Raw genomic sequence first — 102077 nt, 5'->3', positions numbered from 1 at the left:
ATCGAGGAGGTGGCGACAGTCACTCATTGTCGGCCGTCGCTGTTGCAGAAGCTGGATGTTGGCGCGCCTTCTTCTCGACACGGTCTCCAGCCAAAACGGGCTCTTGATGTGTGCCAGCTAACGCTTCCCGTCCGCGACACCATGTCAGAAACTAACATAGCAAGTCGAGCGCATTTACATGCTGCCAAACCCCGAAAGTGCGGCAACTCGCGGGAGCGTCACACAACACACCTGCTCCACTGCCCTCCTCTAGCCAGACTCTCCTCTGCTCTGCCCGCGCTCCACGCGGCAGAGTTAACACTACCAAAGATCCTAAACACTTTGGTTCTCCACACGACCTATCGATGTAATCGTTCAATAGCATAGGTTTCCCTAGGCCAGACCCACCGTAAAAATACAAATAATATTTATAAAACAAACCAATTATACATTGACATAAATGCATAAATATATATATATATATACAAATAGTAAAACAATTACAAGATATAAAGACAGAGAAACGTCATATCTTCTGGTAACAAAATAAGGAAAAAATTATAGTACAATAGATGGAAATAGGAGGATATGCATTTCCGGCGTTGCACACTTCACGTGTTTCTTGTTGACAGTGATAGCAGGCAGTCATTCGGGCACACGTCAGCGACAGGTCTTTTTTTTTTAATCTGTCTTTGGGCCTTGTACCACTTCTACGCGGGGTTGGCCTTATTGTTATGGATTTGGGAGTGTTAGTGACAGGGGGTGGCTGGATGCCCTTCCTGCCGCCAACACAAACCCTCTGGGACGTCATTAGTGTACCCCAGATGTCTGCGTCTACTGTAAGCGATGAAATAGTGCGAACGTCTTCAAATATTTCCGTGTTGTGTAACTGAAGCGGAACGTGGGGACCAGCCCGGTATTCACCTAGCGGGATGTGGAAAACCGCCTAAAAACCACATCCAGGCTGGACAGCACACTGGCTCTCGTCGTTAATCCGCCGGGCGGATTCGACCCAGGGCCGAGGCGCCTACCCGAGTCCAGGAAGCAGCGCGTCAGCGCTCTCTTCTACCCTCGCAGGTACACGTCGTGTATGAAAGCAGTACTCCAGGTTTATTTAAGCAATCAGTCGAAGAGGGGGACTCAGCTGCCCCTACCTATAGGTTTTACACAACCCACAAAGTGTTCAAAAGCCAATAGTGTGATTTTTATTCTCTCTCTCGCTATGCACAAGTTATTCCTACAGAAAAAATTTAATGGAACGTTTTTTAGTGACTTAACGGTTTCGCTGAAGGCCGCAATTTTCGAGATATTCAAGAAAAACGCGTTTGAAAGTCGCTTTGTACGTTTCTGTTGAATAATTCGAAAACTACGGCTTGAGGTGAAAACGTATCCTAGTACAACATTAGCTGCATTAAATTTCGTACAAAGGTTCTGCCCATTTTTTTTCTGTAGGACTAATGGTTTGCACGTAGCAAGGGAGAGAATTTGAAAAAATTGCGCATTTGATTGAAGGCGTTTTGGGCTGTGAGAGGATCGTCAGGCAGAAACTTAAGTGCCCCATGCAACTAGCACTCGAGAGAACATATATGTTATTTGTTTCGCCTTTTCTCGATATAACAGCATATAGAGATGTGCTGGCAGTGTTGATCCCAATGACAGCAATGAAGAAATGTGTGTCTGTGTACAGACTCATGACGGATGTATTCATATGTGAAGGTTCAGAGGAAAGCGAACGTTGAAAGACTGCATCTGTCATCATCACAACGCCCCAGAACTTCCAATGATATTATTAATTGCCTGTGCGCACGTTCACCTCTTCATAGCAGCAATGTGAACAGCAGTCGCTACACACCTTAGGGTGAAAAAGATGTTGCAACAAGAAGTAATTATCCGAAAGGGATAGAAGTCAGTAGATGTGATCCATGTGTACAGGCAAATCAATGGTTTCAGTTTCAGAAGACTTGGATGATTCATTCAGTAGAAAGATCTCCACAAATTGAGGAAGTGAATTAACGCGTCAGTTTCCTCTGGCCCTTATGCAAGCAGATATTCGGTTTGTCATTGATTGATAGAGTTGTTGGATGTTCTCCTAATGGATAACGTGCCACATTCTGTCCCACTGGCGTGTTAGTTAAAATTCGGAGCAGGTTGGAGGGCCCTGCCCATAATGCTCCAGACGTTGTCAATTTGGGAGATATCCAGAGACCTGTCTATCCAAGGTGTGGTTTGGCAAGCATGGAGACAAACCGTAAAAACTCTCGTCGTGTGTGGTCTGGCATTATCTTGCTGAAACGAAATATAAGGGTGCCGCAAATGACGACCCAAAGGGTGCTGTTATCAAATGAATGCCACTCCAGACCATCATTCATGGTTCCTGGCCGTATGGTGGGTGACAGGTTGGTATCCCATAATTGTCTGGAACGTATCCAGGTACGTACTTCGCTGGTCATCGAGGCTCAGTTTACAGTGAGACTCCATCACTGAAGACAGTTCTACTGCAGTCAATGTGATTACAGGCCGAATACGTGCCTGGAGATTCCCCAGACAGTGGTGATATACCACCCTGACTGTCGTCCGCCATACAGCTCTGCAACCAGGTTTGATGGTCTGATGTGCCACTTAATTTGATAGCAGGGCCCCTTTTATTGTCATAAGCGACTCCTTTACAGCACAGCGGTATGTCGACGATAGTCTATGCCGAGCTTTGTGGTCCTTCATGGCAAGCCATTCTAAGATTATGTTTCAGCAAGATAATGTGCGCCTGCACACAGCGCGCGTTCCTACAACTTGTCTTCGTGGTTGCTAAACCCTATTGTGACCAGTATGGTCTCCGGATCTCTTTCCAACTGAGAAAGTTTGGAGCATTACGGGCAGAGCACTCCAACCAGCACGGGATTCTGACTGTCTAACGCACCAGGTGGACAGAATTTGTCATGGTATTCCTCAGGTTGACATCCATCAACTCTGTTTGACAATGCCAAGCCGAATAACTGTTTGCATAAGGGCGGAAAGGGCATCAACGCATTATTGACTTGCTCGATTTGTGACGCTTTTTCTCATGACTTAATAATTCAATTCTTCTGAAGTTGTAACCATTTATTTATCTGTACATGCACATCATATATACCGAATTCCGTCTCATTTGGATAATTCTATGTCAATTTTTTTATTTGTTTATTTCCTTTCCTTCGAAGTCTCCACAACATCTGTTTCAAGAAGATACAGCAGCACGTTACCCGTATTGTTATGACCCACTTCGATACAGATGGTGTGCGACTTTGTCCTTGGCCAGTATGATCCGCACATCGCTTTCCCACTGAAAAATGTTTGGCCAGTGATTAATGAGAGACTGGCACGCTACCACTCGCCAGCCACTATTACTCATGAACTCCGACACAGAGTTACAGCAGCATGGAATTATGTACTAGTATCTGTCTATCAAGCTCATATCAACTCAAAGCTCAGCCTGGTTAAAACCATTGTTGCTGTTATAGGTGACAGCTCTGTGTATTAAATTTTGCACCCAGTATACCACAGACATTCTACAAATTCAGTCGTGTATTCGTGTCTCTGTACTGTTCACACACGACCAACGAACTCGCCATACTTTCCATCTTTCCTTATTTTGATATTTCAACGGCCAGAAATGTACCTCGGATATAGTACAATGTACATCATGTATTTATTCACTGTAGAAGGCCCAGTCAGTTGACGTTATACAATATTTATATACCTTATAAACGTGTTCTTGATTTTCAAGGCTATCATCAGACAATAAGGAACTGTTTTCTGATATGTCAGCTGGATAATGGGTAGGAGAGATGTGTCTGCGAAAGTCAGAGATTCAAAGTTATCTTTGACAATGCAATCATGACATAGCAGAAAATAATAAAAGTAAACAAAAAACTGAAGGTAGAGGTGTTGTAGAGCGTTAGCCTTACGAAATTAATGCATTCAAACCAGGTTAAAAATAAATCGCTACTTCTTGCATATTATGATAATTTGCATATGTGTGTATTAATATAGAATTACTCATGACTACAAGGAAGATAATAAAAGATGTCGTGTGACTAGGGCCTCCCGTCGGGTGGACCGTTCGCCGGGTGCAAGTCTTTCGAGTTGACGCCACTTCGGCGACTTGTGCGTCGATGGGGATGAAATGATGATGATTAGGACAACACAACACCCAGTCCCTGAGCAGAGAAAATCTCCGACCCAGCCGGGAATAGAACCAGAGCCCGTAGGATTGACATTCTGTTGCTCTGACCACTCAGCTACCGGGGGCGGACGACAGGGGAGATGAACATAATGTAAAAGTTTAGAAACTTAGAAGTCGTTGAAATTCATAATAAGATAAGTACGAAACAAAAGAAATGTCCAGCTGTCCACTCAGTGTTACATCCTCTCACATCTTTTCAAGTGCTAAACATGAATTTCCAAACAATGTTCATCACCATAAAAATCATTATCTCTGTCAACAGCAATACTCCTATTCTAATTCGCAGTATAGTCAACTGAAGAAAAAGAACGAAAGCTAACGGTTATTCTGCTCTTATATGCGTCATAGGCGAATCCTTTAGTTGCTTACAGAAAATGGAGGCATACTGCCCATACGTAATTTTAATGTGTTTAATTCATCTAAATACAACCATGGTTTCGAAATTTACATGTTCAGTTTATACACATTTCACATACTTTCCTACCCATTCTACTCATTCACTTTGCTAAGCGTTAATTATACTGTAATTTTCAAAGCATTACACACATTCTCCTGTTTTACCATTTGTGCATCTTCTCAGCAGTTTTGCGTAAATTTTTGTATTTACAAGTATCTACTGTGTATTTAACCAGAATTGAGCTTGTAATCTAGATTGAGTCACCATAAAACCCTTGTTTTTTGTATTTACCTTTTCTTAGTTTTAATGTTTTCTATTACGCCTTCGTTATACTTCGTTAATGAGTTTTAGTCTGTGAGTTTTACAATAACTCTTTTACATACAGAATCTAATTGTAGAAGTACAGTCACGCTTTATCAGAAAGGATTTCAGATCTGTCTCGAAATCATGCACAGACTGCAGTAGCCACTTGCAGGACTGACGTGGGATAATAGTATCTGAATTGGCCTGTCGATGCTCTATCGTTACTTCATTCGGTTTCATTTTGGTTTTCCACAGCGCAGTGAGCAAATGCTAGTGGCATGTGCCAAGGCTACTCCTTCACATCTGCGTCTATTGCCGGTTGACAGACTGCTCCAACAATGGGCCGGAGTGTCATGCGGCGATAGCTCCGCTCAACGCCGCAGGCAGCACGTGCGTCTTATGTGGAACATGTTATGTAAAATAGGTCAAAGTACCAGCTGTAGCTGCGTGTATCTTGCTGACATATTAAAAAGACCCAACTGGAGCAGGCAACAACTACAAAGTATTTATTTTCATAACGACGAAGAATGCACTGATTCTTTATTCTCCGTGGTGATGTTGAAACTTGCCCAATGATTCCTATAATCGCTTTCAGGTACTCGATATGACAACGTCGTTCGGGGCATCACCAAACTGAAGCCGCTCACTGCAGGTACAGTCTCTTATTGTGCACGTCATCCCAGAAGTCCATCCTGTCCTTGAGCATGTTTTCCTTGATGGCGAGGCCACTGTTGCTGATCTCCAGGTACTTCCCGTCGTCAACACTGAAAGTTGGCCAGGACACACCCAGCACTGGGTCATTGAGGTCTGGAGTGGGATTGCTGCGAACAAATTTGAAATCACAAGTGAACGGCAAGAAAATTATGTTGATTCAGGTATTATACGTTTTGCGAAAGAAAATGTGCATCATAAGTAAGCATATACCTAACGGAAACCATTATAAGTGAAGGGAAAGAAAAATTCTTGTTTCTATAATGCGATCGTTCTTAACACATTATTAGGACCTCGATTGTGATTCGATCCCGTAGACCAGCCCTTTGTGACAATATTCTTCCCGTTTAGCTACCAGGACAAGGAAGAAAGAATAGAAAAACACAATATAACATTAAATATTCCACTTATGTTACGAATAATCACAAGACATCTGATACCATCCAATAAAGACCGATGGTAGTGACAACAAATTCTTTGTAACACTGCATTCACTCTACTTCACAGTAAATGTCGCGTTTCTAAGACCAGTGATAACGAATAACTTGATGGAGATTCCAGTTAATGTAGTTCTGTAGAGTACTGCACCCACCTACTGAGATCACGCTGTGCGGTTCCACATTAGACTCACTTTCGTCAGGAACGGGGTTCAAATCACCGTGTGGCTTTCCAGCTTTGTTTTCTGCAGTTTCCTGAACGATCTTGACGTAAATGCCAATATGGTACTAAGAAGACCAATGATGTCCTGCTCGACACCGGTTCAGTGTTGCCAAATTAGCCGTTTCCCCCCCCCCCAAATTTAGGGGGAAGATAGATGGAAAGGGGTTTTTGGAGGGACTTCATTTTTACGGTTTTTTTTTGCGAGGGGGGGGGGGGGGGGGACTCTGAGAGAAAGAGAGCCAGCGCACATGAACGACAGCGGTTGAGATCATGGAGACTAGAGCAAAGCGTGCACAGCGTGCTCCAGCAGTGGACACGAAAGCCGTACCTCTTGTGGCGGCGCTGCGGTCGGCAACATGTAAGACGTATATGTATGTAGACGGGGCTATGATGGGAATTGTTTACTCTAGTCTCCAAGGTAACGGGATAGAACTTCGTACTGCGCAAGCGCTGAACGGAATTGTACTGCTATTGGTGGATGTTAACAAACAGCATTACTAAGTTTTTCAAATAATGAATCAAATATCCTTACATAAAAATGTCTATTTTTATATCAATTAACATCAGCACAACGCTTAAAAATTAGTCGAAAAAATTCGCCAGTGTCTGTTTATCATAATAGGTTATTTAGAGTATAAAATCATCAATTCTTCCTACCCGAATGTTTCTATCAAATACAAATGCGTATTCAGAGTTTTAGGGGGTTAGAAGGAAAATTTAGAGGGATTTAGAATTGATCCTAGGGGGAACGTTTATTAAGAGTTGGCAACACGGCCCCGATTTGTGTGCCACGTACGATGACTTAACGTTGATCTAATGTTAAGCTCATACATTTCTTGAATTAAATTTTCATGCTGCAGTGGAGTGTGCGCCGATGTGAAACCTCCTCGTAGGTTAAAACTGTGTGGCAAATTGAGACTCGAACTCGAGTCCGTTGCTTTTCGTGGGCAAGTGCTCTACCAACTAAGCTACCCAAGCACGACTCACGACCCGTTCTCATACCTTTACTTCCACCAGTACCTTTCCAACTTTACAGAAGCTCTCCTGCGAAACTTGCAGAACTGCAGCTCTGCAACTTCCGCAGGAGAACTTCGGTGAAGTTGGGAATGTAGGAGACGAGGTACTGGCGGTAGTACAGCTGTGAGGACGGGTCGTGAGTCGTGCTTGGAGAGCTCAGTTTGGCACCGACACGGTAGCTCAGCGTTTTCGGTCAAAGGGTTAGGCTACTCTCTGTAATAAAAAACCGTATGAAAAGATCATCGATGAACTTGAACCAGTGCTATGGGATGTCTGCAGCGAACAAATGCAACGAGCATTAAGAAACAAAATGAGTTCAAGAGAAAAAGAAAAAGGTGGCAGAGCAGTTATCCGCAAAAGGCAAAGGTCTCGAGTTCGAGTCTCGATCTGGCACACTGTTTAAATTTGTCAGGAAATTTGTATTCTTCTTACTTACGAGAAACTTAGAAAATTATAGAACCGTATTAGACAGAAACTGTTTTAGATTCGTCCGAAATGGCAATAATACACTGTGAGTGTACCCTGTTTTAGCGAAATTCGTCCACAGCTTGGTCATAGTGGAGATGGTACGGCTTTCTACGGAGGTCGGTTCGGGGATTCTCAGGAACCTTGGCTTCCAAACGTAGGCGATGTCGTCAGCGTGAGCAGCTCCTACGATAGAAAAAAAAATCTGCATCACAATTGTACTGCGGTTACATCATAAAGCAGAAATACATTTGTGAGCAAAAATGAAGGACGACAGTAAATTTAGCATCACGTGTGACTTTCAAGTAACTTAGCTCGAGGCAACTTGTACCACACACAGAAAGACCTGCTGCTGCAAAGTATAGTAGATAACTGAAAGAATCATGCAGTGAGACGAACATAAATGACTCATTCATATACAATAATTACACTGAGGGCATCCCTGGGCATTACAAAAAGTTCCTAGTAGGGGATGTGATCACCACTTACAGCAATGCTTTCTTTGCAGCGTGCTCCCGAGCTGGTCACAAGGTTAGTACGGAGTTGTTGCGATAGAGCTTTCCATTGCTCCAGAATTGCGGTTAGTAACTGTCGGATGGTCGTTGGTGCTTGTGGACGTTCCGCAATACGTCTCCCCAACGCATCACACACATGTTCGATGGTATTAAGACGGGGAGACAGGCAGGCCAATCTATTCGCCAAATATCCTATGCTTCCAAGAGCTGCCCCGTCTGCACCACTGTTAGATGGAGTCACCAATCGACACTCACAAAAATGAAATCAGGATCGAATTCACCCCTGAAGAGACGCACATGGGAGGAACTCAGTAACCAATAACGTTGACCGGTGACTGATGTCGAACTTGAATGATTTAGCGTTTCAGATGTTATTTCTTTGAATACAGTACACTCAATAGTCAACGCTATTGCGACACTGTTAAGTGAACACTGTCGAATGTGATCGTTTTGTGGGTCCAGATGTTACGGTGATGGCGTAATGATCTCTTAACCATTCAATACGGTACAATCAAGATTTTAAACATGGCTGCAGCAGCAACTGTTAAAATTCTTCAGAATAAAGGATGACAGCCAGAAACAGTTGCAGGATAGAATTTTTTTATTAAAACTCTTGACCACGGTTTCGGTACATATAAACATACCTTCATCAGAAGTAAAACTTCTAAAATTACATCATGCCATGGAGAATAATAAAATAATTATGCCAAAGGCGTCGTCAGTAATTTAAAACATCTCCATTTATACGACATGTGTAATGGGCACAAGATCATAGCGAACAGTTTAACATCGTTGCTTCGCCTATGAACTATTGACAATAGTTCATAGTTCAATAGTTCATAGGCGAAGCAACGATGTTAAACTGTTCGCTATGATCTTGTGCCCATTACATATGTCGTATAAATGGAGATGTTTTAAATTACTGACGACGCCTTTGGCATAATTATTTTATTATTCTCCATGGAATGATGTAATTTTAGAAGTTTTACTTCTGATGAAGGTATGTTTATATGTACCGAAACCGTGGTCAAGAGTTTTAATAAAAAAATTCTATCCTGCAACTGTTTCTGGCTGTCATCCTTTATTCTGACGGTACAATCACTTGTCAACGTTATTCTAACACTCAAGTCTTTCCCTTCTTTTTAGAAGTGTGTACAACCTTTACTTAATTTTTTGTATGTACACTACTAAAAATTGCAACGCACAGAGTGTAGCATTCGATCCAGTAAAATTATTTGTATACTGAGGAGTCATTTCCATTTTCTCGTTTGAGAGTATAGAGTTTTAAGTAAGTTTTAGGGAGACTATTTTATGTTTGCGTTATCATCCAACTAAATTTATGATACATGTTCTCCAAAACTGTTTGTATTCAGTATCTTCGGAAACCGAGTCGAACGTAGTTACCATCATTTAACGTGATCTAGGCATACAATGCCGGTAGTTGCGTAGTACGTCCGATCTGTCCAGTGAACTACTTTTGTCAGGGTGTTTCCTATGACAGTTGCTCACACGTTTCGGATCGTTTTCAGGCGTTTGATGGTTCTATATAACGTTTATTCCTCAACATCCCCGAGAAATAGAGACTAAAAGGTGTTAGATGCGGCGCCGTGTGTAGGTCACACCAGCACCTCTTCGACTGACTGATGGTCCACGTAGAGAATATCGAAAATACGCCAAACATGAGGATGACAGCAAGCGTGTCATATTTCTACCTTTCACAGAACAGCTCCGGAATGATAGAATATTGAGGTGTATGTGATTAGTGTGACTAATGCACCATCGAAGTGGAAGGGATCAATCACATGGCGCCATAAGAGACCACACGTTATATTACTACATTCACTTCCGTGTCTAGTTGTACAGATAGAGAGTTTCAGAGTCAAATACTCGTCATCAGAACAGCTAGCCCACTCCGAGAACCCGCCACTGTCTCACAAACCATTCACAGCACTGATGCGTGCTATCTTAGGTAACCCCATTAACAGCTGGTATTAGTCTTGTAATGAATAGTGCAACATAACGAGATGAAATGTCCTTATGTAAGAACAATTTGACAGCAGAGTGACAGCTAGCAGCCACCCACTGGTTTACTGGGGCAGGCCGACTTGTAGGCGAGACCCATTTGGACAGGGTGCGCCTCACATCACATCATGAGATGGGCTGTCATTTGTTGGTGGATGGAAAACCGCGACCGTTGTAAACTGTGCAGCTGTAAAACTGTGGACTACTGCCGGCGTTTGCACAGACGGTAAAAATGGCGTAGCGGCATTGCTCCTATTATGATATTTCACAAAGGAGTAAAGGTATTCAATATGTAAAAACGGATGTTTGATGATAAAAATTGAGAGGAAATTGATTGTTTGTGATATCTTTCAGACACAACTAGCAGTTCCAGAGGTACACATAGTAAAAAACATATTTCACTACCACTCTCAGAAATTAATTAACTCTGTTAACAAAATTGATACGATATTCAACGAGGTGTCATAGCTAGATCTTGGGGAGAATTATTTACTAACATACTCGCATTGTTAGCATGCTGGTTAGCTGGCTTGAGACCGTCGCTAATTATCGTACTTTCAGAGTAACTATATTTGTTCACAAAATTGATATGAGAGCAATGTGTCAACAGATCTCTGAGAAAGCTATCTTCAAATAAATGCATCTAGAACGATCGCCTGCCGTAGCGGCCGTGCGTTTCTAGGCGCTACAGTCTGGAGCCGAGCGACCGCTACGGTCGCAGGTTCCAATCTTGCCTCGGGCATGGATGTGTGTGATGTCCTTAGGTTAGTTAGGTTTAATTAGTTCTAAGTTCTAGGCGACTAATGACCTCAGAAGTTAAGTCACATAGTGCTCAGAGCCATTTAAACCATTTGAACCTAGAACGATCATACGTTGGTGTAGGTAGCAGGAGGTTGTCACTGATTACTGAACTCGATTAATGACTTTTGAGAAGCTGCAAAAATAGCAGAATGTTAGACACAGCGGCATGCACTAGTATGAAGGCCTAGTTATCAGAATAAAAATAAATTTCTATGCTTGTCATATAAATTAAGTCAAAATTAGGTGACAGTAAATGCGTATCATTAATAACGTCAATTATATGATACCTAGATGTACTACGCTAATTCTGAGTGCACTCTTCGAAATGGGGGCTTTTCCCCATAGGAAAGAACCTCTACTAGTTGTGTCAGCATAAAATTAAGATACATTTCAGCTGTTTAAGGGTTAGTACTCCACAAAAATGTTACATATGTTGGTATCGAGAGATTAAAACACATACAGTGAAAGATGGTGCATAGATACAAGTTTCCAAATTACAAAAAAAGTACTAAAATTAAAAGCAATAAGAAAATCAAAATTACATGGGGTAATAGGTATTCTGCTTAAATTTCAACTTATAATTGCATTTGGGACCTAGCTCTTGCTTTTATAACAAAAATAAATAAATAAAGCAAATAAATTAGATAAAAAGTTTGTGTTTCTCTTCACCCCCCTGAGATGAGTGTAACTCTTATTACGTTGTCTATTTATTGGCCTTTGTGCTGAATAGGGACATGCCAGAATCTGTTTTAGGTTCAAGAGAGTAAGAAACGAAATTTATCTGGCTCAAGAAATGTTTCATTAGCACAAAAACTAAAATTTTGGTCTGAATTGTGGTTTTTTGTTATGTTTTCCAAATGAAAGTTGTATGTGTATAATAACTTATTGAGACATTAAAATGCTTAAGTTGCTTTGTCTCTCAGTACATTAAGTCGACAAACTGTTTCAAATTGTTGTCACTGAATCTACAATTCGCACCACAAGATTTAGTGACAAGCTGTCAAACAACATCTTCCTGACCAAACATGACTCCTAATTTCCTAAAGTAAATGTTTTTATTCTCCCTAGATTTTCAAAAAGAATCGTCATAACCTTTGCTTTCCAGATAATAAACTTATAGTGTGTACAATCTAAATGACTGCTTATTTCCTCTATGTACTTTAATCCAGCATAATCTCTTGTGCTGAGATCCCGTAAATTCTTGGTCATCTTGAAGAAGCTCTGTCGATTGCTGTTTCTGTTCACCCCGCAGACATCGGAAATACCACTCTACATTTTAAGTTAGCCGAAATACAAGTCACATTAAATTATACTTTAAATCTGAACTTCTGGTTAATGAAACATATCTCCAAATTCGCAGTCCCATTTCATTAACTAGAAGTTATTTTAAAGTGTAATTTAATGTGACTTGTATTTCGACTAATAGGAAATGTAGACTTTTGTTTTCGGAATTTGTAGGGTGAATAGAAACGGTAAAAGTCGGTGCCTCTTCAGAAGAACAACAAGAATTTGACGGATACGAAGAACGACCTGACAGTGTTCTCAACACAGGAACGTTTAGATTGTATTGATGTAAAATGTATTATTTAGAAGGCAAAGATCATTTTTTTGGGGTGGAGTGGGGGGGGGGGTGGGGGGGTGGGGAGACAAAGGCAGTTTAACACATGAGGAGTCATTTTCTAGTCAAGGATTTGCCATTCTAGATTTACGACTTATACATTTTGAAACATGTTGTCAGTGTCTTCTTCAATTTAATTTTACAATAATGATTTATACTGGAAACACAATAAAAACAGCAGTTCATGTAATAACTTTTTGTATAGAAAAGAACATTTTGTGAACATGACAATTTTTTTTCTTGTCCTCTAAAATCCAAAACAAATTCTAGCGTGCCCCCACTCACCGCAAAAACCAATAAATAGAAAACATTATAAGATTAACACTGATGGTATCTAATGACCACTCTCTGTGCAGCGAAGATAGAAACCAAGTTTTTATTTTATTTTATTCTATGTTATATGAGACTCGTTTGTGCGAGGCACCTGTGTCGGTTTGGCCGGCGATTTAGCTACATTGGCAAAATATTTGTAGCGAGAAGTATTACCGTCCAGAACCTAACTGTCCCAGGGACTTGGTGTTTGGCCCGTAATAAGCAACTCGTGATTGACTTTCGAAGATTCTCAGTGCACTGAGCTGGATAATTAGTCCAAGATTTAGATACTCCGATAGGACATTGATATAGTCACCATGTCCTGTACATGTGTCTGAAGGTAATAAACAGTTAACTGGACTTTAATTCTTACATTTGCGACTAGCGCTATTTGAAATTATCTGTAATCATTATTATTTAGGAACATTTGCTGGTCTTTTCCATGAGTAATATTTTCGGGAACAGAATGCGACGCTGTATGGCAACCCTTTTTGAAACTACTGAGCCACAAACATTAATTATTCATTCATCGCATTGCACTAACGGGGTAATATTGTGGAAATTAATAAACATTAGTTTTATTTCAAAACTCCAGATGGGAGCAGAAGCGTCGCAACGCTCTTCACATCATAATTCGTTGTATTCTTCACATAACTTGTCGACTCTCATGTTCGCACATATTCACAGCCGTTTACTGTTAATGTGCACAGTTTGCGTACCTCACCGTTCAAGTCTTTACTGTCGATGATTTCCTATATCTTTGCTTGTGGACACGCACTGTTGACCCAAAACATTAGGACTCAATGATTAATAGCTTGTTTGTCCGTCTTTAGAAAGAAATACTTGACTGATTCTGGATATCAGTTCCTTGGTATGTTTGTTGAGGTATGTGGCGTCAGATGTCTTCACACTGGTCGTATACTTCGCGTAAATAACGGGCCGCTAATTTAAGTACGTGGTGATTGTGCCCGACAGCGACCCAGATGGGTTCCATAACATTTACAACAGGCGAACTCGGTCGCCGAAACTTTTAACGCGAGTTCACTGTAATGCTCCTCAAACGACTGTAGCACGACTTTGGCTGCGAGACATGGCCAATTATACTGCTGAAATATGACATCGCCGTCGAGGAAGACATCAAGCATGAAAGGATTCAGGTGGTTTGCGGCTGTCAGCGTGTCTTCGATTACTACCACAGGTCCCATGCAAGCGCAGGACAATGCCTCCCTCAGCATAATACTGCTCCCTCCAGCCTGTCTCCGTGGCGCGCTGCACGTTTTGAGCCGCCGTTCACCTCGATGACGGCGTTTGTAGAGACGACCATCGACCTAGTGTAGCAACATTGCGATTCATCCGAAGAACCCATACGTTTCCATTGATCGACGTTCAAATCCCGTTGGCTCTATGCCCATTGCAGTCGTAATTAACGATGTCGTCGTGAACAAATTGGTGTGATCTGAAGCGGAACTCCATGTTCAACAATGTACGATGAACGGTGCGTTCCAAAACACTTGTTCGTGCAGATCACCAAGATTATATATTCTACTTTACAGGCCAAACAATAGAGAAGCCTGCAAACCACTTGGCGCCTGGTGGTAGTTTCACTGTCCTTCTACCTCTTTGCGTAGATGCTTACGAGAGTAGCACATGAACAGCTTCGCCTTTTTCGAGATACTCACTCACAGGCTTTGCGTAGCAATAACCTGTCCTTTGAAAATCTTCATGGATTTTGGCATTTGCAGCTCATATCTTAGCTAGGGTGATCCCCATCCGTCTCTCCTTACCTTACATATTTTTCATGGCGCATCACATTCCAGCATCATCACCAGGTGGCATCGAACCTCGCTGTGGGCAGTGGCTATAAATTTTTGGCTTATGAGTGTATGTACCGTGGCGACTGGCTTCAAATTCATCTCGAAGGTGGGAAATTTTTTGACGTTTTGGTGGTACAGTTCGAATTTATTTTTGTTTGTAGCTATCATTTTTCAAGTACCGCTTCGTTGTGCTCAAGGAGAAACTTAATTTTATCCAGATTTTCACATTAAAATATATCGTCAGTTGGCTCCATGTCGCTGAGTGCAATGCATCTTCTCAGTAAGAATATTCCTAGCAATGCAGGGAACTGAATGCAGGTCATCTACATGGCAGTGAGACAAGCTGACCGTTCAGCTAACGAAAATAAAGGAATTAAACTGTGGAGGAAATTTCTGAAAGTATAACAGATGTTACAACGTAATGCCTTTTCACCGCTTTCCATAGTACTGGAGGAAATTGACAGTAGCTGAAGGTTCAAAAAAAAATGGTTCTGAGCACTATGGGACTTAACATCTTAGGTCATCAGTCCCCTAGAACTTAGAACTACTTAAACCTAAGCACATCACACACATCCATGCCCGAGGCAGGATTCGAACCTGCGACCGTAGCAGTCACGCGGTTCCGGACTGAAGCGCCTAGAACCGCACGGCCACCGCGGCCGGCCAGTAGTTGAAGGGACTCACCTGGATATTTGTGGAGTTTTAACATCTGTTTGTATAGGTTGAACTTGGCGTCTACGTCGAAATAGCTAAAGTAGACAGGCGTAGATGGGGCAAGAGCCAGCTGCACCTTGGCCACCTGTTGAGCACCGTACGGAAACACAGGGTCACCCCTCGCCTAAAACAGACACAATTAACTGGACTGTGGCTAGTATTCCACTAACAGTTCTGCTGTCATGTCTACTGATGACGGTATAATACCATGTGAACTACTCAGTACGGGCTCTGCAGATTTAAATACAAGGAAGTGCGTCTCATCACTGACATCAAATTACAGGGATTAGTGTTGCTTATTTTTACATCCAGAAAAGCAAAAAATGGTTCAAATGGCTCTGAGCACTATGGGACTTAACATCTGGGGTAATCAGTCCCCTAGAACTTAGAACTACTTAAACCTAACTAACCTAAGGACAGCACACAACACCCAGCCATCACGAGGCAGAGAAAATCCCTGACCCCGCCGGGAATCGAACCCGGGAACCCGGGCGTGGGAAGCGAGAACGCTACCGCACGACCAAAAGTGTAGATTCTTAAGCTGTTGGTGGTCTAGTTGTTCATCTACATATGATCGTTCTATTAGCAGTAGTATATCGCCTGTATATCTGTAATAATACACTGATCAGCCTGAACATTATGACCAACTACCTAATAGCCAAAATATCCACTTTCGACACGTATAGCAGCGGCGACGCATCCTGACAGTGAGGCCTTGGGAGAGGGGCGATGAGCTATGACGCCACGTTCAATCACATACAAGAGGTATTTGATCGAGTTCAGATTTGGCGAGTTGAGGGGCATACACATGAACTGGATCTCGCCACTGTGTTCCTCGAACCCCTCCACCACACTCCTGCCCTTGTGACCTGGCGCATTATCTTGCTGAAAATTGCCACTGCTGTCGGGAAACATGACAGACATGAAGGTATGTACGTGGTGTGCAACGAGTGTACTATACCCATTGGCCGTCGTGGTATCTTGAACGAGCCCCACTGGACCCATGGATGCTCAGGTGAATGTTTCCTAGTGGATAATGGAGTCCCCACCAGCTTGTCTCCGCCTGCAGAACAGGTGTCAAGCAGGTGTTGGCCTGGAAGGCAAGAGATTCGTGCCCTCCCATCGAGATGACGAAGATGGGATTCATCAGACCATATAACGCTCCGCCACTGCGCCAACGTCCAGTGCCGATGGCCACGTGTCCAGTCGTAGTTGCCCATTTGTCGTGGTGTTATAACATTGGCAGAAGCATGGTCGTCGGTTGCGGAGGCCCATCGTTAGGATTGTTCGGTGCACTGTGTGTTCAGACACGGTTGTACTATGCCCAGCATTAAAGTATGATGTTAGTTCCGCCACAGTTCGCCGCCTGTCCTGTTTAACCAGTCTTCCCAGTCGACGACGTGCTAATTCTGTAATGAGGGGTGGCCGCTCAACCCCACGATGTCTGGAAGTGGATTAACTTTGGTTTTGCCATGTGTTGAAGACACGCACCACACCATTCCTCGAACACCGAAACTCGTGAAGCTTCCGAAATGCTCGTGCAGAGACTCCGGTCCCTCGTAATCAACACTCTCGCAAACTCAGATAATTAACTTGTAAGCCGGCCGCTGTAGCCGAGCGGTTCTAAGAGCTTCAGTGCGGTTCCCCGCTGCTGCTGCGGTCGCAGGTTCGAATCCTGTCTCGGGCACGGATGTGTGTGATGTCCTTAGATTAGTTAGGTTTAAGTAGTTCTAAGTCTAAGGGACTGATGACCTCAGATGTTAAGTCTCATAGCGCTTAGAGCCATTTGAACCACTTTTGAATTAACTAGTAGTTCACATAACCATAGAAATATAAGTTCGTACGTCATAGTTGTATCTCCAATACAAATGTATCTCAAAACCAACGAGCACGTTCTTCAGTTAGTGTGTTTCACAGAAAGCAATAAGAAAGTTTTCTGTTGTTTTGGATACATTTACTGTCCTTAAAATAAAAATATTTTTATGTTGTGAGCATCTTATAAGGGGATGATTATAAAGTGTGCCAAGGGTTCGTGATCGGTTAAAACAGTTTCCTGAATGTAACTTAAACAACTCTGTTCTTCGGAGGGTGTAAACTAAACTGTTTACACGCGATGGACCAAATCAAACATTCACTCAATTCGCCTCTCTGCTATTTTAAATCCAACATAGTCTCCCCTACTGCTCTCAATCCGACTACCCGTGAAGGTAAGGAGTATGTTGGAGAACACAGTTTCAACCTATCTCGCACTGGTAGAAAACTGCCTAATTCTAAATTTTTCTGTTTACCTGATGATACAGGGAGGAATCAAATTAGTGAGGGTAAATCTAACAGGGGAACGAATGATACAAATATTTGCAGATAGATGGTAGCAAATGGCTTTGAGCACTATGAGACTTAACATCTGAGGTCATCAGTCCCCTAGAACTTAGAACTACTTAAACATAACTAACCTAAGGACATCACACACATCCATACACGAGACAGGATTCGAACCTACGACCGTAGCTGTCGCGCAGTTCCAGACTGAAGCGCCTAGAACCGCTCGGCCACACCGGCCGGCGATGATAGCAAATATCTTTATATCCTGTCAGCGAGACCAAATACGTTTGGGTGGCACTGCATTAAGAAGCAGAGTACTTGTGGACTCGGAGAGCTCTGCGATTTTCTATACAGAAAGCAAGAGGCAATCAAACGTCCTTCAAAGGAAGGAAATTCTTCCGCATGTCAATGAATATGGTTGAGTTTCGACAGCCAATAGCTTACCTTGTGTTACGTAATTAAGCAAAAGGACAGTTGGTAATGTGTTACCGAAGAGATAGCTGTTAACTGATTAGCGACCCAGCCGATGGATCAGGTAATAGGTGGACCCTACGGTTTGAGATTATGAGTGAGGAAACCATCTGCTTTTCGTAAGACAAGAATAAAGGGAGAAATATCAATCAGTGAGAAACTATTCATCCAACTATGAGTCTTCCATTTAGGTTTCCAACAGAAATTCCTGGAATCTTTCTGATGCTGACGAAACAGCCCATTTGAGAATAAGCTTCCCGCTTCAAAGGAAGACACTCTCACGAAAAAATAATAACAGGACGAAATCACCAAATTTAAGGTTAATTTCAGGAGTACCACAAGGGAATATTGTCGCGTCGTTACTATTTATAGTATATATGTCTGCTCAAAAGTACCCAGACACCTATTATTAGACATTAATTTGGGTGGTCGGACCTTCGCCTTTATCGTGGCTTGAGCTCTGTTGGGGACACTTCCAATGAGGTGTTTGAATGAGTGTGATGGAATGGTAGCCCATTCCTGCTCACAAGCAGAAACCAGAAAAGGCATTGATTTTGGATGCTGGCATTTGGAGCGACGTCGACTGTGAAACTCACCCCAGAGGTGTTCCATTAAGTTCTGGTCGGGTCTCCGAGTAGGAAAATCATTTCATGAATCTTTTTGGCTTAACCCATTGTCTCACAAGTGCTGCTTATTGACCCGGTGCACTGAGATGTTGATACAATCATCGTCCCTGAACTGTTCCTCTACCGTTCTACACAATGCTTTAAAATGTGTCCATATCGCTCCACATTTTGCGTATTCTTAAGCGCTATAAAGGAATCACATCCTAACCACGACAGACATCACCGTAACACCACAATCCATCACTCACAATCACTCGCTTCGAGTCATCCACTGCCCAATGTTGTAGCCCCTTATGCCACCTCAAGTGCCTCTTAGCACTGACTAGAGAAATGTGTGGTTTAAGAGAAACTTCTCAACCATTGTGAACTAGCAATTGCAAAAATCTTTACGGGGGATCTACGATCACTTCAGGGACGGGTAGTTGATCCTGTATGGGAATAACTGTACCGCACATAAATAGACGAAAATATGCATAACTGTCAGATTAAAGTACTGCTGATAAACCACTGGAAAACGAAAAAGCCGGAAGATACCTGAAGTAACCTGCCCGAGTGACCTAACATTGACCGATCACGTAAAACTAATTGTAGAAAAGGAAATGCCAGACTGAGCTTCACTAGAACAATTTTAAAGAAATTTAATTTAATCGCTGGTTGGATTAATAGAAGATGTGGAGTACATCCAACGAAGAGTGGGAAGTTTCGACACGGGATCGCTTAATAAGTGCATAGCGTTGCGCAGATACTCAACAAACTCCAGTGGCAAACGTTGCAAGAGATATATTGCGCTTTACGGAGAGGTATATTGTTAAGACTTCGACAGCGTACTGTACATTCTACGAAGAGTTCAACATTATTTCCTCCCGTATAGTTTTTGTGAAATGAGGTAAATCTGGAGCGCATACGGAGGTTCATCGACAGCCATTCTTCCAAGCACAATTCGCGAACGGGACAGGGAAGAGAGATAATGGTAGTGGTACCAGAAGTTCCCTCCAACGCAACCGTAAATTGGCTCGTACAGTATAGATGTAGATCTGAAGAGATTTCAGTGAGGTGAGAGCGATCCACGGGAGATACTCAACTGAGCACCATGTGATGGACCATCCAGTTTTATCGTTTTCCTTAAGACTTCCCGATAGACAGTGCTTCTGGACCGTAGTAAAGGCTGGTTATGATTAAAGTGCAGCTGCTCGAAGAGGTCCAGTGTGGTCTGTAATTATCATATGGAAGCGAAACTCTATAGATTTGCCGATGCGTTAATGTGGAACCGATTTACGCTGGAAAAAAAATTAGTTCTAATTTTGGCCACCTGCAGGCGCCGCTGTACAGCACATTGTCCAGTGCTCACATTGAAAAAATTGTGTAAGCGGCGGTTAATAATAAAATCAATATTACGTCCTTGTCATGTTATCTTCCATAAGGAATGTGGGTGCACTCAACAAATGTGATGTGACTTTCAAATGATAGAGAACAGCAATAAGTCGTCCTATTCTTTCAGGTTTTATTAGGCCAATCTAGATTTCGGCTAGTGCCTAGCGATTATCAATGCACTATCGCATGGTATCAATGCATGTTCTAGTACGTCAGTCCCCTATTGTTCGGGCTTTGTCACAGTTCGTTGAATATACTTGTCTGACCTATTCTGCTCATGTCTCCTTCCTGTTCCATTATACTTGGTGATGAAAAAGTCAGTATAAATTTGAAAACTGAGTAAATCACGGAATAATGTAGATAGAGAGGTATAAATTGACACACATGCTTGGAATGACATGAGGTTTTATTAGAACCCAAAAAAATAGAAAAGTTCAAACATTTCCGACAGATGGCGCTTCATCTGGTCAGAATAGCAATAATTAGCATAATAAAGTAAGACAAAGCAAAGATGATGTTCTTTACAGGAGATGCTCAATATCTCCACCATCATGCCTCAACAATAGCTGTAGTCGAGGAATAATGTTGTGAACAGCACTGTAAAGCATGTCGGGAGTTATGGTGAGGCATTGGCGTCGGATGTTGTCTTTCAGCATCCTTAGAGATGTCTGTCGATCATGATACACTTGCGACTCAGGTAACCCCAAAGCCAATAATCGCACGGACTGGGGTCTGGAGACCCGGGAGGCCAAACATGACGAAAGTGGCGGCTGAGCACACGATCATCACCAAACGACGTGCGCAAGAGATCTTTCACGCGTCTAGCAATATAGGGTGGAGCGCCATCCTGTATAAACATCGTTCCAGCAGGTGTTTATCAGCCAGGCTGGGGATGATGCTATTCTGTAACATATCAGCGTACCTCTCACCCGTCACGGTAGCAGTCACTGACGTTTAGCTGTCCAGCGCCACCTGTTGGACATTTTGTGAACTTTGTTTTTTTTTTTTTTTTGGTTCTAATAAAACGCCATGTCATTCGAAGCATGTGTGTCAATTTTTACCTCTCTGTCTACATTATTCCGTGGTTTATTAAGTTAGCAAATTTATACCGACTTTTTGATCACCCAGTATATGGAAATATTCTATATGTTTTTCGTGCATTCACAGCGCCAGATTTGCGCCTGGTAGACAAAATTGGAACTAATTTTTTTACAGCATAGACTGGTTTCGCTGTCGTACGATAATTACAGCTCTCACTGGACCTCTGTGTGCGGCTGCACTTTGGTTATAACCACACAGTATGATAGGTCCTTTGTTTTATTGCTGAGACAGCACTGCGTTACAGATTCCACATGCCACGACTGGCCACTGTTGAAGTGGAGGCGGCCGCTGGTACCTGCGAGTACTGCTGGAAGGTGTCGTCGCCGAGCGGCCTGTCCCCCAGGTAGAACTTGCGGATGGCCCTCGCGAGGGCCGGCCGCTCGTGCTTCTCGGCGCGCACGCTCGCCGGCACCAGGACGTCGAAATTAGCGTCGATGTCGCGCCACGCCGCCGCGTTGCCCATCATCCCTGGACACAATAACAAGACCGTCGTTTAAACGCAATCGATAGCAGCGTCCCGCATCTGCGTTATTGCCAGGGCGCCTATCGTTTTTCCATTACTGAAACATTACCCTGAAATACAGATTTCTGACTGCCGCTGTTAGCATTTCAATGGAAAATTGTTCCACCAGCACGTGTCATCCCAGTTATCAGATGGAAAACGCTAACGATTATACGTAACGAGCACGTCCTTTCTTTTAGGTGTCGGCCAGTTATGTGCCCAGTTACCATATTTCATTCTGAAATCCCAACAGAACCTGTAGGCGATAAGTACTATTAACAACAAAGCACGAAATCACGCAAACGATCACAAATGCTGAAACGACAGTTCATGATCAACGTTCGGATTCATCATCGCACCTTAAAGTGGTCCAATCAGAACACTGCACTATACAGCCACTAAATGACGGAAAAACTGATACCGTCAGACGACAGTCACTATGTGATCCCCCATACTTACATCTGTATACTGCAGATCTGCGCGGACTGGATACAGTAGGACATATTTATTGTCCTACATACTGTAATTCCAGAAAGCTACAAAGATATCCACGTCATGTAATAAAGAATTAATATATTAATTACTTTGATGACTTTTCTGTTTTGCTTCCGCTAACAGTCTTCCTGGTATACAGAAATAAATACGTTATGTTCAGCGTCCGTTTCTGTCAATCCAAATACCTTACTGGCCATCAAAATTGCTACACCACGAAGATGACGTCCTACAGACGCGCAATTTAACCGACAGGAAGAAGGTGCTCTGATATGCAAATGATTATCTTTTCAGAGCATTCACACAAGGTTGGCGCCGGTGCCGACACCTACAATGTGCTGACATGAGGAAAGTTTCCAACCGATTTCTCATACATGCACAGCAATTGACCTGCTTTGCCTGGTGAAACGTTGTTGTGATGCCTCGTGTAAGGAGGAGAAATGCGTACCATCACGTTTCCGACTTTGATAAAGGTCGGATTGTAGCCTATCCCAATTCCGGTTTATCGCATCGCGACATTGCTGCTCGCGTTGGTCGAGATCCAATGACTGTTAGCAGAATCTGGAATCGGTGGGTTCAGGAGGGTAATACGGAACGCCGTGCTGGATCCCAACGGCCTCGTATTTCTAGCAGTCGAGATGACAGGCATTCATCCGCACGGCTGTAACAGATCGTGCAGCCACGTCTCGATCCCTGAGTCAACTGATGGGGACGTTTGCAAGACAACAACCACCTGCACGAACAGTTCGACGACGTTTGCAGCAGCATGGACTATTAACTCAGAAACCATGGCTGCGGTTACCTTTGACGCTACACCATAGACAGGAGTGCCTGCGATGGTGTACTCCACGACGAACCCGGGTGCACGAATGGCAATACGTAATTTTTTCGGAAGAATACAGGGTCTGTTTACAGCATCATGATGGTCGCATCCGTGTTTGGCGACATCGCGGTGAACGTACATTAGAAGCGCGTATTCCTCATCGCCATACTGGCGTATCATCCGGCGTGATGCTGTGGGGTGCCATTGGTTACACGTCTCAGTCACCTCTTGTTCGCATTGACGGACTTTGAACAGTGGACGTTACATTTCAGATGTCTTACGACCCGTGGCTCTACCCTTCATTCGATCCCTGCGAAACCCTACATTTCATCAGGATAATGCACGACCGCAAGTTGCACGTCCTGTACGGGTCTTTCTGGATGCAGAAAATGTTCGACTGCTGCCCTGGCCAGCACATTCTCCAGATCTCTTACCAATTGAAATGTCTGGTCAATGTTGGCCGAGCAATTGGCTCGCCACAATACGCCAGTCACTACTCTTGATGAACTGTGCTATCGTGTTGAAGCTGCATGGGCAGCTGTACCTGTTCACGCCATCCAAGCTCTGTTTGACTCAATGCCCAGGCGTATCAAGGTCGTTATTATAGCCGGAGGTGGTTGTTCTGGGTACTGATTTCTCAGGATCTATGCACCCAAATTGCGTCAAAATGTATGCCAATTCTAGTATAATATGTTTGTCCAATGAATACCCGTTTCATCTGCATTTCTTCTTGGTGTAGCAATTTCAATGGCCAGTAGTGTATATTGAGAAGTGTTGTATACTGCCTACTTGTCAAATATGGGTATCTAGGAAAACTGCTTACTCGGGTTGCTAGAAAACAATTCAAGTAAACTGTATTCGTAAATTTTATTACAAAAGGACACGGTTACAATACTTAACTTTATGAGATTCAGACGTGTCGCGAGCAAAGGGCGACAGACAAACAAGAAATCTCTTCAATATACACAATTCGTAATACAAGAGAAATAAGACAGTTCCTGAGTCGCTACTATACAAGTGCCTACTCTTGATGCCGCTGTGAAAGTTGTAGAGCTGCTAGTTTTCAACTGGGCCGCGGCCAGGCGGTGGGGCGCTTATGTCGTCTTCGTGTCGAGGGCGCTGCCGTCAGGTTGTCGTCCTAGAGAGGGGTCGGTCCGCGTGCAATTGGCTGACGTCTTCTTCACTGCTACAATGTTCCCAACCAGCGTGCCGTCGTTAGATTTTACGCAGGAACAAAATGTGGCTGTTACTTGGCTCTCTCAAAACATATATATTTTTCGTGATTTGTAATATTTGTTTTAGTACTATCGTCGAGCGCTTGCAATCACTAGTTTCTGTATATCTACTCAGTTAATTTCGCAGACTCTTTGCTAAACCACTACATAGTAATAGGTCTTTGGAGAGCAGGCTGGCCATCAGCCAACAGAATTATTTGCCGGCTAGCAAGCCATGTGGGTGCCTTTTTCAGCTGTTATTACTATTCTGTTTTCTGTTACGTAGCTGCACAGTACTCTGGCGTGAGTTCTGATGAAGTCACTTTCGTTTGATGGAAATCCACATTACTGAACAGTCTGGACGACGTCTGGTAAGATGAATCCGATTTATGTTCTGTGCTGAAATGCAATTACTGCGTGATTGCCAGGGATATATTAATATCGCTTCGCGCACTGCTATCCGTCCGCGTGCATCCGCGGAGTGGGGTGGGTTTGGAGAGGCTGAGAATTATTGATTCCTTCGAAGCCGGTTACTATATCATTTATTACTTCATTTCACTACGCTCAATGTTATGAACCGCAATATTAACCTGTATAATGAGGTTACTGTCGTACTGATAATTTTGATTACATACCAAACACGATTTTCTGGGTTTTGTAACGAGAACCGTGGGTTATGTTACTGTTAAAAGTTTGTAGAGAGTGTGCTTCCTTTCTCAAGTTCAATGCATCATCGTAAGATGCGACTTTATCTACTAGCAACGTATCTTCCTGGATACAAATGTTAATTAAATGTGCCACGTTGCCAAGGTGCCATGTTGTCTTGTGTATCTCAAGCACGTTCCCTCCAGTTGTTTCATGAACAGGCAATGACTCACGGAGTGAAGACATTATTATAATTAGTAAAAAATCCTACAGTCTCTTAAGATGATGTGTAAGGATATGAGACATGTAGCAGCACTGCCTCAGTGAACTACTATCGTTATAGCACCGAAAGAATCTTAGGTTTTTGTTGAATGATTTTTCAGCTAGTTAACTAATTTCTACATTCTCAATTTGTGTGTACATAACATGTGAAACAGTCCAATTCACTGCTGGACACTATAAGCGGAAGGCTAATACGTTCTCACGTAACCTGTTGCTTTCAGGAAACCGTTCATTCATGTATTGCGCACCATTTTAAGTTGTGCAGGGTCCCAAGTGATTGCTGTGTCATTACCATATAGATGTTTCTCGTGTCAGATTGCAATACGAACTTATTCTTCAGACATTCCTTATTTCATAGTGGATATCAAAAAAATATCAGGATATGTTTATCACTACCGAAAAGATTAGTCAATGTTCTTTACACTAACACAGGCACAGCTTACAGTACGAGTATTCAGCGGCCAGCTCATTCATTTACACCAGTCTTCTTTTCTGTGGTGCGTACTGATTTCATGAACGATGTTTAGTGTTAAATAAAAGGCATCATGTGTTTGATGTACATACAGTAATGAGGCAGTTCATTTTGGTCCACTTTTAGCGTTGGAAACATTTACAGTTGTCGCAAAGTGCTATCTTTAAGTTAATTCTTCGAGGACCGGGGCAGAGGCACTACATATCCATCCACACCCCAAAGGACACCTGTAGGTTACGAGGTGAGGGTTTAGGAATACTGAAGTTGCACCCGATGTCGCCTGAAATTGGTTCAATAGGCTTGACATGTGCTGTGGTTCAGTGAAATTGTAATTCGAAACTACAATCATCAAACTCTTAAGAATAGTGGATAGTGAACATCAACAACTGGAGATCACCATACCCGATGAGGACGACATTGACGGTGCAAAGACGTGACTTTCGCAGCTTTCAGAACGCCTGCTGTAAAAAATTGACACATCATGAACTCCCAGGTGAGCCTTCTACACGTCACAATACTGCCAGTACTTGCCCGTGTAAGTCTTTCGCTGCTTTTGTTGCGTAAGTCTTCTAAAGGACAGCGTACCTTGACGCCGCCATCGAAGTGATGTAGGACACGTGAAACTTCCGACCAAGCAGCTATTTTATTGTGCCTGGATTCAGTCACGAAATTCCCAGGACAACTAAAAAAGTGAAGCTTACAAAATCATTGAGTCAACTAGAATAGATTTCATATTGCCATTTTCCGAATCGTGTTTGCATTTCGCTGTCAATTGCGCCACGAATTGAAGCTTTACAGAGCTGAAATGCCCACATTTTATGAAATATAGATGGACGAGATTATTCAGTAAACCACGGCACTTGGGGAATTCACGTTCCCTACTCTGTGCGATGGCAGCGTGTTATAGGAAACGGCTGAAACTACCAACAGATGCAATTAAGATCGCTTGAACCAGCAGATTCATTCTGCTTCTACAAATGAAATGGCTCTGAGCACTATGGGACTTAACATCTGAGGTCATCAGTCCCCTAGAACTTAGAACTACTTAAACCTAACTAACCTAAGGACATCACACACATCCATGCCCGAGGCAGGATTCGAACCTGCGACCGTAGTAGTCTCGCGGTTCCGGACGGAAGCGCCTAGAACCGCACGGACACCGCGGCCGGCTTCTACAAATGGAGTCCGTTATATTTTCATTGTATCACATACTGTGTTGCTTGTTTATATTGCGTGGTGTGGTTTTGCTTTACCCACTTTTCATGCCCACGTGGAAGAAATAGTCCTGATACATCGAACCATTTGCACTTAAGGTCTCTTGTGTGGATGAAAATCGATGAGAATGAGTGATTATATACCTGTGAGTGAACTGTTGTTAGTATGGTATTATTATTATCATCGTAACGCTAAAAACAGACTACTTACAGATACATACATTAAAAATTGCTTTGCAATATTGTTCTCTAGTTGTTGCGTGGTGTTATTTGTCATTAATTTAAATGGTTCAAATGGCTCTGAGCACTATGGGACTCAACTGCTGTGGTTATCAGTCCCCTAGAACTTAGAACTACTTAAACCTAACTAACCTAAGGACATCACACACATCCATGCCCGAAGCAGGATTCGAACCTGTGACCGTAGCAGTCCCACGGTTCCGGACTGCGCGCCTAGAACCGCGAGACCACCGCGGCCGGCTTGTCATTAATTTATCTGATTTATAAGTACATACAGACAAAACGTGAAGTATACAGAATTATTTTGAAGTTTTTGTGCTAGCGTAAAGATACTTTAATTGGCGATTTAAAGTAGACAAGGCGAAATTCAAATGTCCCTCCTGCACCATTTCATACCATTATCACTTTTACTCAAAGCGGAATATTTTTGAAAAGAATATGTAGTAATATAGCACTGAAACAAGCAGTTTTCAATTTTTTTACTTGCTGCGTGCGAAGTAGCATCAACACACAACGCCAGTTTCAAGATTCCAGCAGATAGAACGTATCAGTCATTTATTGTTTTATTTCTCGATATTACAAACCTGACTTCACAATACGCACATAAAACGTTACTAAAAGTGATACATATTTGTAGTCTGCTGGTCTTTCTTTCCAGAAAACGCTAATTCATAAAAGTCACGCTACCAATACGGTTCAGATAAAAGATATACACACATCAAAAAAAGTTTTCCTTCACCCCGGTTCCACGAACTCCTGAAGATAGACGTTCCAAAAGATGTAAACAACCATGCATGAGTAGCGCCTATTAGACGGAGGAGATCCGACAGCCCATCAGTTCCAGTCATTCCGCCAGGATGGAGATACCTGGCTCTTGTTGTCTGTAGTTCAACCACGCCTAGACGGTCAATACCTCGGCTCGATCGCTTCCGCATTCGTACTTTGTGCCAGGAAGGGCTCCCAACACCGGTAGTGTCCAAGCGTCTTGGAGTATACCAAAGCGATGTTGCTTGGACATGGAGGAGAGACAGAGAGACAGGAACTGTCGACGGCAAGCCTCGCTCAGGCCACCCAAAGACTACTACTGCAGTGGATGACCGCTACCTACGGATTATGGCTCAGAGGAACCTTGACAGCAACGCCACAATGTTGAATAATGCTTTTCGTGCAGCCACAGGACGTCGTGTTACGACTCAAACTGTGCGCAGTAGGCTGCATGATGCGCAACTTCACTGCTAAGGTCTATGGTAAGGTCCATCTTCTGTGCTGAAATGCAATTACTGCGTGATTGCCAGGGTTATATCAATATCGCTCCGCGCACTGCATGACACCATGCAGCGCAGTACAGATGAGCCCAACAACATGCCGAAGGGACCGCTAAAGATTGGCATCACGCTCTCTTCACCGATTAGTGTCGCATATGCCTTCAACCAGACAATCGTCGGAGACGTGTTTTGATTCAACCTGGTCAGGTTGAACGCCTTAGACACACTGTCCAGGAAGTGCAGCAAGGTGGAGGTTCCCTGATGTTTTGGGGTGGCATTATGTGTGGCCGACGTAGGCCGCTGGTGGTCATAGAAGGCGCTGTACCGACTGTACGATACTTGAATGCCATCCCCCGACCGTTAGTGCATCCATATCGGCAGCATATTGGAGAAGCATTCGTCTTCATGGACGATAATTCGCGCCCCTATCGTGCACATCTTGTGAAAGACTTTCTTCAGAGTAACGACATCGCTCGACTAGAGTGGCCAGCGTGTTATCCAGACATGAACCCTATCAAACCTGCCTGGGATACATTGAAAAGGGCTGCTTACAGACGATATGACCCACCAACCACTCTACGGGATATACGCCGAATCACCGTTGAGGAGTGGGATAATCTGGACCAACAGTGCCTGGATGAACTTGTGGATAGTATGCCAAGACGAATACAGGCATGCGTCAATGCAAGAGAACGTGCTACTGAGTATTAGAGGTACCGGTGTGTACAGCAAGCTTGAGCACAACCTCTGAATGTCTCCTGTATGGTGGCACAACACGCACTGTGTGGTCTTATTGAGCAGTAAAAAGGGCGAAAATGATGTTTATCTCTATTCCAGTTTTCTGTACAGGTTCCGAACCCTCGGAACCGAGGTGACGCAAAACTTTTTTTGATGTATGTGTAAAATGCGTGTGCTGGACTGGTATACAGTTTCAATCTCTCAGGAAGTTTCATATCAGCGTACACCCCGCTGCGCAGTGAAATTTAATTCTGAAAATGCGTATGAGTCTTTTTATTTCTAATAGCATAGAGACGATAATGTACCATAATCTGAGGCAAAACATATTCCAAATCCATATGTAGAGAAGCATGTTTTCAAGGGAATATATTTCTGAGCAATAGAATAACTTGCTGTGTTTCTACACAAGAGACTACGACAGTAATGAAAGGCACAGTTTAAAGTAGTGCGGAACAAATAAGGGACATCTTCAAAGTGCTTTATAACAAAATATTTGGAATGGAAACTAACACCATCTTGTCAGGAGTTTTCATCAACCAGTATGATCCCTGGGAAACAGCACGTGGTTTGTCCTGTATCTGCAGCTACTCTTAGGTAAGATTCTGAGATGGGATGGAGCCGTTAGTTCCACCCTTTTCCGATATCGCAGCATTCAGTCCCCGGCAACATAATTTTACGAACACTGCTACATACCACTGGCCTTATTGTGGCAGTACTGGTAGCTGTTTCGGGAGATTCTTGAGATGGGCCAAGAACTGCCTCTTCACTCATTGTAAAAAAGTGGCGCACAATAGAAAACACTCAGAACATTTAAGTACGGTACAATAACACAGTACAAAATAATCGCAACCTAACGCAGTACCGTGTGGTTATAATTAAACTTTCCCTACTTAACACGTTATAAGACGGAATCTAATCACCGTACAATGACCAAACCTGGCAGCATTAATGTTCGGAGTATGGCGTGCATGATTTCCATGCGTCACAGCGCCACCGTTCAGTTCCAACTAAGGCCACCAGATGCCGCGATCAGTGATTGTGATTCAGAGTCTCACACATCTGACCAGTCGCAGTGCACTTGTTTACGTGTCAACATGAGCATGGACAAAAGGAGCAGGGTACTACCGGTCAACCTCTATTAAATAACAGTAATACTGTAGCTTCACTTCGAGAATATCGCTGGCTGATAGGATTACGGAACGGTCCTCTTTCTCCACCTGCTGTGCGGAGCACGTTGAGAGAGTTCAAATCAACTGGAGAACTGGGCGTCGTTCCGAGAAGAGGCTCACGACCGGTTGCCGCAGGTGCTTGATGAAATCGTTGTTGCTATAGCAGACAATGCTGCGCGCAATTCACTATCATCAGGCAGTCCGCGTGCTATGTCACGACAGTTGAACATCCCGTGGTCCATTGTATGCATGGTGTTTCGAACCATTCTGAAATGGTATCCGTTCAAGATCAATATCGTGCACCACAGGACACACAATGACGTGTTGACTTTGCTCTCCACTTTCTCGCAAGGATGTAAGATGATGAGGGCTGGCCTTGGATCATCCTATGGACAGACGAAGCTCATTTTTCTCTGACAGGTGAGGGGATTGCTGGATCTACACATGCAATCGCTGTGCACGAAGTTTCTCTGTATGGTGAACGTGTCACTGTATGGTATGGCTTCACCGCTACGTTCATCATTAGCCCATTGTTTTTTGAACAGTTTGGCCCTCAAAGACCAATGACGTGCAGTGTCACTGGCCAGCGTTACTGCGATATGCTTCGCCAGCATGTCCTACCTGCGCTACAGGAGAGAGAGGCATTGAATTCAACAGGTTACATGCAAAATAGGGACCCACCGCACATCGCTAGTGAAGTTCATCTGCTTCACCGAAACACATTTTGAGACGACAGAATTATTAGCCGATCGTTCCCAAATGCTTGGCCGGCACGATCTCCCTGTGATTTCTGGTGCTGATCTGAAGTGCGGCGTATCAAGAGAGATAGCCAGCATACCTGTGGAAATGCTTCGTTTCGCCGTACAGAATGCAATTCTGCTCTTTTAGACTCTTCTGGGCACTAATGGACGCCATATTGAGCCCCTTTTGTATCAGTAATAGTACCGGTATGTAATGGTATGATATACCGTATCAGCACTATAAATGTGTTTCAATTGAATTGATTTTACATTACTTCTCTTCCCCCTGTCCTTGGCGTTAATGCTACCAAGTATGGTACTCGTACGGTAATTAATTCCCGTGTTATAAAGTCTTAAATAGGAAGAGTTTAATTACAACCACCAGGTACTTTTTCCTATGTAATTTTGACTGCAACCGAAAACAAATGCCTACAGAGCGAAGCCTTCAGACATACTGAATTAAAGACTGGGGAAAGCATCAATCAACTTCTTTAACGCATTGTAGTTGGTACATGTCATACTTAGCTACAAATTGCCTGTGTGCAACTGAAAAACGCTTCATCAACAGAAATTGTGGATATGAAAATTTAATTTCATTCAGTCAGTTCAGGACAGAAAGTCACCTTTAGCGTACAGAAAGCCCTCCTGCGAGTTAACGCCGAATATTGTGGGCACTGGGAGGGCTCGTCCGCTTGTCAGAACATCGTAAGGGTCTTCGCTCATGAAGACGTCTTCCTCACTGTCGGCAGGTTCCATCGTTGGCCGGAAAGGAAACATCTTACGCGACGCCTTGTCCTGTGAACAAACAATAACATATAATTTGTTAGGTTACTTTCGTGTTGGTGAGGCACAGTTAAAGTCATCAAACATAAAAGATTTCGCTCCAGGCTCTCTAGAAATCCATTGTCCAGCGTCTCTGTCGGTTCCTTTATCAGAAGTCTACTCTCACTGCCTTACTGGCAAGAGCAGATCTAGTAGAATGGTTGGCGTCACAGCAAACTCTTTCATAGTTTTTGTTACGGACTGGTAGAGAGCGGTAGGACTAAGTTTATTACTTGCACTATTTATCACCATATTGATTAAAACAATATTTCTTAAGTATAAAAGTATTTTAAATCCGGCTTTGCGCCTATAAGAAATTGCGTACTTGCGTCACCAAACACGTTTCGTTTTATTGAGATAAATCATAATAAGTACTACGTGATGAAATATATTTAAAATTTGGCGTATGCGTAGAAAAAGGGACAGTTCGTTACAAAAGACGTTGGCTTTACTCACATTAATTTATGTTCGACTTTCGTTGACAGGAGGAAACGCCGTTTTCTTGTACGTTTTTTAGGTATTGCTGCATTTTGCATTGTTGTTTTGCGCGTAAACCCACACTGCATTGCGGAACTACACGTTTCTTGATGCGAATCGTAACACAGAGTAACACTGTTTGTCTTTTTCTAACTATACAAGTCTCTGTATGTTTTGTATGTGTAGTGTACCAAATTAACTACTAGATTCCCCTTTAAAAATTTCCTGTTCCTCTGTGACTTGTCATATGCGTGTTACGTCATTGAGTTATGTTACTGTGTATTTACTTAATGTGTTGGAAAACGAAGGAGTTGTGGTGGAGTTGAAGATCTAAATGGTGAGTGGGTATGTGTATGTGAAGGAGGGGGGGGGGGAGGGGGCAGAGGTGAAGTAGGGGCAGGAAGAGTGAACTGGTTATTATGAGCTGGAGGGAAGAGGGGTGAGGAGGAAGAAGTGTAATGAAGGGGGGAGGATGGAGGTTTGTGTGTGTATTTGTGAGAGAGAAATGGGAGGTAAAGGATTTTTTCTCCATTACGTGCTTTTTCAGTTACACTCTGAGACAGAAAAAAAGACGCACCACGAAGGAATAATCCGAATAGGACGGTAACAGGAAGCTGTGCACCCAGGTTTGTATCCGAGTCCGTCATAAATTTTCAACTTTCCACATTGAATGACTGCCCACTTGCAGGAATGCTTGTAATGCGTTTGTATTTTAATTTACAGTAGCTTCTAGATCTAGATCAAAGCGAAAGGATAGACACCACATGTACCCGTATATAGAAAGAAGACTGGCCGCAGTCGCGGAGTCTGGGGCCCGAGTTGTACGGAAATGCGCCTGCCAGTCCGTCTTGAGGATGAACGCCTCCTGCCTTTTCAAGAACAGACACCACAAATATCTATAGTTAAGGTTACTACATCGAATACTCTTTTGAATGCTGATGCATACCAGGCTCGAACTCTTACGGGAATCGGCGAAATGCAGTGAGTAATGAGGATATCGGGCAAGGGGCACTACATTAGTAGTATGTGGATAATTTGAGAATTTGGGTCTGATGGAAGACGTGCTAGGGTAGATCGTACAGTTGAGATGACCACAGTGTCCGTATGGCAAAGTGGTCAGCGCATCTTCCTAGTAAGCCGCAAACCCTGGTTCGAATCCCGGTCTAGCACGAATTTTCAAATTTCCCCATTGATTTAGATCAGTGCTCACTCGCAGCCAGTGTCTATAATACCTCTGTATCTTACATCTTCTTCCGCCCCGGGCGGAGCGGGGAGAGCCGCGACCCTCCGTATGGCCCAACGATGTCACTCGGCTCTGGCGCTGGGTAATTCAGATCCCATGCCGGCAGCATCGGAGGGGTGCATTGCTCATCACGACATACTTTATGAGTGTGAAGCAGGAACCCTCGTCTTGCAGATTCTAAAGTTCCATCTTCGACGCGTTAACTACCAGGTCTGTCGCTCGCTTTAACTTTTATGACCACATCACATGAGTGCTAAAAGAAATCCGCTAAATTTCGATTACGTGATAAGTCACACAAATCTGAAGGCTGTAAATTCAACTAAATACTTAGGGATTAGAGTTACAAATAACCTAAATTGGAACGACCACATATGTAATGTTGTGGTTAGAGCAAACCATAGACTGCGATTCATTGACAGAACACTTAGAAGATGCTACAGATCTTCTAAAGAGACTGCTTACGCCATGCTTATCCGCCCTGTTCTGGAGTATTGCTGTGCGGTGTGGGATCCGCATCACGTGGGACTGACGGTATGACATCGAAAAAGTTCGAAGAAGAGGGTCTCGTATTGTATTATCGTGAAATAGGGGAGATAGTGCCACAGACATGATACGTGAATTGGAGTGGCAATCATTAAAACAAAGGCGTTTTTCGTTGCCACTGGATCTTCTCGTGAAATTTCAATCACCAGTTTTCTCCTCCGATTGCGAAATAGTTCTATTGACACCCAGCTACGTATGAAGAAATGATAATCTCGATAAAATAAGAGAAAAAAGGGCTCGCTCAGAAAAATTTAAGTGCTCGTTTTTTCCGCGCGCCGTTCGAAGATCTACTACAATCATTCCCTTATCTTCCACAAACTTGAGCGATGAGCTTTACAAAGTACGCAGGCTCTATTACAGACCACCACACACAAACGCAGTTTGTAACTGCGCAGGTGCGCAATTCGCCTATGATATGCCAAGTCATTCTTATATTTCGGCACAAACACGTGATAAGAAATTAAACACTGGGAGAAGTTCTCTTCCAACTTTTTCTACATTTTTTTTTTTCATACTGTGAGGTAGATCCAAACACAAACATGTTACATTTTCTATAGTTGTAAACTGAGTGATGCTCAAATGCATAGTCTCACAGCAGTCATTTTTTTCGCCTGTACTTGCAGTATTAGGCCAATTATGGCCTGTTACGATTCCCGCCTTTTTCTCCGCTGCCAGAATCTCTTTTCCTTTAGCGTATAACGTTATTTATCTGACGTGATAATCTCCCTGGACCTAATCTTTGTTGATGTTTGAAGCCATTTCTTTTTGTTTTCATCCAATTTTTCATACATATTCCAAATATTGAACTTCTTTCGAATATCTTCATTTTGTATTTTATCTGTTCATTTTCATCCCTTCGCTGTTCTAATAATTCTCATTTATACTTCTTGTATTTATTTTTCTCGTCTTTTATTCAATAATCACGATTCACAGCCATATAACACGTACAGCAAAGTGGCTATTATGAGTTAATAATTTCTTGTCAGACATCTGCAATCGACGAGAGAGACTGGGAACTATTAGGTTCAAACATCGTGGAATTTAGATTTCTGTATCCGATGGACTGCTCAATTAAATTTAATTTTTTGTACAACATTGCAACACATTCGATTCTGTTGAGCTACCCTTAACTGTATCATCGTTTTGATCTGCTCTTTGTGTACGCCTTTGGTGCTCAACTCTCGATGGCTTTTACTTTACCCAACTGCAAGGAATATAACAAAATGTCAAATATTTAATTAAAACAATTTTGCCAAATATAAAATAGCAGAGCACTCCAGCCGTGAGACATTTATCGTACTGTTAAGTTGTCTTTAAAACTCTGCCATCTCATCTTCCCAATAAAAATAAATTCAGTACTCCTTATATCAATAGCTCATAAGGTGGACGTTATACCCCATTCTCTGACTGATTTCATGAATTACGTTACGAATTCCTCTTCTGCAGTAGGCCCGTCATCTCAGAGTAGCACCTGCAACCTACGTCCTCAGTTATTTGTTAGATGTATTCCATTGTCTATCTACCTCAACAGTTGTTACTCACTACAAATGGCTCTGAGCACTATGGGACTCAACTGCTGAGGTCATTAGTCCCCTAGAACTTAGAACTAGTTAAACCTAACTAACCTAAGGACGTCACAAACATCCATGCCCGAGGCAGGATTCGAACCTGCGACCGTAGCGGTCTTGCGGTTCCAGACTGCAGCGCCTTTAACCGCACGGCCACTTCGGCCGGCTACTCACTACAGCTCCCCCTAGTACCGTGGAGGTTATTCAGTAATGTCTTAATACATGTCTTACCATCCTGTTCCTTGTCTTGTCAGTGTTTATGTTACGAGTCTTCTGAGAACTTCCTCAGAACTTCCTCTTTCCTTATCTTATCAGTCCACCTAATTTTCAACACTCTTCTGTGGCATCACATCTCCAGACGCTTCTACTCTCTTCTGTTCCGGTTTTCTCAATGTCCACAATTGACTACCATACCGTGCAGTCCTGTACATTCTTAGAAATTTCTTCCTTAATTTAAAGCCTGTGTTTGATACTGGTAGATGTCTCTTGGCCAAGAATGCTCTCTTTGTCCGTGACAGCCCGCTTCTTATGTCCTCATTGCTTCATCCATCATGAGTTATTTTCTGCCGAGGTACCAAAGTCCCTTAACTTTGTCTATTTTGTGATCATCAATTTCTTTCGCTATTCTCATCACATTTGTCTTTCGCTGGTTTACTCTCAATCCATAATCTTTTCTCATTACATTGTCCATTTCATTCGAAAAATACCGTAATTATTCTTCAATTTCACAGAGGATATCAATGTCATCAGCGAATCTTTCTTATTTTTGATATCCTTTCACTCTGAATTTTAATCTCGGTCTGTAACCATTCTTTTGTTTTCGTCATTGCTTCTTCGATTAATAGATTAAACAGTAGCTACGAATGAACGCGTCACTGTCTTATGCCGTTTTTAACGCCAGCACTTCGTCCTTGGCCTTCCAGTCTCATTGCTCTCTCTGGGATCTTTCAGATATAACATATTACTCCAATTTTTCTCAGAATTTCGAACGCCTTTCAGCCTTTCAAACGATCTAACGCTTTTCTAGGTGATACCTTAGAGCGTGCCTTGATTTTGGATCAGTCTTGCTTCCATTGTCACTCGAAATGTCAGAATTGCCTCTCTGGTACCTTTACTTTTTCTAAAGCGTAACTGAACACCATCTAACGGAACCTCAAATTTCTTTTCCGTTCTACTGTATGTATATTGTTATTGTCAATGGCTTGGATGCATGGCCTGCTAAGATGTTTGTGCCACATTTCTCGCACTTATCTACCCATTTTATCTTCGGAATTGTGTGGATAATGGTACATCGCCAGTCTCTTAGATTCCAAGAAAACTTGAATAGCCATTTGGTTGCCCCATCCTCCAATTATTTTAGAATTTCCTATGGAATGTTATCTATCCCTTTTACCTTATTATTTGATTTCAAGTCTTCCAGAGCTCTTTTAAATTCCAATACTGGATCCCCTGCGTCTTCCATATCAACTGCAGTTTCTTCTTCTATTACACCCATAGATTAGTCTTCACAATCATACAGACATTAAGTCCACTCTTTCCATCCATTCGCACTCTACTCTGCGTCCATCAGACGATTTCACACCAAACCCTTATTGTTGCCACCCTTCCTTTAAATTTCACCTTCTTCTCTGTGTTTCTGTGTGCTGAGGCAGTCCTCCAGACGGTTATTTCCTTTCTTTTTCTTCACAGCTTTCCTGTTGTCACTTCACCTTGTCTCCCTTATATTTCCTAGTTGCATCATTCCTAAGAGAATTATATTATCATCATCCTGTCTTTCTCTGAACATTTATGTGTTTCCTTCAACCTTAGATGAATTGAAGTATATCTTTTGTAATCAAAAGTTTCTTCGCAGTACCTTCCTTGTAACTATGTTTGTCCGGCCAACATCTGTAATTGCCCTTTTTATAAATGTACATTCCTCTTCACTCGAAATTCCTGCTGTGTTATTGCTAATCATTGTATCCACATCTTCATCGAACTTCGCACGCGTCTCACCATTCCTCAATATTTCAGTAACCTACTTCCATCCATACCAATTCTTCCGTATGACACTCTTAAGCTTCATTATACTCGCCTTCAATACTAATCCGCGATCTGAATCTATACTTATCAGCCAGAAATTATGACCAGCCAATTACTATCGATATATACCCGTCCAGCCGATAGTAGCGTCACCTGGCGAGAAATGAGTGCTAGTGAGACACACGCATGGTGCGTGTTGTATCAGAGAGCTTGCTGTCCATCTGTAGAATGGGGAAGGTGAACGATCGATCTGAGTTTGACAGATTGTGAACATCCGGAGCCTCGGCACATGCATTTCAAAGCTGCACGACTTGTTCGGCGTTCGAGGAATGCTGTGGTGCATGTCTTCAACAAGTGGCGAAGCCAAGGTCATATTCAAGGTGATATCACGTCCAGAGGTCACGGGGCTGGGCGGCCACCCCTCATTACACATGTCGGACACCGTAGGCTGGGTAGACTGGTAAATCGGGACAGGCGGCGAACTGTGGCGGAACTGACATCAGACTTTAATTCTGCGCAGAGTACAACTGTGTCTGAACGCACAGTGTACCGAACACAACTACCGACGGCCCTCAGCAGCCGACCACCCATGTGTCTGCCAACGTTATATCGCCACGACATAACGGTAACTACGACTTAAAATGACACGTGACCATCGACACTGGACGTTGGCACAGTGGCAGAGTATTGCATGGTCTGATGAATACCGGTACCTTCTTCGTCATGATGACAGGAGGGCGCGAATCCGTCTTCTTCCAGGGAAACAGCTCCTTCACACCTCTTCTGCGGGTCGGAGACAAGGTCACAGTGGCTCCATTATGGTCTCGGGAACATTCATGTGGGCATCCATGGCTCCAGTGGAGCTCGTGCAAGGAACCATGACGGCCAAGGAGTATCGTACACTGGTTGCAGTCCACATACAACCCATCATGACGATCATGTTTCTGACGGCAGTGGTATTTTTCAACAAGGCGAGGAATGTGAAAGAGTGGTTCGAGGAACACAGTGGCCCCCCACTCCCCAGATCTGAACCAGATCGAACGAGCCTGCAATGCGATTGAACATGGTGTCAGATTTCATTGCCCCCTCCCCGGAATTTTCGGGATTAGATGATTTGTGTTTGTAGAGGTGGAACGAAATCCCTCCAGTAACCCACCAAGGCGTCATTGCTTCCCTGCCTCGACGGTTCGTCGCTGTTATCCGTGCAAAAGGTAGACATACCAGCTATTAAGTTAGTGGTCTGGTTGATTGTTGTATACCTACACCTGGATACGCTTTACAATCTAACATCTAATTGCGCAATCTGTTAATAGACCTGGAATCTTCCCGTGTCTTCGGCTCTTTTCCAAGTACATCTTCTCCTCTTGTGAGTCTTGAACAGAATATTTGCTAACACCATCTGATATGTGCAGAAATTAATTAATCTTTCTCCTCGCTCATTCCTAATATCAAGCTCATATTATCCCGTAACTCTTTCTTGTGTTCTTTCCTCTACAACCTCGTTCCAATCCCCTACGATAATAAGAGCGGCCAGTTCTATTTCTTTTAATTACGAGCTGTGGTAATTTTTGAAATAAGAATTAACGTGCTACCTCAGGAAAAGCTCAAATCCTATCTTTTTGCTATAGTGGAGGATGTATTCTGCTATCTAAAACTTTTCATTGAGATCAGCGTTCGTATCGTAGCTATCGAGAGCAATACAAAACACGGAAAATGGGTCAATAGGATCACGCCACCTACAAGGACTTTCCTTGCTGTCACAGCGAACTCAGGTAGATACCCATAAGTAACTATCCGCGATGTAAAACTTATTTTAAATAGGTTTCGTAAGTGGTGCAATGCTGCAGAAGACCTTCAGTCTGGAAATAAGGTAAACATTACGTTCTGATGACGTGAAGTTTCCAGTGTGGCAGTTTGCTGACGTGGCACGGCGTCATCCACAAGGAAGCAACGTACTCGATAACTATTTTCTAAAAGCATTAAAAACGTAATAAAAATCTAGACCTCTGTTTGGCCGAACAGTTTGAAACCTAAAAGACATTAAAACCGCTAGGAGAATCTCGCGACGTCATAGCGAACAGCCACGCGTCGATCATTGGCCTCACAAACTGTTCTCTGATGGCTTAACTATCGTTAATTAAAGTTAAAATCTTAGTCAAAATTCAACAGAAACCGGCTGCCAGAGTGTTGACAATCGTAATTATTAGATCGGGCATCTTTATGATGATGTAGAACCACTGCATATTAGGCACCATTGGATTAAATTGCTGTGTGACATCAGTGATTATAAAATTATTTTGGCATTGTGCTGTGGCACGAAATGCAGACATCATTAAAGCTGGCATCCCTATAATTTACAAAAGGTATAGACATGCTATAAAGCGTCATTGCAGATGGTGGAAAGAAAAATATCGGTACAAAGAAGGTAACTGCGAAGAAACGATGGGTAACAGAAGAAGTACTTCAGTTGATCCACGAAATAAGGAAGTACAAAATTGTTCAGGGAAATTCAGGAATACAGAAATACAAGTCACTTGGGAATGTAAGAAATAGAACGTGGAGGTAAACTAGACAAAGAGGCTGCGTGGAAAATGTGTTGAAATCGAAAAATAAATGCTTGTCGGAAGGACTGACTCAGAGTGTAGAAGGCCAAAATAACCTTCAGTGAAATTAAAAGGAAGAGTGATAATACTAAGAGTGCAATGGGAATTCAGGTGTTAAAAATAGATGAGATATCGGATGGATGGAAATAGTACTTTGAGGGTCTCTATGAGGAGGGGGACTTACCTGTTGATGTGAAAGAATAAGAAACAGGAATCGATGTAGAAGAGAAAAAGGAGCTTTGGAAGACTTAAGACCAAATAAGACATCGGAGATAGTTAACATTCCACCAGAATTTTTAAAATCTTGGGGGAAGTAGTAACAAAGCCACCACGTAGGTGTGCAGAATCAATGAGACTGGAGATAGAGGCCTACCATCAGACTTTCTAAAAAAACATCATCTACACAATTCCGCAAACTGTGGGAGACGACAAGTGCGAGACAATCAGTTGTTGACAAGAATAATATAAAGAAGAATGGGGAAGAAAACTGAGAGTCTGTTAGAAGACGACCAGTTTGGCTTTAGGAAAGGTAAAGGCATCAGCAAGGCAATTCTGTTTTGGATGATAATGGAAGGTATGCAAATGAAAAATCAAAATACATTCATAGGATCTGTCGATCTGGAAAAAAAGGTTGACGATGGACAATGGTGCAAAATGTTCGTATTTCAGAGAAAAATAGAGATAAGCAATGTGGAATGACTTATTCAATATGTACAAGTACCGAGAGCGAACAATAAGTTTGGAAGACTTAGAAAGAAGCGCTCGCTTTACAAAGCACGTAAGACATGAATGTACCGTATAGCCTCTGCTGGTTAGTGTATACTTGGTAGAATACTTGGAAGAAGCAATGAAGGAAATAAAAGAAAAGTTGCAGAGTGGAATTAAAGTTCAAGGTGAAGGGATATCGTGATAAGATTCGCTGACGACGTCGCTATCCTCAGTGAAAGTAAATGTAATGAACAGTCTAATGAGCACAGAATATGAATTCAGATTTAATCGAAGTAATACGACAGTAATGAGAGGTAGCAGAGTGGAAGTCATAAAGCAGATGAAGTTAAGCACTGTAATAATAGAATGGAAGCTGTGATTCTAGGCGCTACAGTCTGGAACCGAGCGACCGCTACGGTCGCAGGTTCGAATCCTGCCTCGGGTATGGATGTGTGCTAGATTAGTTATGTTAGTTAGGTTTAACTAGTTCTAAGTTCTAGGGGACAGATGACCTCAGAAGTTAAGTCGCACCGTGCTCAGAGCCATTTGAACATTTTTTTTTTAAAGCTGGGAAATCTCATCGTTACTTTGATGAAAGTCTCAAAATAATAGTTGGGTGTGCCCTTGTTTTTTAATATGAAAATCAAGGAATAACATTCTTTAGAGCGTGTGCAACGGTAGTGATTTAATGTAAATTCTTGAATTATAGTCATGGCGTGTTGAACATTATTTTAAGTTCGTATAATTGTCTCTACAAGAATTTAATGGCAGTTCGAAATCACACACTCGCGTATTGCATGTAAACAGTCTCCGAGGTACTTTCTATTAATATATCACTTTTGAATGTTTTACAACTCGTTCGTGGTGTACGAGTTGAAAAGAATAAAACTTTTTAACTGGGGGAATACATCGCACGCTGCCCGGGCCGTATCAGTTGTTAACGGCGAGTTTTCTAACGTCCGAAGAATTAAACCAATCGGAGCCTACACATTCCAGAAACTCAACAGCACAAGTAATGTGCCAACAGGGCAGACTGAGGGAGAGAGATACCCCTACACAAGCAACAGTCTATACGTGGCACAATATTAGCATCTCTGGCTTCTCAATTGGCAATGGCCTTGCCGCAGTGGATACACCGGTTCCCGTTAGATCACCGAAGTTAAGCGCTGTCAGGCGTGGCCGGCACTTGGATGGGTGACCAACCGGGCCGCCATGCACTATTGCCATTTTTCTGGGTGCACTCAGCCTCGTGATGCCAATTGAGGAGCTACTCGACCGAATAGTAGCGGCACCGGTCAAAGAAAACCATCATAACGACCGGGAGAGCGGTGTGCTGACCACATGCCCCTCCTATCCACATCCTCAGCTGAGGATGACACGGCGGTCGGATGGTCCCGATAGGCCACTTGTGGCCTGAAGACGGAGTTCTATGCTATGCTATGGCTTCTAAATTAGCGAACACATAAGCGAACAGAGTCTGCAGACATCTTCCCTTCTCGTCTCAGTCACCAGAGGCTCTTTCACACACACGGTGAGGGCGTGCCCAGCTGGCGGTTACCGTGACAAGTTCGCTGGCTGTCAGCATCGTTGGTTCCGAGTCCTGCGTTGCCATGGAAATATCGGCAGACGCGGATACTAAATCCCTCCCCCTTAACGGGCACGTAACGACGATAATGGCCATGTCTAAGTCTTAAACATTTGGGAAGGGAAGAGAGAGTGATACAGAAAGCCCATCTATCAGTTGCAGAGGGACGTCAGTACCCTCTGGTGTGGCTGCTGGAACCTAGGGCTGCACAAAATTAGACAACTTTTCTTTGATATGTTCAGTGGGCTGCTCGTCTGGTTTCGGAGGTAGCGGCTCAACCTCTATTGGATGATCTCCCCACATAGTGAAAAATTAGCACTGCCGTAATCAACGCGTGTCGCGTTGCCTTATACACTGTGCGGAAATAGTCACGTCGTTCTTATAGACTGTAGTCCCGGAGTTGGCTCTTAGCTGCCAGTTGGTTGTGCTCAAATCGCATTCATAACTGGTTCCTGTGTCTTGTGCGCCTACTGTGTCCTATCGAAACATAAAAAAGTGGTCGACTCTAGTTTGGTCTGTCACACCTTCTGTCCAGCCCAGTCGATATTCACACCTTCTGTCCAGCCCAGTCGATATCTAACCATACAGACCCACGCCATTATATCTTTCTGGAAACTGGGCGTAAAATGTGACTGCTGAGGCCGGCCGCGGTGGTCTCACGGTTCTAGGCGCGCAGTCCGGAACCGCGCGACTGCTACGGTCGCAGGTTCGAATCCTGCCTCGGGCATGGATGTGTTTGATGTCCTTAGGTTAGTTAGGTTTAACTAGTTCTAAGTTCTAGGTGACTGATGGCCTAAGATGTTGAGTCCCATAGTGCTCACAGCCATTTTATTTTATTTTATTTTATTTTATTTTTTTTTACTGCTGAGGGTGGGGTGTCAGGCACAAGATATCCAATAACATATGGGGTCATCTCCCGTGTAGAAGCTCTCCCAGACTACACCCATTTGCAGGAGTAGTGTTGTACATGGCTAAGAAGTCTGAAAGAGCGTCATCCACTGGCATGGTTTGCGCCGCCTTCCTCGCTTGGGTCTTAAATGTCCTGATCATTCTCTCTGTCTCTGAACTGGATTGTGGATGGAAAGGACCAGTGGTCAGGTGCTGGATACCATTGCATCGACAGAACTGGGAGTCATTATCAGAGCCCAAAGATTTGGTGGACGTCCTTAATGTATAGAGGATGTTGGACACGGCGCCCACCAGTATAAACCGCATTGCCGCAAGAAATGGACACGCGAAATCCACCGCTGAGTTGGCTCAGACAATAATGAAAATTTGTTGGGAGGGGTTGCTTGCTTCTGTGGACTGCCTCCCTGCACCACCGAGGTGGGTGCTTGTCGCAGGCCAATATATGTGCGTCGATCTAACGCTTTCATGCGAGACATCCCCAGTGAGAAGAATGCAGAAACCGTAGGATGCGTGGATGGAGCGAAGCAGAACTATAATGCGTCACCCGTCACTCTTAGTTTTAAGCAACAGCACGCCCTGGCTTCCTTTCATGCTCAAATAAGGTGGAAAATCGGTATTGGCGTCCGCAGGGAGGTGCACAGGCCATTCTGTTTGAACCGGTACAATAATGTTGCACAACATTGGGTTGTGACTTGTGGCTACTGCGACTTCTTTGATAATGATGGTAAATTCCTGCAGCATTGTTTTAAAGGCATCGTCAATCGCAAAACGAACTGTTTCTTCCCTGTCAAACTTCATAATGGGACTGTTGGGCAATTTGCACAGCGCATCAGTGTTAGCATGCTGTCCTGTAGGCCGAGAACTTGTAACAGCAACTGTACGTATAATAATTTTTTTCTTCTGATTTTCGATAAATTAGTGTAAGCAATGTTTTGATTTCATTTCTTTTTCTTTTCGTGTCATTATCTTAAAGAAACTGTAAGCAACTTTCGAAGTGAATATTAAGATTTATGTCAAATTTCAAGCAATGCTATAACAGAATTGAAGTGTAACTCATGTTGAATCTATTGTACCATGTTTAAAATTGTAATTGTGCGCCTGGTCCATACGTAGGCAATGTATTGGGATATGTGGAATGTAAAACCTTTGGTGAATACCCTGTCTGTAGGGGAGCGGTAAAAGGTGGATGGCAGGCAAGCGCGGGAAAATGCACACGGACGCGGCACGGCATAACGGGCTCAGCAATATAGTCGGAGTTGGGCATCGGTCTGAGAAACACGCTCTGGATCGAGGAGGCTCTCCTGGAAAACGTGATTTCATTGAGCCTCGGATGTGCCGTTTCCGACGACTATACAGCATGGCTATATTCAATAGGCACTAAACGGGAAAGGATGGCGACGCTAAGAAGAAGCAAAGTGCCGATACACCAAGAGCCATAGCTGTGATTGTATGTGTGCTGTGCACCTCGCCATCTTGCCGCCCGCCAACCGCCGCATCGACACAAACAGGTTGAATCTTTAGAATTGTATTCGTGTGGACCAGTGTTAATTTTGTTCCTGACTGTTCAATAACAACTTAACTTTTACCAGAATTGTCCTATCAATTAATTATCCTCATCACTAACCTAGACAGGGTCCTTTCCACATGTTGTGCAATCGGAGTGTCCCGAAATGAAGATTTAAAGTTTATGTTAATAAGAATTACCTGCAGACCTATCTAGGCTAGAAAGATGTTTAAGGAGCTTTATTGTTAATGAAAATATAAGCAAAGAACAAAGGTCTGACAAAGTTTGGAATTGGTTTAGTAATGAAGCTTAATTAATTTGAGACAAAAATAATAGTAGTTAAATGAGGAAGTAATAAGACAAAAAGAGTAGTAACTCATATATTGTAAATCTTGAGTGCTTAATGCTTCCAATAGTTAATAGTTTCAACACAGTGATCATAACAGTTTCAGGGTCCCTCCCTCCACTCTTTTCTTTTCTATTCATTTAAATTCTGAAGTGTACTGAACTGATTTAACCAGCAAAGTCAAAGTCAATATAAAACCTAAATTTATCAGTGTTTTACCCTTATTAAAATTGACATTGTATGTGTGTTTCAAAAGTGCTATTTCTAGGGTAACCTATGCCCGATTTCAGTCGGATCAATAGACAAAACACAGTTTGTAGTAATCATTATAGTGTAATGCTGTATATTTATAGCTTGTTCAAATTAGTACAGAAAAGGAAAATCTTAGTTCAGTAGATTTTTCTGGGTCTAAAATTTACCATATAATGCAGTATTACTACGTGTTGTTATGCTTGTACGTACATCCACTTGTACAAGAAAAAAACTCACTTAATGCCTAATTAGGCTGGCGACCGTATTATTAACAATTGGTAGTATCTGCTGTGTATGTTTCTTGCCCGTCCTAACGTGTAGTTGCACTTTAGACTTGCTTGACGTATCATTGTTGTTACTGAGTGGGTGTAAGTCTGATTGTGCCTCCATTCAAGTACACGCGGTCAACATATTTACTAAAATCCTTTCTTATAAGGTGAAGCCCGTCAACTTACCATAGTACAGGTTTTAAAGAGTTAACGTACGCCCGAGCGTAGACGTTACAAGTGGCTTCCCGGTGACAGGACATCCAGTTGTTGTCGGTCACAAATTAACGTGAATACCGAACAGTGGATGTTCAGTGGCACGAATTGTAATAATATTCAGTAAAATAAATTGCAGTGAACGTCAAGTATAGTAGTGTGGTGTAATTTGCATTCAGTATGGACAGGAACGTAGACACGGTAGATGGCAGGAGTTCACGCGGCCAGATAACAGATGGCGTTAGCGGAAGACAATTGGCGTACATACAATATCACGAACATGTTAACGAACAGATTGAAATGTCGAGATCGCCTCGAACACAGCAAGGAATGAAACTGGAAGTAGAGGGTGACTTTGTAGATGATAGTGGGTACGTGAACGAATCCACTGACATGTTTGATTCTACACAGATAAAGAAAGAATCGAAAGAAAAATTTGAGGTAGGATCGGAACACACCGATTCCGTAGAACAAAACAGTGTGAAGATTTTAAGCATGAACGATTTATTTGAACAATTAACCAAACAAATTGCAGGACAGAGCGAGCAGCTCAAAACCCCATTTAGATGGCTTAAACTGTTCAACAGTAGTACGTTCACTTCGCAGAGGTCGTAAGATTGGAAACACTATTCGTCTTTAAACTTTACGCAGTTACCGCCTGCAGAGTCAAAACATAAGTTACCCAGACAGGCCTCCTGAGCGTCTTCCGATCGTGTCGGATGGATCACTAACACAGCATCTCCTCAATATTCACATATACTGAGGTGAAAAAAGTCACTGGATACCTGCTAATGTCAATCTCCTGCAATCCAGCAATTCGACGTGGCATGAACTCAACAAGTTGTTGGAAGATCCGTGCAGATATACTGAACTATGCAGCCTCTACCGGCGTCCATCATTGCCGAAGTGTTGCCGGAGCTGGAGTTTGTGCACAAGGTGATCTCTCGATTGTGTGGCATGAGTGTTCGTTGGGTTTCATGTCGGGCGATCTGGGTGGCCAGATCATTTGCTCGAACGGTCCAGAATATTTTTCAGACCATTCGCGAACAATTGTGGCCTAGTGACATAGCGTATTGTCATCCATAGAAATTCCAGTATTATCTAGGAACATGCAAATGGTCTACACGTAGTCGAATATAACCATTTACAGTCAGTAATCGATTCAGCTGGACCGGAGATTCCAGGCCATTCCATGTAAACACAACCCACACCATTATGGAGCCACCATAAGCTTGCACAGTGCCTTAATGACAACCTGGATCCATGGTTTCGACAGGATTGCGTCACAATCGAGCCCTATCTTGTGCTCATACAAATTAAATCGGGATTCTTATGAGCAGGCCACTGTGTTCCAGTCGTCTAGGGTCCAACCGATACGGACACGAGCCCAGGAGAGGCGCTACAGGCGATATCATAATATTAGCAAAGGCATTCGCATCGGTTGTCTGCTGACACAGCCCATTAACGCCAAAATTCACCGCGCTATCCTAACGGATATGTTCCTCGTACGTCCGACATTGATTTCTGCGTTCATTTCAACCAGTGTTGGTTGTATGTTAGCACTGACAACTCTATACAAACGTCCCTGCTCTCGTTCGTTACGTGAAGTCCGTCGGCCACTGCTTTGTCCGTGGTGAGAAGTAATGTCTGAAATTTGGTATTCTCGACACGCTCTTGGCGCTGTGGCTCTCGGAATATAGAATCCCCTAACCATTTCCGAAATGGAATGTCCCATGCCCGTACTACGGACAACCACCCCGCGTTCGAAGTCTGTAAATTCCCGTCTTGCGGCAATAATCACTTGGGAAACCTTTTCACATGAATCCTGACTAAAAATGACAACTCCGCCGATGCACCGCCCTTTTATATCTTGGGAACGTGATACTGTTGCAATCTGTATACGTCGACATCGTTATCCCGTGACTCTTGTCACCCTACTGTATGCTACATTGGTGCCATTGAAAACTGTCATTGAGGGCCGGGGTGGCCGAGCGGTTCTAAGCGCTACAGTCTGGAACCGCGCGACCGCTACGGTCGCAGGTTCGAATCCTGCCTCGGGCATGGATGTGTGTAATGTCCTTAGGTTAGTTAGGTTTAAGTAGTTCTAAGTTCTAGCGCACCGATGATCTCAGCAGTTAAGTCCCATAGTGCTCAGAGCCATTTGAACCATTTTGGACATTGGTCAGAGTTGGGCGGGGGAAGGGAGTGGAAGAAAGAGATGGAAACAATGGCCCTCCTCTCCCTGTCCCCCAAAAAATAACGTATCTTAGAACCTAGCGTATCAGGGTAATCGCAGAATTGCTTCATACAGTGTAATGCTGATGGACATCATGTAACGTTAGCACGGTTGAGCGGTTGAGGACAGCATTAGTTACCTGTGCGGAGAGCGCCATGGGCGCCTGCTCTACGAGCACCTTGGCGGGTATTTCCCTGAGGAAGTCCGCTAGCTGCTGGGACGAGGCCCCCTGCTGCAGACCCAGGTGGCGGGCCAGCCGCTGCGTGCGCTCCGCCATGGGCACCAGACAGCCGCGGAACGCCACGGCGCTCTGACATATCATGCGCTGGAACAGCCCTGCAACCGGCGACAGGTGAACTTGCAGCACCGAGCAAACTGCAGCAAAAGTGTTATTATGCTCTACTGGCCAGCGTCTCTCGCTAAGAACACATATATGTCTCCGTTTGAACTGCTAGGACGGAGTGCCGTTGGTCTTCTGAAGATACATAACAAGTTGCGAGGCCAAAGAAGCAGCGACACTATCAAGCAAGTCTACTAAGTAGCGCCCGACTGGAACGCGTGCATCGGGCTGGGAATCAAATGCACATCTGTAGCTTGTTTTATTAATTAATGAGAAACAACGGGGAAACTACGTAAATTGAGTGACATTCACTCCATACTATAAACTAACACCTAGTCTTTGGGGTGTGCCATGAGAAAGAATTAACTAAATCAATACTAATGTGGAACTGGAGAAAGTACTGCCTCAGGTGAAAACGGATATTTGAAAATCTGAGAAGAATTTGGTAAAGTACGGGAGACTACAATTTAAGAGCAACTAGCCGTGAAGGTCCAGTGTGGGCTGTTATTATCGTACGGCAGCGAATCTTGGCAGATACGCTAATACGTAAATGCGTGGAGTACCGATATATGCTGGAAAAAATTTAGTTCCAATTTTGGTCACCAGGTGCAAATCTGGCGCTAAATATCATCTCGTCGACGTCTCCAGGGCTGATATTGAACAAATTGTGAAAGCGGCGGTTAGTAATAAAATTAACATTATGTGTTTCTCACTTGTTTGAGATTTTCTGCCCATGTCCTGCTCCTAATCCTTTACATATGTAAACATTTCTGCACGTTTCTCTTGCATTCATTGCACAGGTTTGCGTCTGGTGGCCAAAATCTGAACTAATTTTTTTCCAGCGTAAATCGGTTCCGCATTAGCTCATTAGAATATCCGCCGAGTTTCATTGCCATTCGATAATTACAGCGTACACTGGAACTCTGTGAGTTGCCGCACTTTAATTATATGAAACCGGTATAATAGTGTCACCATAATCGTGCACTTAACATGAAAGCACAGTCGTCAACGAAATCCAACACTTAACGTTAAAAGCAAGTTGATAGCTTAAACACAACACAAAGCATGGTCGGAACTGTACTCCATGTTGATCTGAGGCAACATCTATTTATATGCAACCTTCAATTTTCTCGATACATTTAAACGTTTTGTGACCAAGAAACTTGTAATATCTATCAGGACTTTTAAATATTGAATGAAGAAACGTTTGTGTCACCCATTCCTGACTCATGTTAGTAATATAGGAAGGTACCGAATCAATTTATATGCGTGCTGGAAGATGCGTTAATACTAGTTTCCCTGAGTAAAAAAGTGTTACCAAAACACTTTGTGAACTTTAACGGAAATCCATACAGTGAAGAAGACTTTCGTTCCGGCAAACATTATTGAGAGTGCAGAAACATTCCATACCTCGAGCATACATATCCTACGGACAGCAGGGGTAAGAGATACTAGAATTCCAACAGAGGCATACACTCAACCATTTTTCTTTAGGAAAAGGAATGACCACAGGGTAGAATATACAGTCCGGTATACACTGTACAATTGCTTGCATAGTAAGTATAGTAGATATATGTACAACTAGAAAAAATGTTGAGCGGAATAGAGTTCCGAGTTAGCAAGGAAAATTGAGGTGAAACAGTGAAAATACTGAAATTATGAATGGGAACACAAAATGGATTGGTGATTTACTGGAATTCGGCAATGAATTGAGACCATACCACAACGTTATGAATTCTGTTCTCTAAGAATACACATCGGCTGAGATATCCAATACAGACGAAATATCAGATGCAGACGGTTGCAAGCGAAAGAAGTTTCCTTCAGCAAAACAGCTCATACAATGCAGAGGTACCAGAAGCAACACGTAAGAAAATGAGGTTATACAAAACTCGAAGGAAGTGAGATTATAGATGTAGATCCTTTTCGGCGTCTCATTATAATCTTTCGGACTATAATAAGTCGTAACATGAATGAAGTAATTAGATTGGTATCTCTGTGACCAATGATTGCTTATTTTAGTGTGGCTGTAAGCAGATTTGAAGTCCGTTGCTTCCGTATAGAGTCCAGTGTGTTAAACACTGTGCCACCACCTTACCTGGTTGATTTTCATCACAGGCGAGTGGATAGTGAGACTTGTTTCAACACATCCCGGAAACGAGATCTGCAGACATTGTGATTTATATTTTATATTGTTTGGAACACAAACACATCAATGTCGTATCTGGTTTCGACCAGCCGTTGGTCATACCAGCCATTGGTCATCTTCAGACTGTAAATGTTCAAATGTGTATGAAATCTTATGGGACTTAACTGCTAAGGTCATCAGTCCCTAAGCTTACACGCTACTTAACCTAAATTATCCTAAGGACAAACAAACACACCCATGCCCGAGGGAGGACTCGAACCTCCGCCCGAACTAGCCGCACAGTCCATGACTGCAGCGCCTCGGACCGCTCGCCTAACCCCGCGCGGCTTCAGACTGAAGGTACGCATATTTTTCCTCAGAAAATTTTCGTTGAGGAAAAGCGGAATATATTGTGGGACATTGTGGAATATTCCCAATTCAGCCCGTATAGTTTCATTAAGTTCCTATAGGTTTCGGCGCTAAATATGTCCTTCAAATAGCGTCTGTAACAGATGTGTGTTCCAAGCAGAGACCTGTCAGTGAATTTCTTTTGGCAGAAAACCAGAGCATTGCAGACATTCATTGGTACTTGTAGAATGCCTACGGATACCTGGCAGAGAACAAAAGCTCGTTGAGATGTTGGGCGAGGCGTCTGCCATCATCGCAACAAAGTCGTGCAAACCTGTCTGATTTCCCGCGTGCCGGCAAGCAGCACACATATGTGACTCCTGAAGCGTTGGAATGTGCGAACACTCTCATTGGCGGTAATCGACGGATCACAACCAAAGATCTCCCTGCTCAATAGGATGTCTCTATTGGTAGTGCTGACACATTCGTCTGCCAATTGGGGTATTCAAAGGCGTATGCCTGCTGAGTTCCTCGCCGCCTAACGGAAGGCCATAAAGAGTAACGAAGGACCATCTATGAGGAACTGCTTGCACATTGTAAGGCAGATAGTGACAAATTTTCTAAAACATCGCCACAGGCTATGAAACATTGGTTTGTCTCCTCGAACCTGGAAAAAGGCAGTCCATGGAGTGGAGCACACCACCTATCCTCCAAATAAAATGTTTAGAGCCGTACTTTCAGCCGATTGAGTCACGGCGACTGTCTTCGGGACTCTGAAGGGGTTATTCTGCTTGATTTCCTCCCGCATGATGTAACTACAACTCTATAGTGTCCCGTGATTCATGAAATCGAATAAACTAATTCAGCGTGTTCGTCCCCACAAAAATGCAAACAAACTTCTGTTTCCTCATGACAGCGCAAGGCCACACCCAAGTCAGCGCACCCGAGACGAGCTCACTGAACTTTATGAGACTGTTCTCCCGCATCCATCCTATAGCCCGGATCTCCCACTTTCGACTTCCATCGGTCTGACCCAACGATGGAAGCACAACGGGGAGGTTACTGATGCGCAAGACGTTGGCTCCGACGTCGACCAGTAGAGCGGTACCATCACATAGGCCCTCCCACCAAAGTGGGGTAAAGCGGTCGCATTGAACGGAAAAGATTTGAAAATAGGGCTTTGTAGCCAAAAAAGTGGGGAATAATATGACACAAAAAAATGGTTCAAATGGCTCTGAGCACTATGGGACTTAACTTCTGAGGACATCAGTCCCCTAGAACTTAAAACTACTTAAACCTAACTAACCTAAGGACATCACACACATCCATGCCCGAGGCAGGATTCGAACCTGCGACCGTAGCGGTCGCACTGTTCCAGACTGTAGCGCCTAGAACCGCTCAGCCACTCCGGCCGGCAATATGATACATTGGAAGCCTCTATAAACCCAACCTTTTAGAAAAAAATGTGTTGCTTTACTTATTGAACGTCTCTCGTAAAATGTTCTTGTGACTTTGTCGTGAATAACACAAAAAATTAAAGAACGTAAGTCAATCACTTAATCTCAAATGGATTCCTTCACTTTTTTATTTTTTTTTAATTTTATTTTAGTTTTACAACTCACCTTCTGCAGCTGAAGATAGCATGATGAGGTGACAAGACCTGCTGCCAGCGCTCTCTCCGAAAAGTGTAATGTTCTCCGGGTCCCCTCCAAAGGCAGCGATGTTCTCCTTTACCCAGCGAAGAGCCATCAACTGGTCTTTGAAGCCCATGTTCCCAGGCACCACGGAGTCTCCAGTGCTCAGGAAACCTGCAGATGTTATCGTCGGCAAAACTGAGAATGAATAGGAATCATCCGAAAACTACAATGGTAAGAAAAGTGAAAATAAGAGAGAATAACCATCATACATTGATGAGCATTTGATTTAGGAGAGTTGATACGCTTGTGTCGCACGGCTAGGATCAGGACGCACGCTGCCAGTACATCTGATCGCAGCCAGATTGTGGACACAGCGCAAATTTTACGTGCGAGGTCGAGCAAGCAATGCGGACGTCACTTGTCACAGTGTACCTGCACTACCTGATCACAAGTGTCCGGTCATCGCTATGCAATGCGCAGTTGACCACTAGATGTCATGAGAGGTGGACACGCCAGCGTAAAAGGAGAGACTTGTGTTGTCAGAAGGGAAGCAGAAAATGTAGAATTGGTTGGGAGAGCTCAGCGACTTCGAACGTCGATTAGTTATTGGATATCACTTGAGAAACAAATCGATCTAGGGCATTTCTGCCTTTCTAAATCTGCTCAAGTCGACTGTTGGTCGATGTGATTGTGGAGTGGAAACGCAGCTGAATAACCCCAGTTAAACCGAGTGAAGGCAGACCGCATGTGGTAAAAAAAAATGTGTGGCTAGGGCCTCCCGGCGGGTAGACCGTTCTCCTGGTGCAAGTCTTTCGAGTTGACGCCACTTCAGCGACTTGCGTGTCGGTGGGGATGAAATGATGGTGATAGGGACAACACAACACCCAGTCCCTGAGCGAGAGAGAATCTCCGACCCAGCCGGGAATCGAACCCGGGCCGTTAGGTATGACATTCCGTCGCGCTGACTACTCAGCTACCAGGGGCGGACACCGCATGTGCTGACGCACAGGGACCGTTGAGCACTCTGGAGAGTGACTGTACAAAAACGCATGAAATCGGTGGAAGCAGAGCCGGGTTAGCCACGTAGCAAGAGCTAGCAAATGCTGCGAGCTTCGTCCACTAGTGGGCCTCCCACCAGGCTGTAAAACTATGAAATTAGATATGAACGGTATTCTACCTACCGTCCAATTGGAAAGACGTTGGTGACTAAATCCACAATGAGTAGTAACAATTTTAGATTTCTAAAAGGAAACGCTGGCCACATCATACATTATATATCGTAAGTTGACAACGCCGCAGAACTTACATGGGAGGTTCCTATTGTTGGCCGTGCTAGTTGTAATAACCCGATCAGTTAGAATAGGGCTCTATTGATTAGCAATAAGGAAGTAAGTAATGAACACCATATTTATTTTTGTATCTCTAGTGCCAGAGTCATTCCTTCTGTGTTTCGTATAATACTCCAGATACCAGCCGTCTAGAGCGGAGCTTGCTGTCCTGTTGGTGAACTACTGTTGTATAACGTGTGGCAGTTTCGCGGCTTCTGGATTTCTTTCCTGTCGTTGTTTCTCTTTCGATTGCTGTGGACTGATAGAATACAATACTATACTGCTGTTTAACATACGTTTTCCGCTTCTAACTAGCGCTGGGTCTTCTTTTGAAAGAATTGAAAGAAACTACTTCAAAGAATCAGATTTTGAAAATCTTCTCGAACACAGTGCCACTGACCCTAGCAGATGCTACGAAGCCACTTGTATGCAGTTTTACCACTATCAGGCAAGTTTTGGATGCAGTATCTAACAGTGTGGATTAAAAAGTTAAGTCTTGTAATAAGGCCTACGGACTACATTCGAAGATTAGTACGTTGTAAACGGGAACAATGACTATCGTTTGGAACGAAATCTTAGAACGCTCTCTGCTTCGTAACATGGGATACGTCCTTTTAAATAATTACTTGGTTACGTCCAAGCAAAGAAGTCCACATTTTAAGATTCTGAAGCAAAAGCCGAAGTACTGACCGGCTGTGAAGAATATCGGCAACAGACTTCAAGGCGATGCAGGTGAAACATAGAGTACGACAATTCCAGCGGCTCTAATACACTCAATAAAATAGGAGCAAATCAAACTCCTGGACAAAATTTTGAAATTTAGGAGTTCACTGTGATAATTGATTACGTGTTGTCTGCAATAGTTAAACACACAGAAGAACACCATCAAGTGACTAGTGTATTTGGAATACTTCAGCAGTTTGTCTTTAACAACAGAAGAGATCGTGAAAAGAGCTCCAGTTATCGTCAATGCTTACCCAGATGATACGGAAGAAAGCTCAATGTGAGCTGCTCATAACACATTTCGCTGCTGGTATTGATAGCAAAAAATCACGAGCCCCTGGAACTGCAGTTCTATAAACTACGAGGGTGAGTCAAATAAAAACCTTAAATATTTTTTAAAAATATTATTTATTGTGCAGAAGTGGTACAAAGCTGTATAGCCTTTCAACATAATCTCCCCCACGCTCAATGCAAGTCCTCCAGCGATTACAAAGTGCATAAATCCCCTTAGAAAAAATTCTTTTAGTAGTCCGCGCAACCACTAATGCAACGCGTGACGTACCTCTTAATCCGAACGGATCTTCTTTCCTCCCATTGCGTCTTTGAGTGGTCCAGACATATGTAAATCACTTGGGGCAAGGTCTGGGTTGCCGCTCTCTTCGTTTCCGGTTAGTGTAAGTGAACCCAGGTTCCGTACCTAGTAACGATTCTTGCAGGGAAGTCATTACCTTCTCGTTCAAAACGCCGAAGAAGTTCTTCACAAATATCAACACGTCGTTCTCTTGGTTCAAATGGCTCTGAGCACTATGGGACTTAACTGCTGAGGTCATCAGTCCCCTATAACTTAGAACTAGTTAAACCTAACTAACCTAAGGACAGCACACACATCCATGCCCGAGGCAGGATTCGAACCTGCGACCGTAGCGGTCACGCGGTTCCAGACTGAAGCGCCTAGAACCGCACGGCCACACCGGCCGGCCGTCGTTCTCTCATTTCAGGGATCAGCTGCCGTGGAACCCATCTTGCAGACACTTTTTGAAACTGGAGCACATCATGCACAATGTGGTGTGCAGACCCATGACTAATCTGTAACCATGCTGCAGTGTCATTCAGTGTCACTCAGCGGTTTTCCTTCACTATGGCTTCAATGCTGCAATGTTCTGTGGTGTCACAACAAGTTGTGCCTGACCTCTACGAGGAGCATCTTGCACTGAAGTCACACCATTTGCGAACTTCCTACTCCATTCGTAGACTTGCTGCTGTGACAAACATGCATCACCATACTGAATCTTCATCTGTCGATGAATTTCAACAGGTTTCACACCTTCACTACGCAAAAATAAAACAACAGAACGCTGTTCTTCCCTGGTGCAAGTCGCAAGTGGGGCGACCATCTTTATACTGATACTGCGACGGTATGTGTGCATCTGCACTATGCTGACACCTACAGGCCATTCTGCACGCTGTTTGTAGCACGCTTACCAACTTACAGGATAACGGCGCGATTTGTTATTACAAATTTAAGGTTTTCATTTGACTCACCGTCATATCGATAGAAAATTCGTTGGAATAGTCTTTCCAAAATGTAGAAATAGTCTTAAGTATTTACTCGTCTTTGATTATCTTCAGCTGAAGTGGGGAATGTTCGTTTTCAACATTAAAGCGCCACATCATGAGACAAGAACATCTAAACAAGTTCATAAACACGTAATATGATTTGCTTAGCGACAATGATTTGACTAGTGTCATCTTTAACTTTGCCAAAATTAAAGTAAGAGAAGTTTTTTTGTGAAGTGCTTTTATATATTATTTCCTAACTCTGAGGCTTGAGGCAAACCAAGAGGCTACGCGCACAGCGTTGGCTTCATCCAGCATTGAGGGGAAGGAATCAGTTTCCATCGGATTGCCACGGCAGACAATCGTTCATCACCCCATATCACTAGCTTCCAATTATCCACTCCCCTCTCTATACCACTTCAAGTGCCGCTTTCCATTGACCACAGATATGCGTTGCTTATCAGGAGCTGCTCGACCTTTGCACCGCGTTTTTAAGTCACTACCCACAATCACTGTGCTACTTTCACTGCTAGTAGCACTTTAAAAGTCACGAGTGACTTATTCCGCTGATTCCACGCGTTTTTTTTTTTTTTTTCTTTTTCTGTTTTTACAACACCAGTGCTCGACGGTCCTTAACTTTCAGTACATGATCTGTCTGGTCTGTTTTTAGCTGTATGTTCCTTCACGTTTCCACTTCACAGTCACATCACCAAGAGTCGGATTGCGCAGCCTTAGCAGGGACTTATTCCTCAGGAGACATGCAATGACTAGTCCACCTTCTAAGTCACTGAGCTCCCCTGACCAACCCATTTTGCTGTTACTGCTTCTCCACTGATAACACAGTACTTCCTGTCTCCTTTTATACTGGCGGGCCCGCATTTCGTGACATTCAGTGGTCAAATCTTACATAGGGGTGCCTCAGTACTTCTGATTAGGTAGTGTACGTCTATATGCCTTAAAAGTACTCATATAAAATTATAAGCTAATTTATGTAGGCTGATAGTACTCGCAAGAGTGGTATCCCCTGTTAAGTAATCAAATAGATTTGTAATGTTAGCGGCGGAAAGTTAGTTATTATCCCAGGGTGACTACTAAAGGTACCCTCGTTTTTATATTCATAAGGCAACATGATAACACACTAATTAAGAGGACAAGTTCATTGTCATTAAAGAGGGGTTAACAATAATCAGCTAAGCAGAGATTCAGAATCTGAATCAACCGACGTGTAGTCAAACGAAAAAGATAAGGGAATAATTGCGACCTTGTTCCTTAATTAGACTCCTGTTGCAAACAACGATCGAAAAGAATGTCTCAGCCAGAACTTAGCACAATATCACACGGAAATTACATGATACTTTCGCTGGAACTGTTCAACATGAAAGGAACGTGTGAATTTGGTGCCATGTTTTATGCTAATTACGTACAACTGCAAACAAGAATTTCATCTAACTATCGTACGAGTTTAGATGAAAAGTTTATAAGTATTTCGGACATACTGTCTGAGCTTTTGTCTGTAGAGCGTCACAAATGTAGCTATCAGATGCCTGATCTAAGGACAGCAGACGCTAGGTTGAGAATCTGAATGATCCAAGGGTAGCATTGAAATGTGTAGTATGGGTGCAAAGGTAATGTCACACCAGGTTTTCTATGCGTATATTATTCAATAAAATCCACTTTAGGTAATAGATAGTGTGTGTACACGATACGTAGATTCTTGACAAACGAATTCATCGTCAATATGTTCCATTCGCGTTTGGGGCACTGCAACAAGTTATAGTAATTGCTATTGTGCCTGTTCGAAGATACACAGACCGCAAATATGCAATGGCTTTTAGAGCGTGAATTACGATAATGGAAAGAATTTCATAAAAAACAATAATTAACACGAGAAAGGAAGTCCCCAGCATACGTTACTGCCTTTTTCTTCCTTTATTTAATTTCGATACCCCCCCAGGGGGCGGGCTGATATCAGCTTAGTACGCTGCTCTTCAGCCTACAGATTTTTTTAAACATATGAAGGTAAGAAACAACTCGAGCAGGCAATAAAACGATGACTTAAATTGTAAAACGGCGGAAAATTGTGGAAAGTTAAAACATAAAACGAAGGGTGGGCGATGTTAATAAAATACACCCAAAGCAGATAGGTAAAATAGTAGATAAACAATTAAAAAACACGGCGACAGTCTGGTTTCTGTCCGCAAGAGATATAAAAATCACACCCAGCAACAGTATAATGTCCGTTCGAAACACTTGACAATCACTGGAAACACTGCACTAAAAAGTTGGCATGAAGATGACAAACCACAACCTAGGGCTGATTGGGGAGGGGGGGAGGGACCGGGACAGACGAGGGGAAAAAATGGGGAGGAGAGGAAAATCGAAAGGAGGGGGAGCCGACAGAGGGAGAGGACTCATAAGAGAGGGGAGGGGGCGGGGCAGACGCGAGAGGGAATGGGGAAAGGCAGAGGATGGAAATGCAAAAGGACTCGGGGGAGAGAAGGGAGGCAGAGAGAAGGAGTAGTCTGGGAAAAAACAGGATTAAAGGGGGAGGAGAGCAAGCCCAGGAAAAGGACAGAGGAAGGGAGGGGGAGGTGAGCATCAGAGTTGATAGAAGGGATAAATGGAGGGAGAGAGGGCATCATCTGGGAGGGGGAGTTGACGGAAGCCACTGTGGGAAAGGAGATGAAGGGTGTAGAGATGGAGGGTACGGGGCACACAAAAGTGAAGGCGTGGCAGAGTACGGGGGTTGGAGAGGAGAGGAGCAACCAGGGGATGAGGGGGATCAAGGCGGCGGGAGGTGTAGAGTATGTGGATATGTTCGAGGAATAGGAGCAGATGGGGGAAAGGAATCAGGTCGTAGAGGATCCACGTGGGGGATGGGAGGCGTATACGGAAGGCGAGGTGGAGTGCATGGCGCTCGATGATCTGGAGGGACTTATAGAATTTTTAGGGGGGGGGGGAGGGATATACAGGTGGGACGGGCATAATAGATAACAGAGAATGGGACAGATTAAGTATTTGTAGGTGTGGAGGATGGTAGAGGGGTTCAACCCCCATGTCTGGCCAGAGAGGAGTTTGAGGTGTTGGAGGCGGTTGTGGGCTTCGGATATGATACAGCAGAGATGAAGGATCCAGGTGAGTTGACGGTCAATGGTAAGGCCAAGGTAGGTGAGGATGGGGAAGAGGCGGACAGGACTAGCGCAGACGGTAAGGGAGAAATCGAGGAGCTGGAAGGAATGAGTGGTGCGACCTACAATGATTGCCAGTACGTTACTGTATCGTCACGTCGCTTAATAAGCAAGAAGAGAGAAGAAAGCTATGGGACTGAGCTGTCTGTATCAGTAACGTCCGAAGTTACGAGGTTTGCCCAGAGAGTAATGCACATCATTTTCGTTTTCAGCTGAAATCAATGCGACGAAAGAGAAACGTCAAGTATGTATTATTTTAAATGTCCTGAGTTCGTGCGTCAAGTTTCCGTCGCTTCCAACAGATAGCGTAGCTGCAGGAAAGTTTCAAAATGGCGTCTGTAGGTGATGTACGTTTCAAGAAACGCGACGTCATTGAACTTCTCCCTGCAGAGAAAGAAACTGTGGGAAATATTCACAAACGCTTGTGCATAGTCTATGGAGCATGTGCTGTCGACAGAAGTATAGTTAGTCGCTGGGCACGGAGGGTGAGGTTATCAGAAGGCAGATATCCACGATTTGCAGCGGCGGTCGGGAAGACCATCCACGGCCGTTACACCTGACATATTGCAGTGAGCGATGATGTGATTCGCGAAGACAGACACATTACGACTCGGCATTTTGAGGACGATGAGAAGGTGAGTCACACAGTGAAGCACTGGCTCCGCTTCCCGCGTAAGGATTGGTACCGACAAGGCATACACACCCTTGTTTCGCGCTGGAGAAAAGCCATAGTACGGGACGGACATTACGTGGAAAACTAGGGTGTGTTGATAAAACACCATTCTTTCGTGTGTGTAATTCTCATTATGTTCAATAAAGAATTGTCGAAGAATAAAATGCTGTGCATTACTTCCTGAGCATAATCATTGTAGAACCCAAACAACCAGATACTGTAATTGTGCAGTGTCTTATGGATCGAGGTTCCCGTCAATGATGATCTATTCGTTCGACGGCTTGCAGAGAGAGATCACACAAGATTCTGTATGCCTCTAACAATCCACACGCAACGGAAATATTTTAGGCCTTGTAGCTGCAAACAGGCCCGACTTACTGAGATGTCAGTATAGAGACACCGATAAGTGATTGTGATATCATCATACCGACAATGATTACTAAAGTTAATAACCCGTCAAGAAGACCAGGAAAGTGTTTATAGCTAGGAGAAACAGAAGCAGTTGTTAGCATCCTTCTTAGGACATGAATGAACATAATTTAGTTCCAGTATGACGAACGTGAAGGGATTGTGGGCAAAGTTTAAATTGATTGTAACGTGTGTGCCAAGTAAGTGGATTAAGGATGGAAAAGATCCTCCGTGGTTTAATAATCAAATTTGGAAAATTGTGAGGAAACAGAGACTGTTAGTCTCTCGGTTCAAAACAAGGGCACGCAAAAGTTGACAGGCAAAAGTTAATAGAAATTTCTGCATCTTTCAGAAGTTCAATGCGCGAAGCATACAACAACTTTCACTGTCATACCTTAACAAAAGATCTTGCCGAGAACCTCAGAAAATTTTGGTTGTACGTAAAATAACAAAGCTGGTTAAAGGCTTTTATCCAGTCACTAGTCGACCAGGCTGGGATAGCAGTAGAAGACAGCAAAAGAATTTCACAAGAGGTCATTCACGCAAGAGGATCGTACAATCATACGGTCATTCGACTGTCGTGCTGTCTTCCGCTTGGAAGATACAGAAATTGGCATCCGTGGCGTAGAGAAGCATCTGAAACAGATGAAAACCAATAAGTCGCCAGGCGCAGATGGATCCCCAATTGGGTTTTGGCCCATTACTTAGTTTGCATTTAGTGTAAATCTCTCGCCAGCGTAAAACCCTAAACGGCAGTAAAAAAGCGCAGATCTTTGCTGTATGTAAGATATATAAAAGAACTGACTCGTATAAATACGGACAAATATCCTCACCATCGGTTTGCTGCAGAATTCTTGAACACTGTTTGAGCCGGCCGGGATGGCGGAGCGCTTCTAGGCCCTACAGTCTGGAACCACGCGACCGCTACGGTCGCAGGTTCGAATCCTGCCTCGGGCATGGATGTGTGTGATGTCCTTAGGTTAATTAAGTTTAAGTAGTTCTAAGTTCTAGGGGACTGATGACCACAGAAGTTAAGTCCCATAGTGCTCAGAGCCATTTGAACCATTTTTTTTTTTTGCTCCGTTAACTAAAATGGGAATCCCTGTACGGTAGGCGACGCTCTTTTCGCAAGGAGCTGTTCCGATAATTTAGAGAACCGGCGTTTGAAGCCAACTGTAGAATGATTCTACTGCCGCCAACGTATATATCGGATAAGGACCTCAAAGACATGTTAAATTAGGGCTCGTACAGAGGCTTTCAGATACCAGTTTTTCCTGATCCACTTTCACAAGAGGGACAGGAAAGGAAATTAGTATAGCTGCGTCACGAAAATAGGCACCTGAATGACATCTCATTGTCGTACAGCAATGGCAGTTTGTGAGAATTTCAAATCCTAGAACAAACCTCTCTAGTTGGCGTCTAGAATGTGATGGAGTACTTTTCAAAAAAAAAAAAAAAATTATTGCCAGCTGCTACGAAAAACAAAAAACTAACGTTACAAGAAAGTTTGAAGGAAAATATTTTCTTTACTTCGCCCTGTGAATACAACAAAACTACAGACATATTTGGACTGAAAATAATAAATGAACATTCTTGAAGTTCGTAGATGCATACGATACATATTTCATCGCGAAAACATTAAAGTATTCCAAGATAAAAAATAAAATATCGTAAGAGGTTTGAAGCTATTCCGCCTGTGTAGCGAAAAATTTCGTCGCTGATCAATCTGCGTTCTGTTGGACTTTATATGAACTTCCAGGGAGAATAATGTTAATAAAACTATGAAAATGGTTTTGGTAGGATCTGAGATATCATTATTGTATCGTGTCACGTATGAACGCATTTTATTTACGAGAGACTCCGTGCACGACAGCGCGCGAACCCTTGTGTGCCGTTGCCCCTGCATTTCGCTCACTACCAAACATACATCAATGTTCAATTCCGTAGAACACTGAAAGCGCCCATGAACACATAATTCCGCACAGAAACATTGAACATCTGTCTGGTGCTGACTTACTACACTGTTAACGGTGTATATGCGGCGGGAAAGCTATGAGGCAGGCGAGTCACAGCGCCTAGTGCCGGCTAACTGCAGGAAGCGCCCTTTACCTTGAGGTATTGATTTCGTGCGCAATCCTTGTAGTGGTACATGGTACCCTGTTTCACGCAGCGTGCCATGATTTCTGGAGTATGTATGTAGATGTAAATACAGATGTAATCTGCTGAGAGCGATGTAGTGTGAGGAGGAGGGCTATGCGAGAGGCGTTCAATGAATTCGACAGTAAAGTTCTATGTACTGACTTGGCAGGAAATCCTAAGAAATTTTGGTCTTATGTCAAAGCGGTAGGTGGATCAAAACAAAATGTCCAGACACTCTATGACCAAAATGGTACTGAAACAGGGGATGACAGACTAAAGGCCGAAATACTAAATGTCTTTTTCCAAAGCTGTTTCACAGAGGAAGACTGCACTGTAGTTCCTTCTCTAGATTGTGGCACAGATGAAAAAATGGTAGATATCGAAATACACGACAGAGGGATAGAGAAACAATTAAAATCGCTCAAAAGAGGAAAGGCCGCTGGACCTGATGGGATACCAGTTCAATTTTATACAGAGTACGCGAAAGAACTTGCCCCCCTTCTTGCAGCGGTGTACCGTAGGTCTCTAGAAGAGCGTAGCGTTCCAAAGGATTGGAAAAGGGCACAGGTCATCCCCGTTTTCAATAAGAGATGTCGAGCAGATGTGCAGAACTATAGACCTTTATCTCTAACGTCAATCAGTTGTAGAATTTTGGAACACGTATTACGTTCGAGTATAATGACTTTTCTGGAGACTAGAAATCTACTATGTAGGAATCAGCAGGGGTTTCGAAAAAGACGGTCGTGTGAAACCCAGCTCGCGCTATTCGTCCATGAGACTCAGAGGGCCATAGACACAGGTTCACAGGTAGATGTCGTGTTTCTTGACTTCCGCAAGGCGTTCGATACAGTTCCCCACAGTCGTTTAATGAACAAAGTAAGAGCATATGGACTATCAGACCAATTGTGTGATTGGATTGAAGAGTTCCTAGATAACAGAACCCAGCATGTCATTCTCAATGGAGAGAAGTCTTCCGAAGTAAGAGTGATTTCAGGTGTGCCATAGCGAAGTGTCGTAGGACCGATGCTATTCACAATATACATAAATGACCTTGTGGATAACATCGGAAGTTCACTGAGGCTTTTTGCGGATGATGCTGTGGTATATCGAGAGATTGTAACATTGGAAAATTGTAGTGAAATGCAGGAGGACCTGCAGCGAATTGACGCATGATGGTGCAGGGAACGGCAATTGAATCTAAATGTTTACAAGTGTAATGTGCTGCGAATACATAGAAAGATAGATCCCTTATCATTTAGCCACAGAATAGCAGGTCAGCAACTGGAAGCAGTTAATTCCATAAATTATCTGGGAGTACGCATTAGGAGTGATTCAAAATGGAATGATCGTATAAAGTTGAATGTTGGTAAAGCAGATGCCAGACTGAGATTCATTGGAAGAATCCTAAGGAAATGCAATCCGAAAACAAAGGAAGTAGGTTACAACACGCTTGTTCGCCCACTGCTTGAGTACTGCTTAGCAGTGCGGGATCCGTAGCAGATAGGGTTGATAGAAGAGATAGAGAAGATCCAACGGAGAGCAGCGCGCTTCGTTACAGGATCATTTAGTAATCGCGAAAGCGTTACGGAGATGATAGATAAACTCCAGTGGAAGACTCTGCAGGAGAGACACTCAGTAGTTCGGTACGGGCTTTTGTTGAAGTTTCGAGAACATACCTTCACCGAAGTGTCAAGCAGTATATTGCTACCTCCTACGTATATCTCGCGAAGAGGCCATGAGGACAAAATCAGAGAGAATAGAGCCCACACAGAAGCATACCGACAATCCTTCTTTCCACGAACAATGCGAGACTGAAATAGAAGGGAGAACCGATGTACTCAAGGTACCCTCCACCACAGGTGGCTTGCGGAGTATGGATGTAGATGTAGAGGTAGAAGTAGAAATCAAGAAAATCAAAACTACTGTCGACAATGACGGCTGTAATGCGTCTCTAATTTCGTAACTGCAAGTCAAGTTAATAAAGAAAGAAATACAGAACAAAATCCTTAATCCTCTGACCCTCTCCTACAAATTATAAAGTCACAAAACTAATAGATAAGCCATAATCGCATTTCTAACTAGGTAATTGATCTCATTGTTGAATCTCGTAGTCCACAAACAGTCGCTAAATTCTACTGATCCACTACGTACAAAATAATTTCGTTACACATCTACCATACACATATCCACAATACACATCTATAATTGTCGGAAGTCTAGTCCTTACCCAAAAGTCGGTATTTTGACATTGTCCATAGTTTGAATTATCTTTTACTGTTATTGCCCTTTCAGCTATAGCACTGGACCCAACGTCAGTGATTTGTACATCCATCCTTACCCAGAACACCCAGGCGGTAGTTGATGGTCACGACGACTACGCCGTGGGCCAGCAGGTAGTCAGGGCCATACAGGTCGCCATCGCCAGACCCCGTCGTGAATCCCCCGCCGTGGATCCACACCATCACCGGCTTCAGCGCATCACCCGCTCCCGATGGTAACTGTAATTTGACACATTGCCTATGAAATAACGAGGCAGGATCGTGAGCCTCTAAAAGGTTAACTAGAAGTAACTATCAGAAGCGCACTAACAAGGTGCCGTACCTCTGGTGTGTAAACGTTGAGAAACAGGCAGTCCTCGTTTCCGACGTACTTGTTCGTTATATCGTTGATCTGTGGGGCAACTGGGCACTTAGACGTCGCATCCCTAATGCCGGTCCATGCTTCTGCTGGCTGAGGCGGCTGCCGAAAATAAATAAATAAAGTTAAATAAACTATCAAATCAGTCTTGGTGACCAGCATTAACATAGGCATAAATTTAACCAAAAGGGGGCAAGATTTTGAAATTGCCATTTTTGTTATAACTGACAAAGTGTGTGCAACACCTGAATTCCACACGTAGTACACAAAGTGTCAAACGACTGGTATTCTCAATTCAATATTTTTTTCAGATTACTCTGACAGACAATAGGAAGTCATACCAGGGGGTTGTAATTAAAGTGCAGCTCCTCACGGAGATTTAGTGTGGACTCTAACTATCGAATCGCAGCGTAACTTGGTATATATGCTAATGCTTTAATGCGGAACCAATTTACAGTGCCAACAAATAGTTACATTGATTGGCTGTTCCGTCGGTTGTTGGAGGAATATTTTATATATTATGAATGAAAACACACACAACACTGATGCAATATTCTACAATGTATATTATGTATTTCACAAACCAATTTTCGGCTGTTAGACCAACATCAGGTACGAGGATAAGTATGTGGTGCAGTGAAATTTTGTTGGATAAAAGACATGAAACTACTGAATCTACGGAGTATCTCTATTTCTAGAGATGAAAAATGTTAAAACTAGATTAAGGAATAAAACATGAGGGATTATTTCAGAGTAAATGCGACTTAAGATTAATTAACTAAGACAAAATACGTAACATTTTAACTAATGAACTATGCAATATAATTACAACAGTTCTTCACACAGGAATATAAGCTGGACAATAAACTTTGATGAGATAGTCCAAATATGTGACTGAACTAAATGGTCTTTAATAGGTCTTAAATTACAAACAGATAAGATGTAATAGTGAAACTAAGCAGTTGAGTGAAGCAGCTGTGATTATACAAAGCAAAATTTATTAATCAACAAGAGAAATAGTAGCAACTGAAATAAAGGAAAGTGGGGCATGTGAGTAAGAATAATTTTCAACATAGCCTGGATGGGATTGAGAGTAGTATATGTAGTTATTAGTGGCGAGTGAGGAAACTGTGTCAAGTCATTCAATCTAGGCCTGGATTCCAATCTCGGGCACGAGGAGCAAGTCTCGCCTTGTACAGCACCTTCTCATCGTCTCTGGTGCTCATATTGAACAAACTGTGTAAGCGGCGGTTTCTCACTTTTCTGATCCTTTCTGAACACGTCCTGTTCCCAAACCATTACAGATTTGCACCTGGTGACTAAAATTAGAAGTAATTTTTTACAACGTAAATCGGTTCCTCATTAATGCTCTAGAACCTCTGCAAAATTTTGCTCCCATACACTAATTACAGCCCACACTGGACCTCCATGAATAGCTGCACTTAAATTATAATCACCCAGTACTTAAATAATCTATACAAATAATATACTGTTGTCTTAATATGAATATGGATAGCATCTCCTTCTTTAACGATCTGAAATTATTTCCCCTTATGATTAAATCTAGTGCATCTAACGATTTAGAAAATAAACCTACAAAGAATTTACAAATGCTATTGCAGTTCATAAATCCATAATATTATGCTGAACTTAATAATTAAAGCTACGAAGTAGCAGCAAATTAGAATGCTCGAGAAAAATTTTTGGTAATTAACAAAACTACCCATCAGAACTATTACTCATATGTACTCCTCGAAGTAACAAAACAGGAAATAAACATTAAAAAGGCTCATTTAATTTTGACGCAATGTACAACACTTTTCTTCCATCCAGAACTTCGCATCTGATCATGTTAATGAGTTTATTGCAGTACTTTCTACTTCTATGCCTTCTATTTTTGTAGTTCAGTGAATTAATTAAAGTGAAATGTTTTTAAAGCTATAGGTTTTTGATAACCCAGGCCAATATTCGACGAAATGACTGATGAAATTACGAAAATTCCCAAAATAACACCAAGTTGGCCGGTACTACAACCTCTTAAGGGGGGTAGGACGTGAAACGGGCCAACTTGGAGCAGGAGATGCACCACAGGACATTTTAATTTACACTGTCTATACTTTTACAAATAAATTCATAAAACTTTGTCAGCATGACCAGGAAGGATTCACACTCATAGCAGGAGGAAGTTCAAAAACACAACAAAACAATTTTTTTTACATGTGAAATTTCATTATTTTTTTCACTTGGTATTGGCTGCATCTGTTGCTGTAGGTACACTTTTCTTCATAAGTAAGAGAGATTCTTCGATGAATTTTGTACAGCATATAAACCATACTTACAGGTGTATGAAACTCTAGAATTTCCCAAATCTGTTAAAAATGTGGTAAAAATTGAGATTAACTATAAAATTCAAGTTTTCTCTAAACACGAAGTTTAAAACGTAACATCCCATTCATTTTTCCATAGATTAAATAAATTCTAGAGTTTCATACACCTGTAAGTATTTTTTGTAAGCTGTGCAAAATTCATCGAAGAATCTCTCTTACTTATGAAGAAAAGTGTACCTATAGCAACAAATACAGCCAACAGTAAGTGAAAAAATCATGTAATTTCACATTTAAAAAAAATTTTTTCGTGTTTTTTGAACTTCCACTGCTATGAGTGTAAATCCTGAATTCTTCCTGGTCACGCTGACAAAGTATTATGACTTCATTTGTAAAAGAATAGATAGTGCAAATTAAAATGTCCTGTGGTGCCTCTCCTTCTCGAAGTCGGCCCGTTTGACGTCCTACCACCCTTAACCGTCAAGAAGTGAACCAATTTGGTCCTTATTTCCCCACTTTGACACATTACTATGCACCCTCCTAAGAAGTGGTCCAACGGTACCATCCGGCCGCCGTGTCATCCTCAGCAGAGGATGCGGATAGGGGGGCGTGTGGTCAGCACACCGCTCTCCCGGCCGTTATGGTGGTTTTATTTGACCAGAGCCGCTACTATTCGGTCGAGTATCTCCCCAATTGACATCACGAGGCTGAGTGAACCTCGAAAAATGGCAACAGCGCGTGACGGCCCGAATAGTCACCCATCCAAGTGCCGTCGACGCCCGATAGCGCTTAACTTCGGTGATCTGACGGGAATCGGTTTATCCACTGCGGCAAGGCCGTTGCCATTTTTATGATTGCATGCTGCATTTTGTTACACCCCATGGAGTTTTGAGATGGTCTCAATTCAAGAAGTGTAGATCATTTCAATAGTGTTTCTCCAGCATCCCCAATAATTCACAATTGTAATTTTCATAATCAGGCCAACTTTTCTTTGTGATTGCTTTCACGTTGTACCATTCAGTGTCTGATGGTGTTAAATAGATCGGCACAGTGTTTCCTGAAACAATTTAACTGGCTTCCACTATGAGTCCTGCCACGTGGGGTATGCATGCCGATTGCTAGCCAAATTGATGCTTTTAGCATACCCTCCGTTCTCCTGTGCGCATTGGTTATCCATGTAGTATAATAAAATCGGACGTTTCTCCGCAAATAAGACGAATAGGCATGCAGCAGTCCTTTCATTATTTGGGACTTTCTGTCCCACTCGCGATTTATCAGGTTTAAACGAATAATATATTCTTGTGTTCAATAAGTATGCGGCTTCAAAATTATAATTTTATTAATACGATTAGTTTATGTTACTTGTATGAATAAATATTGACATCAATTCGTCTACACTATTTTATTGAACGCATAACGTAATGTTCCCTTTTCATGACTGATCCTAATTTGTAATGTGCGTAGGGGCCGATCCATCGTTCTTGTACGTCAGAGCCTACAATCAAAATAAATGTTACTTGCACTTACGTACAGGGACGATGGTGGAGCAAATATAATATATTTCTTGGCCTCTTGCACAAATGGATATCCGTTCGCACTTTCCAAACAGCCTCTTGCACTGACCCAGCTTGTAAAGTGACAAAAGAGAGTTTTAATTTGTAATGGGGCTAGATCGAATCGTACAGCAAATAACCTGTAGAAACCTGAAGACAAATTTAATGTGTTGAGTCCAGTGATTATGATATATTAAAGAGTAAAGTTTATTCATACTTAGACATTGTTGCAGGCTATGTCTCATATACAGGGTGCCTCTCTTCAGGATAGTCATTTGCAATTCCTCTAACGTTCTGCAATTTCATTTTTGTGCTGTGTTGTCGAAGTTAGCCGTAAGAAATAGTGCGCATCTTGTCTTTCATACGATGCTCAGTGTCGACGAAAAGCGTTGGTTGTTACTCGTTACAAAAGAAAATGACTTTTAAATCAGAATTTCAAGTTCCTTTCTATAGAGCTGTCTCAGATTAGTCTAGCGTGATGTTCGTTTTATTGATATGAATTAACAGGGACAGTAAAACACGATGAATAAATAGCAATCCAGCAGCGACTCAGCAGCGCTGCATGCTAGGCGGTAGCGCTCATCGCGAGCCAGGGCAGTGCTGCCCTGTTAATACATACCTATAAAACAGATACCACACTAAACTAATTTGGAATCGTCCGGCCCCGGTAGCTGAGTGATCGCCGGCACGGTAGCTCACCGTGTTTGATCAGAGGGATGCGTGCTCTCTTTAATAAAAAAACTGAGTCAAGGAATCAACGATCGACTTGAATAGATGTCTTGTGACGTCCGCCCAGACCAAACGAAACGAACTATATCGAACAAAATGAATAAAAAAATAAAAAAATGTGGTCAGCGCGACAGAATGTCAAACCTAATGGCCCGTGTTCGATTACCGGCTGGGTCGGAGATTTTCTCCGCACAGGGACTGAGTGTTGGTTTGTCCTAATCATCTTCATCCCCATCGGCGCCCAAGTCACCGAAGTGGCGTCAAATCGAAAGACTTGCACCCGGCGAACGGTCTACCCGACGGGACGCCCTAGTCATACGACAATCGCATTTTAATCTGGAATCACTCTATCGAATTGGTGAGAAAAATTGGTCTTCAAAAGTCATTTTGTCTGTACCGAGAAACAAACCGACGTTTTCCGCCGACAATTGGCGTCGCATGAAAGATGCGATGAATACTATTTGTTTGCGCTGACTCCAGCTACACTATGTGGAAACGGAATTGCAAATATCTGCTAAAACAACAGAGAAAATGCGCCTTAGGGCTCCTAGGTGAGAAACAACATATAAGGGACGTGAATAGCGTCAGACACTGAGTAATGGCTGTGAACGACACGGAGTGTGTCATCCAGCACCAAGATGCCAAATACCAGTTAAAACACCTGAGGGGCCAGCTACTTGCCTTACGACACCATTCCGAATGAAATCAGTGCACGCATCCAGATCAGAGGTAGTGCAGTGTCATCATGATAAGCTGATGCTGGCACGTTCTTGTTAAAATTTACTACATTTTGTAATCACTGAAATTTCATCACATAACCCGTGAAGGTTCATTTCCTCCCGTTCTCCCTTGTGAATGCTTCTTTGTTCTTTTTAAGCTGTGAACTCTATAGGCGTAGTGCTTAATGCAACGTTCGACAATGTAGAGATGAATATTTAGTAATATTTAAGACTACTGCGCTGAATAAAATGTCTACAGATCCTAACCTCTTGCTGCGCTAATGGTGGGACGCCTCGTACAGCTAGGGCTGGCTATGAAGTGTAGGAGATTTACGAAGTACAGTGTCTCTGAGCTGTAGACCTCTTAAAGAGAGTCGGAAGATTCATTCCACTTATAGAGATGCTATGATTGACGGAAAAATTCATTCGTCCTTGAAGTCTATTACACAGTTTGATTAAATAAAAAATTATTGGGCTGGTGCTAAGAAATGGAATCCTCATGTTACACACAATGACTGTAGTACATATCTCGGATTTCTGAAACACAGAGAGCTGCATTACACCTTTTACAGACGCTGAAGATAAGCCACAATAGATTCGAGTACGAGATCTGGAACATTCAACCCAGAAATGTTATCTGCGCTGTTCAATGTATTCATACAGATGAGCACTATTTTCCTTATAAATTTCTGCACACAGTAATTATATCCCTGACTAGTCAGCAGTCACAAAGACACCCTAACATTAACACACTGGAGAATTTCTGAATAGAAACATGGAATGAGAACGGAGTTTGGGAAGCTAAGACCGCTAAACGTATGAAAATTGATTATTTTTAATAATCATGGAAATCTGGATGAATAATAAATTATAATTACGTAATGTGTATCAGAAGGCTCAGCAGATATTTTCTGATGGAACAAAAACCAGGCAATACGAAATCAGAAGTTGTTTTCAACTTCTATAGAAGAAGATACAAGAGATGCTCACGGGAAAAATGTCAAGGTTATCTGCATTTTCATTCTAAAAGAAACCTCACTGCCAGCCTCCTGAAACGTTTTGTGAAAACCGATATCATTACGGCCCTTTCCTTAAGTTATTCAACTTCAGGAAAGGAAATGTAGAAGATTCGTAAAATTAAGTGTCTTGGTGCCTAAAACGCCAAAATTACAAACAGCTAGCGAGATATTCTGCCAGCTAACATCAAGTTACGAGATTATTTACGTACTTGGTAAATGCGAGTTAGATGCCACTAGTACCTCCTGAGGAAGAAAGCGACGAAGGCATTAATTCAGCAATGGAGACAATTATCGTCGAAGCTACAATCATTTATGAATAATTGCCCTAAAATATTTATCCTATAATTAAGAAGCTTTCAAATCACATCAGGAATATCAAATGGTGTCAGTGGTGAAAATAATATTTAATGCCACAATATTATTTAATGCCAAAACATTATTTAATGCCAAAATATTATTTAATGCCAAACACGTTTCTATGTTATAGTTTGTGTGGAATTTTGTGACCTCTAATGAAGAGCCCCCCTATGGATATGTGCTGTTATACATGGAGCTTAACAGGATAAACCATCGGTATGGAACGGGACAGATCCTTTCTTGCAACATTCAGTGACTCACAAACCCTGTGGACACTTTTGCACGCCGAGAGTGGAATTCGTAACGCTTAAATCGGCTGGCGCGTGAAGTCAAGCTACAGGTGTCTACTTAACAGAGGTCCGATATCGTAAACATAACTGTGGATTATTAAATACATTTCTAGTAGCCCAGCTGTTACGGAATCTTGCATATTCTTTTGTGAGTGGAATCATATTTAACGACAGTAAGGATTTCAGTTTAAAATCCAAAGTAACTTCTGAAATACGCAAAATTACTTAAAATACAAAATTTATCACGTTCCGACATAAAGATATGTTTTTTGCGGAATTCAGTGAAGAACTTCAACTGAATACTTCATCATTAAATAACTGAGTAAACAGCATTTTGATAAAAAATCTAAAATTTAAGTAATAGTTTCAGTTTCAGACAGTTGTTATTATTTTATGTGTTGTATGACATTTTCATTCGTTGTGCTGACTGAATGAATGACGGGGTGAATGAGGTGTGAATGTGACGTACAAATTGTTGTACTATTAATTAATTAATTGTAGTGAGCATGTGAATCGAATTGTGCTACAGTGAGTCACAGACATGAGGGAATACCACTACTGTAAAGTAGCTATTTTTCGAGTTGTTTTGAAATAAAATAGTTTCTTCTGCCCTTCAATCTGTAAATATCAGGTTAATTTGATTTCATTTGCTGTTTGGAATGTGTTAGTTCGAATTTTCGTGTAAACTGATTTAAGAACTGTGATTGGCCAAAAGAAGATGATACCAAGTTACGTAAATTTAAAGGGGGAGATTATTGGCTACTGTGTTATTCGACCTATCAGAGAAGAGATATTTTGTGCGCTTTGGTAGCGGGAGACGATTTGAGTCTTGGAGTCTTGAGGAGTTCCTGGTCTGCTCTCGTGCTGAGGCCATGTAGCATGGAGCTGCAATCAGTTTGGTGAAGATTGTACAATAATTGTTTTATAAAGGATTGGATCAATATGTAAAAGTACTGTGCAGTCGTAGCTGTGAATTACCGTGGTTCTAAACAGGGTGAACTACATGGTTTGAGATAGCGTTTAATACCATTAAATATGGAATGTTTTCTACAAATAGCTTATTAACATATAAAAAGTGTAGTCATTTCAATAACAGGTCGTGAGTGAAAATTTTGAGCTGGCTCTAGATACAAAGCGTGCTGTAAATGTGAAATAGTTTGTGCAAACTGAGCCTATTTTCATACTTCCATTTCTGGAACTATGTGTTAGGACGGACCAGTTGGCAAAATTTGTGTACGTACTTGTGTACCTATAGGGGCAATATGGAGCAGATACTTTCATAATGAATTTTTTCTTCATTTAATAGTTACTGTCAGACGTAATGAAATTAACTCGTTTTAAATGGTTAGGACAATAAAATAACTCTACGCATCCTATTTGCATGTGTAGCGCAGCTAGTTTCTTATGGCTTTCCTCAGATCAGAAGCACAATATCATGCGCTTCTGAAGAACTTACCATGATGAGTATTTTCAATGTTATCAGAAAGACGAAACAGGCCGCATCGCTACAGTGTCCAAAATACCTGTTGTTGTTACCAAAGCAAATATAGTTTCAACATAACAAGTGTATCATCACACACGCAAAATCGACTACTGGTGACGCCGTTAAATTGTGACTTCACCTTCGTGACAACAGCCGGTTTCACAAAAATGTCCGTGAGACAACGAAGAGGGAGGATACAACACCAAGGTAGTGTCCCGTATATTTGTTGGAGGTAAACCCCTCCTCATCCCTCTCCTTTAACTTTTTCTTTCTTTTTTAGTGTGATTTCCGTAACATTAACGCTATGGCTTGTCTGGGTCTCTAATATTTCATCAAAAATTTAAATGTGAATCATAACTGATACATCAGAACTGATGTATTTGGAACTTCTCAGTATCAGTCGCTGTCTTGACGTACAAGTAATTTTTAATTTCTACCCAAAGCTTAACTACTTGGTGGAACCACGATAAGCGAACAGTGACTATTATGCTGAAGGCAATTAAAATCGCTCATTCCAGTGCTTGCTAAAAGGTGGCTGTTGTAAAAATCTCTTAAAACAAGACCCAAACATTAACTTTTAAGAACAACAGCCCCATGCGTTTGTAACACATAATGTCTTTGCATTTTGTAAAGAAATTTCAACTGCTATGACATTTTGTTTATATAATTTTAGAAGAAATTTGTATAGTAACAAACAGTATAGTAACAAACAGTATAGTTACAAACAGTATAGTACAAACAGTTTTTGCAGATAACATACAAGTGTCTGTTTGAAACAGGACTCTAAGTACTGAAATGTGTATAAATAAAATAGCTGTAGACGAATGTGTAGAGGCTTTTCGTAGCAAAATAATCTCTTCAGAGAAACAAGACATGAATGGAACTCAGGTATTTCATTATTTCCGACTTGAAAAAATAGTACATATGTTTCCTTTTCATTATTATCACCGTTTCAAGAGAGTAATCAAGTGAGTCTGAATAACATCATTAAACGAGGCCAGCCATCCAAGCAGACGACACAAGTCTACAATATTACTCTATCAACGTACAAACACCATCCTTATCTAAGCCATATATAACTTGTTTCATGGTAGATAAAAGAACAGACCGCAATCTCGGCTGAGCTTTAATCATATCCGATTCGTCAAGGTCGACATCAAATCAGCCATACTCGGTGTTACACCACAGACGATGCGATACAGCACTTCTAAAGGCACAAATATTTCATGCAAATTTTGCCGGAAGACCACAGAAGGACGTCCTTCTTGGTAAGTGTCACAATGAAAATGCAAGGTTCAGTCACTGACAAGCACGTAGTTTTAAGCTGTCAAGAAGTTTCTAAGAAATGTTTTGTTCTTTCATGATGCGTATAGGTCAAAAGCTTTGTCACACACGGATGAGACATATTCTCAACACAACCCATATCGCTAAGATTTCACTACTATATACCGGATTTCACTAATTACCTGATACGAGCACAGCTTAATTCCTTTGATCTCAAACGCCAGCACTTCCAGGACTCGAAACTCATCGCATCTTTCTAGTAGTGTTGAAGCGTGCTTCCAATTAAAACATGAACAAGCATGATCGAAAAGAGAGTACTTATTAAAAAAAATTCCTTCTGTCGACTGTCGCATGGAAGCTAAAACATTAGAGAGAGAGAAATAAGTGAGTTCTGAACTGACTCCTGTCGAACACACACGACAGAGGAAATGCTACTGGAACGGATGACGTTGCTTGTTACATTGTAGTAGAAAATGTGGTAGTAGTAGTTATATTCATCTGTAAATCAGTTTTACAGGGATACTGGACCCCTCTTGGTTCTTCAATTTCACAGCAGAAATAACAGTGACATTTGCCTGAAGTAATTTAGGTAAACCACGTAAAATCTAAATAATGATGGCCACAGCCTCAACCCTCTCGATTTCAAGGCCGTTCTGTTTAAGACAATGTTACCTAATTCAGTTTATCCCCGTGTACACTACAGTTTTATAAATGAGTTATTTAATATTTTTAAAGGAAAGCAGTCCACTGTTTATTCATTTCTCACCCCCATTCACTACACACACACACACACACACTATACCCACATCGTTTCATAAAGTAACACTTCAATCGGTTGCCGTCAGGACCATTGCGACGATATTAGTGTACCACAACTTCCCATCTGCAAGCCAGAAAAACTAAATAAGTATTCCTCTACAACGAATCAGATGTTGAGTTTGGATAGAGAATAAGAAGATTATAAAATTCGCAGATTTGCGAGTAAAGCTTTCCACAAAAAGCAAAAAAAGAAAAGGAAAGAAAAAAAAAGGGAAGAACATAGAAGAAAGAAAGGGAAGAACACAGTATGGAAGTGTTATGTGATATAATAGCTGTCTTACGATCGTTTTATTATTTCTTCGTGTTACATTTTCTAACACACCTCTGTGTGATGTAATCCTTCACTGCAAAGGATGTATTGCTTAATAGGTGCTTTTTAAATACCTTTCCCAGTACTTTTGTTTCAGCAAATCTTTTCTATCTGCTTGGGCAGATTATTGTACTGTTTTATTCCCTGGTACAAAATGTTGTTTTGGGTTTTCATGTTCATTCTTTCTTGGTAAATGTAAGTTCCGACTAAACTTGTTCCTGGTCATTTACAGAGCTGTTTCAACAGACCAGTTATAACTTCCTTGTGTTCAAATGATTAGTAAGCGTTGGTGTTTTGAACAGATCTCTGCATTAAGCCCGACAGCTATTTTCTTGTTGTTATTCTTTTGGTACTTTACTGTAAACTGACATTCTATACCAAACAGTGAAAGAATTGGTTCTTGTTTTAGCAACTATTGCATGTCGCTGGGACAACAACTAAGCTTCTCGTGTGAGTGGTAATACGTGCAACTCGTCCCACATTTTAAGGAACGTCTCAGGAAGACGCGCAGAACTACAGAGCAATTTGTTGTAGAATTCTGAGATGTATCTGTACTAGAACCAATTGTATGGACCCGTAGATAGCATAACCTGCAATGATATCGTGTTTATTGATAACTAATAAGCCTACAATAGAGTTCCACACCTTTACCTGGTAAAGAATGGGTTAAAAGATCAGGTAAGTAACTTGACTGGAAACTTTGTAGCTAATAGAATTCAGTATGTAATTCTTCATAAAAGAGAATGTCACAAGTGAAAGTTGTCACTAGCATCCAATATCTACGGGATGCTGTCACGGGAGGTTGTAGCAGCTCTCTCCCATGGCTGTGCTTGGAACCGTAACAGCTTTTGCTGTACACACAGTATTTGGTTTAGTTTCTGTTTTCATGTACTCCTGCGACAAAGTGAACTGTATCTGTGCATTTTACTGTTTAGGACAGTGTTCACTGACTTACTCTTACGGCTTTTGTGTAAAGTTTGAGTGGATTTGGCTTGGATGAATTGATTTTGGAGTGTAGTATAAACTAGAAGCAGCAGCAGTATTTAGGTAGTTCCAAGAAACTTTTTGGCTTAGTGTTCCATTACTTATGATACAGACACAAATTGATTAAAGTAGGATAGGGACTCGGTCTGTTGTGTACAGATGCATGAGGAATTGGCCACCATCCCTAAATATCTGGATGCTGTGTTGGCCACAATCGACAGGCTTCGGACTGCTGCCCTAGGCTGCTGTAGCGTTGGGGCACCTGCTTTAGTTCCACTGGAGCCTCCAGCGCTGCCTGGGATTCCTGACGCCGCTGCGGATTTCGATTCGCTCGTCCCTGCCGGTCGACACTTATCTCACGGTGAGAGATCGCAAATATCTGGGTGGAAGACGAAAGCGGATAACTGCGGCACAGATGTCCCCTTACGCCTTAAAAACAGGTCTGAGGTATTGATCACTCCTGAAAGTATGTCCGAGTCAGCGCAAAATGCTTCGAATGTTCGGACTGTGCCCGATTTTCATGAGAGGTCCGAACAAGCACAGAGAGTGATATAGCTTGTAACTGGTAGCTCCAATCTTAGGCGGGTAATGAAGCCCTGCAGGGAAACAGTGGGCAAGTCTGTAAACAAGACCAGCGACTAGCCTGTTTGCTTGCCACGAGAGTATCGTCTGAGACGTGAAGCAGGCTGTGCTGGCAGCTACTGAATGCACTGGCTGTACCTGGCAGCAAATCGTGGCTCATGTCGGCACGAATGACTCCTGCTGCCTGGTTTCGGAGACCATCCCCGGTTCCTTCAGGAGTGTGGCTCATTCAGCGAAGACCACTAGCCTGGGGTGGGGGAAAGGGGTCTGGAAGCAACAATCGTTCCGAGAACCGATCGCGTTGCTGTGACGATCTGGAACGAATATTTGTCGACCTCCGCCATCAGGAGCAGAAGTGTAGGGCTCCCCTTAATAAGTCAGGCATGGACTACACACATGAAGCAGGTGCTGGGGTAATTGAGTACTTGTGACGTGCACATTTGGCTTTTTAGGGTAGAGAAATCCCTCTAGCAACCCGATAAGATGTATTGCGATTCCAGGCAGGGTATCATTTGTGACTGTAGATCAAAGAAAGGAGATGTTAGTATAGTTAGCGTCAGGATCGTCTATGGGATGGAATCAGGACTATACTCACTTATGAACAGTAACAACGCCCACATAGTACCCGGGACAGAGAGTGGCTGAAACCAGGTGTTAGCAGCAAATAAAATCTTAACACTGATTGAAATGTATATAGGAAAGGTAGGTCGATTGCTGGCAGTGGAAGCCTGTTGATAGTCATAAAAATATGGTAATATCAAATGATGTTAGAACAGATTCAGAATACGAAATAATTTGGGTGAAGATAAGTGTTAAAGGAAGATCAGACGTGGTCATCTGATGCTTTTATACGCCACCTGGCTCACGAGCAGTAGTGGCGAAACATTTAAGGGGATGCTTGGAGAACATTTCGCGTAAGATTTCCTGGCCATGTTACAGTTTTAGCTGGAGGTTTGAGCCAGCTTTAGACTGGGAGACTCAAGTGATTAGGAAAGACAGTAGGCAATTGTTCTAAGTGCCTCGTCTGAAAATGACCTACAATATTTAATTACAGAACCAGCTCATGAAAGTAACATCTTAGAAGTGCTGGTGACATACAGACCCGAACTTTTGAGTCAGCACGGAACAGGCAATCAGTGATCTTTAGGTCTTCACAGCAATACTAAATATCGCAGCCGGCCCAAGTGGCCGTGCGGTTAAAGGCGCTGCAGTCTGGAACCGCAAGACCGCTACGGTCGCAGGTTCGAATCCTGCCTCGGGCATGGATGTTTGTGATGTCCTTAGGTTAGTTAGGTTTAACTAGTTCTAAGTTCTAGGGGACTAATGACCTCAGCAGTTGAGTCCCATACTGCTCAGAGCCATTTTTGAACTAAATAATCGCTGTAAATAAGAACGCGTAGTACTGCGGTTAATGGTAATGGCCACCATGCTTGTGGTGCGCGTTTTGAACTTCTCTGTGTAGCTCCTTTTTTTCAGTTTCTTCGTACAGAATATCATGAAATAGTATGATATGCGAAAGCAGTCATTGTTCCTTTAGTAATTTCATTAATAAACCGAACATCACAACAAACTTTATTCAGATGTGCACTCCATCTGTAACAGAACAGATTACATAATCGTCTTACTCGCAACCACTTGCTGAGCTAGAACAAAATTCCGGTGGTATTTGTTGCAAAGGAAACACAAAGCATTTAATGAAAGCTACTTATTCGAAAGTGGTACCGGAAAACACAGTTTGTTTGGATGCAGAACAATTGTTCTTTGTTCGATAGTTTTCGATGCGAACGACGCGTATTTGATCATTCCTGTGAATGCAACATTTGAATTTTTTTCGTGGATATTTTAACCACGCTGTAAAAGTAAACATCAGATGGTTGGCTAATCCATAGCGTGGCAGCTGTAAACCCAGGCCTCTGCACTCCGCTCGCTTGATCGAAACATGACTAACGTTGCGGGCATAGGTGGTAACCATAAAATTTTAATATCGATTTTTTCGGAAACTAGGGGCCGTAGGATCAAAAGCCACGAGCAATGTACTTACGATAGATCCCTCTACAACGTAAATAAGTCTCATCAAACTCCGTGATTACCAGGTCTGATGGTCTCCTTGTCAGATTACCTGAGAGGGTAACATGATCCTCAGCTCAGAGGTTGGCCGTGTAGCGCCATCCAGCAGCCCCTCCAGGGATAAGCCCGTCTCTACAGACGCAGAAAGCGCCGCTATCAAGAGGCCCCCCCCCTGCCTCCCCCCCCCCCCCCCCCCCCACAAGCTGTTATCGGAGTTAAGTTGTGTGTACTACTTTTCCGGATATTCAGCCTCTGTAGTGATACTACCACGTCAATACAGCTTCGGCAACGGACTTGGATTATTCTGCATTGTATACTGGATTTGCGGGCACGTGTGCCACTGCGACCTATTGAAATTTGGTAAACAATTTTTACCTAATAGTTGCTTCGTCTTTCATTCTCTTTATTCTGCTACAGAATCCACGCATCTCTGCTTTAGACAGTAATGCGCCGAGCAAAGTTGTGAGGAGCGTAAAAGAGCCATCGTGGTTCGACAACTGTGTTCGAAAGCTGATATGAAAGCAAAAAGAGCTCCACTGCAAATTAAAATACAAATGGTTCAAATGGCTCTGAGCACTATGGGACTTAACATCTTAGGTCATCAGTCCCTTAGAACTTAGAGCTACTTAAACCTAACTAACCTAAGGACATCACACACATCCATGCCGGAGGCAGGTTTCGAACCTGCGACCGTAGCGGTTTCGCGGTTCCAGACTATAGTGCCTAGAACCGCTCAGCCGCACCGGCCGGCATTAAAATACAGCCAGTGCCTTACAGACAAACAAACGCTAATTGAAGCCAAAATTAGCAAAAGGATGTCCATGAGTGAAGCGTTCAACAAGTTCGAATGTAAAATACTGTCTATCTACTTGACGGAAAATCCTAGGAAGTATTGGACTTACGTTAAATCAGTAAACGCATCTGAGCCTTCTGTCCACACACTCTGTGACGGTAATGACACTGAAACGGAGGATTACAAACAAAAGGTAGATATTCTAAATATATTTTTCACAGAGGAAGATCGCATTCAAAAAAATGGCTCAAATGGCTCTGAGCACTATGGGACTCAACTGCTGAGGTCATTAGTCCCCTAGAACTTAGAACTAGTTAAACCTAACTAACCTAAGGACATCACAAGCATCCATGCCCGAGGCAGGATTCGAACCTGCGACCGTAGCGGTCTCGCGGTTCCAGACTGCAGCGCCTTTAACCGCACGGCCACTTCGGCCGGCAGATCGCATTCAGTTCCTCTTTTAAATCGTCGCACGAACGACGTAATCACAGATACCGAAATATGTTACCATGGGACAGAAAAGCAACTGTAGTCGCTCAACAGAGGAAAAGCTACTGCATCTGAGTGGGTACCAATTCGATTCTATATAGTGTACGCATAAAAGATATGCTTCTCTTCTAGCAGCAGTGAGCCGTAGGTCTCTGGATGAATAAACCATTCCTAATGATTCGAAAACAGCACAGATCATTCCCATGTTCAAGAATGTTCGTACCGAGCGAGGTGGCGCAGTGGCTAGCACACTGGACTCGTATTCGGGAGGACGACGGTTCAATTCCGCGTCCGGCTATCCTGATTTAGGTTTTCCGTGATTCCCCTGAACCGCTCCAGGCAAATTCCGGGATGGTTCATGTGAAAGGGCACGGCCGACTTCCTTCACCGTCCTTCCTTAATCCGATGAGACCGATGACCTCGCTGTCTGGTCTCCTTCCCCAAACAACCAAACCAAACCAAGAACGTTCGTCGAACAGACGCACGAAACTATAGGCCTTAATCTCTCCCGTCCGTCTGTTTTAGAGTTTAAGAACATTTTATACTCGTGTATTATGAAATTTATGGAAAGCAAAAATGTGCTCTTTAAGTGTTAGCATGCGTTCAGAAAACAACTATCGCAAGAAAACCAGCTCGCTCTGTTCGCCTACGAGACCTAGAGGGCAGCAGTTTTAGGCGTACCCGTAGATGCTGTGTTCCCTTATTTCCGGAATGCATTCGATACAATTCCGGATGATCACCCAAAGAAGAAAATATGAGCGTATGGAATACCAGACCAAGTGAGTGATTAAACTAGAGAATTTCTAGTAAAAAGAAGACAGAATCTCATCTGAACGGAGAGAAGTCTTCAGACGTAAACGTAACTTCGGACATACCCCTAAGGAATGTCACTGGACTACTAACTTTCACAGTATGTATAAATGGCCTAGTAGATAACGTCGTAAGTTCCGTAAGTTTTTTTGTGGCCGATGCTGCTACGTACAGAGAAGTCGTAATGCTGAGGGATCGTAATGAAATGCAGGAGGACAAGCAGAGGATCGACGTTTGCTGCTGGAGTGGGAATCGACGCTCAGCATAAACGGATGTACCGTACTGCCTATACATAGACAGCAAGACCCGTAATTTTATAATTAGACGACCGCAGAACAGTCATTGGAAGCAGTTAGTTCCACAAAATATCTAGGACTATGCGTACAGATCTGAAGTGGAACGACCACAAAAAATTTGTCGTGGATAAGGTACAAGGCCGACTGACACTGATTGAAAGAATCTCCAGAAAATGTAGTCCATCAACAAAGGATGTAGCTTAGAGAACCCTGGTTATACCAATACTTGAATACCACACTTCAGTCTGGGATCCGTGTCAGATAGGACTGATAGAGGAAGCAGAGATGATCCAAATAAGAGTAGCACGTTTCGTTACAGATTCATTTTGTAAACGCGTAAGTGTCAAGCGTCACAGAGATTATCAACCAACTCCAGTGTCAAACGCTGCGAGAGAGACACTCTGGATCACTTAATGGTCACTGTTAAAGTTCCGAGAGCCTATTTTTCCCAAATTGGGCAACAAATATACTGCTTCATCCCACGTGTATCTCGCGAAAAGACTATGGAGATAAAATGAGAGAGATTCGAGCCCACGTTGAGGCTAACCAGCTATCGTTCTTCCGCGAAACATTCGCGGTTGTAAAAGGAAAAGGGAGAAGTAAGACTAATACACAAAGTATCTTCCACCACAAATCGTGAGGTGGCTTACGATGTAGATTTCAGGGGCAATGAACACATACGGTCTGTTCCACAAGAAAGTGTACGCCGTTATCGGTATGAAATAAGAGAAGCTACTGCAAATGTATGTTTACATGCAAAACATGTTATTATTAATTGCTCAATCACCTAATAGTTTGTCCAATCGCCGCAGTTATCGATTATAGCTTGACACCTTTTTCGGCATGCTTTTCACGAGATTTTCTGCGTATTCTATCTATAACGCTCTCCATATCGTCCTGATTTTATATGACAGCTGCTTCAAAGTATATACTGGCTTCCCTTTAAGCTTCATCTCAATATACGATCAAGTGTTTCGATCGGATTTGGATCAGGAGACACTGCAGGCTAATCCATTGTGGACATTCCATTGTCTTGTTTCGTCGCTGTACAGAGACGGCCGCGACGTTTCGGATCGTTATCTTCTTGAAGCACCCAGTTTGCCTCGTTCGAAACAAATAGCTTCTTAACGCACCTCAGAAGGCATTTTGATAAACATTGCACAAATTTTCAGCGTTTAAAATGGCTGTAAGTGCAAATAGCCGAAACTGCAACCGACAAAACAAAACATTCAACTCTTACCCTGTTTATCTATACACTGTGCAAAAGCGCGTTGAGTGCAGGTTAGAGACCACTACCAGAGATATTGCTGCGCACGTTACATTTAACGTTATGGCGTACACTTTCTTGTGGAACTGATTGTAAATCTAGCAGCAGAGAACTTAGACCGCAGACTGAGATGTGTCGAAAGCGTGATAATTGACCTACTTACAATAACCCGTTTGACCAATTCTTGATTCGAAGGAAATCACGATTTATCGCCAAGAGCTGCTGAAAAAATTTCTTTCTTGTTGATACTATTGATTTTATGTAGCTTAGATTGACGTTAATGTTCTACGAAACTGATGCTTTCTGACGGAGGGAAAGTGGTTGTAAAATAAAGTAAGTTTATCAACAGCACTTGCCAGTAAATCATGACATACTTGAAATATTTGCGAGCTGCGGGACACAACCTTCTTAAGACTCTTGGTTAATGATTGCACTTCAAGTTCTTACACAGTTCGTTCAGAGGCAGGTATTGCGATATTTCCGCCAGTGGCCATGTTCAGAGATTCCCAGCGTCAGCGGTATAGGGCGAGAGGAAAGCTGGATCACATACGGCGAGCACCAGACGCGTGGACACACTGCAGCCGCAGAAGGGGTAGCCTGGCAGATGTTCCAGCTAGTCTGAGAGTGGGAACCTTGCGAAAAGCCTAGCGCACAATGAGAAATGTGCAGACAGTAGTGAACCCCTGGACGCACTAAGACAGAGCGTAGGCAGGAAAGAGTCAAGGATGCACACTGTAAGCGCGTGAAACTCCTGTCTGGCAGCAGCAGTTTTCGCCTGCCTTAAAAAAGCGAGGAACGAGCTGGGATGTCAGGCACGGAGACGAACCATAAGACACACAGCGCCAAGAATCCGCACAGGGAAGTATGTGAAGCAGTGGAACTACGGAAGAAGTCAGCATGTTTAAAAATAATGTTTTCTGAACAGTAAGAAGGCTGGTTATAAATCATGAACGCCAGTAGATTCTTAAACAAAACACAAAAATAAGACTGTCCAGGCCTCACACAGAGGCAGCGATAACAAAAAAGTGTAGTATGGCTGCTTGCACGGCAGCTAAGAACTGAAGACATTGGAACAATGTGCACATACGCCGGGAACAGCCTCTACGTGAACGTCTGAGAAAGACGCCAATGCTCGATTCACACACCAGCCCACGCAAGATGTAACATTACCACCATTCACTGGGACGCACGCTCATGAAACGGCAATCAGTCATTGGGTGGCGCTGTAAATTTCGTCTATCAATGACAAAACCGAGAGGAGGAAAAATTTGAGCAGTCTGTGAGCTAAGGAGGCTGATGGGAGGGCGGTGAGTGAGACGGCGTGCAAGCAACGTGACATGGAGACTGTCCCACCGACCGCCTACATGGTCTGCTCATTACGACTGATCCTTACTTCCATGCTAATGTTCATCGCCATTGCGATTCTTTTCCTGTTTCCAGTGCTTGGTTATGAAGCGCTCGATTGAGTGTTTCAGTTCCTTGCCTAACATCCACTCTCGACGTCGTGACATCGCTGTTTCGACTATTCCAACCCACGGTCACAGTCAACACGGGGAATGTTACAGAGGCCTCAACGATTAGAGCTGCCGACTCGTTACCGCCACTACGAGGCCGCACTGGCCCAGAATCCGTCACCACACACGAATGACCATGAATAATTGTGAGATGATTTATTCCCCACTCCTTCCACTTAATATCTGAGTCACGTTCACACCCAATCAAATCGTCCCTGGGATCTGTAATTTTATGTAGAGAAGGTACTGTAATAAAAGCTAACATTCCATGTTTTAGTCATCTAAACAACCTGATCCTTTCGCTTATTTGCTGTTTGATTTCACTTAATTATTGGCTCTCAAAGGGGGCGATCTCATCAGCAACTTGCACACTATGTCATATCGATGAGTTTTGAAGGATTCACCACAAGGTTTGATGAAAATTTACGTGTTCCACGGGGTTGTTAAGTACGGAAATGCTGAAAATCCATTGTGACAGGTCTTTAGGCACACCGGCCGGACATTGGACTGTTACCTTGGAACACCGACTCTGACTTGGATAGTGGCCTCAATTTCTTCACAACGACATATCCCGCTGTAGCCACTCATTGAAGGTTAGTCCTGCATTCCAGAAACGGCCAAACTGCTGGAATGTTGATTGTTGTTTGTACATGCTGTTCCAAGTAGTTTCAAATATTTTCCAAGGAATTATGGTCGAGTGATTTGGTGGACTAATAGTGGTGCGACAGGGTGCCCATGTGTTTGTCAAACCAGGAATGAGTACATGCAGTCTTCTGAACGCAACAGCAGCCATTTTGGAAGACGGGTACGTGCACAGCATACTCATCTGTTGAGGCGTGAAGTCAAACGCCGGGACACCAGTCGAGAACTACAGAACAGAGGAGACTGTGGAAAGGCATCAGCCAATCACACGCTGACCGACCCCTTTCCAGGACGACAACACGACAGCAGCGGCCCCTATGTGAAGAGGACACAAGCACCGCGACCACTGGCGACGCCCGTTTAACAGCTGCTTCAACATTAACGAGTTCTATAGCAGCATCCACATTAGTCATTTCGCTTTCACAATCTATGTGGCACCGACTTGGCATTGTTTATACTGAAAAAGCTTGATTATTTCGTATGTCGCTCTTTGCTTGCGACACATATGTGTAATTGCGTATTGTATCTCTTCATTTTGTAATAAAACTCATTAATACGATTTGTTTGAATTGTTTGTCTAGCGAACCGAATATGTAGGATCCCTTGACTACACACATTTGATGACGACCATGAAAATATCAAAAATCCTCACGAAGATACAGAATGTGGGGCAACATTTGTTGAGTCAAAAAGTTCAAATAAACATTCTTGTTCATGTTCATGGTAGCATGAATGAGTGAACCGAAGTCATGTATAGAAAAATTAAATATCACAGAATCACCTCCGGCCCGAACTATACTCTGCGAGTTGAACCCCTTATTGGCCCTCGTGGTCCCGACGTCTCGCATCGCTTGAAAATAGGCAATATCGCGGCTCGTCGGATCATACACACGCCTCTAGTCAGGTACTGTCCTGTTTTAGTGTTGTTTGACCCATTATGTGCCACTGTGAGCATCCGACCCCAAATGTCCACCACGTGCAACTCATTTCCCAATGTTTCACTGGAAAATTGGCTATCATGGGTTTCCAATCGCTGAGAACAGTAATTCCTGTCATAGTTGAAACCGACTGTCATTAGCGACTCGTGATGTTCGTCTCCAGCACATAGCGATTAGGGTCTTCTTATGATTACTGTTGTTACACCGCGTTACATGGCTGCGAGTGGCACTGACACCATTATTTGTATATCAGCTATAATCAACAGATCGGGCGCTTAAAACCACGGTATGGCGGTGCCTACGCTCAAACACAATAATTTCCTTCCGACATTCTGTCAAGTCTCTACGTCGACGTATTTTACCCTGATAATTGCATACAACCGAAATGTATATACACACGATTCACTGCCATGACTTATATGAACCAGTGTAGGTCACATGACCGCCATCTGTAGGGCTGCAAACCGTCCAGTGATCTCTGTTAATGAGCTGTCTAGCACACGGTCCAGTCACATAAATTTAACCACCACCTATGTTCGACATCAACGTGCAATAACCACCTAGAGACGGCAGATGGTAGCACCAGCAGTGGAGGGTATAGCTAAAGAGTGATTGGGGGGGGGGGGGGGGGCGGAACGCAGAAAACAGTGCAGTCGTTGTTGTACTGCGGAAAAAGAGCGACTTACCTCACATCCAATAGGGCATGATCATTGGTTTTCGTGCCAACGGCAAAAGCAATTCCGAAACGGCTAAGTTTGTATACCGCTCGCGTGCCGCCGTGGGTAAAGGATACTGTGCATGACAAAATAGAGCCTTCCAAAACCGGCGCAGAGGCAACTGTGGTGCCCCACAGGCCACAGATGGCAGGGGTGAACGACGCCCATAGGGGTGTGTGCTAGCGAATAGACTTGATACTGTGGGGCAACTGCCGCCCAAATCGCCTACCGCTCACCGAACATTTCTGCGTATGAGACTCCATAGCAGGCGCCTGGTTATGCACCCATGCCGACACCTATTCATCACCAACGTGCACTGGACTATGCATGTGAGTACCGCAACTGGACGTCTACTGGATTGCGACAGGCGGCCTTTTCAAATGGTTCAAATGGCTCTGAGCACTATGGGACTTAACATCTGAGGTCATCAGTCCCCTAGAACTTAGAACTACTTAAACGTAACCAACCTAAGGACATCACGCACATCCATGCCCGAGGCAGGATTCGAACCGGCGACTGTAGCAGCAGTGCGGTTCTGGACTGAAGCGCCTAGAACCGCTCGGTCACAAGGGCGGTGTGGCCTTTTCAAATAAACTTTTTTTATGCGGGTGTATAGCCTGAATACGAACACCTTGAAACAATCGTCGGAAGGGTCCAGGCCGGAGGACAGAGAGTTACCCATTGTAGAATGTTGTCGTGGCGTTACCAGAGTGATCTCGTCATTCTAGAAGATACAATGTTTCAACACAAGAATGCACCTATTCTTTGGGTACTGAGCCGTGTGAGTCGCCGGCAGTACATCGATTCGCAGGTTTGTGTAATCTTCCCCTGCGCGTTGGGTCTGGGCGGCAGTGCCGGCTGCTGGCTGTTTTCCAACAGCTGGGAGGTGTGGCTCCGAACGGCGGGCAGTTAGCAACGGACACCGGTGAACAGCGGACGTCTCCTGCCTGTTACGACGTGTAGGTTGTCTTCAGTACAAGTCGGCACTGTGTACAAAGAGAGCCGGAGCGGTGTTCTAGCGGGACCGTATCGCCGCGACTAAGCTGTAGAAGGGCAGCAGGGCCTGGCCCCGCCTTTTCTGCGGAGCGGCTAGTGCGTTTCACCGGACGATATTTTCTTACCTCTTGGTCCTTTTCTCAAGTGACCGTGGTGAGAGTGAAATTTTGCATGTGCAACGTATCTCTAACACAGTCTCACCTTGTAAGCCAATTGTGCTTGGAATCTCTAATGACACCACGTGCTTCAGCTGGCTCCCTTGTCCCTGATTGAAACTGAACTCGATGTGTTAAACTACAGTGGTGTCTGACTGTCGTAATTTTGTTAATGTGTTGAATTAATGGCCGCTCCTGGCTGGCCTCGTTATTGTGTGGCTATCATATGAATGTATGAAGCTTCTTGCAGCTATAGACGGGTCAGGAAGGCAACACGAGTGATGGTATGTTTTGCAATTAAATATTTTGTTTGATAAACTGAAGAGTGGTTACTGTTCATGCAGGTTTAATTTGTGCCAAGCATGATGAATTCTTACCAGATGTCTGCTCGTTTACCTTATCGTGTTGTTTTTCAAATGGCAGGAGTGAATATCAGTCTTCTAATCTAATGTTTGCCATAAATTTTCGAATTCGTGCATTGGGTTGTATACATGCATTGACTTGCAGGTGATTCTCAGTTCTTTCCTGTGTCTGCTAAACCGGCGTGCCCGGTTTATTTATTCGCGCTGTTAATCCATTGCGCTACGTTCGTGTACTCGTATCATCATTGCCTACTAGCTGTTTGCGGACTGGTTGCCGGTTAGCAGCGCTCGCTAAAATGCTGGTGTCCGCTTCTTTCTTAAGTACTCAACAAAGCCTGCTATATCTGTTGTCTTGTTATATATTATGTCTGTTATCGAATTTGATCCACTCTGTTGCCGCTTGCTTATGGCCAGTCTTAGTTTGTTCCAGGTATCACTTCTTGGATTTATGCCGCCACTAGGCGCTTACGTGTGGCTTTGTCACAATATGTTGCCTGGAAACGAGAGTAATCTGGTGGCCTGCAGCCTAAATTTGTGCATCTTGCGAAGTTTTGCTGTAAATTTTCTTTTAAATTCAATAGTAGTAATTTAAGCCTAAAGAGGGAAATAAATATGTCTTAATCCCACTGTGTGTGGCTAATTCACTCTGATACTGGATGTTCTGATAATGTGGTTACACATTGCCATACCCTGGAAGAGAATAAGAATAGAAGCCTTAACTTTTAGGTAAGCTAGTGTTTACAGTTATTTGACCACGATAGTAGTTTTTCTTTGAGATTGGCTGCTTCTAGTGCTAACATTTGTTAATCGTTGTATTATTTCTCTATTTCTACGTTACATAAATTTTGGAGAAGTTGCATTCAGTTGCCTTGCAGGAAAAAACTACTTTCGAATTAATCCTGTGTAATTTTACCATAGGCTTGGGGGGAATTAGCAGCTACTTCACCCCGCTGATTAGATATATATAGTTATTTTATTGTTCTGTCATATATTTGTTCTTAAATTTTTAAAGGTCTTTTATGAACTTCAGTTATTTGTACAGCGAGAGCATTCGTTATGTGAGTCCCTGTGTTTAAGTGCACTCTCATCATGACTTTGGCCGTAAATTTTCCTTGCAGTTTGAATTTAATATTGTCTATGAGATCCAATGTTACAGTAATCTTGGAATAAAGGGACAGACTGAATACCTGTGTTTACTTTCCCTGAGGATTAATATAAATTCTTGAAACTCTCACTAATTGCTATATAGAATTTATTTATTGTAATAATTGTGACCAGTTAAATTGAGTGACTGTTAATCGCGGCCGGCCGGACTTGCCGAGCGGTTCTAGGCGCTACAGTCTGGAACCGCGCGACCGCTACGGTCGCAGGTTCGAATCCTGCCTCGGGCATGGATGTGTGTGATGTCCTTAGGTTAGTTAGGTTTAAGTAGTTCTAAGTTCTAGGGGACTGATGACCTCAGCAGTTAAGTCCCATAGTGGTCAGAGCCATTTGAACCAGCCATTTAATCGCGTTCTGAGCTTAAATAAAGGGTGTATAACTGCGAATGCTGCTGCCCCTCTAAGTATTTGGTTTCCCCTTTCACTCCACAGCCACTTGTGCTGCGCCTTGCGTCTTTTTAGCTCAGAAAGACGCATCGACTTACGTGCGTGATATGAAGAACACAACGATGTGTTTACCGTAGTTCCCTGGCTACCATACTTCTCACATTTAACCCAATTCAGTATCTGCCATACCACCTTCATCGGGCGGTTCGTGTCATTGATCCTCAGCCGAGAAACCTACCGCAGCCTGCCACTCCAGTGGAGTCGGAATGACTACACATCCATGTTGGTACCTTCCAGAACCTCACTGAGTCTCTTCGTGCCCGTCTCGCACTAGTCCGCGCTGTAAAAGGTGGTTATTCAGGCTTTTGACAGAATGTCGCATTAATATGACTCGACGGTGTCTACTGCCTGCTAAGCTGCGTAGGACCCTGTAAATCAGTGTCTTACTCTCCGAATTCCAAGATCTCAGGTTAAAATACATGAAACGTACAACCTACTTCTCGAGTGATCATCGCGAAAGTAACATAAGAGAAATTTGAGCATGTATTGACGGACACGAGCTCTCTCTCTCTTCCTGCGTACCACCCCGAAATTCTGGAAGAGACATTTTTTGTGCACCCTACCACACACTGCACAGTCTAAGTAGCGCATCTGATTAATGTCCCACCATAAATCTAAGCATGTTGGAGATTCCATTCTAAGTGGTTCATATTTTTAACCTAAATGTACTTTGCAAACATTATCAATGCCACTTCCACTTGTACACGTTTCCCAGATTGCTCTTTGCAGTGCCACTGAGGTGCGGTTCTGTATGCTCAGTTTTAACATCTGTGTGGTGAGAATAACTGTGAGAACAGGTTAACTTATCTTAGCAGACGACACCTCAGGCACCTGTTTTCGCACGTGCATATACTCAAAATTTTAGAATTCCTCTCTCCACGCAGTCAACTGATCACTGTAACTGACATATTCGCGATAGGCGCTGACTTACACTCAAGCACCTGACGCAAATACACAATGAATAGTCAGTTTTGATCAGAAAGTAGCTAGTGTGAACGGGCTAAGCTTCGGGTAAACACTGAACTGAGAATGCCGCTACCTATGAAGCACTGACCTTGAACCGTAGCGATCCCACAGGTGGTTTTGCATAAGGGATGCCCAGGAAGCTGCAGAATGCGGTTCCGGTGGGTGACGTCACCAGCTTCCCCCGCAAAGATCCCTGCCGCACCGCCGCCAGCACCGCTTTCGCCGCAGACATCTCTGTCGGACTGTGCTCTCTGGCTGCTGCTGCCGCTTTCCGCATGGCGTCATCTGTTACGTATGCGCGCCAAGGCCGACCGTCAAGTATAAGCAAGGAGTGGGGCAGGCGCCTTGCTATTGACCCAGCAGTCGCCAGCTTACGAAATTACCGCCTACCTAGAATATGATAATGCAGACAGGAAAACAGCAAGTACCTATGTTCTTAACATGTTACATCTCACTGTACAGTGCAGGCCTGTAAGTCTCGCGTTGTGCTCTCGATATTTTTATATATCATTCATTCAATTTTCTCTGGAAACCCTTTGAATCGAAACAGTTTGAATCGAACTGCCAGTGTAACTACTCTTCGCACGGAATTAAATGTGAGATACGAAGACTGAGCAATGAAAACTGAGACCGATTCTTTCCTGTACTTTCCTATTTGTACCATGATTTTTTGAAAAGAGTGGGTTTCAGTGTCTCAAATATCTGACAAAAATGGCTTGCACGATGTGTTTGAGGACTGGCAGAGACGCTATAAAAAGTTCATTCGAGTAGGAGGGGCCAAAGATTATGTAAATATTGAAATGAAGTAGTAAATACATGTGAATAAAATCAGTTTCAGCTTTTGATGATCAGACTTCAGAATTCAGAGTACGAACAGCCGTTTGGAACTGTGATAATAGCGACGTTATTACACATTAGTAGTCAGCAGTGCACGCAAATACCAGTAACCGAGCAGAAGAATTTACAATAGTAGTGTTTCACTGACTGCCTCTTCTGTGAAACACCAAAGTTTTTCGCCACAGAAACATTCAGGCGTAGATTGTCGATTAGCAGTTAACGTGGTTGTTACACAGGTGGGCATATCTGTTGTGTATGGCGAGTGCGGAAGACGCTTGCAACGTTGGCTGTTCGATCTTTCCTGAGTTTATCTGGGTCTTGGATGTTTGCGTTGCTGTTATATGCTGAACATTTCGCTTCTACAAAAACTGTCTGATTCATCGATCGGATAAATGGCGCCAGAGAAGTAATGTATCCCCATATACAGAAGAGCACTCAAGTATAATGATGGAATGATATTATTGACCGGGATACCTCGTCTGCAATTGACTTCCTGGTGCAGTTTATGTGTTTGACGCCACTTCGTCGACATGCGCGTCTTTCTGATAAAAATAAGAAGAAGTTATTGGGAAAACACAAACACCCAATCGCCATGTGAAGAAAATCTGCGACCCGGTTGGAAATCGCCCCCGTGATTTAGCGGCAGCTACGCCGTTCACCAGGCCACAAGCCGCGTACAAAAGATCGCTAATTTGTGTTGGGAGCCTAATGTGTTTGGAAAGAAAATGAATTCCTGATAAAAGTCTGCCGCCTACATCTGCATACATACTCTGGAAGCCACTCACTGTACGTTGATTGTCGGAGGGTACCCTACACCACTACTAGTCATTTCCTTTCCTGATCAGCTCGAAAACAGAGCAAGGGAACAACGACCTTCCATATCAGAGTCGTTCAGCTAAGCTGATCGAGAGCGCGGAGGCGCGAGAAGTAAACAGAGCGACAGGCTGGAGTAACGAAAAGAGCGGGAGCCGTGTCGGCCGCCAGTCCCAGCCGTCAGCGCATTCAGACGTGGATGGCAGGAGCAACGAGCAGCTCTTAACAGCAGGACCTCAGCGCCACCTTGTTTTGATGCTGCATGGCAGGATTTGTACCTTTTTACTGAACACGAGGATCGTGTAATATGTTTAGTGTCACACAAAGTCTTAAATCATATAAAGCAATGGTATTTAAGACTTCATTATGCAGTAAATAATGCACCAGAGTACCACACATACACTATGTGATCAAAAGTATCCGGACACCTGGCTGAAAGTGACTTACAAGTTCGTGGCGCCCTCCATCGGTAATGCTGGAATTCAGTATGGTGTTGGCCCACCGTTAGCCTTGATGACAGCTCCCACTCTCACAGGCATATATTCAGTCAGTTTCTGGAAGGTTTCTTGGGGAATGGCAGCCCATTCTTCACGGAGTACTGCACAGAGGAGAGGTATCGATGTCGGTCTGTGAAGCCTGGCGCGAAATCGGCGTTCCAAAACATCCGAAAGATGTTCTATAGGATTCAGGTCAGTACTCTGTGCAGGCCAGTCCATTACAGGGATGTTATTGTCGTGTAACCAATCCACCACAGGCCGGGCAGTATGAACAGGTGCTCGATCATGTTGGAAGATGCAATCACCCCCTCCGAATTGATCTTCAACAGTGGGAAGCAAAAAGTTTCTTAAAACATCAATGTAGGTCTGTGCTGTGATAGTGCTACGCAAAACAACAAGGGTGCAAGCCTCCTCCATGAAAAACACGATCACACCTTGACACCACCACCTCAGAATTTTACTTTTGGCACTACACACAAAGGCAGATGGCGTTCACCGGGTATTCGCCATACCCACATCCTGCCATCGGATCACCACATTGTGTACCGTGACTAGTCACTCTACACAACATCTGAACACTGTTGAATCGTCCAATATTTACGCCCCTTACATCAAGCGAGGCGTCGTTTGACATTTAACGGCGTGATGTGTGGCTTGTAAGCAGCCGCTCGACCATTAAATCCAAGTGTTCTACACCACGCCTAACTGTCAGTATTTGCGATGGATCCTGATGCAGTTTGCAATTGATGTGTGATGGTTTTCGTGGATGTCTGCCTATTAAACATTAAGACCCTCTTCAACTGTCGGCGGTCTCTGTCGTTCAACACATGAGGTCAGCCTGTACGCTTTTGAGCTGTACGTGTACTTTCACGTTTCCACTTCGCTATCACATCGGAAACAGTGGACCCAGGGATGTCTAGGAGTAAGGAAATCTCGCGTACAGACGTATGACACAAGTGACACCCAGTCACCTGATCACGTTCGAAGTCCATGAGCTTCATGGAGCGCCCTATTCTCCTCTCTCGCGATGTCCAAAGACTATGGAGGTCGCTGATATGGAGCACATGGCAGTAGGTGGCAGCACAATGCACCTATATGAAAAACGTATGCTTTTGGTGGTGTCCGGATACTTTTGATCACATAGTGTATGTCGACGACAAACGAAAGGAAATAATCCTTGAACTGAAAGCCAGCTTTTCAAACCAATATGGTGGCAATGGAAGGAATGAGAAAACTGCTACGTTTCACTTTAGTTTCGAGAGCTCCTCCTCCTGGTATTATTTGATACAAATATTTCGTATTATTTGCAGGACGTTGATCATCCTGGAAGAAACTCTTTTGTGAAAATTAGCTACAGAATTTCTCATCAGACAGCAGTGCACTTGAAGCCATTTGCTGAAGATGAATGTATTCAAGAATACCTTCTAAGAACGGCGGAAGAGCTGTCCCCACAACCAGTTGCGCAGATACAGTCTCTGTCACTTTCTCGAGCCACTGTCTTGCCTCGAATTGATGATGTTCGGTTTGTGGGGCGCTCCACTGCGCGTTCATCAGTGCCTGTAAAAAGTCGCAATTTTTACACAGTCGGATTTTTTCACACTCCAATTAGCCACTGTCACGAATGATGATGATGATGATGATGATGATGATGATGAAATGATGAGGACAATACAAACACCCTGTCTCCATCGTACTGTGGTGAAGAATTAGCAAAAGACTTGGATGCTCAGATGCCAAGGTTATTAAAGACAGTGCTGCTTTTTTCCAGTCTTTGGATGACTCTCTTGACTTTTCAGGCACAGCACAGCTGGTAATTCTCATTAGGATAGTAAATAAAATGCTGGAATTTCGAGAGGACATGTTATATCTCGTTAGTATGAGGTAGTGGAGGGGGGAGGGGTGCAGCCCCAAAGTATCATTATTCGAGATGGTGGCCGTGATGTTAGCTAATGATGCAGGACTTGGTAACAGCAGGACTTGACATCATCAAAGATGGCGGTCGTGACAGCAGCTGATGATGCAAGTACTGTTATCGAAGATGATGTCTTTTGGCAGGAAACTGCCACAGCCCCCTGTCAAGCCCCTCTGGCAGGAGGTTCAAATTCCATCAGGACAATGCAACACACCACGGCTACCTCCAGTAACCTAAGAAAATGCCGGGAAGGTATCAGTTAGGCTACCTCCACTAGCCTAAGTCACCCTACTGTCATTTCTTCCTAGGAACCGGTGGGAAGTTCAATATCCAACAGGACATTGCAACACGCCACTGCTGCCTCTACTAATCTAAGAAAATGGTGGGAAAATAGCTCACTTGGGCTGCCTCTACTAACCTAAGTCATCCGAACGCCACCTCTTCCTAGGAATTGGTGGGAAGAGGACTTGGCCTGTGGTGGACATAAGTCTTTATTTTCAGTATTTGTTTGAACAATTAGAGGCAGTACCACCATCAAGTGTGTTCACCATGGTGTCCAGAGTCCTACTGACATAATACATAGTACTGCCACCAAAGGGTGCTGTTGTCCCTTCTGTGACATACTCCAATATGGTGGTCTGGAGGGGAAAATGGCAGGAAAATGACTCAGAATGCGCTGGGCTGCTGGAGAGAGGAATGAGTGCACTTTATTTATTTTGGAACAATTTATTTAGGGACAGATTGCACCTAGTTCATTCATCACAATGGTACAAAACACTCACCCTGATATACTTGGGGTCACAATACATAGTCTGAAAATCTGCAAACTACTTGTAAATAATGCCATAACTGATGTACAGACACGAAACAACTCGTAAATTACTGAAATAAAGCAGCATACAGCATACTGACCTGTAAACTACTGGTAACTCACCGAATAAATGCAGTAGACTGAAGTACAGACACGAAAGCAACTCGTAAATAATCACAATAATGCATGAAAAATGCTCAGCATACACACTCACTACTCATAAATTGTTTAAATAACTCGTAGCACAGCGTACAGACCTGCTGACGAAATAATGCAACAGACACGCAAAAAACACGCCCATGTACCTCACACCACCTCCTGTCCTCTGGACCACACGGGACACTACCGCACACACTCCCAGAAGTCGGGATGCACCGACATCCCCCGTGAAGTTACAATGCGACTGTCAGCTGCCAGGCAATGCACAGGTGCCCGTTTGGGTCCAACAAACATGAGGTGGCGACATCCCTTTCATGCTTGACACCTGAGAGAATCCTATGAAGTTGTGTATTGTCCCAGAAATAGTTACCACTCCCTTTTGTTGGAGCTTTCATGATGTCTCGGCAGGTATGCATGGAAATTCTTGCCCTAATAGAACCCGTTTACGGAAATAGCGCAGAATAATGTTGAATGCATTCTTCCTCATGGTCCTAACATGGCACCCCGTCCATCACTGTTACCATTCCTGATTTCAACAGATGCAAAATGTCCCACCGCATTATAGAGACTCCTATATCACAGCACAAAGGATGTCTTGTGGATGAAAGGGTATTAGGCAAAAAGCTATTTTACACAGATCGCCATTATGGCACCGACAATTAAACCTTACAAAGTGCACTACATATCGTCAAAACGGAGAGACTCTTACTCAGTTACACAGCTCTCCCACAGAGAACAGAAGCTTGAGCGTGAGACCGATCTCCAACCCAGCAATATATCACCACGAACCTTGTCGATGTAGTAAACATACAATTCGTATCCTGTGCCATACAAAATCACTCATTTTACAACATTCATACATATGCTGTAAAGACAGACAGCACTGTAGATATACTCGTGGCACTCGATATTTCCCTGCGAGGTAAATTGGTCATCCACTCTCAACATGTGACCAGAGCACCCTCAGTGGATCGAAGTCACTCTCAGAACTGTTATGCAAAGACGGGCTAATATCCCCTTGGCACAAAGACGTTACTCTTTCTGGCCCAGACCTGCTTCCCTGCTTGCTTTTCTACACTCATCTCCAGACTATGAGATTACAAGAACAAATGTATTTCCGCATTTTTTGCCATAATATTACACCATTTTCCTGGTACTTCTCGATATCAAGAAACATAGCAAAATCGTTTGCGTAGCAGTATCCTACCGACTGCTCGCCCATCATAATTCCAAAGATATAGACAGGAAGCGATTTCGCTAAAAACCCGAAACTTTAGCGAGGTGTAGCGTGCTGTAGGCCACTGAGTAACTAGAAACTTATTCCGTCTACGAAGACCTTTACGTGAGAACTTGAAACAAATACAGGAAACTAATATTTCCACTCACAAATACCAATGTCGGTGATGTAACAGATTTCAAATCATCCCTATAATTTACGAACTCAACTAAGGTGTTTCTGATGTCTAGAGAACAAGCAAACGTGTCCTTCAACTGCTAGATCCACACACCACAATAGAAGCTCACTCAATTAAATAAAGATGGGAAATGTGAATGAAGAGTGTGTCCGACAATTTACATGGGAGGGAAGAATGGCCCAGCGTAAATGCATCTCCATATTGAATCTTCTCAGATTTCCACATGATCGCGAAAGCTGCCCTACACATACTTACAAGGGAACCTCCCCATCGCACCCCCCTCAGATTTAGTTATAAGTTGGCTCAGTGGATAGGCCTTGAAAAACTGAACACAGATCAATCAGAAAACAGGAAGAAGTTGTGTGGAACTATGAAAAAAATAAGCAAAATATTCAAACTGAGTAGTCCATACGAAGATAGGCAACATCAAGGACAATCTGAGATCAGGAGCGCCGTGGTCCTGTGGTTAGCGTGAGCAGCTGCGGAACGAGAGGTCGTTGGTTCAAGTCTTCCTTCGAGCGTAAAATTTTATTTTTTATTTTCAGACAATTATCAAAGTTCAGGCACTCACACATAATCAAATTCGCTCTCCGAAATTCCAGGACATGTTCAGATTTGCTTGGACATATGCAGGATTTGACGGTCTACACACGGAAAAATTTGAAAACGTTAAAAACGTGTTTGACAGAGCACAGGGAAAATTGTGTGACTGTGAAACTGTTGGATTCATTTGTTGCAGTTTATGTGACTAACTCTTATGTTTTCATCACTTTTTTGGGAGGGATTATCACATCCACAAGTAAACCTAAATCGGGCAATGTAGAAGAATCTTTTTACCCATTCGCCAAGTGTGCAAGTTAGGTGGGTCGACAACATATTCCTGTCATGTGACGCACATGCCCTCACCAGTGTCGTATAGAATATATCAGACGTGTTTTCCTGTGGTGGAATCGGTTGACCTATGACCTTGCGATCAAATGTTTTCGGTTCCCATTGGAGAGGCACGTCCTTTCGTCTACTAATCGCACGGTTTTGCGGTGCGGTCGCAAAACACAGACACTAAACTTATTACAGTGAACAGAGACGTCAATGAACGAATGGACAGATCATAACTTTGCGAAAATAAAGAAAAATTTTTCACTTGAGGGGAGACTTGAACCTCTCATTTCGCAGCTGCACACGCTAACCACGGGACCACGGCGCTCCTGAGTTCAGATCATCCTTGCTGTTGCCACCTATCTTCTTCGCATGGACTACTCATTTTGAATATTTTGCTTATTTTTTCATAGTTCCACACAACTTCTTCCTGTTTTCTCGATTGATCTGTGTTCAGTTTTTCAAGGCCTATCCACTGTGCCAACTTATAACTAAATCTGAGGGGTGTGCGATGGGGAGGTTCCCTTATAAGTATTAGTTCGCTATTCAGCCATCTAGAGGACTACACGGTTAGGTCAGCTATATTCTTACACTCCAACAGGCCTTTCCATTCGGATATCTCCTGCCCTTAACAGGAAACGTGAATCATGCCCGTCACCGCCGTAGCATGCCAAGCGTGTATAGGCAGAATCATCCTAGAAAACCGGTCATATTGTAAGTAGGCTGTTTGTTTTCTTATTGGCAACGTTACGTAGCGCTCTATATGAAAATCACTGGCTGTGCTGTGTGCAGTCTGTGGCTGGGTGCCATTGTTGTAATATTTGCCATTGTAGTGTTGGGCAGCGGCCGCTGGATGTGAACAGCGCGTAGCGTTGCGCGTTTGGAGGTGAGCCGCCAGCAGTGGTGGATGTGGGGAGAGAAATGGCGGAGTTTTGAAATTTGTAAGACTGGTTGTCATGAACTGCTATATATATTATGACCTTTGAACACTAGTAAGGTAAATACATTGTTTGTTCTCTATCAAAATCTTTCATTTGCTAACTATGCATATCAGTAGTTAGTGCCTTCGGTAGTTTGAATCTTTTATTTAGCTGGCAGTAGTGGCACTCGCTTTATTGGTGTAGCTTGAGTTACGAAGATTTTTGTGAGGTAAGTGATTTGTGAAAGGTATAGGTTAATGTTAGTCAGGGCCATTCTTTTGTAGTGATTATTGAAAGTCAGATTGCGTTACACTAAAAAAAATATTGTGTGCCAGTTTAAGCAGTCATGTATAATTTTTCTAAGGGGACATTTCGTAACATATATGCTTTATCATTGCATTTACAATTAATTTTTATGATCGCAGTCTCAATTGAAAGACATTCGACAGTGAGCAAAGTATCGGAAATACACCCTGCTGATGGCTGTGGCTCTGGAAATAGAAAAATCTGTACCATTCTTATGACCTGACAAACTCTTACCTTTACAATAATATTGACCGAAAATCAACCATTGGTGGGCATGTCTCATACCTTTTTCTTTCGAGTGGTACCACTGTGTCTTAGAAAGAGAGGAGTAATCGTTTTACTAACTGGCAGATGTTAGAAAACAGAAACATATTACCATCACAAGCAGTCTTGGTTCTGCAGGTGCACACAAGTACTCATGTTAAAAGCTATACTGTCTTTATAAATCGAAGTATGGCATTAGCCCTGAATGAATTGGTTTTTCCAGACAAATACCAAGATGGTGATTGTAGGAGTGTATATTATCAGACCAGCAGTCCGGTTACATGTAGCCCACAGAGCTACTTCCTGATAAAATCGCTGAATTTTGAAAGCGATTCGTCTAAGGAACGTGGTAAGAAACCCATATTTGCCACGCCCTCACGCCGATAGGCATTTTTCTAGTATTTGTAAGATATTCTGTCTCGATACAATGTCAGAGGTTTGGTGATATATCGAATGAGTTATAGGCAATGACAGATTGAGAAGGATCACAAACAGTAGTAGACGTTGTGCTAATTGACATAATAAGAAATTTACACTAGCTTTTTAAATCTCTAGTGTCATGCTATCCACTAGAGGTGATGTCTATGATTTGGAATCAAGTCTTTCCATTCAACCGCACACCTGTCCTGGATCCTATAGAGAAGTCCTTTAATGATTACAGCCGTAAGTGAATCAAATTTCTGGCACTCTCATAACTCAAAACGAGTCACCTCTCTCGAACCTATCTCTTACAATAAAATTCCAGCCTCGTTTTGGGTAATGCAACATTTAGTTTTCTGCGAGAGGCCATTAATCAGAACGTGTTAATGTCCGTTTAGAACCTGACACGTTCCTCGAAGTCGTGGCGGAAAAACAAAACGTTTGGCGGTGTACACAGTGCGTTAGAGCAGAATTTTTTTAAAAAAAAAAAACAATGAGACAGGGTCACAGGGCACGTCTCTTGTGACTTACAGTATAGTCCTTGGGATACGATCATCCTCTTACAGTACAGGTGATGGAACTTTAAACTGGTCTGTGCAGTTGATCAAAACCTGTATATTTAATAGGATCGTCACATGTGCTCGGTACCTGCAGGCATGTGGTATTTGTTTTCGATATATGGGAGGAGAGAGATGCATTAAAAATCTTATGGAGTTCTCTGTCAAATGAAGTTAGTGCAGCTTTTATAGTTAGTAATTTTCCTCTGTTGGATGGTGCTGATTAACGAAGATAGAATGTTGGGAAGATAGATGTGAATGGACATGGATCTGTAGTACTTGTATGTAGTTTGGGGATGTACCACAGTGCAGTTAGAAAAAAATCCTTGTCCTCACAGTTCCCATTCCATCGAATCGTCAAAACACAGTCCTGTCACAGTAACGAAGCTTAGCCTGTTTCTACATGGATTACAGAAGGTGGTAGATATATTTTCCACCGAGTCCTACTCAGTTCCGACTAAAATTGGAATGATCATATGCATCAAGCTGGAGAAATGGCAGCAGTTGTAAGGTGCAAGGGGACTACCTAAAACGAAAATGGAATTTTACTGTATGAGAGAGGTTCAAGAGAGGCGACTC

The 102077-nt window shown here is 43.0% G+C and overlaps 1 protein-coding gene and 1 pseudogene across 1 annotated transcript; one reads left to right on the top strand and one right to left on the bottom strand.

Annotated features, from left to right (window-relative positions):
* Positions 1-5378: 5378 nt before the first annotated feature.
* Positions 5379-91988, bottom strand: LOC126235134 (juvenile hormone esterase-like). Its single transcript, XM_049943866.1, has 10 exons — positions 91800-91988; positions 65605-65742; positions 65342-65501; positions 52973-53158; positions 48674-48870; positions 31858-32029; positions 21734-21906; positions 15518-15671; positions 7808-7937; positions 5379-5719 (listed from the first exon to the last, which is right to left on the bottom strand). The coding sequence occupies exons 1-10, from the start codon at positions 91986-91988 to the stop codon at positions 5542-5544; spliced, it is 1677 nt and encodes a 558-aa protein (XP_049799823.1). The 3' UTR covers positions 5379-5541.
* On the top strand, positions 42329-42446 carry LOC126238115 (5S ribosomal RNA; annotated as a pseudogene).
* Positions 91989-102077: the final 10089 nt, after the last annotated feature.

Source organism: Schistocerca nitens, chromosome 2 (genome assembly GCF_023898315.1).
Source record: "Schistocerca nitens isolate TAMUIC-IGC-003100 chromosome 2, iqSchNite1.1, whole genome shotgun sequence".
Classification (NCBI taxonomy): Eukaryota; Metazoa; Arthropoda; class Insecta; order Orthoptera; family Acrididae; genus Schistocerca; species Schistocerca nitens.
The sequence above is the reverse complement of the archived record's forward strand: the minus strand, read 5'-3'. Positions and strand labels throughout refer to the sequence as shown.

Excerpts from the sequence above, each read along its gene's own strand:
- LOC126235134 (XM_049943866.1), bottom strand. The coding sequence starts at position 91,988 with ATGCGGAAAGCGGCAGCAGCAGCCAGAGAGCACAGTCCGACAGAGATG. Across the intron at positions 65,743-91,799 it reads TGGGATCGCTACGGTTCAAG|CCGCCTCAGCCAGCAGAAGC; the intron begins GTCAGTGCTTCA and ends TATTTTCGGCAG. Across the intron at positions 5,720-7,807 it reads ACGAATTTCGCTAAAACAGG|CAATCCCACTCCAGACCTCA; the intron begins GTACACTCACAG and ends ATTTGTTCGCAG.